General features: G+C 39.6%; 1 protein-coding gene and 1 long non-coding RNA gene across 2 annotated transcripts; both read left to right on the top strand.

Annotated features, from left to right (window-relative positions):
• The first annotated feature begins 54,061 nt into the window (after positions 1 to 54,061).
• On the top strand, positions 54,062 to 102,200 carry Rdx (radixin). Its single transcript, XM_027415105.2, has 14 exons — positions 54,062 to 54,194; positions 68,384 to 68,455; positions 71,274 to 71,357; positions 75,902 to 75,997; positions 76,474 to 76,748; positions 78,041 to 78,124; positions 78,888 to 79,034; positions 81,498 to 81,594; positions 82,337 to 82,500; positions 85,695 to 85,825; positions 93,935 to 94,095; positions 95,365 to 95,457; positions 98,104 to 98,346; positions 99,740 to 102,200. Exons 2-14 carry the CDS (start codon positions 68,444 to 68,446, stop codon positions 99,902 to 99,904), a joined length of 1,752 nt encoding a protein of 583 aa, XP_027270906.1. The 5' UTR covers positions 54,062 to 54,194; positions 68,384 to 68,443; the 3' UTR covers positions 99,905 to 102,200.
• Positions 102,201 to 117,779: 15,579 nt separating this feature from the next.
• LOC118238777 lies at positions 117,780 to 119,891 on the top strand. Its single transcript, XR_004769868.1, has 2 exons — positions 117,780 to 118,854; positions 119,470 to 119,891. It is a non-coding gene; the product is annotated as an uncharacterized LOC118238777 (long non-coding RNA).
• The last annotated feature ends 2,005 nt before the right edge of the window (positions 119,892 to 121,896 follow it).

Consider the following 121,896-nt stretch of genomic DNA (forward strand, 5'->3'; position numbering starts at 1 on the left):
GCATCATGGTGGAGAATGCATGGCCGCAGGAGCAGGCCAATCTATGGCTGCAGAAGCTGGTAACTGGCCACCTCAGCAGACAGGAAGTCAAGAGAGCTGCAGCTGAAACTCAAAGTTAGTATCAGCTTCAAGGGCCTGTCACCAGTGAAACACCTATATCAACCATCTAGGCCTCATGGTCAAAGGGTCCACAGAGTCACCAAACAGTGCTACCAGCAGGGGTCCACATATTCAAAAGCATCAGCCCATGGGAGAGGTTCAGACACTGTGGGTGGGGCAGGGAGTCAAGGTGTGCATTTCACACTCAAACATGCGATTCTAGCATACTACCACTCAAGGAGAAAGGATCCTTACCTGTACACTGAGTTTTGTGTCTGCACAGACTATTTCTGGAAAGACAACTAGGAAACTGCTAATGGAGAGTGGCTGGCCCTGAGAAGGAGGCTGTGGAGGGGAAGGCAGGACAGGCGTGGAATCTGTATTTCACCAAATGCTGTTTTGTCACTTAAAAGTTTATGCTAGTGCGTGTACTAGCTGCTTATTAAAATAAATTAAAATAAAAAATTTATATATATATATATATATATATATATATATATATATATATTTGTTTTTTCGAGACACTCTGTGGCTTTGGAGGCTGTCCTGGAACTAGCTCTTGTAGACCAGGCTGGTCTCGAACTCACTCACAGAGATCTGCCTGCCTCTGCTTCCTAAGTGCTGGGTCTAAAGGCATGCATCACCACCGCCCAGCCGTATTGGAGGGATTTTTTAAAAGAACTTTGGGAAAAGAAAAAAAGAATCAAAACAAGTGTATCATGAACATGACAGGACCTTGGCCCTCATGAACCCACAGCAGATATGGTTGCTTGCACATTAAGTCAGCCAACATTCCAGCACGGATAGGGGAGGGGCACACAAGGCCCCACCCCTGCCTGAGGAGCTGCTGGTAGTAGGTGGCCGCCTTGATGAGAGAGAGAGTCAGTTTTCTTTAGATGTGTGGTCTCTGGTAGTTGGCCACACCCCTGTGGCTAGTCCCACACCCATGCCTAGTTGGGCAACACTAATTGGACTCACTGAGTTATTAAAAAAAAAAAAAAGACAAGAATTTGGGGGAGGATCTGGGGGAGGAGTTAGGGGAAGGAATGAAAGGTGAATATGATCAAAATACATGAGATGATCAAAGAATAAATTTTAGGACGAATTTTAAAAGTTTAACTCTCTTAATAGCTTAATGTGTCAGTCATCTCAATATTTTCAGCCTTTTTCCTTTAGGTGGCAGCAGCTGCATTCTTTGTGTGTACAATCCAACAGATGTGCCCTTAGGACCAGATCAATAGCAGTGTGTTTGCATGTCTTGTTTTTGTTTTGTTCTTCCTTTTGTTGTTCTTCTGTAAAAGTTTAAAAATTAGAAAAGAAAAAGAAACCACGAGATGGAACACGAACCATGGAGTACACTAACCATGGAGTTTTAGTACCACACAGAAGAGCGAGCGAGAGAGAGAAAAATGGAAGAACAGAGCAGAGAGTAAAAGAGAAGAATTAGTGGTCGACCACCAGAAACAGAGAGAGAGGGAGAGAAGAAGAGAGGGAGAGAGAGAGACAAAGGGAGAGAGCAAGCTAAGAGAGACACGAAGGAAGAGCGAACAAAGAGAGAGAGAGAATGTGGAGGTACACGCTTAAAAGGGGAAGCTTACACATGCATACTGAGTCCTTATGCAACCCTGTTACACGTGTCGTAGCCATGGCGTGGCCACTAGACACAGAGCCCCTTTGAGCTGCCTAAGTATCTGCATGAATGCTGAATGCGTGTCCCACCCATTGTCAGGGGGCAGGATCAGCATACCAGGTTCCAATACCTTACACAAGGAAAAAAAATCTTTGAAATATTAAGTATTCATTAAAGAAACACATGGCCCAGAAATGTTCCCAAGTACTAGTGCTATAAAAAGAAAATCACAACAGGGCAAGAGGCTACAAGTCCAAGTGGTTATAAAGCCAATGGGAGGGTATTTACCAGTTCAATAATGCTTATGTCTGGGTAGTAGAACAAGAAACAGGTCAACATGTTTTTCTCATTGCTCTTCCAAATATTCTATGATGTGAAAGGTATTTCTCAAAACCTTGTTTATCTCAGTCCTAATCTTTGCCACTGCAGCCTTCTCGGCCCATTGTATGCAAGTGTTACCTAGTGCCTAGATATTTCCCAAACTTAGATCTTTAATTTCTTAAATGTGGAGTGAAGATAAGGGCAGAAAATTAAGGCACATAATAGGACTATTGGGAGAGAGTTGGGGAGGGCCTTTTTAATATTCCTCTAATCCAAAAGGGGATTTAGCATGGAATAATAAGGCTTATCATTTAGGATTCTTCCTGCCACTTACACAACCTTATATTTAATTCTGAACACATAATTTGACATTATTTTTCTTAAGGGGCCCATTCATTGCCTAGTTTCCGAATCCATCAATTACAGGTATACCATTATTACAATATGCTAAAATTATCCTTGACAATTTTCTAAAATCTCCTTGAGTGGGACAGTATAGTCCATGATTTAAGGGGCCTTGAGAGGGTTCAGCAAGTATATGCCCATACATTGGTTAGTATTTATCTTCAACTCAAGATACAACTTAAGAGTCACTTGGGAAGTGAGGCCTCCGTGGAAGAATTGCCTTGGTCAGATCGTCCCTTGGGCATGTCTATGGGGCATTTCCTTGGCTGACACTGATATAGGAGGGCCCAGCCCATTGTGGGCAGCACTGTCCTGGGTAAGTGAGTCTGAGCTGTATAAGAAAGGTAACTGAGCGAACTAAAAAGTGAGCAAGCCAGTAAGTAAGCTCCTCTGTGGTTTCTGCTTCAGTCCCTGCCCTGGAAGTGTAAGATGAAATAAATCATTTCCTCTCCCACTAACCTTTGGTCAAGGTGCTTATCATAGCGACAGAACAACAAACTACAACAGTTCACAACAAACTAAAGTCCCCAGCCCAGGGGACCAGGACTCTATGCTATTTACTGCATTCCTGTCACCTAACCCTGTCTGGCCTGCCTCAGGCATTCTAAACCATTTTCAGACCTGCTCAATGGAAGTGCATGGTATGGAGAATTCTCTCGTTGACAAAGTAAATGAGGGTAAGTTCTTATAGAGCTATTTCTGGTAGCTAGCAAAAAGGGCATCTCATGTAACAAGGCCACAAAGAGTCTTCTTGTCCCTGGAAGAGTTTCAGGAGAGTTAAGCAGAGCCTGTTGGACCATCACAGTGCTGTAGGCCAGGTTGGCTGTGTGCTAGGCTTAAGAAAAGAGATTTTCTCTACTTTTTGAAGAGATGAATTAGCATGTGTATCTGTGAAACTAAGGACAAACTAAATTTGGGACAAACCATCATGGGACACTAACCAAAAATAGTAAGAATTTAATAATCCAGTTCTTCCTCAGGTTATATACTGAGACATAAAAGGATATCTGAATGGACATTTACACACTAATGTTAGTAGATTATTCACAATACCTTAAAGGTGGAGGCAACTGTGAACAGATAGACAGATGAACAAAATGTGGTAGGTGTACAAAGTGGACTATTATTTAGTCTTCAAAAGGGAAGAGATTCTGACAGTTGCTACAGGAGTCTTTCAGATACTGTGCTACATGAAATAATCCAGCCACTAAGAAAAAATACCACAAAATTCTACACAAATCAAGTATAAAAAACAGACAGAGTCCCCAAAACACAAAGTAGTGTGCCCTATTTGCCCAGCCCTGAAGAGAGATAGAAAATGGGCAACTACAGTTTAAAAGGCATAGTTTCAGTTTTGCAAGGTAGAAATAATTCTAGAGATGGATAGTGGTGGTGGTAAACAACATTAATGCACTTCATGTCACTGAACTGCACCCTGAGAGGTGGCTAATTCGGGAAGTTCTGTCATGTGTATTATACTCCAGTGAAACGGTACCAAAGAGACCAGACAGAAGGAACGAGGAAAGAATGAATGCCCCTCGAGATTTTACTGATAGTGTGTCAAGAGGGGATTCCATATAAACTCCAGAGTTGTTCTGTCATTAGGGCTCTTTTCCTTTAATTTTTGTTTTAATGTGTCTGAATGATTTACCTAAAGGTATGTCTGTGCCATATGCAAGCAATGCATATAGACGCCAGAGGAGGACATCAGATCCCTTGGAACTGGAGTAATAGAAAGTGGTGAGCTGTTTGCTGTGTGGGTGCTGGACCTCCAAACCAGGTCCTCTGGAAAAGTAGCCAGCGCTCTTAACTGCTGAGCCGTCTCTCCAGCCGCCTGTTCTGTAGTCATGTGCAGATGTCAGTGATGGATGTTGACATCTAATAAGGCCCTTACTATTTGATTGGAACAGTGTTAAGGAATATATATATACCACACACACACACACACACACACACACACAAACACGTTGATATATATATATATATATATATATATATATATATATATGTAAATATGTCAGTAAATCTCTGGGTTGCATAGTTGATTATGTTTTACTGTTTATAATTATTAAAAATAATGTTGAATAATGTTGGGATTTACCATTATAAAGTTTGAAAATAAGGAATTTAAAATGACATTAAAATTATTTTACATAATTATCTGTCATTACTAGCACTTTCTTTGCCCCTTTTCCTTGGGATTAGGTGTGACACCCCAAGTCCACAGCTAGATATGAATGAGTACTCACTTACTAAGGCTTTGAAAATTATATATATATATATATATATATATATATATAATGAAATTTTAAATACCAGAAGTTGTCCTGTGTAATAGGTAGCATTATTATGGTCATTTTTAAAGTTCAGAAAACCAAGGTTTAGAAACTGTAAATATTTGCTCAAGGTTCATGAGTGACAGAGCCCAGCTTGTTTTTTTAACTAGGAACTGACCCTAGGTTCTCATACATGCAGTCTTTGCTGAGCTCTCTTCAGCCAGAGTCCAGATTGGATCTCGCTTTAGTAATCCTCACATATGGTTCTTTTCAGAGTTTGAGTCCTGTTTTGTGCAAGCAGACATTTTGTGGTTGCTTTTGTCTTATGATAAGAACTTCTTTAAAACGTTTTTTTAAAGATAGAAATCTCAGAGGACTCTAAATTATATGGGCTTGGGATGTGGCTCAGAAACAAAGCTTAGAAATAGTAAGGTCCTGGGTTCAATCCCCAGAACCAAAGAGAAAAAAGACATTTATGTGTTTGCAGTGTTGAGAGTTGATTGGCACTTCTCAGAGAACCATGCTAAAGACAAAGCCTTAGGAAGGGAGCACTCGTTCCTAGTTGTGGAATTGCAGTGTCATACAAGACCCCAAGGAAAAGCGACAGGGAAAGTGCTAGTAACCACAAATAGATAATTCTGTAATGTCACCTTAAACTCTTTATTTCCAAACTTCATAATGGTAAATCATGACATTATTCAACATTATTTCTTAATAATTATAAACAGAGCAAAATATAATCAACCATGCAACCCAAACATTTACTGGTAACTTCTCCAAATAGAATTGATTGGGTGTGTGATTGTATTACTTTGTAAATGTATGCAGAAGTATATATTCATCTGTATACACACACACTGACTCCACATGCATGTGGAGATCAGAGAACAACTTTCTGAAGTTGGGTCTGTACTTCTACCATGTGGGTTCTGGGAATCAAACTCAGATGGTCAGGCTTAGTGGCAAGCACCTACATGCACTGAGCCATCTCACTGGTCCAGAAGATACTCTTAAAGAAAAAAAAAAAAAGATAATACCAATCAGGAAGAAGAGAGGGTAATATTAGTTAACGAGGAAGCTCTGAGAAATGTCTCAACAGTTCAAAGTGGGGGGATGGACAGATGGAGGATGAGCAAGCACAGGAGAAGCTGCAGGCCCAGGCAAAAGAATGAGCATGTACCTTCCCTCGGGACCCCAGAAAGGCTCCGCTCTGTCAACAATGCTGTGATGGACTGTGGAGCAATTATCAGTGGCCTCATTACTGAGCTGGATTCTGTGCCTTGGGACATCTGGGCCCCTTTCCTGAGACTTGTGTAAACATGGCATGACAGATGAGACTTTGCCCCCAGGATAAAAACCAGGGCACTGTCCTTAGAAAGCAAGCAGTTGGCTTAGCGAAGGCTCTTTCAAGGGTCTTGTGACCTAAAAGAAGACAAAAAGAAACTGCCCAGTCGCCATGATAAACTCAGGGAAACAGTCAAACAAGCTGAAACTGCCTCTCTACTTCCTCCACACAGATGCTTCGGCTGCCTGCTTGTTCGTTCTTATTTATTTATTTATTTATTTATTTATTTATTTATTTATTATGTATACAGTCTTCTGCCCACATGCTGGCAGAGGGTACCAGATCTCATTCAAGGTGGTTGTAAGCCACCATGTGGTTGCCAGGAATTGAACTCAGGACCTCTGGAAGAGCAGTCAGTGCTCTTAACCGCTGGGCCATCTCTCCAGCCCTGGTTCTTTTTATTGACAGGCAACAATTGTATGTATTCCTTGGGGTCAGTGTGGAGACTCTGCACATGTACAAAGTGGGATAATGTCCATATCTTTATCATTTCTTTTTGTTTGGAGTCTTCAGATGCCTAAGACGCATAACAGGGCTTAGGAGATGCCTCAGTGTGTAAAGTTCTTGCTATGTCAGCATGAGGACATGAGTTTCAATCTCTAGCACCCATGTAAATAGCAAAGTGCAGTGTACACACCTGTAATCTCAGCACTCGAAGGTGGAGACAGGAAGGTCCCTGGGTCAGTGAGAGAACATAGAGAGCATAGAGAACACACACACACACACACACACACACACACACACACACACACACACACACACACACACACACACCACCAGGTATATTATTTATGTCAGGCTGTTAGAAACTAGGATGAGAGTCTGTGCCTACTATCTGACTGCTTTGAAGCATGCTGTTCTTACCCAGCCCTTCCTGGTTGTTATGCTACTCTGCTCTTCACAGAGATGACCTTTTGTGTCCACAGGAGGTGTTTTAGAGACATCATCTGATACATAAGTCCCACCATCTTGGATAGGATTCCTGTCAGTAATTCTATTCAAGGAAACAGGCCCAAACAACTGGGGAAGAATCCACGAAGCTATTTCTACCAAATTGTCTGCTCAGTCTCATTTATATGAATAAACAAGGGACACAGACTTGTGAGAGGAAAAAAAATATAGCAATGAAAACTTCAAATACAGCACTCCACCTGAAGGAAAGAGATAATTCAAGAAATGAAGAAAACCATGGGTTTTTTTTTTTTAAAAAAAAACTAATCAACTCACAAATGACAATCACATTCCCAATACGTGTACCAGCTCATTAAAGAAATGAGTTTGAGGCCAGCCTGGGCTGCACAGTGAGTATCAGCTTAGGCTACATAGTGAGACCCTGCCTTGAAAAAGGAAATGAAAAAGATGATGAGAGAAAATTAATATAGAGAAATAAAATTTGGGAAATCTAACTAATATTATGAAATTTTGGTTTTAGATAATTTAAAAGACTAAAGAGAAGTAATCTAGAAGTAATGAAATAAAATCTTCTATGATAAATACTTTGAAAATAATCCCACCAGTTACTAAGCAGAGGAAGGAGAAATACGCGCGCACACACACACACACACACACACACACACACACACACACACACACACACACTGTAATATCTAAAAATAAAATTAATATATACTGAGTATACATTGTATGTTGTATATTCTCTGAAATATTTGGAATGTGTCAGTGAATCAGCAAATATCTTGCCTTATAGATCTTTTATTCTGTTGACCGAATGTCTTCAAAGTTCTGAAGGAAAAATAAATGAATAAATATTGGAATATGTGTTTAGTCAGACTAGCAGATGAATGCAACATTAAATAATTTTCAAAAGCAACTCATGAAGTGAACAAGAAGCAAGGCCATGTAAGCATGGCCCAGAGGGAGAGAACTCCAGAAAAGGAGAGAGGGAAGGCAGAAAGGAGTGAGGGCAGGAAGACAGGAGGGAGGGAAGTGAGGCAGGCAGGCAGCAGTCAGAGAGATGGAGGGAAGGAAGGCAAGGATCAGAGGGAAGGGAAGCGGTCAGGGCTTAGTGGGAGTGAAGGAAGGACACTAGACCTTACAGCTTAGGAGCATCTCATTTGAGCTGCAGCATTCCCATTTATGAGACAACATTTTCTTCCAGATGAGTTTTCCACAACATTCATTGATAACTCCAGACTACGGTTACAAAAGTCCTTTGCCAGGACTCTGCTCAGTGCTTCATGTGGAATATCATCATCAACCTTCACAGACCCAATTATAATTACAGTAGAGTGTAAACATGCAAACATGAATATACATAAAAACACACACAGATATGTAGCAAAGAGGTGGGTCTTCTTACACAAGCGGGGATCAAAGCTTCCATCCAAGGAAGCATGATGGCTCAGGCTCATTATCCTACAACTTGACAGAAGGAGACAGGAGGATTACAGATTTGAGGTCAGCCTGATCTACAGAGTGAGAACTTATTTCCAAATGAAAACCCAGTAGAAATAAAAACTTTGTTCTGGGAAAACACTTAAGGATACAAAAAAATAATTTTCAATATGGGGTGTCATTTTTGGTTGTAGTTTAGTGTTTGGGGCTTTAAATTTTATTTATTTATTTATTTATTTATTTATTTATTTATTTATTTATTTTGACATAAGTGTTTCACTCTGTAGCTCAGGCTGACCTCAAACTTGAAACAACCGTCTTGCCTGTTTCCCTAACACTGGGATTACAGGAGAGCCACTATGTCTAGCTAAGTATAATTTTTATTAAGAAATGTGATAACAACACTAGCACAAGATAGAAAATCAAGGGGAACAGAGAAATTGAGAGAAATACAAATTCAAGAGATTGTCAGTACATACTTCCTAGAGTGGATGTGTGGGAAATCAGCTATAAACACATTGTAAATGACAATAGCAACTGCTCTATGATCAACAAGGGCATCTGGTAACTGCAGGTTTCCAGAGTGTGGTCTGGACCCTTCTATATGGGAACTTTTTTATGCCTATTGGAAACTTCTATAAAATAATAAGTAACTTCAATACTAAATATTTACATATAATTATGCATTATTAAATAAGTAAAGAGTTATGCATGTCCACTGATCTTTTCCATAAACATGTGACTTACACTTCACACATGTACATATATGTATATTTGTTACTATAAACCATCCTCAATACTGGCCAAAGGTACAAGATTTTTCAGGGAATGCATCTTAGGCCAAAGAGAATTTATTGTAGTAGTTATTTCACATTTAAAAGAAAAAGTAAAATATTCTCTGCAGCATTTCTGACTTTGCATTTGAGAGAATTGTAAACTTTGTGTCCCTTAACCTTTTTTGACTTTATAAAATGACCCCAAACTGCTCTCCCAAACACTTTTGACTTTGCCGAAAAGGAATTTATCACCGAGGCTTACTCATCTGCCAGACTGTGATAAAATGCAGCTTTGTGTTAGGTCACCTTCTTCAGCAGTTAATATTTATTGAGCTGGGGAATGCTGTAGCACTGAGGATGGAGAGCAAGGGGCAGGAAGTCCTTTCTGGTCCAGCTTTGACTCCAGCTAGTAGAGTGACCCAAGGCCGTACACTTAATCCTTAGTTCCTCCAATTGTGGAACATGGAAGCAAATTAATAAATTCGTAATTCTCCTCACTGTTTTGTTCCTGTGAGGATGATAAAAAAAACAAATGAGCCCCTTTGAAATGTCACCAAGGACTATGAGATTACAGCGCAGCCCCATCTGAATCCGGTTTTTCCGTTGGGAAGAACTTAGCAACCAACTAGCTGTGTTTCTCGAATTCAGTTCCTCTCTCCCCATACATCAATTGTTCAGCCATTTCCTACATCAGCAGTGCTAGCCTCACAGTAGACACTGATTTAAAATTATATTCTCAGAACTATTTCCTCTTCTAAAATGATAAGGAAACACAGGCCACTGCTGACACAGAGGACTTGCTGGTCATCACATCTAATGCCCTTGCTTTAAACATGAAGCAACAGCAGTCCAAAGGGGATGAGTGGACTAAGATAAATACAGGACAATGAACTCAGAACTTGGATTAGAATCTTGATCCCCAGTCCCTAGGAACACAATCCTCTCTCCTGTGGTTGCTGAAATAAGCAAGGAGAGAACTCTTATGAATAAGCATACTTAATAAAGGGACACACTACCTGATGAGAGGAGACTAATTACTCTAACCATTTCTGTAATCTGAAGTCTTTGTTCCTTTACTCACAAAGCAATTACACAAGATAAAACAAACAGCAAAAAACAAGGAAATTTTAAAGTAAAAATCCTTGCAAAATAAAACACTCAAATCTATTCTGCAAATCTGATTGTATCATAATTGGGCATTTAGTCAAATTAAGTAGCCAACATTTTAGTAAAACTTGTTATCATTGAATCCTTAACAGGGCCCTTGAAGAGAGGCAGGAGACTCTAAGTGGTTCAGAATATCTGGTTTTAGCCTAGTGTGGTGGGACACACTTATAGTTCCAGCACGTAGAAGGCAGAATGGGTGGGCAGGGCTACCTAGTGAGTGAGATCTTGTCTCAAAAATAAATAAATAAATAAATAAATAAATAAATAAATAAAAATAAAGAAAGGAAAACAAAGAATATTGAGTTTTACATAAACTGAATTTGAAGAATCAATATTGTGAACATGGCTGTTTTGCCACAAGCCATCTATAGAGCCAATGCAATCCCCATAAAAACCCTTATGCCAGTCTTCAAAGAAATAAAAAAACAAATCTTAAAATTCATTTGTGACTACAAAAGACCTCAGATAATAAGGCCATTCTAACCAAAAAGAGTAACACTGGAGGTATCACTGCATGCAATTTCAATTTATATTATACAGCTATAATATAAAAAATGGCATGGTACTGGCACAGAAAGAGTCATGTAAATCAATAAAACAAATTAGAATATCCATATATAAATGCACAGAGATATAGCCACCTGACATTTTACAAAGATACTAAAAAGAAACATTGGAAAAATAAATAAAAAAGAAACATTGGAGAAAAGAAAGATGGCCTCTTTAACAAATTATGTTGGGAAAATTGGATGTCTACATGTAAAGGAATGGAACTAGATCCTTGTCTCTCACCCTGCACAAAAATCAACTCCAAATACATCAAAGATCTTAATACCAGACTCGAACTTCTGAAATTGCCTAGGGAAAAAGTAGAAGAAACACTTCAAGATACAGGCATAGGGGAGGGCTTTCTGAGTAGGACTCCAACAGCTCATGGAATGAGGTTAACAATCGCCAGGTAGGACCTTGCGATATTAAAAGCTCTGTACAGCAAAGGAAACAGGCAATCAAGTGGGAAGACAGTCAGTCTATAGGATGGAAGGAAGTCTTCACCAGCTATTCATCTGACAGAGGATTAACATCTAGAATGCACAAAGACTTCAAAAAAACTGAACAAGGAAAGAAAAATTCAATCAAAAAGTTATTGAACTGAACAATTGTCAAATGAAGAAATACAAATGGCCAATAAATATTTTTTAAAGTGTTCAATATCCTTAGCCATCAGCAAACTCCACCTTAAAAACTGCTGGGAGATTCTCTCATCCTAGGAAAAATGCCTATTATCAAAAATACAAATAAAACAAACAAAAACCACTAGCAAGGATGTGAGGAAAGAGGAATCCTTATACACTGCTGGTGGGAGTGAACACTGGTACAGCTATTAGGGAATTAGTGTGGAGGTTTTACAAAAAGGGGCAAAATAGAATCATCATGTGAGGGGCTGGAAAGATGATGACTCAGTGGTTAAGATGATTCGGTTTGGTCCTCAGCACCTGCATGGCAGCTCACAACCATCTATAACTCCAGTGTCAGGGGACTCCATGACTTCTTCTGGGCTCAACTGGCACCAGGCATGCAAGTGGTGCACAGACATACATGCAGGCAAACATAAATATAAAATAAACATAAAATAAAAATAAATAGAAGTAAGAACTGCTACACATAACCTAGTTATACTATCTTTGGGTATATAGCAAACAACTCTAAGTTGACATCCATGCTTATTACTACTCCAGTCACAATAGCCAGGAAATGGAACCAGACTAGAGGTCTATCAACAGATGAATGAAGTAAGACAATGTGGCACATACATACAATGGAATTTCATTCAGTAACAAATAAAAATAAAATGAAGACATTCCCAGGAAAAGGAATGGCATTGAAAAAGACTACAATTTGAGAGAGAGAGAGAGAGAGAGAGAGAGAGAGAGAGAGAGAGAGAGAGAGAGAGCGCACTAGAAAGGAGAGAGCAAGCAGAGACTCCAGCAATAGCTAAAATACTAGGGGGATATACATCCCCCCTCCCTCTGCACAACTTTACCCAAGGCTCCAGATCTTTCCATCACCAAAGAAGACATCTCCTCCTTTCTTTCTAAGTAGGACAGCCTTTTCAGCCAATTCCAGATAATATGCCCTCTAAAAGCAATGTCTTTTTCAGCCTGCCAAAGGTTGTCACTTGACTCTGAAGTTCACAGACCCCAGGCACTAGATCCATGTGGAGGGACAGTGGCCTGTCTTGGTCACACAGCTCTCTATTGTGCCATTATCCTTGCTGCCCTGACCTCATCTCATGAGGAGGCACATGTCCTTACACTCCAACCCCACGCCTCCCCAGACCTCCTTCTGTCTGGACTGGGAAGGACCTAATCCCCTTTCATCCAGGCCCTTCATGACTCAAATACCATTCAGTGCTAGCCTTTCTCTAAAGGGCTCCAACCAGATTAGATTCCCCCTATCCTTACTGCTAGGTAACCTTGAGCTTTTCTAATCCCTGGAGCCAAGAGTGAGTCGATGCATCATTAGTTCTCCATAAAAGTTTACTGGGGGGAAAGATGGGAAGAAGGAAGGGAGAAGGGAGGGAGGAAGGGAAAGAGAGAGGGAGGAAGGGAAATGTGTATTAGTTACCTTTTCTGTGGCTGTGATAAGCACCATGACCACAGACAGAGCTACATAACTAGACTAGCGTGACCCTGTCTCAAAAAAGAAAGAAAGAAAGAAAGAAAGAAAGAAAGAAAGAAAGAAAGAAAGAAAGGGTTCTTTTTTAAAGTTTTCTATTCCAGAGGCAAGGAATCTATAGGGATTGTAAAAAGCACCAGGAAACCTGGCAACAGCAGGAGCAGGAAGCAGAGAGAGAGAGAGAGAGAGAGAGAGAGAGAGAGAGAGAGAGAGAGAGAGAGAGAGAGAGAGAATGTGTGTGCAGGCAGTTGTACAAGACTAAATGGCCAGAGCTCCCCCCCCACCCCGTGACTGCTTCCTCCCGCAAGGCTCCACATCATAAGGTTCTATAACGCAAACAGAACTACCAGCAGAAGACCCAAGTGCTCAAATACATTAGCTTAGTGGGGACACTTCTCATTCAAACTACCATAGAAAGGCAGAGATGGGAAAGGAAAGGGGGAAAAAAGAGGAAGAGAAAAACACAAGAAACAGATTTGCATCTTGTCATCTCATGTGCTAGGATATAAGGAAGTCAGTTCACTAAGCATTTGAACAAAACTCATACATGCATTTACTTCTCTATTTTCCACCTACCTGAATCTGAAAGGATTTACAATTGAAAAATCTTTTGCTTTAGTATCATAAATATTTACATTTGGGGGGGGGGCTGTATGTGTGTATGGGAAGGAGTGCTTAAGCCATGAAGGTAGAAGTGAAAACCTGAGTTCAATATGGGAATAGATAAATGTGATAACTAAATTCATGTATCAACTTGGCTGAGTTGAGGAGTGCCAGACCCTGATGAAAGCCCTGCTTCTGAGGGTATCTTCTGGGCCTTACTGGGAGAGATCAGGTTTTGAATCAGAACTGAGCAGGGAAGGTCATGTTCAGCAATGTGGGCAGGTACCGTGCCATCCCCTGAGGGCCAGGAGAGAATACAAAGAGAGAAAGAGCTTGAATTTGCTCTCTGGGCCTAAGCTGAGACATCCATCTCTGTCACCCCTGGACATAGTCCTATGCCTTCAGACTCAGGCTGAAATTACATGACTGGCTCTCCGGGTTCTCCAACTAAGCAGGTGGTACATCATGAGTCTTCTCAGCCTCTAAAAATCACAAGAGCAAATCCCCAGGATAAAATTCACATTTCTGTATACAGTCATCCTTTGGTGACGGATTAGCTGCAGGATCCTTCTTCAATTCAAAATCCCTTATATAAAATCACATAGTGCTTGCATGTAACTTACATATACCTTCTTTAAATAGACTCTATCATTTTACCTATTCGTATGTGTTGTGTGACATACACAAATGTAGAAGTCACAGGACAACTTGGGGTAGTTAGCTCTCTTTCTACCACGTAGGTCCTGGGGATTGAACTCAAGTCATCAGGTCTGGTGGCAGATGCCCTTACTCACTGAGCCATCTCTCCAGCCTTTTATTGACATCTTCTTGTATACTTTAAATCATCTATAGACATGTGCCTTCCATCTAATAGAATACAGATGGTTATATTATACTGTTTATAAAATAGCAAGATAAAATCTGAATACGGTTAGCATACACACACACACACATATGATTCTTTTTCAAATATTTTCTGTGTGCAGTTGATTGAATCTATGTGGGTAGAGCCTATGGGTACAGAGGAGTGAATACAAACCTTTGGTCTGTTTCTCTAGATATCTTTATGCATCTGGAGCTTAAAAGTCCTAAATTCTTATCAGCTTATCCCTTAGCTGCTGTGTGTTGGAGCATTCATTTCAAAGTGTTGTTTAAAATGAGGGAAATCCTAAAAAAAAAAAAATGGCATTCTTATCAAGTTGCCGTGACCGATAACTATAATGCAGTTTTAAACTGCCAGCTTTTCATAGAATCCACAGACGTGATCATTGTACTGTTTGAATTTTCATGATCTCTCAAGACCAGCTTCTCCATTGTTTGAATCTCTTTTGTTTGTGCCTTGCCTTTACCTTACTCATACCTCTAGAGTTTATGGCTCCCATTAATTCCATTTCTGAAATGGCTTTTGAATCTGTCGCTGGCCTCTCTGTTCCATGTGACTCCCATTCTGTTAATACTTCTCAGTTAGGTGCAATAGCTCCCTAAAGCTGATGTCTGCTCTTTAGCTCATCATTCTCCATTATGTCCCCTGGGACACTGAAATGAGTTCAGGCTGTCCAGGCCATTTATCTACGAGGGTACTTAAAGGCTCAGCCTCTGGCTGCAACTATCTTGCTATATTAAATCTTGTCTGGCCTCCAGTCCCTTAGCTTTCTCTTCCAGCTCTTCATGCCTGCCACAGACTCTCTTTGATTACCTGGAGAAATGAAAGTATTTGCAGGGCTGGGGGATGGCTCAAGTCAGAAAAGTACTTAATGCACAACCATGGGAACCCAAGCTCCCATCCTTAGCATTACTTAAAAGGTCAAGCCTTGGAGGCAAACACCTGATGAGAACCTGCTGCAGCCAGTACCTTTATGCATGAAATTTTCAGATGTGCTGAGAATACATAACCAAGAGAACATTATAGTCACCACCAGCATTCCCTTCTGTGGAGAAATAATAGCACTGTTTTGAAATGACATCCTGGTATGAATATTTCACTCACTGATGGTCCCTGAGTATTTAAAATGATTTCAGCAGCTATTTCCCCCAACTCATTGCTTCTAAATTGGCAGTTCAAAATAATTCTTGACATAGGATCTTAAGTATTAATGATCACAACACAGTACTCAGAAATATACCCAAAGATTTATGCTAGCTGTCAAGAGGCCTCAGCGACCCAACATGAAGTTATTGAACTCTTCTGAACCTGCTTGTCACAGTAGGATTAGGACCAAAAGTGTGTCTAGAGGAGAAAGTAATGCTTATCACTAACAGTCAGTGCCCATCAATTAGGATTGCATAAATAAGGAGAGGCATAAGAGCTAGATGGAAATAAGAGTCAGTAGTTAAGAGCACTGGCGACTCTTCTAGAGGACCAGGGTTGATTCCCTAGCTCCCACATGGCCTCTCACAACTGCCTGTAACTCCAGCTCCAGGGGATCTGACAACCTCTTCTGGTCCCCTTGGATACTTGGCAGACATATTTGTAGGCCAAATATCAATAAACATAAAATAAGAATTAAAATCTAAAGACTAAAAAAAGATAAAGAAAAGCATATTGTGTTCTTTTGTTTGTTTGTTTTGGTTTTGGTTTTTGAGGCAGTGTTTCTCTGTGTAGCTTTGGAGTCTATCCTAGACTAGGCTGGCCTTGAACTCACAGAGATCCTCCTGCCTCTGCCTCGCAAGTACTGGTATTAAAGGCATGTGCCACCAATGCCTGGCGCATGTTTTGTTCTTGACTTAGGAGGTATCCATTGTTAATAAGTCGGTTCTCCCTGAAACTAGCCAAAAATGTTTATCACAGTCCAACAACAACAACATGAGCAGAATTCTTGGAACTTGGCAACAACAACAACAACAACAACAACAATTTTTCTGGATTAATATAACAATCTACAAAACATCCAGGAAGGTTCTAATTAGGAAAGGAACATTAGGGAAGATGCTGCAGTTGGTTAAGGTCAGTGTTTACTGCTCATGGTGTGTTGCAGGAACAGAAGTGCATCCAAATCAGACAATGACTGGATTATGTAATAAGGCAATGGAGATAAACATGTCTTCAGACAACTGGCTAGCCAGTGGAAAAAGAATAAAGCTGGGTGCTGACCTTGAGCTTCCATATGTAATAAATAAAGATTGCATCATCCAAAAATGTCAAAAAGGATTACAATCTTGTAGCTGAATCTTCTTCTGTGAAGGAGGACACAAAGCCTGACTCTTGGGAAGGATTTCCACTGCAGGGGCCCTCGTGTGAACCAGTGAGTAGCTTTTAGATGGGAGCTGTGGGAGTTTAGCTCTCAGCACACACATATGGCCTTATGGGAAATTCTCCGTAAGATGTTCAAATTCAAGAAGGAAATATATGAGTATGATGGTTCATGCCTTTATCCTTGACACTCCAGAGGCTGACGCAGGAGGACTGCAGTGAATTCAAGGCTAGTCTGGATTACACAGTAAACTAGGGATTGAGACCCAATCTAAAAACAGACAATAAAAGTAAGAGGAAGACAAAGAAAATGTTATGACTGGTTTTCAGGAGGGTCTTCCTATGCTGCCATTACGAGCCCTGCTGTTGCAGGATCTACCCCTTAGAGGAGGCCTTGGAGGACAAGTGAGAATGAACAGCTTCCTAGAAGCAGACCTCATTCCCCTCCTGGAAGGAAACACAAGCTTAAGACTTAGGATCCAATGGGAAGGGAACACACTGAATATCCACCAGACTCTGCCATTTCTAGGCAAGCAGAAGTCAAAGTTTGTGTGTGGGCTGGATGATCTGGACCAGAAACAGGAAGAGTGCTACTGCAGCAGGACAGGGGAGGCAGTAATCCCTATGCATACACACAAGCTTTCTACTCCATGGTGTAGTGAGTAGAAACTAGCCCTAGTAACAGCAGAAGGAAAGGGCAGGATTCATATCCCTTAGGGATGAAAGTTTAGGTTACTACAAGTAAAGAATGCTGACCAGTAAAAGCATATCGAGAGCAAGACATCATTTTGTTATTGCATCTAAGTATTTTGGCTTTTGAGTTCCAGGTTGGAAGCAGCAAGTAGAGTGACTGATGTTAACTTGGTGATGTATCCCCTTTTTAAGAACATCTGTTCACATTTTAGAAAAGAAGATAGATCGTCTTGCCTACTAAGAATTCTGCAAAAGTTAATATCATTGGCAATATTTTGTCTCCAGCTCCCCCAACCAGCTCCTCCTAGTGCAGAGAGAACCTTATGCCTGTTTTTTTGTTTTGTTTTGTTTTGTTTTTCCTTCTCTCTAATCCATGGTCCTTCAGGTGTTTCCACCTCCAGCCATTTTCATCTGAGCCCTTCTTCCCACACTTTCAAGCTCACCTGCTGCCATGTGCCATTTGGCCTCGAGGTTGTTTGTCTCTGAGACTACTCTAGAACACTAAACTTCTGTCTACAAGCATTCGGAGGGAGCGAGAGTCAATGCTGTGGTCTAGAACATGTACAGTATCACTGCTTTTCAGTCACAGTATTTATGGGGGGGCTGAAAGGTCAAATCAGCATCCAGTCCCATGAGTCCAAAAGGATTGGAATAACAACGAATTCGTCCTTTTTTACCTTTGGCCCTGGTCCAAGTGACTCTCCCTTTCCTGGCCACAGGGCAGAGGAAGGCCTCTGAGCACAGAGCACGGATCTGTTGCATTGTTCAGGGTCTGCAGCCCCAGTGATAATTAAGACTTGGGGGAACTTGGTTTTTCAACTGTTTTAGGTTTCCGTTTTTGTTACAAATTTTAGTTACTAACAGACCAAACCCTTCCGGCCCTAGCATGACCATTTGCTTAGTGAACACTCATATAGTGAAAATGTAAAGCTCTGGAAATTTCCCATTTCTCTGTTTTTTTGTTTTTGTTTTTTTTTTTCCTCAAAGTTTCCCTCACCCCGCCTCATCAGGAGGCTGGTGTTTAGTCACCATTGTCATCGTGAGTATATTTAACACAACAGGATCACTGAAGGCTCAGGTCCTCTGGAAATGAAAGTTGAGTCACTCCAGTGAGAACCTCACACAGCTACAGGGCAAGCCCCTACTTCAGACTGTCACTATTTCCTCTTGAGTCTATTCTAGTGTCCTCCCTGTACCTGGCTGGCCTCTCCAATGGTAATTATGATTCTACTGGGTATGGGGCTATGCACATCTAGTGTTTTGTTTTATCTAGTTGTTGACTGAGCTAGATTTTTAATACACATACTCAAAGCAATGTAGGTACCACTGGGAAGTTACATCAAAGCTCCTGGGGGTGGCAGGAGCTATTTTATGTACTAAAGCAGCAATTTACCTGAGGCAGGGGTAGGGGCAGGAGTGGGGAAGACTACTTTTTAATAGTATTTAATTTGATTCTAGGAGATTAGCTAAAGGAATGCCTGAGTGAATATGAATAAATAGGTAATCATAGACCTTTTCCTGAAATCAATACAATTGCCCAAATGAGTGAGTTGACACAGGAAATGTCCTCAAAGGTACAAGTCCAGTTTTCTAGACACTGAAGTGTTTCCTTTTCCTGTTGGGGCAGAACCCACATGGTCAGACATGGTAGCTCATGCCTATACTCCTGGTATTCAGGAAAGAGAGGCTGGAGGATTGCCAGTTCTAGGCCAGAATGGGCTACAATGAAAGACCATCTCAAGACACAAATGGAATAATACATACAGGGGATACAGGAATATTCTATTTCCCCTTTATGATTCATCTCAAAGTTCATTCTTCTTATGTGAATTACCAATTACAACATGAATGCTTCTAAATGGCAGGTTATCAGGCACTTCCTGTGCATGTTTACATCATAGTCTTCAAACATGTACTGCCTGAAACTTTCGAGTCAGTATTCAATATTTATCATAATAAAGGCCAGGTGTGGTTGTGCACACCTTCAATCCAAGCACTTGGGAAGCAGAGACAGGAGGATCTCTGTGAGTTAGAGAGACCACTCTGGTCTATATAGTGAGTTCCAGGATATCCAGGACTAAATACTCTACCTCAAAAAAAAAATCACAATAAAATAGTAGCCTTTGATGGATTTACAGATTCCTTTCTTATCACCTTAAAAATCACCACTAAGTCCCAAGCACTCTCCACCATCAAGGGAAACCCCACCACCATCAACAATCTAAATAGACTGTAATATCTACAACTACTTATTTGAACACTTACTTACTATGTGCCATATAAGGAGAGAAAGATGACTAAAATGACATTGGCTTTCTTTCATAAGATTTACAACACAGCTGAAGAGATGGCTACAACAGGTTCTCATGCCTGAGAAGGGCTGGAGCTCTGGACTGTGCTGAATCCATTCCTGCCAAGGTCCCACTGAGCTTCATATGACCGAAAATGGCCGTTTTCAGTTAACTGTGCTTGGCTTCTCCAAACACTGGCAAGTTAACTGCACCCTGCACTTTCAAACATTTCTTCACTTGACTTCCAATTCTGTATTTTAAATGCTTATGATTCCCAGATTTGTATTTTCAGCTTCTGTATTGTGTCCCTCCTCAGTATCTCCTCTGGGGTTGTGAATGGGCACCTAAACTAAACACACCCCATGGTGAATTCTGAATCTCCATTCCACAAGGCCAATTCCTTGCCAGTGTTCCAAACAGGATCCCTGTTAGCATACTTGATCAGACCCTCCAACATCTTGGAATCTTCTTTATCTTTCTTACATTCAATTTGCCAAGAAATCCTTCTGGGTTTATTTTAACCCCTATCACAATGTCTGTGTCTTCTACCACTCATCACCACTCTCCACCTAAGATGCAGTTTTCTACACATTCTTGGCTGACTTCTCTGCTTTCAGTCCTCACTCTTTTCTCTCTAGAGCAGAGAGAGCCGTCTAAGCTAGATACTGTCATTTCCTTGCATACCTTTCCAGTGACGTCTTTCACACGGAAACCTGCCCTAAGTTTTCTGCTTATGATTCCTAGATTCCTATTTACAGCCTCTACCTGCTTATTGGTTCACCATCTCTGCTACCCATTATTTGAGTTTTCTTTATGTAGCTTCACTCTGAGTCTCTGAGATCTGCATTCCTTTACCCAGAATACTATTTCCCCAGATACCACTGTGGCTCTCTTCGGTTCTTATGTGTGTCTGTACAAATGTCAGCTATTCAGAAAGACAACTCCAAAATAGCATAGCATTCCTGTCTTCCTCCTTCCTTCCTGGTTTTATTTTTTATTTTTACTGCCCCCCTCTCTCTCCCTCCCTCCCTCCTTCCTTCCTGTTTTTTTTTTTTTACTGCCTCTTCTCTCTCTCTTTCTCCCTCTCTCTTCCTCTCCCCGCCACCGTGTGTGTGTGTGTGTGTGTGTGTGTGTGTGTGTGTGTGTGTGTGTGTGTAAGACATAAAACAATGAGTGCCCAGTACATCGCAGATACTTCTTAAATATAAGCTACATGAATGTGGTAACAAAAGTGAAATTACAATAAGGCATTATATATTAAATTGGTCTCATTATGAGTAGTGAAGGAAGCAAATATCCCTCAGTTAATGTTCATAGGTTTAAAGAGCAGCCACAAAGGCAGAGGGCAGGCCTCTGTAACACTGTCTGGACAGTAGCACAAACTGCTCCTTGTGACCTGACCCACTGCAAGTCGTGGAAAAGCTCGATTGAAAAAAAAAATCAAGCATCGTTTGGTGTTGCTCTTTCCCAGAGAAATGTGACCAGAAATATCTGATTTATCTGTGTAACAGACCTGTTTAGGAGGTGGACAAGAGAGATGAAAGGAAGGAATATTGGCTCTGTCTTAATTTAAAAAGCAACAAAACAGAGAAGTCCTGTGACAACCCAGATGGATGTGTAACTGATACCTAGCTTATGATCTTGCTTCCAGGACCTGAGATGGGAGAAAAGAGAATCGAGGGGAGAGGAGGGGCCGATGGGGAGGGAGGCAGAGGTAATATGAATGAGGACAAATTGTCCATGTATCAGAGTGAGTATGCTTTCTATGTATCTCCTCAACTCTAATTCTCCCCACCTCTAAATCTGATTATAACTCCCTTAAGATATAAGGGGAATGAAAGGTATAGAAGAAAAATGTGTGTGTAAGAGAGGGAGAGAGTGTGTGTATATGTTCACAGATGCATGCAGATACAACGATAATGATTTGGGTCTATGTTTATTAAAAGGAATTTAATTTAATAGTATGAAAATAATTGAGGTTTACAGAATGGAACATGTAATTTGGTGGGGAATTTCTTTCTTTCTCTCTCTCTCTTTTTTTTTGGCTTCTGCATTTCCCCTTTATTTTTCCTTTATTGTGTTGTGTATGTGGTATGCCTTGTGTGTCCCTTTATTGTGTTGTGTATGTGTATGTGCCTGTGTGTTCCTGCATGCTCACATATGTGTGTGCTGTGTATGTGGTGGCCACAAATTAATGCTGCATGTCTCTCTACACCTTATACACTGAGGCAGGGTCTCCCACTTGAATCCAGAGCTCACTGACTTGGCTAGTCTAGCTATCTAGCTTGTTTCAGGGATCCCCTGTTTTCACCTACCTAGTACTGGGAATTTGGGGGGTCACTGATCTCAGGTAAATACTTTAACCTCTGAGCCATTTCCCTCGCTGCTTCTTTAACTTTTGAAATAATGTTTTAGTTAACATACAAAATTTATGAGTTTCATTATGACATTTCCATACATGCATCATTGCTCATATTTCCCCCTTCTTCATCCCACTCTGACCTGATCTCTCCTTTATTCTCAGCTCTATTTATGTAAAGTATGTTTTTCTTCACAATTATGGAAACCATTATATATCAAGGATAGCATTATGGATGTATTCAATTAATGAACTGTGTAACATGTTTTCCTGTTCCAGCTGAGGCACATGATAATAACAAAATAACTGAAAGAAAGCAGTGAGTTTGAGCCGGTCCTCTAAGTTCCAGTAGATGTCTGGAGAGGATGTTTTTGGCTGTTCTCAGAAAGGCAGTGTCCCTGGCTACCACACAGCCCTTTAAGTATATGCCCTTTTGTTGTGTGTTGACATCTGCGGACCCTAGGCCTTCAGCCCATCGCTGATTTGTCTTCTCTTCAATGTGGCCACATCTCAGTAACTCCTCCCTATCTTGCTCCCAACAATACTTCTGGTCCTCTGCTTCCATTTTCCATGCTTCTCACTCACAGCATGCCCCTCTCTTCTGTTTCTGGAACCTACGTCCTTATCTATGGTGCTATACTCACATGACAAGCTGCTGTGACACAGGTGTCAGGGTATTGTGTCTGAGCAATTAGCTCTTCCTTGTTTTCTACTTGTCAGGGGAAAAGGAAGGATTAGGGAAGATAATGGAACAGTCACTCAAAAGAAAATCATTGGCAAGCCCTTTAGCCACTTATGCCTCCCATTATTCAGCCTCCCAAAGCCTTCTAGGATTGCCTTAGGACCCGGTGCTGGCCCATGAGACACAGTTGAGTTCCCTGTTCAAGGGAGAAGGAGTGTGCAAAAGCTCCTACTTTCCTGGAAAATGAAAAGGGAAGGCTGCTGTTGCCTCTTCCCCTTTGTCCTCTTCCTCCCCTACCAAATACAGAATTGATGGCTGATCTGCAATGCCGTCTTGTACCATGGGAGAAAGGTTTTGTCACAGTCCCCCTCAAAAGCTTGACTGGAGCCAGCATTTCTGTTTCCAGGGTAACTCATTCACTTATCTGGTTGGCCAGTCAGCGCCAGTTGTTGACTGGAAACCCTAGTTCTTCTTACATGTACCTGGCCACAGGCTCCCAAGTAACCAAGGTGACTGATATCCCTCAGAGTGAGTGGCCCAATGGACAGGAGTTAGAAGTGCTAGTTTGTGACTATGCACAGGAAGACATCTACTGCCTCCTTTATTGGGCACTGGCTTCAGGAAAGATGCAAGTTGCTCTATATTCTCTACATTGGAGGGGAGGGACCAGGAGTCTACTGCTTGAAAAGATTAATTGTGAATCATGGAAGGATTTGTGTTGTTTATTTGTGTTGTTATGGATCTCAAACTCAAGAACCTCCTGTGTCAGCCACCTGAGTGCTGAGAGTTCAGCATTCTCCACCAGGTCTGATTTAAGGAACTATTTTAAAGCCATCACAAATGGATTAAAAAACACTGTTTCCTTGTGCTTATTTTGGACCTATGGTTTTTTGTTTTGTTTAAAGTGAGTATTTTCCTCTTTAAAAGCCACCCCTCTTCCCCTCGTCAACCCCTGCTCTCTGGGCAGTGGCGGTGCATTCCTGTAATTCCATCAGAGGCAGGTGGAACACTGAATTAGAGGCCAGCCTGGTCTACACAGGTTCCAGATCAGCATCTAATTCATGAGGTCGTCCACTGGGGCATGGGGAAACCTACCCATGCCCACACTTCTAAAGAAAGCACACTTTTTGAAATTATAATCACACCATTTTCCCTTCCCCTCCCCTCCCTTCCCTTCTCTTCCCTTCCCTTCTGGGTTCTACAACTCTGCATGTTGACTGGTTGTGGTTTTCTATAAGTCTTTATTTGTTGCAAAGAGAGTCTTCCTTGATGAGGGGTAAGGGTTACATTTATCTGTGGGTATAAGGTCAAATATTTAGAACGTAGTTAGGGATTATACTTGTTTAATGGAGTAATGGCTGTAGGTTCTCCTCCAAGATCCATGACTTTGCTAGCCTTAGGAGGTTGGCATGTGACAGGCACGTAGTCCAGTGACAGGCATGATTTCCCTCTTGTTGAGCAGGTCTTAAGTCCAATTAGAGAACTGTTGGTCACTGCCAAGGGATATATGCCACTACTGTACTCTTGGGATTATGGTGCTTTGCTGACTGTTGTTGTGGTTCATAAATATCATAGCTGGTTATGACTGTTGATTGCATCCCTACTTTGGAAACTTGCACAGTGCTTTCTGGTACCATAAAATCTAGTTCTGGAAGGAGACTTTCACATCAGTTCCAGCATAGAGGCCTCTGGGTTCTGTGTCTGAAGTACATGCAGACACATGGAATTTTTAATTAAAGGCTGTTTCAAAAGAAAATCTCAGATACAGTGGGATTCAAAACCGAGTTCTGTCAAATACCTTAATAGAAACAATACTATTTCTGTAGAAATATTTGCAGAAAAGAAGCAACACTTGTTCCAACAGCTTTATGAATAGTATTCATTTATCAATATTCTCTTCATGCAAAATCTTCCTCACAAGAAAAAAACTACAGAGCAATATTCCTTATGAACTTAGACATAAAAAGCTTAATAGAACAGCAGCAAACAGAAGCTAGAAAGACATATAAAATATATTTCAATTAGAATTATTCCAAGAATGTAAAATATCTTTAACATTAAAAAGTTAATGAAGTGATATTTCATATTATAGACAAAGGCAAAAAATCATACAATTACTTGGGAGATAGACACAGAAAACACAATCAACTAAGTTCAGTATAAAAACTCTACCCACTTTCTTCTAAGGTACAAATGATAATCAAGGCTTGATTTCACTAAAGTTGAACCTGGAGAACCAGTGACTTACTAAGGTGACCTAAGGAACATTGGTAGGAGATTATAGGAAGTTCAAGGAGACTCTGAAGCAGCTTCCTAGACCCACCATGGATGAAGCGATTCTCACTGCTGTGTAGATGGAGCTTTCTTCTCCTAGTCTTCCTCAGTCTATTTATGGTAGCCCCTCCCTGACACCCCGAGGCCACATGCAATTTGGGAAGAAGTGCATGTAGCTGGTTGGGAGGAGTGGCTGGATACTCCACTGAGGTTTCAATGACCCTCACTGCCTCATCCCTTCTGTGAGGGACTGTTAACAGGCAACAAGCATAGCTCTGATGGTCTTTTGCAAACAGACACAGCTGAACTCACAAAGGTGGCAGCTGTCTGGCTCAGTGTTCAATCCTCTCCTACACTTCCTAGTCTCATGGTCAGCCAATATTGTTTATTGGCCTTATGCAACTATCACCACAGTGAGCATCAACCAGAGTTGCCTTTATTCTCTCAATCAGTTACCATCCTATTGCTAAATCCATATAGTATCCATTACTTTTCAAAGCATCTTTATGGAAAAGAGCTGTGGGGTAGTAATAACGAGGTGAGGGCTCACAATGACTTGCTCCAGGCTCTTCATATGTGCTGGACTATTGCCATCATCACAGAAGTAATCACTGCATTTTCCTTCCATATTCATGTGGAAAGACCAAGGCACAAAATGTCCAAGTAATCACAAATAGTTGGTTGCTTAGTAGAGTTTCAGTATAAAGCTACTTCCACAGCCCACATATTTGATCTCCTAATCTCTAGTTACTTAGTGCAAATTGTAACTGGAGTCTCAAGCTTCTTTGCTCAAGGGTTTAAACCTTTGCAGAAGGGTTTCCTACTGTGGATGTAGCTCAGGTAAAGCCTTTGCTTAGAGTGTTAATGGTTTTGGGAATGGCCACTACCAAGTAAAGGAATAGTTTTCTAAAGTTGGGAACACTAGGGACTGTGGTAAGAGCACCCCTGTAATATGTGTGCTTAAGTTTTATTTCTAAACTGCCCTACTAAAATAGTCACAACTAGCAAGCCCACTCTCAGCAGTGGGGCAGGAACCTGAGTGATGAGTTACTCAGAGAGCCTGATACACCATGGTGGAAGTGGTAACTGAATTGGGAACTTGTCCATGTTTGCTACTCACCCTGAAATAGGAAAGTAGACTGCCTAATGCAGGGTGTACACTTTTAGACAAAAAATGAGGGGCTTTCTGATGCTCATCTTTCCAGGGAGACAAGGCTCTGGGGGCTAATTGCTCCCCAAGTTCCTGAAGACAAGCCCAGATGCAGTCCTAAGAGTAAAGTGAAGAAACTGTTGTTATACACAAATGGTAAAATCAACCTTAATAAACTACTCTCAGCACTCATCAGATAAACCCAGTAGGAAAACAAATCAGAGTAAAAGTACACATATAGTGTGTGTGTGTGTGTGTGTGTGTGTGTGTCTATGTGTGTGTGGGGTGTGCAAGTGCATGTATACGTGTGCGTATATGCAGAAGCTGGAGGTTAACCTTGGGTGTCATTCTTCAGGTACTGTCTATCTTGTTTTTGGATAGGTTTCTCATTGTCTTGAGCTGGCCAACTACATTAGGCTGGCTGGCTAGTGATGCTTAGGAATCCTCATTTCTACTTCTCTATTTGATTACAAGCATGCAACCTCATGCCTGCCTTTTAAAAAACAACAATAACAAAAATCCACATGAGTTCTGGGGCTTCAAACTTGGGTAACCATGCTTACATAGTAAAAAGTCATCTCCCCAGTCTCCCAAAGCCCTCTTTCCAGGAAGCAGAGCCACAGACCACCTAGAGTACCAGCACTGGATGTGACTGTCTTGTTCATTAGACAGATAAGAAGCGTGAGCCAAAAGAATCAGGGATCCGTGGGGAGGAAAGCTGGTTGAACCCAGCAGGAACTGACAACTGGAGAGCTAATTCCAGAGAAGAGACACAGACCAAACTCTAGAAAGTAATGAAATATTCTTTCCGAGATTTCACTGGAGATGATTTGTTCCACAATCACATGGTGCCAGCAATCTGAGGCGCTGAGTCTAGCTTCCACCTCAGTATCCCAAACAGTGTGGAGGCCAAGAGAAAGAACTGGAGCTGGCTACCCTTAAACTGTGCCAATCCAACCAGGCTGAAGATAGACATTGGTGAGATTAGAAATTAGAAAAAAAAATCTGGGGTTAGTAAACATATCCATTTGTGTGTTCTCCTATTTGCTTTCTTTTCCTCCCATTTTCTTTTTTAATTCCAAACGAATTCCAGCTGAACTAAGAGGAAAACTGATTTGCACACCTAAATCTGGATAAATAATGGAAATTCTCCATTAGTCAGATAAGGTGGGGAGGAACCAGTGGATTTGAGGCCAAGAGAAAGCTGGTAGGCTGAGGCAGGGCTCTGAATAGCAGGCCATGCTAACATCTTCCTTCCTAGGGATTTGGGCCTTATCTTTATGCTTTTCCTTGAAGTCCTGCTTGCACAGTGGCCTTGGGCCAGAGGTGAAAGAGGCTCTGTGACTTCCCATTGTCAGAGCAGGGGGAACAAATAAAGGATTGTCTCCATGGGATTGTGGAATGTTTATTATCCTAAAGAAAAGCATTTGTCTTGTCTCACAGGAAATCCTGTCATCTTATCTTAGAACTGGCCCTGAAATAAGTAATCACCATTGCTTTCAACGGAGCACAGGACCACTAGGGGATAAGTCAGTGGGGACCCAGCTAGGGGCAGGAGTAGGCTCAAAACCAACTATCACAATGTTCATGAGATTAAAATGACCTTGAAAACAAACTCTCTGAGCTGATGTGTCCCCAGTTCCTACCCGGCTCTTTGTTCTCCACCCTATCCAGGGAGCAGGATGTCATCCATACTGCCAAAGCTGAGAAACAGCACTCGTAGGCTGAGTTATCTCTGAATTCCTAATATGTGAGAGCTAGGAAAGGCTACTGCAACCAGGGATGCCTTGGACTTCATCATGTCTCTGGGGTGAAAAATACCTGTAAATCTACTCCCAGAATCAGAGAGACTTTTGAAAAGTCCATTCCTACTGTTTTCAAGTTCACTTGATTCCTTTAAGGTTTCGACATTGTCTTTACTTAATCTCTTCTAGAGAATCTCTGTGAATTCAGTGTGGTGGGCATTCACCCAGTGTGCTTACTGTTGGTTTCTCAGGAGCTATTTCACAGTCTTTTGGATTTCAGATCTGAGAGCCACTTTTTGCCTTTATGCCCTGGTTCCTTCTGAGTCTCATCTGTAACACACCCATGCAAAACGAAAACAAACTCTTGGATTTCTACAAGACAATGTCTGACCTGATGTCATCTTTACTTCATGAACCCATGTTTGTTTGTTTTTCTTTTTTTTTTCAACACAGGGTTTCTCTGTGGAGCCGTGTCTGTCCAGGAACTCTCTTTGTAGACCAGGCTAGCCTTGAATTAACAAGTGATCCATCTGCCTCTACCTCCCCAGTGCTGGGACTAAAGAGTGAGCTACCACACCCGGCCCATGAACCCGCATTTGGAGGTTTGTAAAAAATGTGCTTAAACAGGTTTAAAGCATTGATGATAAAAAATTTTCCAGTTTGCAAAAGATTTTGTAACTAAAATGAAAAACAAATTTCTGCTAAAAGAATTTCCTTGCATTCCAGTATGAAATAATGGAGTGAAAAGTTCAAAAGACTCCATGAGATAGGAATCTATAAGAATTGTATGAGAATTAATTCTTAAAATTGGATCATTAATTTTTTGTTTTAAGGGTTATGTAAGTTCTTTAGGTATATGCCCAAGAGAGGAATTGCTGGATCTTGAGGTAGACTGATTCCCATTTTCCTGAGAAACGGCCATACTGATTTCCAAAATGGTTGTACAAGTTTGCATTCCCACCAGCAATGGAGTAGAGTTCCTTTTTCTCCACATCCTCTCCAGCATAGATTGTCATTGGTGTTATTGATTTTAGCCATTCTGACAGGAGTAAGATGGTATCTCAGAGTGGTTTTGAGTTGCAATTCCCTGATGGCTAAGGATGTTGAGCATTTTGGATTTTGGATTCCTCTGTTGAAAATTCTCTATTTAGTTCTGCACTCCAATTTTTAATTGCATTGTTTGGTGTTTTAGTGACTAGCTTCTTGAGTTCATTGTATATTTTGGTGATCAGCCCTCTGTCAGATGTGGGGTTGGTGAATATCCTTTGCCATTCTGTGGGTTGGCGTTTTGTCTTTGCTGACTGTGTCCTTTGCCTTACAGAAGCTTCTAAGTTTCAGGAGGTCCCATTTATTAACTGTCGATCTCAATGTTTGTGCTACTGGTGTTATGTTCAGAAAGTGGTCTCCTGTACCAATTTGTTTGAGGGTACCACCTACCTTCTCTTCTGGGAGGTTCAGTATGGCTGAATTTATGTTGAGGTCTTTGATCCATTTGGACTTAAGTTTTGTGCATGCTGATAGATATGGGTCTAACTGCAATCTTCTACATGTCAGAATCCTGTTATGCCAACACCATTTGTTGAAGATGCTTTCTTTTTTCTATTGTATAACTTTAGCTTCCTTATCAAAAATCAGGTGTTCATTTGTGTGTGGATTAATATCAGGGTTATCAGTTCAATTCCATTGGTCTATCTGTCTATTTTTGTGCCAATACCAAGCTGTTTTCAGGACTATGGCTCTGTAACAGAACTTGAAGTCAGGGATGGTGATGCCTCCAGAAGTTCCTTTATTGTACACGGTTGTTTTGGCCATCCTGGGTTTTTTTGTTTTTCCATATAAGTTGAGTATTGTTCTTTCAAGGTCTGTGAAGAATTGTGCAGGCAGTAGTGGAGAGGATGCCATTGATGCCCTTCCCCTATAATGAGATAGACGCCTACCTTGGTTACCATTCCTAGAGCCTTCATCCAGTAGCTGTTCGAAGCAGAAACAGGTACCCACAGCTAAGCATTGAACCATACTACTAGAATCCAGTTGTGGAGAGGGAGGAGGGATGAGCAAAGGAGCCAAGACAGGGCTGGAGAAACCCACAGAAACAGTGGACCTGACCTACTGATAGCATGGAGATCCTAGTCATAAAATCTGGGGAAATAGCATTGGACCAAACCAAGCCCTCTGAATGTGGGTGCCAAGACAGTCTATGGGACCTCTAACAGTGGAGCCAGTCTTTATCCCTAGAGCACAAATGGACTTTGGGAGCCCATTCGCTATGGAGGGATACTATTGCAGCCTAGACACAGCAAGGAGGGCCTAGGCCCTCCCCCAAAAGCTATGGTAGACATTGAAGGTCCCCTGTGAAGGGCCTCATTATCCCTGGGGAGGAGTTGGGGAATGGTTTGGAGGGTGGGCTGGTGGGGAACATGGGAGGATGGGAGGGCAAGGAAATGGGGAGGATGGATATGTAAATATGAGTAGTAATTAAAGAATAAAAAAATTAAAAAACATTATATAATTTTGCAGTGCTATGACTACTTGTCTGCTGAAGAACCTTAGCATAGGAAATTCTTATTTCAATGACATCTAAAAAGATTGCTAATCAAAGGTTTAGAAAAACGACTACATCAAAGGCCAGTGCAGTTGTCTCATTTTTCTAAGGCAAGGGAAGGCTTCACAGTTTTCCTTGATCTACAGATAGTGGAAGTTTACCGAGAATCTTGGAGATTTCACCAACTGTGTATTTATCAAACAAATGAGTTCTTGCTTTAGACAAGTAGAAGGAAATTTTTAAGCAGCAGACTTTTGATAAATGGCAGCAGCCCACATGATTGCTGAGGACTAGTCTGACAGGAATTGGCAAGATAACAAACAGTACAATGACGGTCCATTATCTTAGTGTTCACAGAATGACTTGGCACCCCGCCAGATGTATAATCAGCCCATTTTTGTTTTTATCACACAAACCAATGGGTTTTTCCAAATAATAGTAAATTAGGTGTGGCTCTTTTTTCTCTTTTTTAACTGAGAGGATTTCCTGAAATCTGTCTAAAAGTTTTGATAATATCTTTGTATATTTTCAATAAGTGGTATGTTATGTACCTATGTTAAAAAAGCACAATGGGTCTGTTGTATGGGCCTGTTGATTTGGAGAATCATACTTTCGGTGGTTCTCCCCTGATTTTGTTATTCTACACAAAGGCTGGAGCACTGTTATACAACCCAGGAACCATGCTGCTCCTGCAGCAGCCTGGTCTCCACTTCCTCAGAAGGGAAAAAGGATCATAGCCAACAATTGCTGCTCCCTAAACGGGCTCCCTAAACGTGCCCACGACATACAGCTCAGGGTGACACTCTCGTCTTTGTGATGGAATATTTGAATTTACCAGCATACTGCAGCAGCAGTTGCTGCCTAACTTACACACACTTTTTTAAAAATTCAAGATCCTCCTGCCTCAGTCCCTGCAGAGTTGCCATTACAAGTATGTGTTACCATGCTACACATTTCCAATTTTAACTGCCCAAATTGTCAGAATGTCTCACATCCTGATATAACCTGTTGAATATGAGGAATCCTCACATTCAAATCATAAAGGTCAATTTACTGTTGAATATATTAAAAAGAAATAAAGATATTGTACGAAGCTTCACAGCTTCTGTTCTGTCTATTCATTTTAACATTTAAAATTTTATTTATGTATTATTTTTATGTATGAGTGCTCTGTATGTATGTATGCCTGCATGCCAGAGCAGGGAATCAGATTCCATTATAGATGCTTGTGAGCTGTCATGTGATTGCTGACAATTGAACTCAGGACCTCTGGAAGAACAGACATTGCTTTTAGCTGCTGAGCTAACTTTCCAGCCATGTCAATTCTAACTGTAGAAGCTCACTGAACTGTATCGTCTTTGGTTCTGGTTAACTTTTGCGGTGATGTTCTTTTATTCACAACAAATTTTGAAGTAAATAAAAATTACTGCCAGGCATAGTGGTGCATGCCTTTAACCCCAGCACCAGGAAGGCAGAGAAGGGCAGATCTCTGTGAGCTCCAGATCTACAGAGAGATCTACACAAAGAAACCCTGTCTCAAAATAAAATAAAATAAAAAATTTAGTGGCTGGAGAGATGGTTCAGTGGTAAAGGGCACTTACTGTTTTTCTAGAGGACCTGGGTTCAATTTCCAGCACTCACATGGCAGCTCACAACTGTCTCTGACTCCAATCCCAAGAGATCTGATGCCCTCATACAGACATGAATGCAGGCAAAACCACCAATGGACATAAATAAAATGTAATGAAATTTTATTTTTTATATTTATAAGAAACATTTCTATAATTTAATGTATAAAATACTTCAGGATAGATTTGTCCAAACATGTTACATCTTGCATGCTTAAAACTATAATATATGGTTGAAAAAGTTTAAAGAATTATTTGAATTAATGGAGATAAGCAATTTATTCACAGTTAAAAGACAATATTGTTAAACTATCAGTTGTCCCCAAATTGACTTATTTAATTAAACCCTTATCAAGACTTTAGCCATCTTTCCCCTGCACTCCTGTGGTAATCAATAAGTTTGTTCTAAGACTCATTTGAAAATGCAAAGTATCTGCAATAGTCAAAACACTTGCGAAAGTAAAGAACAAAACTAGTAGACATAATTATTTGGTTCTAAGATTAATTCTAAATCAAGAGTATTAAAGTTGCATGGAAGAGGCATAAAATACACATTTAGATTAGTGGAATCAAAGAATAAAACAAGAAATGGATTTGAGTAGCTTCCACAAAGGAACCAATTTAACTGATTGGGAGAAAGAAATGTCTTTTCAACAAATGGTGTGGGACAAATTTAAAACCATATAGACTACTACATAGCCAGACCTGTCTGGAAAAAAAGAAAAAAGAAAAAGAAAAAAAAAATCAGGTCAGGCTAGAAACATAGCTCAGTGACAGTGCACATGCCTGGCATGCCACAGATCCTGGGCCCAGTCCCTAACAGTTCAAGCATGTGAGATACCACACACACACACACACACACACACACACACACACACACACACAAATAGACACCATACTAAAACACAAACAAAACAAGTACTGGAGCTGAGCATGGTAACCTGCACCCGTGGTTCCCGCACTTGGGAAACAGAGGCTAGAGAATCACTTGATCCTAGAGTTCTAGCTCTGCTTGGACAACATTGAAAGCCCTATCAAAACCCCCAACAATACCAGGTCAGTTGCACCGAATCTGGGCTGCAAAGAAGGAAAGACAATGCATTGCAAAGTGCACAGAAATCTTTTTTAGCTAGTGGATGTATTCTTTATGTGTATTTTTATAAGATATATATATATATATATATATATATATATATATATATATATACATATATATATATCTTGATGTCAAAATTAATCAGGTTTTACACATAAAATATGTCTGATAACATCATGATAGAGCAAGTGTAGCTTAACTAAGCAAGGGAAGACAACCCCTATATTCATGAAGTGTGAACTGTTCACTATTAGAGTTTGCACTTACTTCAGCCAACATCTCAAAAATGTATAAAGTGCCTAAGTTGAAGTAATGTTGAAAGCATCTAATGTAATTTAATAACATTTCATATTAAAATGTATTTTAGAAAATGTGTAGAGAGAAAAAAGTTACATGTTTCTTGGCACTCAAAAATATGTGCTACTATTTTTGTTTTCAGATCTTTCCACATATAAACATAACAATTTTGTAAAATATGATTATACTGCAATATTGCTTGGTATCATAATTCAAGATTATAAAATGTTTTATATGAAATTACTTAGTCTTTAAAATATAGTATTTCTTTTTCATAACAAAGTCATATTGTTCATTATGGATGTTATTATACTATGCTGTACAGTTATCTCTCACATCCACAGTAGATTGTGATGCTCAACTCTGCTAATGCTCAAGTGCCATCCATGGGATGCTTTAATAGTATTTGCATATAATCTACATACACAACCCTGAATCCTTTAAATCATCCCTAGATTACTTACAATAACTAATACTATGCAACCAGTTGTTACACTGTAGGTTAACTGTATGTTACACTGTACATGTTTGGTATAGATGCAGATTTTCCCCTCAGGTATTTGTGGTGTTTGGCTGAATCCACAGCTGTGGAAAGCACAGAAACCACGGTATAACTGGACACTGTATATTCTAATTCACTTACCACTTTTTATAAGTTTGAATTTTTATTACATTTATCCATTTGTGTATATGCATACAGGTGAAAGCATGTGTGCCATGGTGCATGGGTGAAGATTAGAGGAAAAGTCTTAGAAACTGTTCTCTCTTTCCACTAGGTACGCTCTGGGGATTGAACTCGGGTTGTCAGTCTTAGAGGCAAGCACTGAGCTATCTCTCTGCCTTCATTAAGCACTTCTGAGGATATTTAAGCTGTTCTGAGGATTCGATTCACCATTATTATATTTGTGTTGAAATATGTCAAACTCTTCCTTATTTTTGGTATTGTTAGAAATGGATACATGATCGGAGTATGAATATATTTTGTACTCCTGTGTATAATACCAAATTGGTTTTTTTAAGGAAAAAACATTTCATATCTAAAATTAGATATGAGAGAGGGTATCTCATTACATTCTCCAAATTATGTAACTATTGGTGCCTTTAAGTAATTAATTAATTTGACATAAGGTAGCACAGGCTAGTCTTGAACTTGAAAGCCTCGTGCCTCAGCTTCCTGAGTATTGGAATTAAACATGTGCACCACTACTCCCCTGTTAAAGAGCTTTGAAATTTTAACAGCATTTTCTACTCTGCTAACATAACAAGGGAATTCTTTCAAAGAGATTACTATTTTGATATGATATTTTATTTAAAAGATACTAGCTTTGAAGAAAAATAAAGCATCACCTTTTTAAAAGATTTGTTTGTTTTTATTGTATGAGTGTCTTGCCTGTGTATATATATGTTTACAAATGTTTGCCTACTTGTATGAACGTACCCCTATATGTATGCCTGCTACCCATTTAGACTACAAGAGGAAGTTAGATCCCTGGAAGGTGCAGAGGGTTGTGTGCCACCCAACATGGGTGCTAGAAACTGAGCTCAAGACCTCTGCAAGAGCAGCAAATGCTCTGAACTGTTGTGCTGTCTATCTTTCCAGCCCCCATGGCATCACCTTTACTTGACATGTAGTGCCACATTTATTAACATTGAATTAAATCATATATCATTTTTATTCTCAAATGTTAACCATGCCTTTTTCTTTTGATATATATATATATAATATATATATATATATATATATATATATATTCTACCATAAATACTCTCTGATGTTGACACACAAGTAAACTTTTTGTAAAAAAAAAAAAAAAAAGACATAGCTTGTGGAATGATCAGTGCTTTTTTGTTTTTCTTTTTAGCTTAATGTTTTATTATAGGGCCTTACTAGAAACTGTTGCCTAGTAAGAAATGATCGTTTCTCAGCTGCAATTGTCAAGTATGACCTCATGTGCTAGGAATGGTTAAAACTGTGAAGAGCCACTCTACCTTCAATGTAGATTTTCCTGTTTTAAATTGTGTCCTGTCAGGGACAAGACTGAGACACAGGCCACGTATATCTTCATGCATGTGAAGAATTCTAAGTCCTCTGGGTATTTGTTTGATAATTCAGACCTCATGCCAAATGACTGATGTGTTCCCATTGGTCTAATCCCAAAGAATGATTCAGTCAGGGAGTCTGAGAGGCTGGAGGGCCTTGGGCTCTCAGGACAATTCAGGGAGGGTCAAGGTCCATAAGCACAGCATGCGACCAGATTTCAGTAGGGCATTCAGAAAGAAAACAGAGAAGAAGCAGATGAAAGTCACATTGCTTGAGGCCAAAGAGTAAGTAAATATATAATGGATGAGGTCAACAGGAATTACTCAGGGAGAAATGATCTCAGTTGTGAGTTAGAACAAAATGATGTACAACACATTGGATATTGCAGTAGGTTAAAAACACATTGAAAAGACAGTGGTATTGAATAAGGGCAAGCATTGTACTTTGTTCTAATGTCTTTGATGTTATTTGGTGCTGTGTTTATTTAGTTTGATGCATGTATGCATGCATGCATGCATGAATGAATGAATGAATGAATGAATGAATGAATGGATTATCTTAGAATGAAAACAAAAATGTAGAGAAGAAAAGAACTCCAGCAAGGGAGAAAGACCCTGGCTTTGGATGCTACTCTCAGAATAGTTTTTGATGGGGTGTCTTCTTGAAGAAATGAATGTGAAGATGGGTAATCTAAGTTTCCCTTGAAATTTAAATAAATCACACTCAAGCAAACAAGCTACTCTGTTCCTCTTCTTTTTCTCTTCTGTGCTTTTTAGACATTAGTGGGATGGAAGAATGATACCTTGCTTCTCAGATGAAGCAAACATCAGAGGCTCTAGTCCGAGAGTAACTGTGAATGAGATCAAGGAACTAGATTGCCTGGATCTCATTTTTACCAAAATGATGGGCCGGAGAAAAATGGAAACCTCAGAAAGACTGATCTAGTCAACATTCCAAGAAAATGAGAATGCATGAGTAGTCGACGGAGCCTTTTACCTACTTATAAGTCTGAAATGTCTGTTATTTAAGTCCTCCATATGCTTTTCTGTTTGGTAAGTTCTAAAATTCCCCTAAATAGGGTCATTTTCTGTCATGGGAACAAGAGAGGGTGGAAGAAATTAATGAGATTGTTTTTTCCCAAGTGTGTGTGTGTGTGTGTGTGTGTGTGTGTGTGTGTGTGTGTGTGTGTGTGTAACCAAGGGTCATACTAGAAGAGAAGCAGGGTCAGACGTGCACCCTTTAGGAGGAAAAGAAGAATAAAGGGGACATCTTAGAAATGAGCTATCTTCAGGAGTTTATTAAGAGAGAATGGTTCTGCTTAAGGGATTGCTAATTTCTAGATGGAAATAGATGGCATACTCTGCAAGACTATCCATCAGACTTTGATGGCTAGTCTTTAAGAAAATGACATTTCCGCAAATATCCTCACACACAAATTCTGCAGCTTTTTCATTATTAATCCTCATCTCAGCAAGCATGCAAGCCCTAAAATAGGTATTTGCCTGACTCCAGATCCTAGCCTCCTGGATTACCAGCCATGGTAGTTATCTCTATTTGTTTCCTCATGGATAAATGAAGAAGTGAAGGAAAGAAAAACAGAGGGAGAAAGGGAGAAGGGAGAGCAAAAAAGTGTTTCCCACTGGGGTTTATCATGAAGATTAAATAAAAACCACCTATGAGTCAGTTAATACATATATTAGACTCATTATTTCTGTGACAAATACCTCCTGGTCCCTTGCTCAGCAGCACCAAGGATGGACATGACTGGGATGCCACGGGAATGAAGGAAAGACAAATAGAGACTCATGGACAGGCTAGGTTCATATGGTCTAAACTCTTAGATGGAGAAACCTTAGCACCCAGGAGGCTTGGTATGTTTATTATATAGAGTTGAGCAGAGCAGAGGCTATTGCATACAGCTCAACAAGGAGTTGGGCTTATTGCTTTCAGATGAACAAGGGGAGCAGAGTGTATGGTATACAGCTGGATAAAGGTGACAGGTTTAGCACTCTCTGAAGGACAGCAGTCTTCAGACAGCAAATATCTGGGCGGGGCAGCTATGGACATTTTCTTTATACACTAACAATATCCACACATGAACCAGAGGAGAAGGCTTTGTCATTTCTCCCAAGCCTGAGGCTATGGGGTCCTTGACATGGCTATGCCTATGTCAACAGCACAGATTCACTCAGGGCTCCCTCCTCCTCTCCCTACAAACACCTGAGAGAATGACTGGAAAGGAGGAAAGACTTATTTTGGTTCATGGCTTCAGTCCATAGGCAGCTGGCTCCATTACTTCCAGCCATAGAAAAGGCAAGAACATCATGGTGGCAGGAGTGAGTAGAGAAGGCTGTTTGTCTCATGGTGGCCAGGAAGCAAAGAGGAAGAAGATGGTGTTAAAGACAAGATACATCTTCTCTCTGGGGCACTCCTTCAGTGACCTTTATCCAACTAGGCCCCACCACCTACTGAACCAATTGATAATTCCATTGCTTAAAGCCCTCAGAATTCAATTGCTTTCCCCCAAAGTCTCAACTGGGATCTAAGTCGCAGTCAACTGGAAATCCATGAGCATGTGAAGGGTATTTCATGCTCTAATTATGATAGCTTACTAACTACCTCAGAGCTGGTGGGTACTAAATTTATCGTGGTTCTTGCTACTAATTCAGTGTACACACATCTTAGGTGTTGGTGCATGGGCTTACACACTGACTTTGTCTGTGAGATGAATCTAGATTTGGAGTGGTGTGGTAGAGATGGTAGGATGTCTGCTGTAACCAGTGCCTCTGAGCTGCCACTTTGTATCTTCCAGCCTCATCTAGTTCAGGATTTCAGCCTCTTGTTTTGTCCTCAACTGCTACCACTCACTGCAGTGAACCAGCTCTGTCTGCATTCAGACTCATGGAGATGCCACATGATGCTGATCCTCCTCTTATGAATGCCATACACTGACTGATTCCTTCTCTGAGGCTGCCCTGTGGATCCTGGGGAGATGCCATGAGAGGTTTTCATTGTCCATGTCTGCCCAAGGACTGAAGAGCTTGTAGGGTAACCCTTAACAGATATCAGATCAGATAAGTGGCAGGCTTTCTCCCTGTTCTTCACATGGACAAACTGTTCTGAGATATGACCATTCACACTCCTGTCTGAGAACTGCCCTTTAAATCAAGCAGCCAGTTGTGCTTGCCTCATGTGATAGCCAGCTCAGTAAAGAACTGATAATTGGCTCTCTTTCCTTCCCTGTTTCAATACCCCTACCTCACTCATTCCTGTTTCCCTGGCTTTTTAACTTCTTGATAAATAAATACAAGTATGTAAATTTTCCCTTCAGACTCTGCAGGTTAATATATTTATCATAGCTATTCTTTGCCATCTATAAAAGATGGTATTTTTCAGCTGGAGGGTGAGGGTGGGAGTGCCTCAGTTGATAAAGTGCTTGTCATTTATGTGATCATGAGTACCTGAGTTCTATTCCTAGAGCCCAGGGGTGGTGGTGGTGCATGCATACTTGTAATTCCAGGGCTTGGACGGTGAAGACAGGAAGATCCCTGGGGCTTGCTGGTCAGCCAGTTTAGTCTAACTGTTGAGTTTCAGAAGGGTGAGATACCCTGTTTCAAAAAGGGGGGGGTGGCGGCTCCTGATGAATGATACCTAATGTTTTTCTCTGGCCTCCACAAGCATAGTCAAATATATGTAATTCCCCCACCCCTATGCACATGCAAATAGTACTTTCAATTTTTAGCTAAGTACGTGATCCTCCAGAGTGAAGACTCTGTTGTTCCAAAGCAAGAGATGGTAATACATGTCTGTAATCCCAGGAATTCAGAGATTGGAGCAAAAAGATTGCAAATTTGAGGCTAACCTAGGCTAGAGATCAAGACCCTACCTCAAAAAAAAAAATAAAAACAAACAAAACCCAAAACCAACTCATCAAACAAACAAATAAACGAAGATACAAGCCAACAAACAAGAAGAAAAATCTATACACTGCTAACATGATTTGCAGTTTCATTTGGTCCTGGTACTAAGTTAAAACCAATAAATATTATATTTACATATAATATGATATATGCATATACATGTATATACACATATGTATATATAGAGAGGGAAACAATGTAGGAAATATCCTGAAAAGAGTTTCAGTATCTATCTATCTATCTATCTATCTATCTATCTATCTATCTATCTATCTATCTAATCTCTCATCTCATGGCTTTAGAGATGGCAGGAGTTGCAGCAGCTATCTTTGGCCATGAGATGGAAGGCATATGTTGAGAGTGGAAGAACACAAAGGTGGTGAAACAGCTTTGATAATGGAGCAGGTAAGTCCAGCTCTAGACTGCTTACCGAGTGTCCATTGCTGTTCTATTGCTATGAAGAGACATTGTGACCAAGCAACTTTTATAAAAGTGTTTAATTGGGTTTACAGTTTCAGAGGTTTGGTCCATTATCATCACACTGGAGAAGTAGTTGACAGCTACAACCTGATCTGAAGGCTTGGGGGGCAGGGGCAGGCCTGGCACTGGGCATTTGAAACCTCAAAGTCCACACTTCCTCGAACAAGGCCACACCTCCTAATCCTTCTCAAATAGTGTCACTCCCTGATGACTAAGCATTCAAACATATGAGCTTCTGGGGGCCATTATTCAAACCACTATACCTTGATATCATTCTGAGAAAGAAAAATAAGGCTGTTACCTATTCAAGCAAGAAATCAGCTTTCTGTATGAATAAAATGAGGTTCATATAAGACAAAAACATTAAATAGGATTTTATATTGTAGCTGTGAATTTAGAAAGCAGGTCTAAGTGTCAAGGTTTTTGTCTTTATATTATATTGACTTCAACTCTTAAAGACTAGCACAATGAAAACAAATACAACCCTTCCTAGTCAGCAGTCTGGTCTAACCTGCATTGTTTTCAACCTAAATGAACACATGCTGCTAGTTGCAGTAGCCTTTACTGTGAGTCATTGCAATTACACACAGTCTAGTAGCCAGTTGGCTTTTTAACATCTAAACATTAATAGTGCAACTGGTGTTTAGTATTATAAAGGAAAAGTACACGGGATTCATACAAGGGCACTTAGCACAGGCTTGAGTTATGATTCCTATCTGGGGGACAAATTCAGTAAGATGAATGGGGTAGAGAGAGGTGGAAGACCCTGACAGTCTGGGTGTGGAAGTAGGTGTAACCTAATAATTATAGAAGGCCAGGGTGACGAGCTTGGAGAGCAAATGCAAATCAAAGATGAGAATCTCTACAAATGGGTCTGGAGGGAGCAGGGATTGAGATCATCATAATTGTATTTTAACAAACGGGAATTAATTGCAGTGGACACAAGTGGACATGAAAAAACAGGGCATTATTAATGGAATCTGAAAGGGTCCAGATGGGAGTCATATAGCTAGAAAGACTCAAATCATTAGGATTGAGTAATAGGTTGTATGAGTCTGTGAGGATCTTTATAATATAAAGATCCAAGGGTGGATCTTACAGCTTGCGCTGAGTTAGAGAGGAAGAGAGGAAGAGTAGGTTTGAGTCAGTCCCACCCCAGGGGTCGTGGTTTCTATTTCTGCAAGACATGGATGACTTTTCATTGAAGTCTCATCTGCTTCTGGATTACTTTACGTAATTCAGTCATTTTTCAAAGTTAAGGAATGGCCTGTCATGAGTGAAAATTCCTTATAGGTAAATGTTTGGATTCTCTATTGCTACATAAAAAATACCTCAAACTGTGACTTAAAAGAAACACTGATTAGCTCACAATTTCCTATGTGTCAGGAATTCAGGAGCAAGACAGCTGGGCAGTTCTGGTTCAGGGTTTTCTTGGGGTGGCATTTAGGCTGTGAGCAGAGACTGTAGTCATCTGACAACTTGACTGAGACCAATGACACACTTCTGAACAGCTTGTTCATATGGCTGCATATGCAAGGCCTTGGGTCTCCACTGGGGTCACTTTATTTGGATTGGAGCCTCAAAAGCTGTGAGTCTACAGAAAGCCTCTCTCTTTGTGAGTTAACTGCCTCAGGTACTTCCTTACAGTGATAGAAAGCTGATTAAAATTACTGGGTAATTTATAACTAATGCATTTCTCAAAGTTTTAGAGGCTGGAGGTTCCTAAATCAAGACGACAGCAATTTAGTGTATGGGAAAAACTGGCTTCCTCCTCTTCAAAGATGATGCCTTTTAACTTAGTGCCCTCACATGGCACAAGGATGGTGGTGGTGGTGGTGGGGCAAACAGTAGATGCCTCTCTTATAAGGATATTAAGCCAATTCATGACAGCAGCTCACTTACAGCCCAATCATTTTCTAAGGCTCCATTTCTTTATACTGTCATGCTGCCAATTAAATTTTAACACATGAATGAGAGCACAGAGCTCTGTCAGATTATGGCACACACTGTTGATCCTATTTTAGTCTACTTGTCACCAAATACATCCCACTGGGTGGGGGGGTGCTCCATCTGTTAAAGAAAGATGTACCAAATATGTGGATAGGCTTTATTTATATTTTTATGTTCATGTGTATCCATGTGTGTATATGCACATGTCTACCGGTGCACAAAGATGCCAGTAAAGAGTGTTAGATCCCTTGGAGCTGGAGTAAGTGGTTATTAGATACCTAACATGGGTGCTGGACACCAAACTGAGTTCTTCTGAAAGAGCTGCAAGTGCTCTTACCACTGAGCCATCTCTCCAGCTCCATATTTTAAAACACCACATTAAAGCTCTGATCTTTGGTGCTCGGTACTTCACAAGTGCTGAGCACCTTTCCTTGGTAGTAAACAATGCTGCTGTATAGAATCAGACAAATAAAAGGAAACCAAAATGTCAAGAATACTCAGTGCCAACAACCAGGGGGAATATTTATTCACTTAAGTCTTTTATTCTCCCATAAAGGAAGAAAAGTAATAATACACAAAGCTTATCCAGTAATAAATCAGTCGATATTTCGGTATACAACTATGAGATTTTTATGGAAGGTGACTCTATACATACACATGTTCTGCATATCTTATAAAAGTATATAATGCATTCTGTAAATTACATTGTTTATATGAAAATCAACCATTTTATATGGGTCAGAGTAAGAGTTGAAGAATTTTTAACCCTGGAAGAAAGCTTTCTGCTATTGTATTCCCCTGTCTCACTTAGTAATGAGAAAGCTAAGTACACACATGGGCACACACATTCCCCCTCAGACTTCCCACTCAGTTTGAGGCAGAGCATTGCTGATGAGATGGTCATTGACCAATACTATTGGAGATGAGATTCAGTGCTCTTTGACACCTTTTTTAGGCCTGAAAATTCAGCAGTATCTTTGAACAATATGTGGGAAAGGCCCCGTGCTTTCTTTCTCTAACATTCCTTGCAAGTAGGTTACAGAATTGTCCATAAACTCTTTCAAGGGCATTTTGTAACTTGTTGGTAGGAACTGGGAATAAAGCCAGGCTTGTACATTCCCTCTTTTAGACTCTTTCCACTCCATTTATTACTTACTTCTGAAGTTTTATTGCCATTTATCACCAACTAAATTGCCTTTACTATATGAATGGAGAGAATTAAGTCATAACTTTTACCTTGTCTTTGTTGATCTAATATGCTCATATCTGCGAACACATGAATTATGTACTTACATAATTTGATCCTAAGATAAGGAGAAAATGAAGGAAGGAATAGACCTATGGTTTCCTGACTGTTACTTAGGCACATTAACCCTCATACTTCTATTGACTGTAGTGAAATTTTATAGCTCATATCAGCAATTAACTTTGTGTGGCATACTCAGCACACTGCATCAGCGATAAGATAGTTTTCTTTACTTTGTCTGAGTTTACTGAGGGCTATTATGCTGAATACATTGACTATGTGTTCTTGGACACGCTCAATAATGTGAGCAGTGAGAGGTGTTGTTTATAATGCAAATTCTCTTAGCTGTTTTCTATATGCAGGCATTAAAACTAGTAATATTTCTGCATTGTCACAGTTTTTAAAAATGGTGAATAATTTTTAATGGAAAACCATTTTAAAGTTTTCCTATATAAAAATATGCTCTAATTTTCTATCTAATATTTTTGCTTAAATTCTTGGTTTGAACAAAAGCCTATTTTTCAAATAAGCGTAAAAAGACCTGTTTTAGTGTATCTATGTGCACTTAGTTAGCAAATGGTTGTTCATTTGGGTTTTTGTTGTTATTTTGTCTTTTAAAATAGGATCTCATGTAGTTTCAGCTGACCTTGAACTCCAGGTCCTTCTTAAGTGTTGAGGTTACAGGTCTGTGACAGCATGCCTGGCTGTCCCACTGCTTTGTTCTCATTTGCCACAGTTCCTTAAAATTCATCTGCATCCAGTTATTGAATATACATTTATTCCAAGATTCTCCATAGATATTAAAACCCAGCATATTCCCAATGTGTCTGATTGTTTTGATCTTTCAATATTTACCTATCAGGGACAGTTTATTTTTTGGTACCTTCCTTTCCACTTTGCTCAAGTGTCAGTGGATGAGCAATGTGAGCCTCTTGGTGCTGGTTCCTATCCATCCAGTGGCTTTGGCAATGGGAGCTATAGACTGTTCTTCAGAGATCCAGTTTTCAGCAGTGATCTGCTGATGGGCACAGAAATTATGTGTGCCTACAGACTACTCAGCACAGCTAAGCACCAGCAGATCCCGAGTCAGCACAGTCCATTGCTGAAGTTCCCACTGTTCTTTTTCAGTCTCCTCAGGATCTCTCCAGAAGGAGAGATCAGGTAGGACTGCACATGATCTTGGAGATGGTGCTGCACATGCATAGAGCTTCACAAGGTCAGCAGTCACATCACACCTACACAGAGAGAGTGAGCTCCTTTGTACTGTACAGATAGTGATGACGACCACATAGTGCAGAAGAAAATCTGTGCTACACAGAGCAATGGTAGGCAGGTTGATATGGTGCTGGGAGAGGCTGGTGGTCATTCCTGGGATCAGTCACCATCAGCTCCCTAGATCTAGTTAGTGAGTCTCAGTTAGACAGTGGCCAATAGGAGCGTCAGAGGCAAACTTCAGCACATCATGGATTCCTATAGGACATGACACTGACCCTAGCAGGAGTTACAATGGAAATAAAGCTTTTCTCAGATCCTCTTCAAAGTTACAATATAGACAGTATTACCTGTCTTGTAGACATAATATTCCATCTGTAAGTAAAGGTGAGTTCCGCCTGCCTGTGTTACTGCTCTCAACCTGCAAGAAGCAACTAAGGGAGGAAAGGCTTATTCTGGCTCGTGATATGAGGGTGTAGTCTGTTATGACAGGGAAGGCACAATGACAAGAGCATGAGAATACACCCTTACATCTGAGTAGATCAGTGGGGTTTTCAGTTTGTTTGGTTTTGGTTTTTTGAGACAGCGTTTCTCTGTGTAGCTCTGTCCTGGAACTTGCTCTGTAGACCAGGCTGGCCTTGAAATAAAGAGGTCTTCCTGTCTCTGTGTCCCACGTGCTGAGATTAAAGGCATGCACCACCACTGCCTGGCTGTCTCCTTTTTTTTTAATTCAGTTTAGGATTCTGGCACATGGGATATTGTCACCCACATTCAGGGAAGGTCTTATCCTCTTGGTTAATCCTTTCTGGAAAGGCCCTCATGGTATACTCAGAGGTATACCATGCTAATAATGTCCTGTATGTGTAATGCAACAAATTCACAATGAGTATTAAGTAAAACAGCATTTTAGTGGGTCCCAGTTGCAAGAAATTTGAAGACATCCTTCTGCACTGTTAACAAGACATCAAGGTCCCTGGTATTAGGAGTGTTTTCCTTTAGATTACGATAGAAATATAAAACAATGCCACGTGGGCACTGCTCCATTCTACCAAGGACCAGAGCGGCACCATATGCAGTGGGTTGTTGGGTCTTCTATATCAATTAATCATTAGCCAAGAAAATGTCCCCAAAATTTGTTCACAGGCCAAAATGATGAAGGTTCCCTCTTCCTATTTTGTGTTAAGTTGACAAAGACTAACTGCTAGGGAATATTCTTTTACATTGTGTGAATATATGTCACTGTGATTGGTTTAATAAACAAGCTGTGCCTGGATTTATGTTGAGGTCTTTGATCCACCTGGACTTGAGTTTTGTGTATGGCAATAAATATGGATCTATCCATCTTCTACATGATGACATACAGTTATGACTGCCCATTTGTTGAATATGCTTTGTTTTTTTCCAAGGCACTGTTTTGGCATCTTTATAAAAAATTAGGTATTCATAGGTTTGTGGGTTAATGTGATGAACTCAATTTGATTCCATTGGTCCTTGTGTCTGTTTTTATGACAATACCATGCTGTTTTTATGACTATGGCTCTATAGTACTGCTTGAAGACAGGGATAGTGATACCTTCAGAAGTTCCTTTTTTGTACAGGATTATTTTAGCTATCCTGGGTTTTTTGTTTTTCCATATGAAGTTGAGTATTGTTCTTTCAAGGTCTGTGAAGACCTGTGTTGCGATTTTGATGGGAATTGCACTGAATCTGTGGGTTGGTTTTGGTAAGACTGCCATTTACTATGTTGATCCTACATATCCAAGTGCATGGGAGATCTTTCCATTTTCTGATGTCTTCTTCAATTTCTTTCTTCAAAGACTTAGTTCTTGTCATACAGGTCTTTCATTTGTTTGGTTAAAGTTACCCCAAGATATTTTATATTATTTGTGGCTATTGTAAAGGGTGATGTTTCTCTGATTTCTTTCTCAGCCCATTTATCATCTGTGTGTAGGAGGGCTACTGATTTTCTTTTAATCTTGTGTCCTGCTACATTACTGAAGGTGTTTATCAGTTGTAGGAGTTCCCTGGTAGAATTTTTGGGGTCACTTATGTATACTATCATATCATCTGCAAATAGAAAAAGTTTGACTTCTTCCTTTACAGTTTGTATCCCCTTGATCTTCTTTTGTTGTCTTATTGTTCTTGCATAGGTATGGCAAGAGTGAATAGCCTTGTCTTGTTCCTGATTTTAGTGGAATCCATTTGAGTTTCTCTCCATCTAATTTGATGTAGCTGTCAGTTTGCTGTAAATTGCCTTTATTATGTTTAGGTATGTTCCTTGTATCCATAATCTCTCCAAGACCTTTATCATGAAGGGGTGCTGTATTTTGTCAAAGGCTTTTTCAGCATCTAATGAAATGATCATGTGGCTTGTTTCTTTCCGTTTGTTTATATGGTGGATTACGTTGACAGATTTTCATATGTTGAACCATCCCAGCATCTCTGGGATGAAACCTACTTGATCATGGTGGATGATTTTTTGATGTATTCTTGGATTTGGTTTGCCAGTATTTTATTGAGTATTTTAGCAGCAATGTTCATGAGGGAGACTGATCTGTAATTCTATTTCTTTGTTTTAAGTTTGTGTGGTTTGGGTATCAGGGTAACTGTCACCTCATAAAAAGAGTTTGTGAATGTTCCATCTGATTCTATTACTTGGAAGAATTTGAAGAGGAACAGTATTACCTCTTCTTTAAAACTCTGGTAGAATTCTGTGCTGAAGCCATCTGTTTCTGGGCTTTTTTTTTTTTTTTTTTTTTTTTTTTTTTTGGCTGGGGGACTTTTAATGACTGCTTCTATTTCCTTAGGGGTTATATGTCTATTTAAGTTGTTTATCTGGTCTTGATTTAATTTTGGTATGTGGAACCTATCCAGAAAATTGTTCATTTCTTTTAAATTTCCCAGTTTTGTGGAGTACAGGTTTTTGAAGTATGACCTGATGATTCTCTGAATTTCCTCAGTGTCTGTTATGTCTCCCTTTTCGTTTCTGATTTTGTTAATTTGGATATTCTCTCTGCTTTTGGGTTAGTTTGGATAGGGGTTTGTCTGTCTGGTTGATTTTCTAGAAGAACCAATTCTTTGTTTCATTGATTTTTTATTGTTCTGTTTGTTCCCATTTTATTGATTTCAGCCCTCAATTTGATTATTTCCTGGTGTCTACTCCTCCTGGGTGTTTGCTTCTTTTTGTTCTAGAGCTTTCAGGTGTGCTGTTAAATCGCTCATGTGAGAGTTCTTCAAGTTCTTTATGTGGGCAATTAGTGCTATGAACTTTCCTCTTAGCATTGCTTTCATAGAGTCCCATAAGTTTGGTATGTTTTACATTCATTTTCATTAAATTCTAGGAAGTCTTTAATTTATTTATTTCTTCCTTGACCTATCGGTGATTCACTTGAGCATTATTCAGTTTTCATGAGTTTGTAGGCTTTCTGTAATTTGTGTTGTTGTTGAATTCTAACTTTAAGCCATGGTGATCCCATAAGAAACAGGGGTTTATTCCACTTTTTTTTTTTTTTTTGTATCAGTTGAGCTTTGCTTTGTGACCAAGTATGTAGTCGATTTTAGAGAGGGTTCCATGATGTAGTGAGAAGAAAGTATATTCTCTTGTGTTTGGGTAGAATGTTCTATAGATGTCTGTTAAGCCCATTTGAGTCATAACATTTGTTAGTTCCCTTATTTCTCTGTTAAGTGTCTGTCTGGCAGTGGGAGGTATCCTTGAACACATTGGCACAGGAGACTGCTTTCTAAATATAACTCCAGCAGGACAGATACTGAAAGCAACAATCAATAAATGGGACCTCCTGAAACTGAAAAGCTTCTATAAGGCAAATGATATGGTAAATAAGGCAAAATTACAGCCTGTAGAATTGGAAAAGATCTTCACCAACCCCACATCTGACAGAGGGCTGATTTCCAAAATATATAAAGACCCCAAGAAACTAGACATCAAAATTCCAAATAAGCCAATTAAAAAATGGGGTAGAAAGCTAAACAAAGAATTCTCAACAGTAGAATCTCAAATGGCCAAAAGACATTTAAGGATTATTCAACATCCTTAGTCATCAGGGAAATGCAAAATGGCTCTGGGATACCATCTTATACCTATCAGAATCGCTAAGATCAAAAACACTGATACAGGCCAGGTGGTGGTGGCATATGCCTTTAATCCCAGCACTTGGGAGGTAGAGGCAGGTGGATCTCTATGAGTTCGAGTCCAGCCTGGTCTACAAAGTTAGTGCCAGGACTGTTACACAGACAAACCCCGTCTCAAAAAAAAAATCAAACAAAACAAATAAACAAGCAAACAAAAACACTGATGACAGCCTATGTTGGAAATATGTAGAGTTAGGGAACACTCCTCCATTTGTAGTGGTAGCGCAAACTTATATAGCCACTTTGGAAATGAGTATGTCAGTTTCTCAGAAAATTGGGAATCAATCTATCTCAAGACCTAGCATTACTATTCTTGGGCATATATCCAAATGATGCTCAATCATACCACAAGGACACTTGCTCAACTATGTTCACAGCAGCATATTCCCAATAGCCAGAACCTGGAAGCAACCTAGATGCCCCTCAACCAAAGAATCGATCAAGAAAATGTGGTACATTTACATAATGAAGTATTACTCAGCTTTAAAAAAACAAAGACATCATGAAATTTGCAGGTAAATGGATGGAACTAGAAAAAAAAAACATTCTGAGTGAGGTAACTCAGACCCAGAGAAAAAAACACAGTATATACTCACTCATAAATGGATAATAGCTGTAAAGCAAAGGGTAACTAGACCACAATCCACAGGTCCAGAGAAGCTAAGTACAAAGGATCACTCTGGGAAGGGGAAATAGATGAGATCTCCTGGGTAAACTGGGGACATGGTGGATGGTAAAGGGGAGGGGGTGGGCATGAGAACATGAGGGAAAGGGATGGTTGACTGGGTGGAGGGATGGGGTGGTAGAGCAAGGAAAGAGGTATCTAGATAGAGAAAGCCATTATGGGGCTAGGGAGAAACTTGATGCTAGGGAAATTGCCAGAAATCCACAAGGATGACCCTTGTTAAGACCCTAAGCAATAGTGGAGAGGGTGCCTAAAACGGCTTTCCTCTGTAATCAAACTGGTTACTACCCTATCATCATAGAACCTTCATCCAGTAACTAATGGAAGCAGATGCAGAGATCCACATCCAAGCACCAGGCTGAGCTATGGGAGTCCAGTCAAAGAGCAGGAGGAGGGATTATATGAGCAAGGGGTGGGGGTCAGATCATGACAGGGAAACCCACAGAAACAGTTGACCCCAACTTGTGGGAGCTTACAGACTCTAGACAACAGCTGAGCCTTCGTGGGACCAAACCAGGCCCTCTGCATGTAGGCCACAGTTTTGCAGCCTGGTCTGTTTGTGGGATCCCTGACAGTGGGACCAGGATCTAACTCTAGTGCATGAGCTGGCTTTTTGAAATCCATTGCATATGGTAGGATGCCCTGCTCAGCCTTGATGTAGTAGACTGGTGAGGGGTTCATCCTGCCAGGCTTTGATGACTCCCCATGAGAGGCCTTACCCTTTCTGAGGAGTTGATGGAGGTGGTTTGGGGGATGTGGGTCGATGGGGAGAAGAGTAGGAGGGAGAACTGTAGCTGTATGTAAGTGAATTTAAAAATAAATTAAAAAAACAAGCTGACTGGTCAGTAGCTGAACAGGACACAGTTAGGTGGGAAACCCAAAATGAGAACGATAGGATGAGGAAGGGAGGAGATGGGGGAGTCACCAGGTAGATGCAGAGGGAGCAGGAGATGAATGTGCCATGGTAACAAATGTATGGCCACATGGCAGAGCATAAATAAGGAATATGGGTTAATTTAAGTGTAAGAGTTAGCTAGTAATAAGCCTGAGCTATCAGCCAAACATTTACAATTCATATTCAGCCTCTGAGCCGGTTATTTGGGACTGGGCAGTAGGGACAGGAATTGTCTATTTACAACTAACCAGTGTGGGCCCCTCCCTAAGTAGTGATAGAAGCATTTCTTTTATATTCCTATTTACCCTCTGGAAACACATCAGAAATGAAATGAACTACTACATCTCATCTTTATCTTCAGTCTGTCCCCAACTCTTTTAACAAATTCTAAGTCCTTTCTGCATCCCCACCACCTCCCAAACTCAGGAGCTCATGCCCTCCCATGGGGGGCTTTGTAGCCAAACTGTCTAAGGTGTCCCTTGTAAATTCATCGTCTACTGTAACAGAACCATGCAATCTACATTGTTGTCAGTTGTCTTGCTAAAATATGAAGTAGATCACATTATTCCTCTTTTCCCCCTCTATTTCAATTTTATTGAAAATGGATTTTTTATACAATATATCCTGGTTACTATTTCCCTTCCCCAACTCCTTTAAGATTCTCTCCAAATCTCCTCCCAATAATCCACACCCTTTCTGTCTTGCATTAAAAAACAAATAGGCACCCAGAGAGGCCTTTCCTGTTTCTCTGAGGAAACTTCTACATACCTCTCACCTCCTTCTGTAGTGGTGTCTTCTCTGGGCAGAGTTAATTGTTCCCTTTTGTGTCTCCTTGACCACTGTGTGTGGACCTTTATTACAGTCATATGACAGGGCACTGTTTGCTTTCATTACCTAAACATAGGGCCAGCCTTATAAATTAGCAAGGGGCCTGTAGCTTAATTTCTAAAAAACAAAAAAACTTACTTCATCTATAAAGTATTTTTGTAAAAATTAATTTTCTTCATTTCAGGGAGTACTTTTTTATGGAATGAATCTTTCTTTTTTTTTTGAGTTTTCTTTTCTTTTTTTTTTATTTTATTAGTTCAAATTAGGAACAAGCTTGTTTCACATGTCAATCCCTTCTCCCTCTCCCTCCCCTCCCCCCAACATCCCACCTACCCCTAGCCATCTCCCCTCCACTCCCCAGGCAGGGTAAGGCCCTCAAAAGGGGCTCCCCAAAATCTACCACATTATTCAGGGAGTACTTTTATGTGTGCTTGTCAAACCAATGCTTTACAACTAGCATTGGAATTCCAGAAATTAGAATAAGCCAAAATACTGTGGTGAAGGACACTAAGAATGTAGTGTAGACACTTTGGTAATAGATTTAGTTGTGTGTGTGTGTGTGTGTGTGTGTGTGTGTGTGTTTTGTTTGTTTGTTTTTGTTTTGTTTGAGACAAGGTATCACTATGTAGCTCTGGTTGTCCTGGAACTCACTCTGCAGACCAGGCTGGCCTTGAATTCACAGAGATCTGCTTGCCTCTATCTCCCAAGTGCTAGGATTAAAGGTGTTAGTCACTATACCCAACTATGATCTTAAAATATCTTATATACTATTTAAAAATATATCTTGGTAACTATTAATATCAGATATCTTTCTAGGACAACAAGAATGTTTTAGGAAATATGTATTTTTTTCTCCTCTCTGACACTTGTTGTGGATTATGCTTACTGTTAATAACAAAGCTGATTGGCCAATAGCAAGGCAGAAAGAGATTGGGCAAGATAGCCTGACACAGGGAGAATGCTGGGAGAGAAGGGTGGAGTCAGGGCAGTCACTGGCAAACACACATACCGACATCACAAAATTGAAGTTTTGGGATATTTAGATTGAGTAGTCCATATTTCACTTAAAAGTGCTAATATTTGATGTGAAGAATAAAACAATGGTGTCTTTCTATGTTTAATATATGTACCCTAAAGATAATATTGTGATGGAGTTTTTGCTCTATTTCAGATTATTTCCTTCAGAAAGAACCCCAAAGATGGGATTACGGGTTAGTAGTTATAGACCCTCTTAAAAGATCGAATCACTCCAACAAATTGTTTGCTGGAATTTGTTTCAGTTTACTTCTGAGAGTGCCCTTTTTAAATCTTACCAGCTTGAATACTATCTTTTACTTAAATATTTGCTAATATGATAGCCAACTGAAACGTTACAACTTGTCGTGGATTTGCTATTGCAGAGCATAGGATAAGATCAGGGCTTTTGAGTCAAACATGAATTGCATTTGGGGTTAAGTCATGGCTCTGCCATTTCCCAGCAAGGTTACACTGACAAATAACTCTTTTGAGGCTCCACTTTATTCATTACCTTATTTGAACGCCAATAGGAGCTTTCACGCTGAGCCTGGGGTGGTTGTAATCATTAAACAAGACGGTCATGTGAAAAGCACTTCACACAGTTCTGAACACGTGACCAAGACCCAACGCTCCATTTTCAGCTGCAAAGTGCACCAGAGACTTTAGTTTGATTTGTGTACTAGTTAGAGATTTGCACAACATTTTTACTGTTTTCTCCTCTTTGTTGAACCTGTGGGAGGAGGGTCAGCAAGTAAGTATTCCTTTGGTGGTCTCCAGGAACCACATAAACCTGTTTGGTTACAAAGCATGCACCTGCTTCCCATCCTTGAGGAATCTGCAATCTAAAGACTTCTGAGATTAACCTGGACTCTCTGGAGGCTTTTTAATCGTTTAGTGAGGTCTCTAAAGGCGATGGTGGTAAGCCAACTGAAGAGGAAGCTTGCTGAATGTGCTGTGCAGAGTTCCTGGGAAAGCTCCTGTCTCAACAAAGGCAAGCCTAAGGCCGGGAAGATAAATTATTTGTTCCATAAAAGTTAAGTACACTAAATTTTACTTGTAATGAAAGTTCGTTTACAAATGCTAAGTAAAGCATCTTAAACTTAATGCGGTAGGCTGCTGAGGTTTGTATCTTTGCTGTCCTTACAATCACACCAAGTGTTATGCTAAATCCCAGCAGAAAATACCCAGAGCTGGCAGCAGGGACATAACCCCACCAGAAGAAGCTAGCCACTCTCTCTAGTCTAGTGAGTGGACTACAAAGAGACTATGGTCAGAGGGCTAACTTTTTCCAAGTCTAGAATAATTTGTTTGGCTGCTCTTTGGGCCCTACTTCCAACTTTTTGTTAACCTACTCCTATCTGCCAAGGAGTATCCTTGCTTAAAAAACAAACAAACAAACAAACAAACAAAAAACCCTATTATATTATAGGGTCGTACCCACTGGCTTTTTGAGGGAACTTAAAACACTGCAAAATTGAAAGCAGCCAGCCTTATTATTTGGTTAAAATCTGCACAACATAAATGTCCTTTTTGTTGCAAATGCTGGGCCTATTCCCCGGGATCCTGATGCCTAGCACCCAACTACACCCTGGAGCGGCTCCCCGGGTTCCCCCTTCTGCTGGGAACAGCTCCACCTCGGGGGCGCTGGAAACGCCCTCCGCGAGTTCCCTGGCACCAGCGGGAGTTTCAAGTTTCCACTCTCGGGGCGGGGGCAGGCGGCGGGCGCGCGGCTCCGCTTCTTTCACTGCGGGTTTCGGACTCGGGCTCCCGCTGGCCCGTAGCGTCCTCGTCCCTCGGGAAGCCTTGGCCAAGGCCCCGCAGCGCGTCCCTGGCTGAGGCCCGTTCGTCTCCGCCCGTGGCGCCGAGCCCCTGGGGGGGGGGGCGGTAGAGACGCCCTCGCTGCAGCCGCGGCGTTGGCGCTCGGGCCCCGGCCTCGCCCGCCACTGGCGGGCCGCGGGAGGAGGGGGCGCGGGGCGGCCCCGCCTTCCCCCCCGAGGAGGCGCCGGGCGGCCATATTGCCGAGCTGTCTGCGGCGGCGGCGCGTCTCCTCTCAGGCGGCTCAAGGCTCGCACCGCCGCCTCTCCGTTCGCTCGCTGCCAGCCGCGACGCCCCCGCTGAGCCGCGCCTCAGCCAGCCGGCGGCGGGCAGGGAAGGAGCCGCTCATTTTCGGGGTAAGCCCTGCTCCGCGCTCCCTGCCTCCCTCGCCCCCCCCCCCCGGCCCGCTTGCCCGCACTCCCCGCCGAGGCGCTGAGGTGGCGGCCAGAAGTTGCCGGGCTGTGGCGCCTCGGCCCGGGCCTGGCGCGCCTCAGAGACGGGCTCGCGCTTGGCCGCCCGAGAGGCGCCGCCACGGTCGTTAACGGCTGAGCCAGGCCGCTTACCCGGAGTATCCTGCCGCTTTGCGCCGTCCGCCGTCGGCCTGGCCGCGCCGGGCGTCGGGCGGTGCGGGTTCCCGCCGCCGTGGACTGGGCCCCAGGCTCGGCCCGGCGCGCCCCGAGGGCCGTGGCCAGCGTAGGTCGAATGCTCGGGGAGGGGAGGCGCGGTTGGAACTTCTCCCCCGGCCTCCTGTTTGAAAGTCGGGGTGTTGGATTACTAGAGAGCGTGTGGACGCCTCGGCAGCGGGAGGGCTGTCGCGTCGCCGGGCTTGGGGCGCCGGCAGCTCCCTCGACACGAGTCGGCGAGGCCAGGCCCGCGGACTCCCGGCCGCCCGCCCTTAACCTGCTGCTGCTGTCCTCCCGGCCCCTGGCCTTGGCCCGGGTCGCGGAGCCACTGCTTGGTGTAGTGTCAGCGGACCCCAGCAGCAGAGTTCGTATCCCTACCTTTCCGGGCTCCCAAACTCCCATCTTCGAGCTAAGTTTGAAAGGGGGCAGTGCGTTATTTCAGTTGAAATAGCATGTCTGTTCCTACACAGATGTTTCTTTAAACGTTGTCAGGATTCTGGGTGGGTTTTTCTCCTCGCCCGAAAAGATTGGTTATTCGTTGGAAATGTGTTCTAAGGGGTCAACTTCATTAAAAAAAAAAAATATATATATATATATATATATATATATATATATATATATATATAAATACAGTTGAGATTTTTTTGTAGGAGAGGTGCGAGTGCTAAGCCCCGTTGGCTCTATGGAGGCACCAAGATTTGCATGATGTAAATGTAAAAGCCCAAGATAATAAGGGTTTATGTGATTAAAGAGTTCTTGGACACTGCAATCTATTGTTGACCAAGCATCTTTTTTTTTTTTTTCATAGAATACTTATAAGACTGTGACGGAGCACAGAATAAACAAGTGCCCTGTTCATTTTGCTGCATAAATAATGGCATAATCACTTGCCAAAACAGCATCACTGGATTTGGAAAGAGGCTAATGTTAGGGTTGCATTTAAAAAAAAATCTTTAGAATTTCGTTGTTTGCACCAGTGTGCGGTTTATCTTTCAAATTAACAATTTCTTCAAATGTGACAAAATGTACACTCCTTTTCAAGTTGTCAGTATGCTGTGAAAAGAATTACACTAACTTCTTTGCTTAAACCCCTCTGGAAACTGTACTTTGGAATTTAATAAGCAGTTAATATTTGGAAGGAATCGTCACTAGGAGTCTTTAGTTTTGTTTATATGAGGAGTTTGATTGTGACACTTAAGAAATGTTAAGGCCTGGCCTCTGTGGGTCATACATATTGTTTTGTTCATTCCTGAAGCTTCACATAGGAGAGATGTAGGAGGAACTCAGAGTCTTTTATAGAATAGATTTAATAGACTTTGCTGTGAGAAAAACATATTGAGTCTTAATTTTGTGGGAACCGATTACTCAGGTGGAAATGACATTGCTGCTTTAATGTGTGATGGTTAGAAACAACAGGTTTTACTCTTTCTCCCTCTCTTAGTTGTCAGTAGTCACAGGCATGAGAGATCGGAGCAAGAGCTGGTTTTTTTATTTATTGCTTTACCATTCCCAAGAGCGGAATTGGATTTTTATTAACCACTTTTCAGCCTCTGGCCAGTGGTTGGAAGACTTACAGATTTATTTTTTTTTTATTTCTCAATCTTATTATAAAAGTCATGTACAGTCTAATATAGTGGATTCTAAAATGTTGAGTAATGATGAGAGTCCTGGATTTTCATTCGTTTTAAATGTAATGCATTTTACCTTGAGCCATTTCAAAATGGAGTGGCAAATCTTTAACTTTTTCCCCAAAGACCAAAGCCTTGAAATCCTATCTCGTTGAGGTAGTGAGGACTGAGCAGTGCTGGTGGAACATATCTGTAGGGCATAGGTAATAGTTTCCTGTTGTTGGTGCAGCCTGGGAGTCACTCCTTCTTGGATGCTTGCACCTCTTACTGCTACAGTCTGGGAAGTAAGGAAGTTACTCTTAGATGACTTGGGCCCCCTGCAGATCAAGGGCTCCTGGGCACTAATTTACCCTGTTGACATCCTGTATATGTAGCTGGATTAAGTTGCTACTCTGCAAGGCTATTTTAAGTTTCTTGACCATAGGTGTCACCAGAGGGTGTTCCGGGAAAATCTGATTTAAGTAGCTCATGGCATTGGAGATAGAGGTAACTAGTCTGACCACAGAGAGAGTGTTAAAACTATCCCATCTGACCTATTCATCATTTCTGTATGCTTCTTAGTGTTTATATTGGATGTATATCTTAAATCATTTAAAAAAAACTATGAAGCTAATACATTATATAGTAGAGTTATAACCATCGGAAAGACATTAATTAAGACACTGAGTTAAAAAACTGTATTATTGCTCCAGAACTAGGCAATCCTATCCCTGGCTCATTTTTCATTGGTAATTTCCTTGTATTTAGAAAGTGGTAGCACTTCTGCAAGGATGAGCATTACCTGTGTGTCTCAAGTCTGTTAGCTGTAACAAACCCTGGCATGGTGTTTATTAGTTATGATAAGCATCAAGTAATTGTTTTCCAAATTTTCGTCATTTGAATGAAATTAGTGGAATTTGCTATACTAATTCTCAGAAGTGTTTGTGTAAACACATGTGCAAAATTTCTTGACTAATTATTACTGGTGAGGTTTACCTTGTTTTCTTCCTAAAGTATAGCATAAATTTCTTCCTAAAGTATAGTAAAAGTTGGTGCACACACAAAAACATGTACATATACATACACCAAACACCCATAAGCACAAAATGTTGTCTTTTGAAACAGGCATGTGATTTGGAATAGCAACATATCTATATAATATGTATCTTTGCCTGGAAACTGTTTAGAGAGGAATAGTTGTCTGTGTGATCAATTTCTTCTGCTGTCTTTAATAGTGGACTCTAGTACCAGCTTTTCAGAAAAGGTGGGGGTTATATAGGGCTCCACACCAAATAACAATTATGCATAGCAGTCCTCACAAATTCATCAGTTTAAAATAACTAGAATTTTAAAATTATTTTTATTCCATGTGTATTGGTGTCCTTGCCTGCATGCATGTCCACATGAGGGTACCAGGTACCCTGGAACTGGAGTTGTGAGCTGCCATGTAGAAGCTGGGAATTAAACCCTTGTCCTCTGGAAGAACAGCCAGTGCTCTCAACCACTGAGCCATCTCCCTGCTCCAATAAGTAGAATTTTGTTTTTTTGTTATGTTTGTATTGAGGCAAGGTCTCTCTAGTCCTGGCTGTCATGTAATTTCCCATGTAGACCGGGCTGACCTGGAATTCAGAGATCTGCTTCTGCCTCCAGAATGTTGAGATTAAAGGTATATGCCACCATGCCTTGATAATAACCTAGTTTTTGTTGCAACAGGTACTTGGTATAAATTTGGGTATGAGTAAGCTTTGTCTTTCTCTATAGTTGACCTTTTAAGTATAATTGTAAATCATATGTATTATGTTTTATGTATATAAACAAGGTCACTAAACTTTCTACATCTAGCCATGATCACCAAAAACTGCTGAGTACGTTTCTTTATGCTTTATGTACATTGGAAATAATAAAGTAGTAAAGTTAATTTACTTGGAAAGATTGTTTAGTAACTTTTGTGTATTACTCTGCCAGTTAAAATCTATAGGCCAAATCCAGCCTACTCAAGTTTTTGTAAATAAAGTTTTGTTGGAACTTGTACATGCCAATTGTTTACATGTTGTCTCCTTTTGAGCCATGATGGCAACTGTATGGGCTAATAAACCTTTGTCTTTTTGCTGAGAGAGTTTGCTCATCTCTTAAAGAAAAACAAGAACAAAAAGCTTTATTCTATTGAAAGAGTGCTTTAAACTGGACCTAGTACTATAAATCTGTGATCTTAGCTGTCCTGGGATTAGGCAGGGGATTGCAAGTTCAAGGCCATCCTGGAAAACTTAGTGAGGACCCCCCCCCCCATCTCAAAGTAAAAAAGAATATAAAAAGGCTGCAGCTATATTTCACTGGTAGTGTACCTAATAGGGTTCAGTCTCCATTGGCTGGGTGGAGATTGGGCATGTTCTTAGATACAGTATCAAAGAAAGGAGTACCACATTATTTTCTCTAAGATAGTACATTTATAAAGTTAGTGACCTCACTATCAGTAATTAATTCACTGAGTTTTTTCCTAAACTTTAATTCTTATTGGCTTTCAGGACCTTAAACGTTCCCTTTCATTTACAAAAAGTTGAAATGAACTAAGACTTGCTACAAGTGAATTTGTAAAGTTTTGAGCCTTTCTATCATTTAAGATGGAATAACTGAGTAATAGAACATTGTCAACTCTGACGGGGCCCTTCCTCCTGTCATAGACTAAGATTGTATTTTTGACTTTGGTTAGCTGCCGGGATGAGTTGAGTGCTTTGTCTAGATACAAAGTATCTAAGGGAGTAGATGAGTTGAGTGCCTTGTCTAGATACAAAGTATCTAAGGGAGTAAGGGAGGTTCTTTTCCAGAAGCAATCTTTCAAGATATCCACTGCTCCTTAGCCAGGATAGTAGCATGTGCCATATCTCCAATATTGGCACTGTTAATCAAATTGCTTTCATTCTGTTCCCGTTATTTTCCTTAGTAATATACCAAATGTATTGGATTCTTCTCCCCAAATGAAGACAGATCCAAAATGACCTGTCATACATTAACATACTTAATTTAATGTGAATATTCAATTTAATGTATTTTGTTCGAAACTTAAATTATAAAATGAAAAAAACATTGATTGCTGTAAAAACGCTTTATTGAATTATTATATACAAATAAATCAAGCCTCCTGCCAGTTTTTGCAAGTAAAGTTTTATTTGAACACACTGAAGTTCATTTACTTAATTACAAGAAACAGTTGCAACATAGACTGTATGGCTTATGAAACCTAACATGTTTATTTACCTGACCCTTTACAGAAAAAGTTAGCTAAACTTTAAGATGTTAGTCATATATCCAAGCAGGTGTTACAATATGGTAAATACTGGCATTAGGTCTGAAAGATGGACAAGATACTGAGGAATTGGCAGTGTAAAGAACAACCAACACGTGCCATTTTGAATGTCTTAAAAGTGTGTTGAGTGGGATTGTAGTGTATATCAGCTGGGATTAATAATAGTGTGTAAAGTTCTAAGACTCTTCTGTGATGTCAATTCTGGATACCTCTTGCTTTCTATTTTTTTTTTTTAATTTCAAATCTTCCTGTTTCTGAAATTTCAAATGAGACATCCAGAGTAGATAGACTTGTCCTTAAAAAGAATCTTCCTTCATAAAAGGGACAGTGAAGACATACAGTATCTTATCTATGGTTAATTGGCAATAGTCTTTCCAAGTGTGTTGTCCCTGTGGTCTGTGGGCTAATATGCGTCCGAGGATAGCTACGTGCACCCCAACACATCTGTAGATGACAATGCCATGTTGAAGTGTTAAAAGTTGGACACTCATTGTATGGGGGATGGATTAAACTTTGTTAGATGTCCTGAGGACTCTGATACTTAATTTTTTTTTAGGTTCTAGATTTAGAACTATACAAACCTAGTTTGGTTTTCAGTAGAAGTGTGTGTACTGGAAAGCTTACTACTTATACTTCAGGAACACACAGCATGGTAATTATAGTCATTATTAAATGTGATGTTTGCTATGCTTGTGTTTGTCTTCTACTGTTTTTTACTAACTTGGCCATTTTATAACACTAAAATGAGAAGAAATTTTTTCCTTGACAATAACCAACAGTTAAAGTGAGTATTACATATAAACCCAGCTCATCATCAAAAGCAACAAATGTCTGAGGACCATTTGTGAGATTGGTACCGTCCTTATTTCTCAAAAGGGAGATTGAGTATCAGAAAATTGGAAGCTGAATGGTTTTTATGCTACTAGAGAGACCTGCCAGGTGTCCTTATTGACCACATGAGATGTCTTATTTAAAGATACTTAAGGCATTGCACTTAGTTTTGAAAAAGCAGCTAGTGTTGTATAATGTCTAGTGTCTCAAAATAAGTAAGATGTATAAGTATTTGTGAGAATTTCCCAGTTCACTATGAGTCTTTGGTTCTTTACCATGACTTTACATGAACCTGCCTGCCTTCCTCATACTACTTCTTGCAATGATAAATCTTTCCACCAGCCACCTGAGTTCTGCCGCCACGTTAGGGCCCCCAAATAACACACAGAGACTTACATTAGTTACAATGCTGGTGGCCAATGACTAGGATTTTTTATTTGCTAGCTCTGTCTTAAGTATCAACCATAACCATTAATCTATATATTTTATAAAGACTTATCGAGGACACGAGCGGCATGCATCCTCTCTTCCCCTGAATCACATGACAACTGCACTTTATTACATTTCCCAGAATTCTGCCTCGACTCCTAGCCCCACCTATCTTGCTTCCCTATTGGCCAACAGTGCTTTATCAACCAATAAGACAAACATATACACAGAAGGACTTCCCCCATCAACTTCTAAATGTTTATTATATGGTTTTTAAAAAGTTTTCTTAAATGTAAATGAATAAGTTGGACTGCGTATTGATGTCTTACATTTTATTCTAGCACATATTTACAAATGATAATGTGTTATCTACCTTTCTGCTCACCTTAGGAACAATACAAATTATTTCCAAAATTTTTAGGGCAGAATTGAAATTCAAGATAAAATGTTATTTTGTAGTTGTGTTTTATATTTAAGCTTTAGAAATTGGAGTTTTCTCAAAATTCATCAATATTTTCTTGAAGATATCTTTAAAACACAGACTACATCTACTTGAGCAAGTGTCAAGCAGATTTAGAATTCCCTGTCACCATGTAGAAAAGTCAGCTTCTGAGGTGGTCATTCTGGTTAATTTTCAGCTTTGATACTCTAATGGTTGGTTTTCAGCTTGATAGTGGTAGAGGAGAAAGCTTTCTCAGCCCCTTAAAAGTCCCATTTGTTGTCTAGGACTAACTTGCCTCGAACTGCAAGAGGAAAGCAGAGTAGGTCAGTCGGGGCCCAGAACTAGGGACCTAACTAACTAGTTACAAGCCTTTGGGCAAGTCGCTTACTTACCTGGATGTCCTTACTTTTGGAGGTAGAGGGGTTGGAATACTCAAGTAGGGTGGGGAAAAGACAAGCAGTTATGAGGATTAGATCCTGTCTGTGAGTGTATTTAAAGTGAGCATTCTGCAAATGCTAAGACGGTCTTGTCTTCTGCACTTCATTTGAAAATCACATGGGGGTGGGATGGGGGAAGAAAAGCATTATTATACCATTAAACACTGCTGATTTATAGTAAACACTTCTTGCTATTTTTAAAGTTTTAAACCTGAGAGTATGTGAACTTGGATGGATAAGTTATATCCCTACTAACATAGTCTGTTATGAATGTGGCAGTATCGGAGAGATTTGATTCCATAAGACTTATCCGGGATCTTCATAATACATTCAAGTTTTCTCAGTATAGTATTTATAATCTTTTACTTACAAGTCTAGTGATTGAATCCAGTACTACTGTTTATTAAAAATGCTAGAAAAGAAGCACATATTACTCTGACATAGATTTGTGTGCTTAAATTTTGATAATTACATTCAAGAATGGTAGGTTTCTTGTAATTTTCTGTATTTTATGCTTTTATTTTATGAGCTTAAACACTTCTGGGAAGTGGTTCATAGGCCAGAGTGCCCTATGCAGGGAAAAAAAAAGGACTGAGTTGTTCTTTTGCCGGTGCCATAACCGTGTTTATTTGCCTGCCAGTTACCTTATTAATGCATTTTAAATTTGTCATTGTAATATTGCTACCTTGTTTCCCAGTAAATTGGACAAGAGTTCTTTTGGAATTTTATGCAAAGACAACTATTGTGCTCGTCCATAGTTTGAATCCCAAAAGACTGAAAACCATTACAGTTAGACCTTGGGAAGAAAAGAATAACTTGAAAGTAAAATGAGTTTGGTGTTAATTATTGAAGCTTCAGTATAAGGCACTAATAGACTACACTTGGCAATACCTGTTGGCAGTTCCCGACCTGTTAGTCTGTTGTGCTGCTACTGCAGCAGAGATCCACTGTGGCACTGACAGGGCAGCCTCTATTGTGTGAGGAGGGTCAGCCTCAGGGTTGAAGGACAGAGGATGCTGTATGTGAATGTTTTGTCTTTATTGTATAGCACTGTGTTTGTTCTTGTGGGTAGTTTGCTGGAGAAGGGAGGCTACTGCTGCCATCATCTCTTCACACTGAAGACAAACTGTTGACTGGGTAGTTGCTGCTCTGTTGTGCTTCTGAGGAAGTTGACGTGGAAAAGAGGTTGGGTAGGGTCTCTTGAAGTAACATAGGAGTGGGAGGAACTGGAATAGGGAAATTAATTGCATTAATAAATCTGCAAGTGAAATTTTAAAAAATTAAGAAAGGGGAGAAGAGTGAGTCATTGTTTTCTGAATAGTAACATAAGAGGAAATTCACCAGTGTCTGGTACACAAATATGCATGTTTGGCAGCTGAATAGATATTTAGAGAAGAAAAGGTGCTGAAAACAAAGTCGACTTCAAGTGAGTAGGGGAATTCTAGGATATGCATGTATGTTACTTGACTTTTCATGTGATCTTTTATTTTCTATTCTGCTACTAGCAGGTTCTAGTTGTATTTAAAATATATGATCCAAGAAGGGACTAGATGTTCACCATCCATAATAGTATCTTGAAATGAACATTGTTTAATGATGACTAAATTGACTGAAACTTAGATTTATTCCATTTACACATAGGTTTGTCCTAGAAATTTTTAGGTAGAATTTCTTTACATACCACATTATGTAAGGTAATAAACTCATATATAAACAGATTAGTGAAATATGCTTTTGAAAGCTTTGCATCTAATTTTTAAAATTAGGAACTTAAGAGTAAAACCTCTGTTAATAGTAAATGATGTAACATAGCAGATTTGTGATTTCACATAGTTGTAATGAATGTCTAGTTAACATGTTCTGCCTCTGCTTAACCTTACATAAATGTTGACACAGTTTGTCTAAATGTATAGAGACAGACTCCCTAACAACAACAAAAACAACTCCTGAAGTGTCTATCCATCATGCTATCTCATAGTTTCAATATGGCTTGTAATTTTAGTTATTGGCTACTAGTAAAAAATGTGGCTGACAATATCTTAGTAGAGATTCTTTCTTTTATATTTATTGCTTTGGGCTTTATTCTAGAAGCAGAATAAACTTTTCTTTCTAAAAAGTTGTATAGCTTCATATACATATACATATATATGTTGACATCACAATTTCTAGAAATATGGAGCCAATTTATGATGCTGCCGTACTTGTCTGCTTCTACTACCACTTAGGCTGCTCAACATTGACATGTAGAAGTCTTAGCTTGCTACTGTGTAATGAAGACATAGCACCTGAGAGCTACTTTGCTTTGTTCATTTAGTACTACAGTTGTTTATCAGAGTACAATGTGTCTGTGAAGGTTTTCACTTACTATTAGTGAAATGTATTTTGCACAGCAACTTTATTATAGCTATTGTATATTTTCCTATTAATCATATTTCCTTACTTTTAGCTATTTAACGATTTAAAATAAAATACATTAGTTTTATAATAATGTATAAGTACTTATTCCTCCAAAACTGAATTATCTTTGTTTTCTTCTTATCTTTCCTTTTGAAAACAAAAATCAGTATTTTCAGTTTAGAAGCTTACATATTTATCCTGATTCCCTAGTAACTTTTCATATTTTGGAGTATAACAATTTTTACCTTTTTTTCCTCATTCATAATTTAAAGAAATGTGGTAACTTTTTCATGGTTTTATAAGTTGCCTTGCTCTTTAGTGGTCCATGACTATTTTCTCTGGCTTGGCTAGTTATATATGATTTAATGGAGTCTAGATGCCCTATGATTCATGTAACTAGCTTCCAAGACATACAAATTTATAAACAGCACTGTTACTAGATTCTTTGTACTTGTCCCATTATATGGATACTGTTTTTTTTTTAATCTTTCACTTTTATTGCGGCAAGTGAAATGAAATAAGTGGAAGATTAATAATTTTTAAGATGAAGTGATTACTTGACAGTACACTTGTCATTTAGAAGTTAAGTGTCTCCATATTTGTGAAGGCTTTGTTAGGCCCTTTACTTCTCCACAGTTGGTACCATGTGGACCTACTTTGTTTATGTAAGACCCCAGCTTTTTGTGTGTTGATGTAGGCCATATCCTTTGGTTTCAGTAGAGCTCTCTTATTAAGGCTAAACTTTAATGCAGATTATTTTGCTTGAAACTTTTTTGGTGGTGAGGGATGGAGTACGACTTGAAATAAGTCTAATTGAAAACTAGGCCAAATTATTTCAGTTTTTATTACTTGCCTAGCTGGTCCTGTGTTTAAGAAATAACTTTTCTGAAATATGAATGCTATAACTAAGTATGTAGAATCTGTTGGATAATTAAGGGTTTTTGTTTGTTGTAATTCTTCCTTAGTGATGAGATTTCACTGAAGGGGGCACACCAGTCATATAGTTAAGAAAATAGTATGATAGGTGATGAAGAAACTCATTTGAGTCTTCTTCTGCCCAGCTCCAGAGAGTAGTGTGATAGGGACTGGTATGTTACAGTAAAAGAACACTAACTCAAGAAAGGACTGAAAATTAGTGGCCACAAAGAAATATCCTGAGTACTCTGGTAGGAAGAAGTAAACCTAAAAAATACCTCCACAGTGATGTGCAGTGCAGGACTGGCAAGATTCCTTCATTGGAGAGTTCATTAGAGATGTGAGCTCTCTAAAATAACTATGAAAAACAAGCCTCTGTAAGCTGAAAATTGAATCTTAAAGAGTTATAAGAATAAAAGGAGGGGCTGGAGCGATGGCTCAGTGGTTAAGAGCACTGGCTGCTCTTCCAGAGGACCCAGGTTCAATTCCCAGCACCCACATTGGCAGCTCACAACTGTCTGTAACTCCAGTTGCAGGAAATCTGACACAATACACAGACATGTTTGTAGTAAAACATCTATACACTAAATATTAAAAAATTGTTTTAAAGAAGAAAAAATGGTATAGCTTCAAGTATATGACAGATGTACCCCCACACCCTCAGGATAATCCCCAGAAAAGTGATTATGTTCTCGGACCTTTCATTGCAAGATGCTACTTTCATTTTGAACCTGAAAGTTGTATTTAACTTGAAACTCCTTTAATTCAGGGGTGTTTGGAATGTTCACGGGGCTTCTCTGGTTAGTGATTTAACTGTAAAAAAAAAATAGGCAAGAAATCCAGAGCAGAAAAGTGGGCATGATGGCACATGTCTTTAGTCCCAGCAGTTTGGAAGCAGAGACATGGAGACATGTAGATTTCTTGAGTTCAAGGCCTGCCTGGTCTACAAAGCAACTTCCAGGACAGCTAGGACTACACAGAGAAACCCTGTCTCGAAAAAACAAAAACAAACAAAAGAAATCTGGAGTAGATCTGATTAAAAGAACTCAACCTTAAAATTTAAAACCTGTAATTTCATTAGATTTATTATTAGTGTAGTACAAATGGGGTGTGTGTATCCTAATGCATGGTTGTGACTTGAGAGCAAAATTTGAGTGATAGCACAATACATTTACTTAAAATTGTTGATGTTGAGCTGAGGGTAAGGCTGTTGGTGAAAGTTACTTGCACAAGTATGAGGACCAGAGTTTGACTCCCCAGAATTCATGGCAGTTCTGGGCTGGTGTGTTGATTCACCTGTAATCCCACAGCATGGGAGTTGGAAACCAAAGATCCTCGGGATAAGCTGGGCCAACTAGACTAGCTGAATGAACGAGTTCTAAGTTCACATGAGAGACCTTGCTTCAGTATGGAAAATAGAGAACACTTGAGCAAGGCACCTGACATTAGTCTCTGGCCTATGCTTGTACTTGCATACATGTGAACATACACATGAAAAAATGGTGTTTCTGTAGTCTTAAAAACTTACAGTCTGAGAGAAGAGTTTTCATAGATGTTCTTGATATGTGTAAGAGCAGTAAATTGTTCTGTGAACTGTGAAACAAACTTCCGGAATCAGTTATTTCATAGATGTTTTTAACATTTATGTATGCCACTAAATGCTATAGATGAAGTTTAATATACAAGTGATAAAATAATTTTTTCGTATTCTCACTGGTCTGTTCGTGAAATTGCTGTAGAGTTACCCTTAAACCTTGGATATGTTAGTTTATGATCTTTAAGTATTAATTAGTGAAGAACAAAGGTTGGAATTTACTTTGATATATTTTAGAGAGTACAAAATGATCCAGAGTAAGAGTAGAAGAAAGCATTGAGACTTAATACAAATTAACAAAAGTGAAAGATGAGCATTTTAACAAAACTGAGAAGTGAATTTTTTTTTTAAAAGCTCAATAACCTAAACGGGCTTCTGCCAAGATTAATGAAGAGGGGGAAAAACAGGCAAAACTTGATAATATTAAGAATTTTAAGAGGGTCATAATTTTATATCTAATATTAAAGACATAAAAGTCATTAGCAAGCACTGTTACTATTCTGGAAATATATAATTGACGCAAGCTTGATTAAAAAGTAGATTTGGTCCTGGTTTAAGGATTTAAGTATTTGGGCCATTTTATAGTTGAGATAACCCTTAAAGGTACCTAAAAAGGTCTAGAGATAGAGATTTTAGGATCCTGAGCAGTGAAAGCAAGCCAGTATTTTTCATTTTTGCATGTTGTATAGCAGAGGCTGGCTTCAAACATACTATGTATGTTACTTTGGCCTAGAATACTATCCTCCTGCTTGGGATCCCAGTGCTGGGATAACAGGTGTACACCACCATACACGGAAGCTGTTAAAACCAAGGCCTATTTATGATAATATCAGAACTAAGGGAAGGGTACCTAGGATGGAAAGTGTTAGAGAAAATTTGGCCTGTCAGACTGTAAATGTGTGGTGTGTGTGTGGTGGGGGGGGATACGGGTGGGGGTAGGGAATAGGCTACAAAAAGTTAAGGAATGGGTATGCTATTCATCCACCTGAATGTCATTGCCCAGTGACTCAGATTAAAACAAAACAAAACAAAAACCAAACCCACAAAGCTCTAGAGGAAGTTTCTGCATATAGACATTTATTGGTATGTGCTTGAATAAAATTTAGGGAAATTACCTTATATGAATGTGTGTTAATTTTAGCTGTGCCTACAAATATCTTGACAGTGATAGTCTACATAAGTTTATCTGTAATAAGACAGCATTAGTCAAAGAAAGGTTTGGAGCTGGGATCTCTTCCTAGACAGCTAATAATGATAAAGGGTTGTAGATTTCTCAGAAAGGCAAACATTGTTAATGTTTCTTAGTAAGAATGTTTACTTCCAAGACCACAAGGTGTCCCTTTCTTATTAAAATATACTGCTTCAATGAATGAAATTACACATCAGCATTCACTTAGGACCACTCTGGGGTTCAGTGGAGGCCACTGGCTAGCTGGGGACTAGTACCAGTGTTGCTATGCAGAACTGTGGCTGCCTTCTTCACCTTAGGTGAACAGGTTATTGTGTATTTTTCTCAGGTTTTAGAATTTCAAAAAGAAAACTAATTTTTAAGGAAGACAATTTTGATCACCGTTTTTTATATCTGGCAATACAGAAGAAAGGTTGGAAAGTATTCTTGAATTTTCCTTAGCATTTGAGTCTACCCATCTTCATTTTTACTATCCCTTTCCACACAAGGCAGGTGCCTGAATGAACTTGTATGAAAGAGCCAATCTTTGGGTCTTGCTTGTTTTCTTGCTGTTTCAGTAGATTAACATACTTTATGCTATGCTTGTTATTTGAGACAAGTGTTGCTTTCAGTACCATATACCACTCTGTAGGGAATGTGAAATGCTAGCTGAAAACATTGAACATGAGTGTAAGAGAACATGGTGTCACTTCTAACCTGCTTTTAAAGTACTCTACTTTTTTCTCTTTTCCTGTAAGGTACAGCCAAACCTAATATAGTATGCTTTTTTTTCTTTAACAGGCTATAATAGTTTATAGAAGTGAACAGTTTCTAAAGAAGGTAACAAACAAGAGAAGGAAAATGCCGAAACCAGTAAGTGTATTTTGCATGTCTTAATACTGCTTAGCATTTTGTGGGTTATGAAGAATAATCATGGATGACATTATAGTTACTGTTAAAATTAATGAAATTTGGGGCCAAGCTGTCTAGTTCTATCCTGGTATACATTTAGTGCTCAATAAATGTAACTTATTGTTAGCACAAGATAGTTAAGTATACAGAACCCATGCCTTTTAACTTTCTCCTCATTAGAACTTGGATGATAGTCTAGATTTGTCTACCTAGATCGTTTTCTTTCTCTTAGAAGTTTGTGGTTCTCGACTAAGATCTACTCCTTTTGTTTTAGAGTTATAAAGTGGCATTTCTTCAGTATTTCTTTTGGCTATCAGTGTGTGTGTATGGCCCAGAGTAGCCTTGAGTTCGTAATCCTCCTCCTTCTGTGTCCTTAGTCTTGGGAATAAGATAATATAGGTGGGGTGGAGAGATTGCTCAGAGTGATTAGAACATTTGTTATTGAAAAGGACCAGTGCTGTATTTCAACACCTATGTCTAGAGGCTCATAGCCTTCTCTAACTCTGGCTCCAAGAGGATTTTGATATCTCTGGCTTATATAGGAACCAAGCAGCATTCATGTGCACAAATAATCCATGTACACACATACACATAATTTGGAAAAAGAAAAATCAGACTTAAAAATATATAGGTATGTGGCACCATGACTGGCATGGTTGTTGGTTATTAGGATTTTCTGGCATAGATATCACTGTGAAATGACTTTGGTATAAAAGAAAGTTAAAAATAAGGTGTAAAAATTAGAAGAGCCAGGCAGTGGCTGCGCATACCTTTGATCCCAGCACTCGGGAGGCAGAGGCAGGTGGATCTCTGTGAGTTGGAGGCCAGTCTGGTCTACAGAGCAAGTGCCAGGATAGGCGCCAAAGCTACACAGAGAAACTCTGTCTTGAAAAACCAAATAAATAAATAAGTCAGAAAGAAGTAAAACTCTGCGCGCGCACACACACACCTTCAGATGCCAGAGGAGACCTTAATATCTTGCTTGATCTTTGACTGTACATGGACCTAGGCTGGTGGCCAGCAAGTCCCAGTGATCTTCTTTCTCTCCTCCATAGCACTGGGGTTGCAAGTGTGGTCACAGCTATACTCAGCTTCTATGCATGGTTTCTGGGAATTTAAGCTGAGATTTTCCTTCCTGCATAGCAAGTGCTCTTAAGTGCTGAGCAATCTCCTCATCCCAGAGCAAAAATTTTTATTTATAAGTGACAAGGTATTTATTCAGCCAATCCTCATAAACCCAAAGCAGCTCCCACAACTAATAACGAAACTAAATGATATTACACATCAAGTTACAGTTTTAAAAATGAAAAATTTCATATATTAGCATCAGAGTTTAAAAATGAATGTTGTAGCATCAAAAACAAAATACTTAGGAAAACATAAAGAAGTGACACTGAGAAGTTACCATAATAAAGATCTAACTGTAGCTGGGTGGTGGTGGCACACTTTTAATCCCAACACTTGGAGGCAGAGGCAGACAGATCTCTGAGTTCAAGACCAGACTGGACTACAAGAGCTAGTTCCAGGGCATGTTCCAAAGCCACAGAAAACACTGTCGAAAAAACAAAAAAACTAACTGTATGGGGAAATATACATGGTTGGAGACTTAATTATAAAACATTCTTAAGATATCACTTTCCTCCAGATACATCATTTGAGACCCAGCATTCTTCTTGGGTAGAGTGGGTAAAGATTGCTAAAGAAATGGAAAATGGGAACAGCTGACCTTAACAAGATGGAGCTCATGGTCCCCAGACTGATAGCTGGGAAACCAGCATGGGACTGATCTAAACCCCATCAACGTAGGTGTCAGTGAGAAGGCCTCGGAAATCTATGGGGCCTCTTGTAGTAGATCACTACTTATCCCTGGCATAGGAATGGACTTTGGGAGCCCATTCCACATAGAGGGATATACTATACTCCCTGAGCCTAGACACAAGGGGGAGGGCCTAGGCCCTATCCCAAAAGATATGACAGACTCTGAAGATTCCCCCATGGAAGGCCTCACCCTCCCTGGGGAGCAGAAAAGGGTATGGGATAGGTAGCCTGTTAGTAGGGGGCAGGGGAGGAGGGGAGGGAAAGGGAACTGGTATTGACATGTAAAACAAACTTGTTTCTAATTTAAATAAAAAAATGGAAAAAAATGAAAAACAAACACAGAAACTTAAGAGTTGGATTGAAATTCTTTCTTTTCAAGCTACAAAAATAAACACCTGTAACTCTGCCGTCTATTTTTAGCAGGAATATGAAACTTTATAACTACTTTAGAAAGTATAGTTTGTCTTATAATTAATATTTATCTGTTATTTATCATTCAGATTTGTATATTTAGTTGAAGATTAGTTGTATGTGTTGTTAGTACATTAAATATCCTTGACAGATGGGTCAGTAGTTAAGAACACACTGCTCTTGCAGAGGACCTGAGTTTAGTTCACAGTACTTGCCTGCCATGCATGAGGACCCATTTCATTTCCCAGTACTCCCTACTCCAGATTTTTTTAACTGTACACATACATGCCTATAATCCCGTCAGCTCCTGCTGATGGGGCAGGAGCATTGCAAGTAAGCCAAGTTTAAGTTACATAGCAAGGCTTTATCTCAAAAAACCAAAGGCTAGGGGTTTGCTTAGTGGTAGAGATTTGTGTGACATGCACAAAGCCCTGGATTCAATCCCAAGCATTCTAAATCCACACAAATACTGTAACTCAATGTTTTCATTCTTACTGCTTTGTAAATGTATTTTCTTTCCTAATCACTGTCTTTTTTGGTTTTATTGCAGATCAATGTACGAGTAACTACAATGGATGCTGAGCTAGAATTTGCCATTCAGCCCAATACAACTGGCAAACAACTTTTTGACCAGGTACCATTTAATCTCACAAAGCATGCAACTCTGTGTGCATGTCCGTGTGTGGTTTGTGTGTATGTGTGTTATCGTTTTGGTGGGGTGCACATGCTGATGCCAGAGAAAAATCACATTATTCTCTGCTTTATTTTATTGAGACAGTATCTGTCACTGAATCTCGCATCAGGCTAGTGGGTCAGCAAGCCACAGCAGTCCTATTTTTTTCTACCCTTCACAGTACCGCTGTTACAGCTGTGAATGGCCAAGTCCAGATAGTAAACATGGAAACTAGAACCTGAACTCATCAGGTCCTCATAGTTGAGCAGCAAGCACTGTTAGCCAGTGAGCCATCTCTCTGATCTCAAAAGATGCAACTTTGGATATTGTGTGCATACAATTGAATACATCTTATTTTCTATATCTTTCTTGATAATTAAGTAATGTAGTACTTGAAATTTTTAACAGTATATATTCAGGTCATTTGAATAACTATAGGGATATTTATATGTTATTTCTTCTTTCATGGAATAAGTCTTTAGTGGATTTTCAAAAACATACATAAAAGCATAAAAGGGCCAACAGGATGCTAAGCAGGCAAAGGTACCTGCTGCCAAGTCTGATAGCTGAGTTCAACTCCCACAACCCACATAATGGAAGGAGAGAACTGGTGCCTTAACACTGTCTTTTGGCATCAACATGCATATTGTATTTGGGCTCAAGAGAAGGTTTTACCATAAAGGCATGATAAGTGAATGGATAGATACCATTAATATAATTTAAACTTTGTTTAGTGTACACCTATAGTGAGACATTGTTGCCTCAGCTCTCCCCAGCTTCTAGTAACCACCATCTACTTCTCTGAGAACAAGATTCCACAAATGACTGAGATCATGTGTATTGATCATTGTATCTATGCATTCATATTCTGAATGTTCTTTTAGCTTATTGAAATTGTTACCTGTCATTCTTTCAGCAATTCTTAAGGTACTGTTGTGTTTCTTAACAACTGTTTCAAAGACCGAACACCATAATACCTTGGCTGTAGTGAGTATATAGGATGGCTGTTGGAAAGGTTCAAGTAAAGCAAGGAGCAGATATGGCCCTCTCATAACTTCTTATGTGTACATGTAATAGAGTCTCATGTTTTTAAAATCAGAATTTGCTGATTCAAATAAGATTCTTAAACACTTCCCATTATAGGCAGTTCAAAGTTGTGTCACATTTGCAGACATTAAGTCTTTACACAGAAGTATATATAACCTGCATAGTCCTGTCATGAGTTTACAGCTTCTACAGTTAGCTAGTATTAATATGTATCCCCACAGTGCAAAAGCATGTTATTACTATTTTCCTTGTCACTTCCTTTCCCTACAGTCTTCACCCTGGGGTTGGTATTTAAAGGTGCAAGGGTCTTACTTTTTATTGTATTGTTAGGTTGAGGCCAACTGCTATGTCAGGTGTAGAAGTCCTTTTATTTGACTCTTAGCTGACTGTTTCACCCAGCTTTTCTCCATGTTGGACCAAATACTAGTATTCTTGTAACTAATGTGTATGCAAGAAGATCTATTAGGATACAAGAAATATTGAAATATTTGTATTTTTATTCTTCCAAAGTCTTTAAAATCAAAGTTATTTAGTTTACTAGCATATTTGTGAATAGACTTTTAGTTTAGTTATGCTTCTGACAGCTTTTTCTTGAAAAGGTAGATGAGAACGTTGTGATAACATGTCTAGATAGAAGAGGAGCCACTGGGGAGCTCGGGCTTACTTTAGAATTTCCCATCTGAGCTCTCTGGATGATTGTGTTTGTTGTGACAGTTACCTACCGGTGTCCTATGTAGTACCTTCTGAACAGTACATTCATGTGCTTTCTGTTTAGCTAGCATTGAGACTATCAGCAGGGAGGCAAAAGCTAAGACCAGTTGCTTGGTTTCACACTTCAAGTTTGAATGTTTTCTTTACTTCTGTTGGGTCAGTTACTTGTCTTGTTGCTGTGAGAAAATAACCTTACTAAAGCAACTTTAGGAAGGAAAAGTTTAGTGTTGCTCACAGTTTTTGGATCCAGTCCATCACAGGAAATCATGGCATCTGGAATTGCAGGCAGCATTGCATCCACAGTTAGGAAGTAGTGAGTATTGAAACATTCAGGGTGGGTCTTTCTACTTCAGTTAAGCTAATCCAGATAATCTATTGTAGGCACAGGCAAAGGTGTGTTTCCTAGCTGATTCTAGACCCTTTGAAATTCACAATATTACAAACACATTCTCTTTGTTAGAGTTCAATTAACATTTTTCCTTGTTTGGTACTGGTTTGTTTTTTACCTCATTAGTATGAGTATTTATATTTTGTATCCCCCCACCAAGAAGTGTTACGATAAATCCACTGAAAGCTCCCGAGCCCCACCGCCACGTGTGCGCTTTACGCCAGCCGCCCGCTCGAGTTAGGGCCCAAATTAATACACAGAAACTTGTATTAGGTTCAAATGCTACTTGGCCAATGATTTGGATTCTCATCTTAATTATCATAAATCTATATATTTTATAAGACTTATCCGACACCTTATTGGCATCCCTCCATGCAGGTGGATCACATTGTGCCGCTGGAGGAAGAGTGGAGGGGAAAAGGGCACACTTCCTGTTTCTCCTTGCTTAAATATGAGTCTTCTTGCTATGTCACTTCCCGCCTGGATCACCACTTCTCTACTACATTTTCCAGAATCCTCTTTGACTACTAGTCCTGTCTAACTTGCTGATTCATTGGCCAAACAGAACTTTATTTAACAATCAATAAGATAAACATACATAGTACATTCCCCATCAAAGAAGTTTCTCCTGTTTTTTAAAAATGACAACCTTTAATACTTCTTAGCTATTTTTTATTTTTTATTTGTATCATTTAAGTTAAAATTTTCAAGTAAAGGAAAGTAAACTGAAGAGTTTGGTTTGCTGTCTTGAACACAAGTCTCTTAAGATTGTCCTTTAAAAAATTAACCAGCCTGGAGAAGTGCCTCAATGCTTATGAGCCCTAGTTGCTCTAACAGAGGACCCAGGTTTGAGTCCCAACACCCACATGGCTGTTTACAACTGTCTGTAACTCCAGTTCCCAGGGTATTGGACAGTCTCTTCTGACCTCTGTGGAATCAGCACACATGTGATGTAAAGACACATGCAGAAAAACACCCACATGTAAAATGAAATTAATAAATGAAAAAAATTGTTTAAGTTAGCCAAAAATGCTTTCTGCTTAAATGAAGTTAAATCTTTTGTATTAAAAAAAAAATAGTATAATGTGGTGGTATCCTGGTAGGTATTCTGATTCTGCCACTTTATTCCAGTCCTTAGAATGCTCATCACAGATTAGTGTTCATTTGCAACACAGTTCTCACCTCAAAGAGAATAAGTTTATTTTGAGCCCTTTAGGAACACATACACAGGTTGATTTGACTACATGGTTCTGTGGATTCCTGCAGTCACAGAACAAGAAAGAAGCATATAACATTCACCACTCTGGTGGAGACAGTAGGCAAATGGATTACAGCAATAGGGAAGAACTCCACTGTATGTTTCAGATGTTATCTGATGACATACTTAGCTTAGGGTTAGTAGAAGCTGGTGATCTGCTAAACTAACAGAGTCTGAAGGTGGTTTCTTGTTGTTTTGTCCTTTAAACTAGATTGTTGAAAGGATGTTAGGTCAGATAAGGACGAGCACAATGAATGGCAGTGACAAAGACCAAAGATAACAACAGGATAATTTGTGCATCTGTAACATTTCAACTCTCCATGCTTAGTCTTGTAAAATTTCCGCGCTTAGTCTTGTGCAATTTCAACATAGTGTGGCTTTTTCCTGGGAACTTTCCACTAGTCATTCTATCAGAAGACATGGATTTCAAGATGAATAAAATAATATCACTCTGTCCTTATGTGTTAAGACACATAAAAAGACACACTGTAACCTAGTTGATACAGGGAACAAATGGATAATTTCAGTTCTATGATAGAAGAGATTTTATTCACATAAAGAATGTTAGTTGATCTGGGACTTAAATAAAAAATTATTCAATTGGTGATGCAGAAGTATTGTAGGCAGAAGGAAAAGCATGAGCAACAATGTAGAATGGTGAAACTTAGGCATGGTCCAAGAATTGTTTCAGTGAAGGTAGAGTATTGAAGGCACTAGACTCTGTCACCAGAGTGAAGTGCTTTGCCCTAGGTACCGGTGGGACACTTGGAGGGAATCAAATAGGAATATAGGCTTGCCCCATCTGTGCTTCTATCTTTCACACTGTTCTTTCATTTATTGAGGCTGTGATGTGAGCCAAGCAAATGAAGATAGAAAACAGAGTCAAGAAAGAAGATAGAAGTGGCATAACAGGATTGAGAATAAAAAGAACCTGAATTGATGTTTTCAGAAATGTTCTTTGAACATGTCAAAAAGAAAAGAGTGTGTTAAAGGAAAACCCTTTTCTGTGGCACTTGTACTTGTGTAGTTTTGTCCTTGTGGTCTGTAGTGTTGAATGTCATCTGATCATTGTGTGAATGTTGAACTGAATTTGTTTTGTAGGTTGTAAAAACAGTTGGTTTACGTGAGGTCTGGTTTTTTGGGCTGCAGTATGTAGACAGCAAAGGATATTCTACTTGGCTCAAACTTAATAAAAAGGTAAGATGTATATAGTAACATTAAATTAATTTGATGTTTGTTAATCAGTGCTGAAAAAGCATTAGCAGGGTCTGACTAAGTCCAGGCCTCCTTTTGCAGTTTTCTTTTGATCATTACTCAGCCTTTTAATTCATTGAAGAATCTCGAACATTTCTACACACACACTGTGTGAACCAATGCTTGTCAGAAATAGAACTTTGAAGCAAGTGTTAACATGCATTAAAAACTAGCCCGCCAGCTGTGAATGTCTGCAGGATGAGCTCCAGTACACGAAGATGTTTTCATTCTGGCTCTTGACTGGGCTCCCAGAGCTGCTGGCAGCCTTAGGACCACACACAGGAACTTCAGCACATGCATTTGTTTACAGACTGGTATATAGCATTACTATCCACTTTCTTCAAAAAAGAATTTGATGTAAATATATTCATTTACAGTGAATTAAGTTTTGTTGATTATACTTGAAATTACTATTCTAGGTGACACAGCAAGATGTTAAAAAAGAAAATCCTTTACAGTTCAAGTTTAGAGCTAAATTCTTTCCTGAAGATGTTTCTGAGGAATTGATTCAAGAAATAACACAGAGACTTTTCTTCTTGCAAGTTAAAGAAGCCATCTTAAATGATGAGATATATTGCCCACCAGAAACTGCAGTTCTTTTGGCTTCATATGCTGTCCAAGCCAAGTATGGAGATTATAATAAAGAGATTCACAAACCAGGATACCTGGCTAATGACAGACTCCTACCACAGCGGTAAGTAAAGTATGCCTTTATTTAATATTCTCTAAAGTTATATTCCAGAAGCATATGCTAAATTTCTTTTTAAAAGTCTTTTAAGTTGCCAGGTGGATCTTAGACTGTTTTTTTTTTTTTTTTTTTTTTAAATCATGACTTAGTCATAGCACAGATTTATACCTGTTCCACTGTAGTCACATCTGTAGGATGTGCAGCAAAAGGAGATTATGGTTTGGGCTTGAGGAAAGGATATGAATTATTGTTTGTAAACATTGGAACACATGCAGGTAGATGCATAGTAAACACTGTTGCCTAGTAGAGGGCAAGAGCTGTTTCTTCCATAGAATGAAGTTTTGGTTTAGTGTGCAGTGCAGTCCCACCTTTACAACACTCAAAGCAACCCTGCATTAGGAACAAATAACTGGAGAATGAGGTTTGGGAACTGAATCTAATCTGCTCTTTGCTAGTTACACAACCTTAGATTTGTAATCTTTAAGGATCCACCATAAACAGAGGTGGTTAATTTTTCTGTGGCTGAAAGAGAATTCTAATCAGTCTATGGTGTTTGTAGTATATTATGAATATATTGCTTTTGCTGCTTTGGTGTTGAATAGAAAAATATGAATAATCAGTTCACAGTTAAGTAAGAACATTGGCAGAATACAGATGAAACACAAAGGTTACTAGAGGACAGGTGTATGGTGTGGACATAGGGTTTAGTGTGGAGTACTTGAGCACGTTGGTCCTTGAACACTGACTTTAAATTCAAAATTGGCCTGCCTCAGTGTCTTAAGTACTGGGATATAGGTATTTACCACCATGCTTGGCTTAATATATGTTTTCTTTCTTAGTAAAAAGTATTATCTGCCTAAAATGACAATGTTATATTTAGCCATATTTATATTTATATTTTCCTGTCTGTTCTTAATTTTCTGTTAATGATGAGATTTTTTTCTTCAATCCAGAGTATGATTTGTTTGAAACATTTGAGTTCTTTTAAACTATATAATGCCCATTTTAAAGCATGAATTAAAGTAATTTAAGCTATCTAAAACTTTGTTTTAGCTTCCCTTAGTAACATCTTCTATGACTTCATTATTCAGCCAGGATACTGACCTTTGATATAGCCCCATGACATTGTTTTGTTCTGTTTTACATTCTCAGTTGTGTTTTTAGTTCTATGTGGTTTTAACATGTGCACTGATTTATGTGATATGTATCTTAGTCATGTTATGAAAGAACTCCATAGACTTTGAAAAGACCTGGATTTTTTTAAATCAAAGTCATTAACTACATTTTTTTCTTTTTAGTGTTTTGGAACAACACAAACTGACAAAAGAACAGTGGGAGGAGAGAATACAAAACTGGCATGAAGAACACAGAGGAATGCTAAGGTATCTGGGAAACTAGTTTTTATTTCTTTCCTTCCAAGTTCAAGCATTTTCATCTCATTTAAAATCTTCTTGGGCTTTTGAGATGACTCAGCAAGGAGCTAAAGTTGCCGCCACACCTGATGGTCTGAGTTGAATCCCTACCCACATGGTGGGAGAGAACCAACTTCTGAGAATTGGTTGGTTGGTTTCTCCTTCCTCCTTTCCTTCCTTCCTTCCTTCCTTCCTTCCTTCCTTCCTTCCTTCCTTCCTTCCTTCCTTCCTTCCTTCTCTAAATCAAAAGTATTATCTACATTAAATGACAGTGTTAAATTTAGTCACAAAAGTAGTAGATATGGAGAATAAAGGAATAATCAGGACTCAAGAATTCTATTTTTCTGTCTGTTACTTAATTTTCTGTTAGTAATGAAATAGCTATTTTTTCAAACCAGAGTATGATTTATTTGAAACATTTGGGTTCTTGTAAACTATATAATGCCCATCAAAAAACATGAATTGGTTAAAGTAATTTAAGCTATCTAAAACTGTTTTTTACCTTCCCTAGTAATATCTTCTATGACTTCAGTATTCAGCCAGGATACCGATTCTGACACAGCCTACACACATGCTGTGGTTCATGGGCCCCACAAAAAGGTTTGCAATGATCCCAGAACAGGTTATACATCCCATCTAAGCACTGAATGTTAGCTCCATGTATTTTTGTAGTTTTAGTTTGATGTTTACAAGTGTCTACTTAAATGAATTACATTCAACTGTATTTTAATAGGGAAGATTCAATGATGGAATACTTGAAGATTGCACAAGATCTAGAAATGTATGGTGTCAACTACTTTGAAATCAAGAATAAGAAGGGCACTGAACTGTGGCTGGGTGTTGATGCTTTGGGTCTGAATATTTATGAGCATGACGACAAGTGAGTATACAGGTATCTGGTGAACTAGTTGTTCTGTGGTTTGAATGGCTTTCAGATTAGCTGTGCTGGGAGAAGTTGACTCAATTGCCCTTATTGCTTTCTTACAGTAAAGGGTTAGTTAATTCCACATTGAGTTTTAGGTATCATTTCTAATTTTCCTAGTACCTTGTAGTTTTGGAGTTCACTTCTGAGTCTGTTTATTAAATGAGAGGGTTCACCTGTATTTACAATGTGGCACTTTTATCTCTTGGGAGTGAAATCTAGTAATAAGTAAAATCTGTTATCTCAGTAAGTTAAGAGAGTACTTAAATGTTGCCATAGTTGACTTGTAGCTTAAAATAAGTTGATATACATAATAAGTCAAGAGAAAATAAATTAATAGATGTGTTTAAGCATTTTCTTATAGGAATTGTTTTACATACTTTTAAAGATCACTTCAGCAGATTATCCTATTACTCACAGTGACTAGTGTAATATTTTGAATTTGATCAATTTTTTTTTTTTTTTTTTGGATTTGCAAGACAGGGTTTCTCTGTTTTGCTTTGGATAGAGGTTGTCCTGGAACTTACTTGGGTAGAACAGGCTGGCCTCGAACTCAGAGATCTGCCTGCCTCTGCCTCCTGAGTACTGGAATTAAAGGTGTGAGCCACCAATGCCTGGCTCAATTTTTTTATATACATACATATATATATGATACATCATGACCTTACAGTATTTATATATTAATACTATAATATAGTATTGTTAGTTATGTGTATATCTACAATATTAACATATATTAATACTACATATATGTATACTGTAAATGGAGGATATAAATATACAATACAGTGTGAATATATCAGACTCATAGTCCTTTTGAAGTGTAAAAACTAAGAGCTGGAGAGATGGCTCAGCAATTGAGAGCATATGCTACTCTTAAAGAGGATGCGAGCTTGATTTCTAACTTCATGTCTTAAGGCTCACAACTTTCTCTAACTCCAGTTCTAGGGAGAATGGATTCATTTGGCCTCTGAGTGTATCTGCAGTCATGTGCATCAATACCCACATTAATAATAATAAAGTCTTTTTCAAAAGAATAATAAGTCTATGCTAGTAATCCCTCCCACCCTAGGTATTATTCTACAGTCTCATTAAAACAGATTGTGCTGATTTATCTCATTGGCCATTAGAGGGCAGAATAACATGCATATTGATTATGAGTGTTTTATGTAAATAAGTAGCTATGCTATAGCACCTATTAGGCATTAAAAGTAGTATAAATAGGTAGAAAATCTTGTTTTATCAGGAACCTGACTAAAATGGCCTGTGTGTGTGTGTGTGTGTGTGTGTGTGTGTGTGTGTGTGTGTGTGTGTGTGTGTGTGATAGTCATTTTAGTTGTCATGAGAACACAAATGATTCCAGTCTGATTCCCAATATGTTTTTAGACAGGGTGGCAGAATGGTGGTGACAATTGCTAGGCATAGTGGCTCACATTCTGAAATCCTAGTACTTGGGTATTAAGGCAGGGGCCTGTAAGGTGTAGGTCTGCCTGGTCTATATAATGAGAACCTTGACAAAAACAACAGACAGAGACAGGAAACCAGGGAGAGGAGTAGAAAGAAAATGGGAGCAGTCTTCATTGTTAGGTTTACGTATCATAAAATTAAGCTTTACTGAAATTCACTACTTTTATAATGTATCTTAAAATTATGAAAAGGAAATCTTTTAATACTCAGTACTTTATCTGTATTCCACATCAGCATTTATAATTATGTTGTAATTACTTTCCCCTACCAAACTGATACATGCAGCTTAAGATACAACATTGTGATGTGTGTTGGTTGGTGGCTCACAACTTTAATCCTAACACTCGGGATGCAGAGGCAGGCGGATCTCTATGAGTTCAAGGTCAGCCTGCTCTACAGAGCTAGTTCCAGGACATTCTCCAAAGCAATTCAGAGAAACCCTGTCTCGAAAAAACAAACCAACAAAAAAACCTCAACATGGTAACAACTAAACAGAAGCAAAACTCAAGCCAGAAAATCTTAAGTGGTTATTTTTTTTTTCCATTTCTGAATTTATTTTAAGAAGTCAATTAGTTTAGAAACCCCATTCAAACAAACTCTGAAGACATGTAAACACACCTCCATGTTCCTGACACAGATGTTGACACCTGATAAAGAAGTTGTTAATCGCTCGTGAGGAAAGCTGTCTGTTAACAAGGCCAGTCTTCAGCAGGACTAAACCATTTCACATCTGGTAGCTTTCCTAGCTGAAAATATTTTATGTGATTGAAATAAATTTTCCTTTCAAAGTTAGTGTCACCTGTATAGTATAAGTAAAATTATATGCTCTGAGAGTCTGACACTCTTAAGACTGGTCATTCACTTAGCCTGTCCGGGAAGGCTGTGTATTTTTCCATTATTTCCTGCCTTAAATTTAAAGCAACTTTTTTTTTTTTTTTTTTTTTTTTTTTGTAGGTTAACACCTAAAATTGGTTTTCCCTGGAGTGAAATCCGAAATATTTCATTTAATGACAAAAAATTTGTTATAAAGCCAATTGACAAAAAGGCACCTGTAAGTATTTTTTCATTTATCAACTTAACATTTTCTCCTGTTTTGTAATGAAGTCACTTAAAGAAGGGCACTGATCATCCCAAGTTGTTTCTGAGGGATATTCTCTTCCCATAGTTAAATTTTTCTCAGTGACAAAATTCAATTAAAATAGAAAAGTTTCCATTTTTCTTAAGATTGTAAGAATTTTAGCTCTGATTTAATTATATGATTGGTAATGATATTAGAAGGGTATTAACAATCATTCCTAGGAAATAATTTAAACAGTATTTATTGTTTGCAAGAATGTAGTAGAGGTTACCATTTTTATTTATTTATTCTATTAACTCTATTCTATACTCTGAATTATCTCTTTTTAAAATTTGAGATTTTTTTATTGAGATAGATTTTTAATTAGTGTCACATATACTTTAATACTTTGTTATCTAAAATATTTGAAGAATATTTCTAGATTAAAACATAGCCATGGAGAAAGACCAGTTTTGACACTATTGTCTCTCCGGGGTATAAGGATAGCTGTTTCATGTTTCTGTGGAGAATTTAAAGAATTAATGACATTTAGTTCATCTTCAGAAAATGGGTGAGGGATGAAGGGATAAGGAACTGTAGAGGTGTATGAGATTTTGGATACACCTAAACTTCATGTGCAATGACATCAGAATTCTACTTCATGTTGAAATTGAGTAGTTGTGAAAGACACTTATCATTCAGAAAGATTTTAAAATTAAGAATATTTTTTATTCAGGATTTTGTTTTCTATGCTCCTCGTCTGAGAATCAATAAGCGGATTTTGGCCTTATGTATGGGAAACCATGAACTGTACATGCGAAGGAGAAAGCCTGATACTATTGAAGTACAACAGATGAAGGCTCAGGCACGGGAGGAAAAGCATCAGAAGCAGTTGGAAAGGTATGCGTGTGTACCTGTTCATTTTTAATTGCTTGGGACAGGCTATCTAAAAGTTACAGACTGCTCACTTTTATTGGTATAGTTAATGTCAGACTTTCTGTACAGTTTTGGTGATGGGCCTGAAAGGCATTTCTAAAATAATTTAATCTTATGTGTTAGTATAGAGACTTTGTAGTTTTAGTATATTTATGTCCTCAAAATAGAACTAGGTTGAAATGAGTATTTTGAAACCCAAACTCTACATGAAAATATGTAAATGTATAATGTGAGTAATCCCAAGAAGCTTCCTGGGGAAAATGTGATTTGGTTAGGGTGTGGGAAAGACATGTTCCAAAGAGGAAGGCAGCATAAACAAATGAGATAAGAGATAAGAATATGCAGAGTTTTCTTAGGGCAATGTGCAGGGAGAATAATGTCTCCCAGTTTTATGGGGGAGGTAAAAAGGCCTAGCAAACCTAGGTGTCAGCATGTGATGTGAAGAGCTGAATGCTGTTGTAGTTTGGTATGGTCTGTGGAGATAAGAGGAGAGAAACACATCTCAGCAGTACTGCAGAATCAACCACAAAGTGTTTGCACATCAGGTTAACCGCCTCCTATGTACACTTATAGTCACCTTCTTTTCAGTCTTTTTTTTTTCTGTCTACATATCTCATTTATGTCCATCCCTGTAGGAGAGCGGATGAGGCATCAGTAGGGAAAAGCTAAATGAAGCCAACTCCCTTTCCTAGAAGGGACATTTGTGCCAGAGTGTGACCCAAAATGTTTTGAGCACTTGGTATAGGTTATAGCCTCTAGGCCTTGAGACTTAGTTTGTACTAAGTCCTCAAGAATTAGGATCTCAGGGCCTGGCAGGAAGAAAGGCAGCTGCTTTGAGGACCTGTGGTAGTGCTGTACATGACTGTATAGAGGCTTTGGAGTGATGAAGTAGTCTAACAACCTGGATTGTAGACAATGTACTGTAGAAAAATAGTTATTTGAAAACTGGTCTGGTACTTTTGCTTCTGTGAACAGCAGGAGGAGACAGCAGGGTTTTAAAGTTGAGGGCTGGTGCTAGGCCCTGTTTTTGTCCCAGGAGCCTAGGATATTTGAACTTGCCCTTAAGCATCTTTATTTAGGTTTTCTAGAGGTGTTAAAATGCCAGGTGGTGGTGGCTCACACTTTGATCCCAGCACTCTGGAGGCAGAAACAGGTGGATTTCGAGTTTGAGACCAGCCTGGTCTACAAGAACTAGTTCCAGGAGAGCCTCCAAAGCCACAGAGAAACCCTGCCTCAAAAAAAATAAAAAATAAAAATCCCAGCTTCTGAGGTCTCTGCCTGAATATACTTTATAGATGGAAATGAGGAGGGAAATGCTGCAGAGACCCAGGGCAGATAGGTGTTGGCTCTTTGTTTGGGTGTTGAGGAAGTACATCATAGAGAACTTAGAACCAGAGTGGAGCAGCCCTCACTTCGTTTCATTCATTTATTTATTTGTTTATTTATCTGTCTCTTGTTCTTTTAAAATTGTTTTTAAGCCGGACATCGGTGGCACACGCATTTAATCCCGGGGCACTGGGGAGGCAGAGGCAGGTGGATCTCTGTGGGTTCGAGGCCAGCCTGGTCAACAGAGTGAGTGCCAGAATAGGCTCCAAAGCTACACAGAGAAACTCTGTCTCGAAAAACTAAAAAAAAAAAGAAAAAAACATTTCTTTTTAAGATTTGATTTTTTTAATGTGTATTGACTGTTTTGTCTGCACGTATGTATGCACACTACATATGTACCTTGTGCCTGCAGAGGTCAAAAGAGCGTGTCATATCCCCTGTAATAAGAATTATAGATGATTGTGGCCTACCATGTGGATGCTGGGAATTGAAGTTGGGTCCTCTGCAAGAACAAGTGCTCTTACTACTGGGCCAATTCTCTAGCCCCAGAACTTTGGTTCTTAAATGGGGTGGTGACATTCATTAATCAGCAGGAGCTTAGTGATCCTTCAACTTCCTGTGTCAGCGGTGATGTATCAGATAGTCATCACCAGAAACTCTTGCTGACTTGTGACAGTTCTCCTGCAGAGTTCCACACTTTTTTCTTGGGAATGGGTGGTTTCCCAGGGTCTACAGGAATTTCCAAATTCAGGCTTTCATAGTAAGAAATTCTTTGGTATTACAGTTTTGTGATAGGCCTGAAATTCAGAATTGGCACTAGGTGGCAGTTGGTATCTTTTTGTGAATATTAAGGAAATGTTAGAGATGGAATCACTTCAGTAAGAAATACTATCGTTGAAGGTAGTAATTTGAATATTAAGCATACGAAGTAACACAGTTAGCGTCTTCATCTTGTTGGTTTTGGTCACCCACATGGAGTTTGTCCAAAGGTAAGCTCTTGCTAGATGTCTGATGACAGGTTTTGACTATATTGGTTTCCCAACTCCTTTCCCCCCAATGATCTTATCAGGACTGTGACAGACACAGCTAAATCTTCATGGCATTGTTTGCCCTTTTACCAGCATTAAATACCTTCTGCCATCCTAATGGAATTGTAAAGGTGGTAGCTTACTTGTCATCTTATATCTAGTCATAATGGCTAGTACCCAGAAATTCCGTTTGTATTAAGTTATTTTTAATCGTTGAAAATCATTGCGCTCCCAAGTTGTTTTGCAGTTCAAGGTACTTGTGTATGTACTCTTTATTAAACCTCTGTTATTTCCCAGTGGAGAGCTCCTGCTAACTAAAAGAATGAACTCCCTTGGGTTGTGGCAATGGGTGCAGCAAACTATATTAAGATGTTACATTTAATCTGTTCTGTATGCAGATGCTAGAGCTCCTGAGGTTTTTCCCACCCAAGTTGTCTCTTTTTGTATACTTGTTTTAAGTTTTAGAATTGTGTGTGTTAATGTGTGTATGTACATGTTAATGTGTGTATGTGTTAGCTGTGTGGAGGTTAGAAGTTGAGAGCAACTGGGGAAGACATTTGAAAGACAAGGTCTGTCAGCAAGTTCCAGGGACCCACCTGCTTCTGCCATTTGGGGTTGTAATTCATGCTGCCATGTATGGCTAGTGAGTATGTGCATAGTGCTAGATACTGAACTGTAAGTGGTGAATATATTGAAATTTTTAAATGGTTGTTTTATGCTTTCTTATTTGATTTGAGATTAGAACAAATAACTTACTCATTTGTTTCTGCCTATTTATTTGTATCATGTAACTTGTAATTTAAGGGCACAATTAGAGAATGAAAAGAAGAAAAGGGAAATAGCAGAAAAGGAAAAGGAAAGAATAGAGCGTGAGAAGGAAGAACTGATGGAGCGTCTGAGGCAAATTGAAGAGCAGACAATGAAAGCCCAAAAAGGTAAAAGTTTTACTGAACAGTGAATTCAAGATTATTACTGTGATGCTAAATAGCAGTGTTTCTCTGTTGATACGGGATGTTATTTGTGTTGTATAGGGTGTTTAATTCACAGATTAGTGTATAGTGGAATCTTATCAAAGTCTGTTTTAAGACACAGTTCTGTTATACTCTTGTTCCCTTCGGGGGTTGGGGGAGGTGGGGTTTGAGGCAGGGTTTCTCTGTGGCTTTGGAGGCTGTCCTAGAACTAGCTCTTGTAGACCAGGCTGGTCTTGAACTCCCAGAGATCCGCCTGCCTCTGCCTCCCAAGTGCTGAGATTAAAGGCATGCGCCACCACCGCCTGACTCCCTTCCATATTTTAATCATGCAAATGTTGTATGTATTCTATATCACCTATATATAAATTTATAGTTTTTAACTTTTTGTAATTCCATAACTAAAAACATGTCTTTACTGAACCACACCCCCCAGCTTTAGTGCTTAGTGATAGTGATACACTACTAACCAAGTGTTCTACAGAACCCATCTCTAACCTTTAGTAATCTGTAGTAATTGAAATGAAGTATTTTTTAGGGGCTGAGTTTATACAGGGAGAACTGAAAAATGCTTCAAGTACTTAAATGTCCCAAAGCACTTTACTAATGGACTGAGTTGCCAGAAGACAGTAAAGGCATGTTTTTAGTTATGTATAAGGCTTGATATTCAGCTGTAAAACATAATACTCGTGCAAGACATGTTATGATGCTTGTTTGCTTTTGACATGTTTAGATTAACTTACTATTCAGCATGTAGTCAAAGTGCTGAAGTATATAGAAAGACATAGTGTTTACATTGAATAATTCTAGGATACACTACTTTGACAAAGTATTAGTGGAAAGAACAGAAGAAAACAAGTTAATTGAGCAAATTAAATTGTTCTTCCCAAGCTGCAGAATTTCAGCAGATAGTATGACTTACTCTGTTTATAATACCTTCCCCTAGTAGAACTATTCATTTTTATTGGGAATGGCAGTGTTATCTAAGACTTAAATTGATTCTGTATATCATTTTCCCATATGGATATGGTCACATAAATAACTAGTCATCTACAGTTAACTCTAATTCCAGAAGGATTGGGAATATTTTTTGTAGAGAGTATTGTGGAGTGGGGGTGTGTGGGGGTGTGTTGCTGGCCGGTGGGGGGCATGTTACTCACATTTACAACTCAGGCTGGCCTCAAACTTTTAATACTGCTGGCTCCCTCCTCACAAATACTAGGATAACTGGCATATGCCACCTTACCAGATGTGTGCTTTGGGCTGGAGATATGGCTCATTGGGTAAAACACTAGCTAGTTGTGGCCGGCATGACGATCTGAGTTTGGTCCACAGACTTACATAAAAGGTAGTAGCTTGTAACCCAGTACTGGGGAAGCTGAGATAGGAAGATTCTGGACTTGACTAGCCAGGTTGCCTTACCAAGTCAGTGAGGCCCATGTCATGAGAGTGTCTCAAAAAGGGAGGGAAAAGATTCTGGTTGACTTCAGGCCTCCATGTGTGTCCGTATCACAGACTAAATAAACACAGATTTTAAAATGTTTTATTCTAACTCAGTAGCTAAATCTCGCCTCTCATACCTAGAATTTTTTTCAACACTGAAAAGTTGTAAAGCATCTGTTTATAGACCACAAAGTGGAGATAGAATGAATTCCAAATTTGATGCTGTGTATTCTGCTTTAGGTACCTTTTCATCTTCTAGGAGTACAGACATACAGCCTACATGGCAGTAAAACTGTGCAGATGAAGGAAATACATTTATAAAACATTGGTAGAGTGACATGGTGTATGTGTGTTAAGGACCACATGACTAGTATAAGATGCACCTTTCAAGAATGCTGAAAAGAAACTTGGACTAAGGAACGTAGGGCACATTTTGGGATGCTTGCTTACATGTGTGAGGCCCTCAGTTTGGTTCTTAGTACCACTGGGCACATGGCCTCCTGCATTATACTGAAGGGTAGTTAAAGAATTAGTATTTGATAGTAATGAAATATTGGTTCATAGCTTCTTAAAATTCATATAACTCTTTGAGAAAATAACCACTAAATCTTTTAATTTTAATCTCATTTATTTAGGATATATAATAAAAGTATTAATGGTTTACATACAAAACTACTCAAAGAAGCACTGAAGAGTATAAGGGACATAGAACATAAGGAATATAGACCACCTTTATCAAGACAGTTGCAAATCAGCCATCTTAAGGCAAAGGACATCCACTGTACTTTTTTTTTTTTTCTTTTTTTAATAAAGCTTTCCCAGGGAGTCCTAAAACCTACATGATTGTCTTGTAATTTGTGCTAAATTCTCATTCAAGTGCAGTAAATGACCATATGTCATGATATTTATATTAATCACATTTCATTGTCATTTTGTTTTAAGTTTTATTGAAGCTGTAATTTCAAATGACTCATTAAGTAGAACAAAAGGAGTAGTAGAGCATTGTCTTAGAACGTCTTGAAGATATATTGGGGATACCTGAAAGATACTGTCACCAGACCTGCCAATCATTTGCTAATCTAACAAATACCCAAGTGAAATTGACTCCGTAAGACAAGCTATAGACAGAGTTGTGGTCTAGTGATTTCATTAATTCTGTAATAAGCACTGGGTGCATGATAGATGCTGTTATGATAAAGTGTGGTGAACCTTGGCGGATTACATGGCAAACGAGGTTGACCGAGGAGGGGGACAAACATGCCAGGCAGACAGAGTTTAAGTGAGAAGTTTTATTAGAAAGGGGAGTGGAGTGGGGGAGGAAAGAGAAAAGAGGGAAAGAGACACAGAGGGAGGACAGAAGAGGGAGGCAGGGAAAGTCCTGTCAAGAGAGAGGATCAGGGAAGAGAGGAGAGCGGAACAAGAGCATAAGTGGGTGGAGGTCTTTCTTTTAAAGGGGTCCTTTGCGCCTGGGCTGACCAGGGTACTGCCAGGTGACAAGGATAGGCCAGCATAATGCCTGAATACTTACAGATGCGGTCCCTGCTTTGATACAGCATACACTTACTGATGGAAGTGGAGCAACAGCTAAACAAAATCATTTTATGTAGTTTGAACTGCCGTGGAAGGGCAGTCAGGATGATAATGTGTTGAAAATTAGATAGTGCTGTCTACAATTAGAAGCAAAGCTTGGATTTTGTCATCAAGTTAGAATATGACCATGAGTGAATCATTTTAATGTCTTCATTTTCTTAGGTTCCTAAATTCTGAAGTGGAAATAATCCTTAGCTTAGCATTCTGAGATTTATAGTTAGTTTTATTATCTGGAAACCTAAATTCGATTTTAGTGAAGTACTGATAGGGTCTGTATACACCTGTTAGAAGTAAGCCTCAGTCATTTGTTACAGGGTGGTATATTCCCTAAAATCATGTAAACTGTGCACAGTCTTATTCTTGCAGCTTGTCAGAACAAGATAATGAACATTATGGCATTCTTTTATTATTTCCCAGTCATTTGTCATCCCCTATGTCATTGCTTTGTTTTGTTTTGTTTTTTTGAGGTCTTAGTTTCATCTTTTTTATACTGATCTTTGTTGAGATACAATTAGTATGCCATAAATTACCCATTTAAACTACAGAGTTTAATGATGTTTAATATGTTCAGAGTGATATGTAGCTACCACCCAATTTTCAAAGTCTGTCTTCTCTAAGAAGAAATCCCATGCCCATTAAGCAGTCAAATAATTTCTCCCAGTAACCCTACTCAGACATAGGCAACTGTTAATCCATTCATCACATCTACAGACTTGCCTTTTCTGTACATATGACCCGTTTCTCTTACTTAGCCTGGTATTTTCAAAGTGCCTCTGTGTTGAAGCATATATTAGCATTTCATTCTTTTTTAAATTGCTGAATGATATTTTATTTTTTTTATTCATCAGTTCTTGGGCACTTGTTTGTACTATTTCACCGTGTTTTGTATAACTTACGAATATACATGTACAGATTTGTTTTAATATTTTCATATCACTGGCCATATTGATTTACATTTTTTGAGGAACTGCCTAATTGATTTGAAAGTGGATTTTTGTTCCTATAGCAATGTGTGAATTCTTTGCATCTTCTCCAAGATGTGTTAATGCTTGTCTTTGGGGTATCATCTTCCTAAGTTATTTACAGTGCTCTTAGGGTTTTGACTTTGATACCTCATTACCTAATGGTGCTCAGCATCTCTCCATGTGCTTACCGGCCATTTCTTTATTTTGGGGGGGAAATGTTCAAATTTTCTGCTCATTGGCCAGTAGGATTTCTTCTTGTTCTAAGGGTTCTTATATGTCTGGGATACAAATCTTTATCAAATATATGATTTGCAAATATTTTCTCCCAAGGAGATGGTAGCCCTGATGATGACAAGGGCTTACCTCTGTTAGCCCCAAAAGCTGTCATTTCACAAGAGTGATTTCTCTCCCTGCTTCTCCTCCATGCTTTCTGTATGCTCCCTTGTGTCTCACTTATGTGCGCTTTTGGGGAATTGGCAAATATATTGGAGGAAAATAGCATGCAGATTTGATGAGGCTTTTCTCCTTGTTTTCCCCTTCTCTTTTTTAGGCACTTGACCTCCTAGTACTTTTCCAATCTCAAGCTCTATATCCTCATCTTGGTCTTCCTGTCCCAGTAGAAAGCTAGTCCCAGGCTGCTGTGTGGCTTTGCTGTTGTCCACTCTTGGGGAGCAGATAGCTTTTTGTTTACAGAGTAAATACGCAGCCCATGTGAAAATGTGTTCTCTTTGTCACACAAAAGGCACGTGTGACATACATCTGGAGTGTTTTGTTTTAAGAGGAGATCCGACTTATTCCCCAGGCTGGCCTTCAACTCCTGGAGTCAACTGATTGTATTCTTTAGCCTTCTAAAGTTACCAGGACAGCAGGTACACACCACTGTTTCTGGCAAAAAATTTTGTGCCTTATTGTTTTCAATTACTGTATCCTAACAATTAATACTAGTTATCGAAATCTTCATTCTTTTTTTTTTTACAATGCCATATAATAACCTCGTTATTGCTTAGATGTACTTTTTTTTCCTTTGTTTTTTAGTTGATAATACTCAGCCACAGTGTTCTATGAATTCTAAAAATTGTGATTATTGAATTGTTACTTTTTTTCTTCTAAGATTATGTGTTTTCCCCAGGAAATCAATAATGTAGTTGAGAAACCATTGCCTTAGAAAAGAGAAAGAAAAACTTAATGTTTTGGGCTATGTTATCTATTAAGGCATGTAGGATTTGGGGGTATTTTTTCCCCCACTACAATGTTAGTAGTAGCTTCTAAACTTGGTTCTTGGGGTGAGAAATCATTTGACTTGCAAAGTCATATGATGCTGGAGTTCAAATATGAGTGAGGAAGAGAAGCTTCCTTAAATTTCATTAGTTTGAATTTACATTAACTTTGCCTATGGCCTCCATATTAAATATTATGACCATACACACCACTCTGACATGAGTAGGGTCATTAGCAGACTGTCTTTGTGACTTTTCAATCTTTGTCTTAAAAGAGTTGATATTTTAAATAAGCCTTTATGCCACATCCCCAAGATGGAAAGTTCTAGTTTTTGTTTTTATGAGCCAGATAGGGGGATAGTTTGTATTATTTCTCATTCTTATCAAGTCCTTCACCAGTCTTGACTCATGTGTGGTCTAATTCAGTAAATATTTTAGGCATTTACATGGTCTCGATTACTTGGTTTGCTTTTGTGGGAAAACAGTCATGTAATTCTCATTGAAGGTGGTGGCGATGTCTCAATAAAATGTTAATAAAATAGCATTGGGTTTGGTCTATGGGCCACCGTTTGTTAACCCTTGTTCTAGTGCTCTAGTGAAAGCTGAACATGTCCACTTAAGGTCATATGACTCCCCAAATGGTTTTTTGTAGGTGAGACTAGAATAATGTTCATTTTAACATTCTAAAAGATGGGTTTTTGTATAATCCTTTATAAATTCTTTTAAAAATCTATCACAAAAGTTAATTGAATCTACATCTGTTTTTTTTTTTTTAATTGATTCTATAGAAAATTGATAGAAAATAACATCAGGGAGTATTTATGTCAAAATTTAATTTGTAATTCCAAACTTCTAAGAATTTTATTATAATTTTTTTCTTTTTCTTTCTTTCTTTTTTTTTTTTTTTACTGTGGCAGACATAAAATTTTAGCATACTACCAAACTACCAATTTTGAAATATATGGTTTAAAGATATAAAGAACCACCTATAACCCCTTTCAGCCTGCAAAGCTAAACATCTGCTTGTTAAGCATTAACTCTCTAGTCCCCTCTACCCATATGGCTCAGCATATACCCTTCTCTGTCTATGCCCGGCTGTTGTGGATAGTAGTAAGTAGAATCATGGAGTGTTTGTCTTTTTGTGACTGTCTTATTGCATGTAGCATAATACCTGCAGACTCATCCATACTGGAATATATTTCAGAATTCCCTACCTTTGAGACTTAGCATACATGTGTTTCTTTGGAACCCTGGTTTCAGTTCTTGTTTTTGTAGATAAATGGTAGTGCCATGAGCTTTGTGAGCTCTGTCAGGCAAGTAGGGCAAGAGAAGCTTATTCTTAGGTTAACTTGACCAAATTTTAAAAGGAAATTTGAAATTAATCATCATGTAATTAAGCTGTGGTGGCATCCTGCTTTGTATACTTTTAATATTTGTAGCTAGATAGCTACATAGAACCTATATGATGGATTGGTATGCTGTTTTTTCAAGAACTTAAAGTTTAATCAGAGTCACTTTTCTTCTCTAATCCTCAAAATAATCTCCCAAATTTCTTAAGTAAGATTACTTATGCTAGTTTTGATCAAGTCCAGTAAAATTAAGAAGTATAAAATCTTGTCATCACAGTTTGCTTTAACATCTCTCTAAAGGACACAAAAAGGGAAACTTGGTCTCTTTGGACATTACACTCTGTTCTGTCAGAATTCTTAGTAAGACTTTGAAAACTAATGCTACATTCAATGTTTTAAAGTCATCTAGGTTTTTTAAAAATAGTTTTGTGTTAGTAATATTTTCTTACTCAGTTTACTGAGATAAGAAAAAAATAAGCTTGGTACATGCACAGATTACAGTGCTTGTCATCCACTTCATTATTTCTTGAGGGGGTATGTGTACACGCTGTCTCTTCTAAAGTAATTTGTAAGTCACCTAAGAGCTTTTATGTCAAATTGCTTTTTAAGCTTAGTGTCTACAATTAGCCTCTCAAGATTGTTGGATTATCAAATAAATAAAGATCTTGATATCCCCAAATCTGAAATGTTTTAAGCTTACATAATGTCACAAATGAAAACTGTGCAATTAACTTCAAGTGGCAGGTCTCAGTCGAAGCATAGGCACACTGAAGGTCCTGCATCAGATTACCTGAGGTTCTGCAGGGATGATGCATCTGAATGAAACCAATGAATTTCGTGTTAGATTGAGCCTTATCTCTAAATTCTTTCACTGTGTACATTAAATATTGAAAATCCTCACAAATCTGAAATCCAAAATGCTTTGGATCTCCATGCATTCCTGATGAGGGTTCCCCACCTGTGCTTAGTTTAGGTAAGACTTCCTGTTTTGTCCCTGTACTAAGAGTTGAACCTTGTCTTGTGTGGTAAACAAGACTTGTAGCATTGAGCTATAGCCCTAGCCCCATAGGTCTTAAAATGCATTAATTTGTAGATCTCTAAATATGGTGCCTACTGAGATAAAAAAAAAAAAAACAAAAACAAAAAACAAAAAAACAACTCAGTCTTTACTTTTGGGCAGTGCTAGGGATTGCACTTTGAGTCTTGTACATCTAGGCAGGTGCTCTCCACCCAGGCCACAGCCTTTCTAATTCCCCTGATCAAAAATTAAGAGATTTTTAGAAAACATTTAGTATGTGCTTTTACACAACTTGAACTGTAAAGGGCTTATCAGTGTCCTTGCAGTTTTGAATTGCATAATTTCTAAAATTATTACTTTTTACAAGGTTAAAATTGAAGTGTTTGTATATTTAGAAACATGTGATTTTTAGAAACTACAGATTTTGCCATCTTGTTGTAATGAAGATGATTGAAATTAACCCATGTCTGTGGGCTGGGTGAAACCTTTGACAGAACTAGAAGAACAGACTCGAAAAGCTCTGGAACTGGAGCAGGAGCGCCAACGAGCGAAAGAGGAGGCAGAGCGGTTAGACAAGGAGCGCCGGGCTGCGGAGGAGGCCAAGTCCGCCATAGCCAAGCAAGCTGCTGACCAAATGAAGAACCAGGAGCAGCTGGTAAGGCCCTGTGTGTTCTTGGCAAGAGCAACACTTCACCAAATACATGGTGTCTTCAAAAAAGCATGCCAAGGGAGGATGGTAGCAAATGACAGAAACTGAACTTCTTTTTGTTTTTTTGTTTTTTTGTTTTTTTTTTTCTGCCTGAAAAAAATTAAAAACCAAACAGGATAAAGGGGTCCATGTGTTTCGAGTCATATATTTTCTTTTTTTAAAACCAAAAGATTTTCTTTCATACAATATATTCTGGTTATGGTTTCCTTTTAAGTGGAACCAGTGGCCAACAAAAGGATTTTTATTCACTTAGACCACCGGTTCTCAACCTTTTTAATGCTGTGACCCTTTAATACAATTCCTCATGTTGTGGTGACCTACAATCAGAAAATTATTTTTGTTGCTACAATTTTGCTTGTTTTATGACTTAGAATGTAAACATCTGTTTTCTGGTGGTCTTAGGTGATCCCCGTGAAAGGGTTGTTTGCAACCCCCCTCCCCACCATGGGAGTCATAACTCACAGGTTGAGACTGCTGATTCTGACTTTGGACTGGCTATGCAGTAGGACATGTGACATCATGCACTTTAGTTTCTGGATGACATCTATAAGCCATGATTGGTTGGCATTTTGTTTATTTAATGTACTTCTGAAAAATGAGAGTATGGCATGACACAGAAAATTCTAAATATACTTATCAGTTCAGGTGTTCATTTACTGCATGTCTTTGAATCTTGTTTGTTTGTAGACAAAGTCTTGCTACTAACCCAGGCTGATTTTGAACCCTTGATCATCTTCCTCCCACTTCCTAAGTACCGAGAGTGTGTGGATCCTAGGGGTGTGATGTCACATCTGTCCTTTCCTTTTTGAGCCTCTTAGTTTTTTTCTCTTTGAAAATATGACTGTTGATGAATCAGACGAGACTGTTAACAAAGTACCTTTACAATAACAGAAAATTATATAATTTTTGTTTGTTTAATGATAAACTTTTAAAACAAGGTCTTACACATTTTAAGCCCTTACTACGGAAACATAACTGCTCATTTGTAGAACAAAAGTCTTTTAACTTTGCTTTGTATTATCTCATTATCTCAAGTATCTATTCCAACAAGCTAATTAAGATATTCAGGAAATACTGCCTTTTTAAAAATGGAAGACCAAGGGAAACTTAAAACAGCCCAAGTATGTACCTGAAAATATTTCAAGTGAACATTAAAGGAATGTTAAAAATATTATTGTCTCTAGTATTCAAAATCTATAAATATCTTAATTTTAGGCAGCAGAACTTGCCGAATTCACTGCCAAGATTGCACTTTTAGAGGAAGCCAAGAAGAAAAAGGAAGAGGAAGCTACTGAGTGGCAACACAAAGTAATCACTGTTTTGTTGTATGCTGGCTTCTGTTGAGTATCATGAGCTGGCAGTATGCTTGCTTACTTCATAGACGTGGTGTGAGAGTGGTGCCTGCTTGGTCCCTGGGGAGTGCAGGAGATGTGATCACCTAGGGGACCAGACAGGTGTCTGGGGAGGTAATAAACATTTAAATTGGGTAGGGCTGAAGTGCATTGTTGACTGTTCTAGATAGAAAAGAATTGAGTGAGTAGACAAAGTAGGAGTAGCCAATGAGGAAGTGTGACTTAAAAAAAAGCTAGAAGATGAAGGTGACAGTTGGATAATAGAAAATTGAGTTATAGGGGCTTCAGACAAATGTCTGCTAATACAGATTGGTGGACTGTGTATGTAGATATCAGAGTCTGAAGATTTCAGAACACAGGTAGCACAATTGAGTAAGATTTTATAAAAACAAAAAAGAAACAAAAAGAACCCCAAGCCCTACCATTCTGAAGTATGGCTTGGGATATCAGATGCTCAGAAGTGCCTAAGGATGTGGAGAAAATGAAAAGAATGGTAAGAATTAAACGATCCGTGGTAGACTAAACAGATGTAACAACCAATTACAGAAGGTGTAGTTTTGCTACTAGTAAGACTTTTTTCCTTTTTGAGTTTGTTTTTTATTGGCACACTTTAATTATACATGGACATTATGGCATTTTCATGCATGCATATAGTGTAGTCTGATCATGTTCACGTGGTTACTCTGTCTAGTCCTGCTGTTAACTCCCACTGGTTCCCTGCTTTTCCCACTGAGCATCTCCTCTTCTCCTTTCCTAGATTGTTTTCTTTTTAATGGACCAGTGAGTCTGTTAGAGTTACAGAGCTTGGGTAAAATCTGATTTACAGGAACAGCTTGCCAGTGGCTACACCACTGAGGAAAGTGTCTCTCAGCAACCATTCACTCCTGGTCCTTAGGGAGTGGTGGGTCTTAGGGAGTGGTGGGTCTCCTGAGCTCCTTTCCCCAGCAGCCTTTAACTGCTTCTAAATCTTAAGGGAGCAGTGAATACTGCTAAAACTTCTAATGAGAATTCACAAGTGCATAGATCAAGCTTGTAATTGGAAGAATGGCACAGAAAAGATAATGAGTCTAATTCAATAACATCAATTTATAAGTGCACTTATAATTATTATACCCAAGGAAAGTACATGAAAAATATGTGATTTTTTTTTCTACGATAAAATATACTTACTGTATTAAAATGTTTCTTTCCTGCTCTTAAAGTTTCTTTGAGGCAGTTCAACTTTTTGTTTTTGTTTTTGTTTTTTTTTCAAGGCAGGGTTTCTCTGTGTAACAGCCCTGGGTGTTCGGGAACTCACTTTGTAGAACTCACTGGCTTCAAACTCACAAAGATCCACCTATCTCAGCCTCCCAAGTGCTGGAACAGCCCATCTGAGGCAGTTCAATTTTTATTGGAACATTTTTGACATATTACATGTATATATTTGTGCAAAAAATATAAAATACATATAAATAATAGAAAGGGTAAAATGGTTAATCTCCCTGTTTATACTGCTTTTGTCACTAGAATCTTATGTACCCTATTTGGAGAGGAATTTATGAACTTTAGAGTCATAAACTTGTAAAATATATTACAGCCACAAGTCCTGTGAGCAACTTGAGAATGCACACAAATCAACAAAAATTAATTTAAAAATGAAATTACAGTCCTACTAACTAGGACATTATTTTAAAACATTAATGCATATCCTCTCCCATTCCCTGTTTTATGTGTACAGTTATATACGTTTGAAATGAAATCTTTGTTTATATAATTCCATTTTATTGAGTTATCATCTCATCTAATGTTAGATTATACTTAGATTTCAAAATTTAAGCAATAAGTTTGGTAGTTTGTAGGTAGTTGCTCTGCAATGTGAAAAGCAGGCATTTAGATTCTGTGTCTGCTTTAAATGTTAACACAGATAGACCTCCTGTGCTCATACTGATTTGCTGAAAGAACCTGTAGAATGCCCTTCCTCATGTGTTTGTCTAATTGCTTCCTCATTGTGTCACCCACTTTATCTTTCTATCCTGAGTATTTCCTGTAAATTGAAATGTGGCTCTGAAAGCATAAGGAATTTTTATGGGAGACCTCCATAGTTTAGAAGCCCTTTGAGAGTAAAATAGAGAGTAAAATAGGACAAGACTGGAAAGTGAGACTTTTCTAGGCAGTCCAGGAAGGACTGTCCCCCAAATCATCAGTGATTGGGATAGTTCATGTTGTATCATGTGACATGACTTGTCTAGTTAACCCATCGTTAGGTTAGTGATTTTAATTGACCATTGAATTAGTACAATGACACTCTGATTCCTCCATTGATTGTTTTATTTTTTTGTTTATGCCTCAGATATATCTATTGTGAAATTTCTCAGCATTGTACAGATTTTAAGTTGTTTTCCACCAAACATTTACACAACAGTTACAGCAAAAAAATAAACCTGTACTGTTTTTAATTAGTAGATATTTAAAAATTTTTATGCGTCCTACTTGCTGGAATGCCATAAAAATGGAGCTTTTATTAAAAGGACATATTATCGTTACTTTGAAATGTAGTTTTTGTTGCAAAGTCAACATAAATTCTTTTTATTCCTAGTTTCACAAACTTATTTTTATTGTTCAGGCTTTTGCAGCTCAGGAAGACTTGGAAAAGACCAAAGAAGAGTTAAAAACTGTGATGTCTGCGCCCCCACCCCCTCCCCCTCCACCAGTCGTTCCTCCCACAGAAAATGAACACGATGAGCATGACGAGAACAGTGCTGAGGCCAGTGCCGAGTTGTCCAGTGAGGGCGTGATGAACCACAGAAGCGAGGAGGAGCGGGTGACGGAAACACAGAAAAACGAACGTGTGAAGAAGCAGCTCCAGGTACTGATGCAGCTGTGTATGCACTTAATACACTTGAAGTCTCCATCGAAATCAGTGTCTTAATGCAAGCTAGCTGATGGGGGATGTCCTTCTGTATATATGTTTCTCTTACTGGTTGAATTAAAACACTGTTTGGCCAATAGAGGCAGGGAGATAGGCACTAGAAGACAAGGAGAATTCTAGGACAGGCAGGCAGAGAGGCACCAAAAGAGACACCATGTAGCTGCCAAAAGGAGTAACAGGTCCAGGAATTCTGTTGTAACCCAAGACCATGTGGAAATACATAGATTTATAGAAATGGGTTATCAATTAAGACAGAACTAGCCAATAAGAACCCCTAGCCATCGGCCAATAGTTTTATAACTAATACAGCGTCCATGTGCTTATTTGGGGCTGAAGTGTGATGAAAATCTCTAGCAACAATTAAGTGTACATTATTAGGTCAGAATAGGAAATTTCAACATTATTTAACAGTTTAAAAATTAATCTAATTTTTTCAGTTGGTGAAATCTTTTGTCTTTTTTGGGGGGGGGTTGGAGACAGGGTTTCTCTGTGTAGCTTTGGAGCCTATCCTTGCACTCATTCTGTAGACCAGGCTGGCCTCAAACTAACAGATCTGCCTGCCTCTGCCTCCCAAGTGCTGGGATTAAAGGTGTGCACCACCAACACCCAGCAGTTGGTGAAATCTTAAGAAAAAGAAGTGATAATTACAATAGCTGTATTAAGGTTTCTAGAGAAGAATGTCCATTTTTTTTTATATTAATCTTTCATTAAAATGACTGCCTTGAACTTGATTAGGTATTTCATGTATTGGATTAAGAAAGTTAAAGCAGTTTAGAATGTATAAAATATGACTGACTAAAGAAAAGAAAGGCCTTAGGTATTCCTCCCCCCCCCACAATTACTTGAAGAAGAAGAAGAAGAAGAAGAAGAAGAAGAAGAAGAAGAAGAAGAAGAAGAAGAAGAAGAAGAAGAAGAAGAAGAAGAAGAAGAAGCAGCAGCAGCAGCAGCAGCAGCAGCAGCAGCAGCAGCAGCAGCAGCTGCTGCTGCTGCTTATGGGGCTGGAGAGATAGCTAAGTGATTGAGAGAACAGCCTGCTGCTCTTCCAGAGGACCTGGGTTCAATTCCCAGCACCCACACGACAGCTCACAGCTGTCTGTAACTCCAGTTCCAGGGGACCCAACACCTCCACACAGACATACATGCAGGCAAAGCACCAGTGCATGTGGAGGGAAAAGAAAATGTTTGCTTACAACCCAGAAAACCACTCCACAGTGGAAAGATTAATAATATATTTAAGAGTCAGACTTGGTGTGCATGTATTTTTGCATCTTTAAACTATTTTCATACTTTTAAAATTTTTATGTAGTAGTAATACTTTTTTTTAATGCAGGCATTAAGTTCGGAATTAGCCCAAGCCAGAGATGAAACTAAGAAAACCCAGAATGATGTCCTGCATGCTGAGAATGTCAAAGCAGGCCGTGATAAGTACAAGACTCTGCGACAGATTCGACAAGGCAATACAAAGCAGCGCATCGATGAGTTTGAAGCAATGTGAGAGCTGTTCTTGTGATACATGTCCTTCATAAGCTGAACCACCACCAGAGAAAAGCAGGCCTTTGCAGATGCGATGGAATGCATCCCACCTTGCCAAAGCACTCATGCCAGTTGACTGTGCTCACTAGTAGAATTCTGAAGGGTGCTCTTCAGCATTAAGGCAGTGTAATGTCATGTATGGTCATTTTTCTTTTGGCCAGGGAATGGATAATGCTATTCTGTCACCTCTTTGTACATTTTCATTGTTTTGTTTCTGTTTCATTTTTTTCAGTTGAATATTAGCACTAATGACCATGTCTGATAAATGTGTGTGTGTGCTTTGAGCACTGTGTACATCTTAGGATAATGGTGGACATCTCAATGCATGCTTAGTTAATGAACTCAATTTTGTTTGCCCTTTCCATGTTTGACCTTCATACATTTTCATGTTCACTCTCATGTTTTTTCAGTGTGGCCTTCTCATGCCCTGTCATGACAGAGCCATAATTCTGGTGTCATACAGATCACTTACTGGAGGTGTTTAAAATGAGGTATTGAGGTAAACAGACATGGGGTAGATGAGACAGTGATCATTGTGTAGGGGACTAGTGCATCATGAGACAATTAGAACACTGAACAGCACAGTATGCAGAAGTGGTTAATTATTACAGAAATCCCTTAAGTACATTATTGGGTGTTTGCTTCTCATTTACTTAAGTAGAGTCATCATTGCCAGCTCAAGTGATTGGTGTATCATGTCTTGTAATCCTTGGGTGGCTTTCCTTGCCTGCCACTTTGGAGATGGAGCCTGCAGGCAGCAGTTGTAGGAGAATTCATTGATGAAGCGCTGCCTTCGAGGAAGTGGTCTCTGAAAAAAATTCAGTGTTTATTCTTAGGTTGCTTCAGAAACACGATGTCTAATGAAAACTGCTGATAACTGATTTTAATTGTTAATAAAACAAACCTGGACATTTTTGCAAAGGCAGCAGATGCAAGTATCAGTTTTAAGAAAGTAATACTACCTCACTACACCTGTGGTGACTGTTCACACATACTGTGTGTGTACAATGCATGTCTGTTATCCATAGACAGTCTCAATCATGTCCTTCATTGAGTGTACTTTGGAGATTCCAGTGCTAATGTTTTAACTGCCTTTCTGTTGAATTGTGGGGCTTTGATGTGTTCAGATTATATGTTCTCACTGGTATGCTGTTTCCTGAGGGGTGTTCTGTGTCTGAGGAAGTGGAGTGGCCCTTTGGGAGACAGACCCTGCCTTTGCAGCATGTGAAGGATTCTCATCCTTTATTCTTGATGAATAGCACACCATCTTAGCGTATTTGGTTTCTAAATCACTGCTTATTTGTTTGCAGTCTCTAAAAACAAATCTCATTTCAATTACGTCTTATTGAAGAATCTTTCCAGCTAGAAAGATACTCTTATGTTCTTTGATCATGAAGTACCTGAGTTTGAAGATGCAGAAAAAGCCTTGTTTTCTCTGTGTGGTTCAGCTATGTTCCATTTGGTATTATGCACTCAAACTTACATTTATCTATTACAATTGCCATTTTATTAAGCAGTTTTCATGCACAGTAGATTTCAACTTGTGTCTGGAAATATCTCTTGCTGTTTTTTTTGATTTTGCTGACTTTAAAAAGAATAATCTGGGCAGACATTATGAAAAGGAAAGGCCTTGCTTAATATATTTTTTTGAACTTTGTAGGACAAAAGACAACTGGTTAACCTTGAAGTGACTGTTGTACAGTGGTTATACACATGCTTCAAAATCATTTGTGAGGGAGTGTTTTCTGCTTTCCATACATGAGAGGGAGAGATGGTAGGCCTTACTACTCTACTTTGAAATATGAGCCTTCACTTTCCCAAAGCACTAGAGCAATAGTCCTTACTGCTAAAAGAATTGATTTCCCATGGATTTTCACTGATTTCCCGTTTGCATTGTGTACATTATCATTACTACACCAGTTGTTACAGTGTTGAGAGGCTACCAGTTATATTTGCTGTTAATAGTCTATTTGTAGATTAGGATTTAAATGGGTTTAATCCATTTTTAAAGTTGTATGGATTTTTCTAAACAGGAACAGCCATTTGCAATATGAGTTTTCATAGAGATTAAACCAATTCTAACGTTTATCATTAGCAGTTGAGAGCACATGTTCATATAGCAATGTAAAAACACACTAATGAGATGAGTATTTGATATTTTCCCATTAGCATAATTTCATGTTGTACAAGTAAATTACAATTACATCTCTAATTTTGGATAATATTCATTGGTTAACAATAAAGTGACAAAAAGCTCATGCCTTTGAGGTCCACTGTTGTTATTTAACATGGTTTTTTCGTATATTTCTTGAAATTATAATTTGAGCCATGAACTATATATGATATCTTAGGAAAAAAGTTTGAATCCTCATGAACTTACTGTTTATCACCCTTTTATCCTATGGAGGTCACAGTGACTAGTAGACTCTTGACATCTGAAAATAATTTGAGATTTCCAGGCATTGTTTTATTTATACTGTCCATTTTCTCTTTCCTGAGGATGATAGGGCTTTACTCTTGATGATTCTTCTCACTATTAAAATTCCAGTATTCTTTACATTCTGTGCTAAGTACCTTTAGTCTTACCAAAGCTGTAGCCCAGCGGCCCATTGTAAACGTAGAATTGCTTTTTAGATAGTCTTTCACTAACACTTACCAAATACTTTTAAATAAAAGAGTAACAGCTCTCCTCTGAACACTTTAAAGCCAAGAATTGTTACTTTTTTTTGTCTTTAAGAGTAGGTAGTGATTTCTCTCATCTTGAAAAGCAAGGACATTTTTATAAATGTTTTACAATTACTACTTTTAAACTTAACACAGTACTGGAGTTTTTATTATGTATTGAAAAGTGACTTCACATTACTGTTGTGGTTTGGAATAATTCCCATTTTGGTTTTTTCCCAATTTTCATCATCATACAGATTTGGAATGTTTTAAGTAACAAAAGGATAACCATTAATTCACAAGTATGTGTACCCAATGAAAATTCATCTTTCTCTAAAAAGTTAAAACTTGAATTAAAATATAAATGGTTATTAAATTTGCATTAATTTACTAACTGACCAGTGAGGCAAATGTGGTCTGTCACACATTTTAGAAGTTGAGCAGATTCTGTGTGTGTTTTGGTTACAATCATAAAAATGTCCAAAAGCAGGTATGGTGGTCCACACCTGTGATCTCAGAATTCAGGAGGTAGAGGCAGGAGAATCAAGAATTCAAAGTCATCCTTGGGTATACAGTGAGTTCAAAACCAGCCTAGGCTAAATGTCACCCTCTCTGCTCCCCATGCCAAATAAATAGACCATCAGTCATGCTCCTGCTTCTACACCATAGATCAGCCAAAACATGGGCATGCTTGTTTTCTCAACCTTGGCTTTCCAGTTAAATACTTTGAACTCCTGTTTTTCCTTAGGAGACCTATTTCTTAGTAATGAGTCCATCTTTTGGGAATTTAAGACCTGCCATTTCCTTATGGAAAAGGCCGTGACTCTTGTCCTGTCTCCTCTTTGACCCCTTGATGCTCTGCAAATCAAGTGTTCTGACTCAAGCTTGTACACACTGCCTTAAGCATGGCATTGTCCTTCTTACACACATCGCCCAAGGGTTGAGTGCTTCCTTTATGCTTATGTACACACCACCCAAAGCCACTGACGTGTTAACTTTATCTCGTTTAGAAGTTAAAGCCCCTTTAGGTCGCTTTCAAGTCTATCTGTGGAGCTCCTGAGCATTTGGTGGCTCTACACTCTTGTTTAGTAACCTTCATCAAATCAAAGCTGTTTGTTGCTAATTGCCTGCTATATTTGAGAGCTTGAAGCAAGATAAGAATGACCATGGCCCTTTGTATATGAGACTTCAAATATTAATTTAGCCTAGTTCTTACATCAATTTGCATTTCTCAGTTACAGTATCAGGTTACTCTGAAATGTCAGTGCCATATTGTTGGCTTCGTGCTATTTTCGTATGCCTAGATTCCTCCATGTTTACAGCTGACCTGAAGTTTATTTCCCTGTCCTAATTGTTCATTTTTATTTAATCACTTTAAAATTTGGGGTTTTATACTTGTCATCATGTGGTACTGGCTTTAGCTTTGTATCTTGCATCTAACCTCATGCTCTTAGGAGTTGGGGACATTCAGGTGACTTGACAGCTTTTCTGATTAGATGTGGATTGGGACATTGCTCTCAGACTGATAATATGTATAACCTTTTCATTTTCTCAGTTTGTGTATTATCTTAGACCTACAAACAAACATGCATTTCTTAGAATCATAAAACAGTGTCTCCTTCCTTCCATTCTGTTTATTTATACTAAAAACCTATGAAGTTTAAAGTTTAAGTTTACAAGTGTAAATCTGCATCTTTTATACCATCACTCCATTTCTATGGTTATTTAAGTTCTAAATGCATTGTCTAAAAGATAGTTGTACAATGATGAGAACAAGATATAGGAAAGTTCAGTAGCAGGAAAATGAGGCCAGGAGAATAGGTATTGGATGTGGTTCCCAGGGAAGCTTGTTCTATACTTTACAGTGTCCCATTTCATGGGTTGAGCTTTAAATGTTGGTTAATAAAGATACCCTAAAAGATGAAGCTCCTGATTTTAGGTCTGTAACTGCATTAAGATTCACTTTATACCTAGTCAAATAGCATAATCAGCAGTATGTGAATTAAGTGGGAGTTTGATGGAGTTAAGAATTTTCTGTTGAATATTCATGGGTTTGTTTTGTGATAAACTTTGTGTAAGACGAGCTTGTTACAATAATCACTTCAAGGGTACAACATGGTAGCACCGCATTGTCATTGTTGTGCAGCCATCATCAGCATCTGTCTTCAGAGCATCTTCAGTTACACTGAAGCTATACCCATTAAAGGATAGCTCTCTTCCTGGTCCATGGTGGCTGCTGTTGGTACTTTCTGTCTCTGAGCTGTGGGGTTTCTAGGCACCTCATCAGAGTAAACCATAGAGTATCTGACCATTTCTCTCTGGCATAATTCACTAATACATCTCGCTGAATGTAAAATCCTATTTTAACACATTTTATTTCTTGAGGTTGAATAAATGCTCCACTGTTTATATCATATTTTATCCATTTATCGTCAGTTGGAATTTGGGTTGTTTCCTCGTTTTTTACTATCATACCATTCCCACATTTTTACTAATGGTGCTGTGAACTTTGGTAAGAAAATATGTCAGACCCCTTAAATGGATTTGCTGGATCAGGTGGTAATCCTTTGGCGAGTTTTTTGAGAAACTGTTATATTATCTTCCATGGCAGCTGCACCATTGTATTCCCACTGGGATGCAAATGGCTTCCTTGTTTTTCCATCTTTGCTAACAAGTGTTGTTTTCTGGATAGCTCCTTTTACTTGTCTGGACAATGTAGTAATAACTCATTGTGGTTCTGATTTACATTTCCTTGAACTTTATAAATGAGAAAACATGTTGACCATCATGTGCCTATGGCCATTTGTGTATCTTCTTTGAGGCATATTCATTTGAATTTGCCCATTTTGATTTATTTTTGGTTGAATTCAGTTTTTAAAAGAGAGTTCTTTATATTCAATGCTGAAGCTATCCTTTATCTCAAGATTCAATTTTTGGTTTTTCTGAGATATGGTCTACATAGCCTTGACTGTCCTGGTACTCACTTATGTAGACCAGGCTGGCCTTAAACTCCCAAAGGTCTGCCTGCTTCTATCTCCCAAGTGCTAGGATGAATCATTACATTCAGTGAGTTAAATTTTTTTTATTTTTTATTTATTTTTGGTTTTTCAAGACAGGGTTTCTCTGTGTAGCTTTGGAGCCTATCCTGGCACTCGCTCTGGAGACCAGGCTAGCCTCGAACTCACAGAGATCCACCTGCCTCTGCCTACCTAGTGCTGCGATTAAAGGTGTGCGCCACCAATGCCCGGCTAAGAGTTAGAATTTTAATCCTGTAGATTTTGATGAAGTTTGGTGTATTTTTTTGTTGCCATTACTTACGGCTTTTTGGTTTCCTTTTAAAAAAACAAAACAACTATGCTTTTACTAATTTTAAGATCTTGATGTGTTTCCCAGGCTGACTTCCAACCTCTCTGCATTAACTAGCCTGCCTTAATCTCCTAGACAGTTTATGCTATATACATATGCTACCACCATGCCTCGTGGTTGGTTTTTGTGTGTGTTTTGGATTTTTTTTTTCTTGTTTTTAAGGAACAAAGTTTTGTAATGTTTGTTTAAGACAGGTTCTCACTCTCTTGAGCTTGTTGCCAGTCCTGCTTCAGTGCTGTAATCATAAGGGCTGGGGTTACAGGCCGCTGTGCCTGACTTAGGGAAAGTAGGCTTTGCTGAAGACATTGTTAAAAAGAAAGGCAAGATGGAAGAGTGCCATTTTCAGTGGTTAGTCTGTAGACAGGAAAAAGTACATGGAAAATGTGAGTCACCGTGCACTGACTATAGGATGCAGTGCTTAAGAATGTTGCCAGAAGAATGTGCAAGCTGGAATACATTGGTTTGATTCAAGGACAACTGGTGGCTTTGATAATTCATGTTGCAATGTTACACGTAACAAAAAAGTACAGAGATTAAAGAAAGCCTAGAGTTGTGTCCTGTAGCTAGCCTGCAGCAAGGCTGTGGCCCTGTGGAGGAGAGGCATACCTGGGTGTAGCCTGTTCTCAGCCTTGCTGAATGTAGCAATACTCTTTTCCTTCTGCTTATTTTCAAAATGACCTGTTTGGGGACTTTTAGGACCCTTTCTGTGATCTTTTGTGGGAAGGTTTCTGGTGAACTAGAATTGAAGATTCTGGTTCTAATTCCAAGTCTCACGCTGTGCTGTATTGTAATTCAGATTACTGAGTTCATAGTTTTGAATCATTGCCTGTGTCAAAGTTTTTGTTTCTAGAATCTGATATGGATAACTGACTTCAGATGTATTTTAAAAACTTACTGGCTAACGTTGGCTAATATCCATGTACTTTTTAATTCTTGCTTATAATTGAAAAGCTGTTACCTCAGTGTGGTGCATACAGCAGTAATTCTGTGCTCTCAGATGACCCTAATGACGTTGACTGGAAGATATCTATCAAACAGGTTTGTAGGGACTAGAAAGCCAGCTTCTTGAGGTCGTTGTGAAGGGTCATAGTCATCAAGATGTGACCCAGTGGTGATTATCTCAGAGCACACGGCTACAGTTTCTTACTGGCTGCAGCATCTTTGGGCAATCCATTCTGGAAATTTCTATAAGCACAAGAGATAAATGTGCAACTCTGTAAGACACAGGAAGATTGAGAAGGCAGCATGTGACACAGGAAAGTCATGACGAGAAGTAGGTTGGATGTGCAGTTTGGGCCCTGATGGAATCCAGGTTTGGAGGCAGTGCAAGAAGAGAAAGTGGGCTTAGGCCAGAGCCTTGGAGAGCACCAGCAGCACTGCCAAGCTGGAGACCGTTGGGAAGGGAAGAGACAAACCCTGCACAGGGGGCTAACTCCCCTGAAGCTCCAGTGCCATCTGTCATGACACTTGTGACATGACATCCCACCAGCATGGGAGACAGTCACTGGGAAAAAAAGCATTAGTTTAGATGACTGCACAGTGTCTTCTGGAAGGTGTTTCTCACAAACCTCCATGCCAGTGGTTCTCAACCTATGGGTTGCAACCCGTTTTGAGGGGTTGAACGATGCTTTCACAGGAGTCTCATATCAGATATCCTGTGTATCACATATTTACATTACAATTTATAACAGTAGTAAAGTTACAGTTATGAAATACTAACAAAATAATTTATAGTTGGGGGACACCACAACATGAGAAACTGTATTAAAGGGTCGCAGCATTAGGAAGGTTGAGAACCACTGCTCCATGTGATTCTTAAGCCTCAAAGAACTGAGGAGTACTCTTCTAGTGGAGTCCTCAGCCATCCCCAAGGGCCTAAAGCTGACACTAAAGCATGATTTTCACCTGGCACTCTTGCCCAAAACCACAAGCTTCTCTCTAGTAAAGTGGTGATTACCCTTTGGAGCAAATATGTTCCATGCAACACTTAAATGATTCAGTTGCTTCACTTAATCTGTTGTGGTAACACTTCAAGGCCCTGAATATTCATAGATGAGTTAAAACAACGTAGTCAGAGGAAGAGCAGAAGAGTTGAGATGAGATTCATCCAGTCTGCACTGCTGTCAGCTAGACTACAGATGCTCCCTCTGCCCTGAGGCCAAGCACCACTTTGGTAGATGTGGAGAGCTGGTCTCCATGATGGTTTGCAGAGGCATCAGAGTATGTGACACTTCTCAGTAGTCTCCATTGCTGGAGCCAACAGCATCAGTTATGTGAGCAGGGGTTGAATTTGGGCACAGAAGTTGCCCCCCACCAAAAGTGAGTAAAGGGCAGTGCTGAGTAGTGGGGGGCTATCTTGGGTCATGGTTAGTAAAGCTAGAACTGTGTATGGCCTGTTTGCAGAAGGCCTCAAGATAGATCTATAGATCTAGAGATCTCTCTGGTGGGGGAGAGAACAACAGTGAATTCATTCAAATATTTTAGTGTTGAGAAGCTCCCAGGCACTATATACTAGCCATTCAGGACACCATGTGACATAAGCCCTTGCCCTGTAGGAAAAGCAAAAGACATCCGTAACCAAAATTAAATCAGGGTGCAGAAGGTCATGAGTATCCCCATGAAGAGGTGGTGCATAAATTGTCACTTGAAGGAAGAGAAACCCTGCTCCATTTCCTTCCCTTGAATCAGGAGGGTGGGTGCACCGGGCCTAGCCAGAACTCTTGTCTGTCCAGGGCTTTCATGTTCTGTCTCTGGGGCACACATGGTTCCTCAGACACAGGAGCCCAGCATGGCTGTACCTTTTGGTCTCCCAAGATGAATCAAAGGTTTCCAGAAACAGCATTTGAGAGGCTAGGTTCAGAGGGAAGGATGCCCTTGAGCAGTGAGGTCATACATAACTCAAGACAGGCTAATCATCTCAGACAATCTAACTGTATGTCTGGAGGAGAAGAATGCTAAATATTCTCAGAACTGGGTGTGATTATTTCAACAAAATAATTAGTAGATGGAAGGTAAAACAATTTTGTGTGAAAGCTGTCCCTTATTTCACAAGTTTTGGAAAAGCTTATCAAGCCAGCAAGATACACCTGCCTGCCTAAAGGAACCCATTGGAGCGCAGTTTCTAGTCTTTGCCAAAAGTGTTCCAGGAAGAGGGAATAGCACACGGAAGACCTTTAGGGAAGAAAGGGCTGGACTGGCTTCAGGAAAAGAAGGGAAGGGTTATGACTGATGGCTGAAGTCAGAGGACAGTGTTATATGAAGTTGGAAAGGGGCCAGACCACATCTTTCCCAGTTCATGGGCTTTAGGCCATATATCCACTGAGCAGTTTTGCCTTGAAGACCGCATTATTCCCAGAGCTAGGCCTGCATTGTTCCAGTAGAAGTTTGAGGGATAGAAGATGAAGGTACACTGGGTCAGACATACAAGTGGTGTTGGTCCAGTACTTAATGAGCCATGTACAGGGATGAAGGGGCACCTCTGCCTGATCCACAGCAGTATGTCAGGAAGGCTACAGGTTACCTTGAAATTGGTGAGCTATTTTACTTAGTGCAGTAGTTTGTCCAAAGACAACCATCATGGAAGTCTGTATTTGGACTTAGATTTGCATTGAAGTTGGAACTATATATGTCCCCATCTGTATCCTGTATACCTGCCATGACCATTCTATATATATTAAAGTGACAAGGCATACTTGAATGCTCTTGTAGGCCTGTCTTGTCTGCATACTCCCAAGAAAACCAAGCTGTAACATTAAATACTCAGTTTGAATGTAACAGGGTGGCGGTGATTACAAATTAAACCCAAATACTATATCTTCAGGATGAGGTTAACTATGGCTTTGATTCAAACTGAGATAGGTGATTGGTCCTTGCAGGGATGAGAATGCAGCTTTTTTGTTGCCTGTTAAAGCTCTCCAAATCAGAAGAAGCATATGCGCCCCCCCCCCCAAAGAGGTGGCTTTACTCTAGGGGAAGACCTATAGGAGATTAATGGCTGTTGAGAACTGAGAGCGGGAGAATCAGTCTGCTTCAAGAAGGAGCCTACCATAGGTTGGTTATCCCCCAAAATGGTCAGGCCTAAACATTCAAGCAACACTAACTGTACTCAGCAGATTATGTGTATATAGCAATAATAGAAGAAGAGGTCATGAAATGGGCAGGACAACAGAGAAGCTGGCGGGAGCAGGGTGCAAGGAAATGGCATAAATACAGTACTTTGTATGAAGTTCTTTTTCAAGTTCAAAAAATCTATAAAAAAAATAAAATCGGAGACATGATGGGCAATAGGCTTATGCTGAGTTGAGTCGGTGTTACTCAAAGGTGTTGAGTCAAGTGTTTGAGGACTCAACAGGAATTGGGGTGTAGGCACTCTGAATTCAGGCTGGAGAAAATCAAGACGTTGGGGCCAGAGGGAAGAGATCAGGAGAGGAAGGAAGCCCAGTGGACAGTGAGAAGTGAGGTCAGCGATGCCTTGAAGCAGGACTGTAGTTCCCTATAGCTATGGGTGAAGGTCTGTGTGTAAGAGGAAAACACTAAATTTGCTCTCAAAATTCGGTGTGATTATTTTGGTAAAAGTCAGTAGTTTGGACCTTATTTGAAAAGAAATAATAGCACAGTAATATTTTATAGATGTCCTGTATGACAGATGAACACAGATCTAATTTGCCTTTATGTTTCTTTTCTTTACACATTTTTACTTGTGAAATTGAAATGGAAATTACATTATTAGGAGAAAAATCACCAGAGATGAGTTTAGATTTACAGATCTTTCGTTTGAGACAAGCTCACTATGTATGTAGCCTAGGGTCGTTGATCTTGAACTCATGTTGTTCTTACCCTGCTTTCCTGAGTTCTGGGATTACAAGTGTGAGCCACTGTACCTGGCTTGGCAAAGTATTCATGTAAAGATCATTGCCTTCATGAACCAATTAGTCACATGTGTAACTCTATAGCTAGCATGGGTAGTAACTCAGGGAGCAAGCCTGAGTTCCAGCATGGCTTCATTTATGTTTACATAAAGATTTTGTTTTCTTTTCATTGCTAGGGAGGCCTTAGATTTGGAAGCAACAGAAAAAAAAAAGGGGGGGGGAGCTTAAGTTAGAACCAAAACTAGTGGGAAGACAGGTTAGGTAAATTGCTTGGTCCACAAGGCCGTTTGCTGGGTTTAAGAATCCATAGCCAGGCAGATTGGGAGGTGGAGGTTGGAAGAGTGTCTTATGTTTGAAGCTAGTCTGTTTACATAATAAATCCCTAGCTAGCCAAGGCTGCCCAGTGAGACCCTACATCTGAAGACAACAGAACCACAGTGGTCAGTGGCATGGGACCTCAGCTGTCAGGGATTTTGATGTGGTCACAGTGGAGGTTCCCTTTGTTGTAGTAAAGGGCATATCCTGCCCTTTGAAAATCTTTTAGCATTAACTTAAACCAACATGCCTTCAGAGTAACCTGAAGGACACTGACCTTTGCTGACTGATCTAATTTGTCTACCTCATCTTCCTGCCAGATCCTGTTTGCAGCATGACTAAGGTTATGACTGAGGCTTCCCATGGATGTTTTTATTTGGCTTATTGAATTTTTTAGTTCCAGCATCAATTCAGTTGGGTTTTCTTCAGCAATTCTCTTCATGTCTCCTACTTTCATATCTTGGATTGACATCCTTATTTATCTCTCTCTTTCCTTCTTGGTGTATATTCATGTCTTAGATAACTGAGTATAGATAGTCATTCTTTTGAATTATTTGTATGGTAGTTCTTCCAGGTCACTCTTGTTAGGTTTCATTATTATGGAATTAGGGACTTGTTGGGGAGGCAGGCTGTCTTGGATGTCCATAGTTTTGTTCTTTTACTGCATGTCTGAAGTAGTTTTTTTTTTTTGGCTGTTTTCCCTCTCATTTCTTTCAGGGGATGTGGTTTACAATGTCCAGGAGAGGTCTAAGACATGATCCCACCCCCACTCCCCACCTCCTGCCCTTGGAGCTGGTGCAGGAAATCCTAGAGTGACTTAGACAGCCTCTAAGGAGGGGAAGAAGGGTCCCCTACCCGCTCTGTGCATGCTGGGCTCCAGAGGCAAATTTCCTGGGAGCTGCAGGTGGGCTTGGTTGAGGAGGCCATGACTGGCACCTGGTACATGGTTCCCAGGCAGTGTGGATGGGCCTATGCAGGGGGTGCCATGTCCCTTCCTTGCTGCAGGAGGCTGTGTGAGCTGGATTCCTTGTGCAGGAAGGCTTTTCATGGTCTCCCTCATGACTGCCTTTGCTGCTCCAGTAATCAACATGTCTTTCACTGGTCAGTACCATTCTGTCTCAATCTAACGGGTCTTCATTCCTGATGTGTTTGTTACTTCTGCAGTTTCTCCACTTTATTCTGATGAGAAGTTCCTATACTCTTTGTATAAGCCTCAGAATTAGTCTAAGCTTTATGATGAAAGAGTTTTTGATGGGAAATGTTTACATTATTAATGTTTACAATATTAGAGACTCCTAATAACAATGGCACCACCTCTATTTATTGGCATCTCCCATCATGTGGACAGGTAAAGTTGTTTAAGTCATTCCAATAAGATCATGTATCTTTTTTTGGTTAGGTTTACTAATAGTCTTATCTCACAATCTTTTAAGGGTTATGACTGAAAATGTTCGGGGCTAGGCTGGAGATGTGAAATTGGTTTTTTGTCTGCTGGCCTTAGGAACACAGCCAAGTCCCTGATCCTAATAATTTGAAAATTCTTTGGGGCATTCTAAATTTTCTAATCCTTCCAGCATTTATAATTTCTATTCTTCCGCTTATTGGATGGAGCTTGCAATCCAGTGCCAAATGTTGGTATCTCATTTCTCTTGAGATCAATGTTTCTAACATGATACCACTCTGTGTCCTAGGTTTGGGGACATGACCATTACCAGATTAATGGAAATTCCTTATAGGCTTACTCATATTTTGCTAAGAGGTTCATTTACAAAATAAAAAAAGAGGGTTTCAAACTGATTCTATGTAATTCGTGTTTATACTGAGGTAACTGTGTTCAAAAATTTTTGGTTAATTTTCCAAACTAGATGAACAGATATATATTGTTAAAGCAATGTATGTGTTTGAAATAATTTGATATAACGTATGTCCTAGCTATGGCCATGGCCGGTGCATCACAAGTCCTGAGCCACCTGCATTCTGACTATCCTGCCCATCTGGTCAGTATGTATCACCCTCTCCCCTTCAGAGGATGCCTTCTTCAAAGTAGTGTAATCTCACAGTGCCACCTGCTGGCAATCTTGGGAATTTCTGCTCTCTCACTCTGGGCTTCCTTTATTGGCTCTTGTCTTCTGGTGCCTTTTTCTCTTCACTCACCATTCTTCTTTGTCTAAACATTCTTCTTTTGTCTAAAAGCCATTCTTTTCCTTCCTTTGCTTTCCTTCCCTTTTGTCTCTTCACCAATCTAAGCCTTCTTCAATTTGGAGGAGGAAACCACAGAACTGTCAACCAAAGAAAACAGAACTACCCATACGTTTGAAAGGGTATTCAGTACCACACAGTGTTAGTTCTGCTAACCATTAACATCCTCCAAATGCTCCAAATCTCCTTAAAATGTCCTCACCTTTCAATTTTTAATCATCAACACAAAATCTTCTAGGTCCAGTAGGCTGGTTGTTACCTGAAGAACACAGGAGAGTCTGTAAAATAATATAGAAAATCCAGTCTGGGGATGTATCTCGGTTAAGAGCCCTTGACTAGCTTGCAGGAAGCCCTGGGTTCTGTTCCCAGCACCACATGAAACAAGATGGTGATGTACACCTATAACCTCAGCACTTAAAGAGGTGGAGACAGGAAGATAAGGAGTTCGAGGTCATTCTTAATTACCCAGTAAGCCAAGGTCACCTACTGATTAAGTTCGATGTGTATGGCTTTAGAGCCATGATTGCTGTGAAACTAATTAGTCTGGGGAGAGTTCCTCAGTTCTTAGAGAACCCTGGCACTTGCTTCAAAGGGATCCCGAGGCATTCTTCTCTCCATGTTCCACTAGTAGAGTTTCAAAGGTTTATTTTAAGAAGAGTTAGAAAGGAGATCAGGTTAGCAGTTGAGTTCCCCAGTTGGCCCTCTGATAGTCCAAGCTAAGAAAGATTTTCCTTGCTTCTAAACTGCCGAGCCTGCTGTCTGAACCCCTGTCCCCTGCTTCCTCCTGTGCCCTCTGCATTCATGTTTTCTAACCTCTTGATGTCTCTTTCTAAAGGTGGGGACCCAAACTGTATGCACTGTTCCAGATGCGCTCTTGCCAAAGCAGCATAAAGCATATGTAACAGGATGGAGCCCTCCGTCCTCATGAGGTGAGTATAGCTGGCAGCATGGGGTGAGCCCACGCTCGAAGGAGACGTGCCCAGATCCTGGGGGACCTCCTAGGGCCTTCTACTGTACAGATGAAGGAGCTGAGCCAGAGTGCACCGCAGCACCCATCCTGCCCCATCCTGACATCTTCCAGACCTTCCACTGTAATCACTGTACTGTCAGCGCAAGTTTATGAAAATGTGATTTTTATCTAAGACCTCGGTCAACTGATTGTAAGTGCTACGTTAGGTAGGACATTCTCTTGCACTTGTGAGAGACTCTGGATGAGGGAGAGAGCTCTAGCTGTTAGAGTGTGCCCTAACATGTGACACTTTCAGTTTGTCGGGGTATTAAAGTCACAGCTGTGATTTAACCGTGAAGTGTTGTACATGCGTGTTAAGTCAGAAGGTCAAAGAACTGGTCTGTCAGCCTTATTAATAAAATATTGTGCACCTCCCTCGGTCTGGCTATATTTAAAGATTATTTTTACCATGGTAACAACAGATTGCTAGAAAATTACTGAATGTCTTTGGCAAAGACTCTTGTGACCCTAATTGTAGATGATGCCATAGCACTGTGGTTTATCTTAGTAACTATGATGATCCAGGGGGAGTTTCCCCCAACTTTCTAGGAGAGTTTCCCAAGATTTTACCTGCCTAGTCACAGAGATGCAGTGATGCTTGAAGATGTGACACAGGACCCACCCCGGTGACATGTCGGTTAGAACCCCTTACATGGGACAGAACAGATGCCATGTGCTCATACAAGGTGAGGAAGTCTAAAAATGACTTCCTTAGCCTAGAATTTTATGCTCTCTGGAGTGAGGTGCGGGTCACACTAGACTCTCGGACACCTCTTGGCACCATTGAAACTGTCATAGTTTGAAAGTAAATTTGAAGGCTGCCATGTACTTATTTATGCTCGCACTCATTTTGAAGGGGGTGTGGCCAATTGTAAATTCATAGAATTCAGCTATTCTTTTTTTTTTTTTTTTTTTTTTTTGGCCAAACAGTACTTTATTTGTCATCCAGTAAGACAAACACATACACAGAAGCACTTCCCCCCATCATCTCCTCTTTTCTGTCTAAATAAAAAGAAGGATAACTTATCTTTGAAATAACTGAAGAAAAGTATAACCATAACTATCTGTCTTCAACTCTATCAAAGACCACAGAAGGATAATATATAAACTCTAGAACTGACAGAGACATCTTGCTACCTGGACAGTCACCCAAAGTTCCTCTGTAACGTTGGGGCATCCATCTTCAGCCTATAGGCCACAGTGTGTCTGGCACACTTCTCCATTTCAGCAGGAACCCTTCAGTACTGTCTTGTTTTGTAAGTTCAGCAATCACTTTCTTGTGGGTCCTGTAAATCCAGTTTATATAGCAACAAACAGTCCAATCAAGAGCAGTTTCTTGCCCAAATGGCTAATCTTGCCATGTTGAAGGCAAACTCCATATTGAGTTTCTTTGATGCCCATCCTCCTTTCTGACATAATTGGTATGCCAGGAGCATTTGTGTCTCACTGCCAAGAAAAACCCTAAACCATTTAAATGCCATATTTCTGTAGGTCTTTGAAAGATTTGAAGAATATCCTTCTCAAATACATCTCTGTATATCTAGAAAACCTAACTAACCTACCTATAAGTTCTGACTATTTTAGGTGACTATAACCTGTATTTAATTGTGTATATCATTTTAAAAGATATGTATAAAGACAATACCTTAACAAGAGGAGACATATACATATCACAAAATTGACCTTAAAGTTGTATCAATAAATGAAAATCCATACCAATGCAAAGTATTCATTCCTATATCCTATTCTCCCCCTTTTAAAAAAAAGAGATTGACTATGCTCATTACCATTTATAACCAAACCCATTTAAATGAAAACAAACATTTATAAACAATATTTGGGAATTTGGGCGTCGTTCATTCTAAACTGCTTCCTGCTGATTGGGGGCAATGTCTGTACCTTGGGGATCATGATAAAACACAGAAATCTGACCAAGTCCTTGTTTTTGTTGTCTGCAATGCTGCATCATCTCAGCTGTTTTGGATGTAGGATCAGTTGGGTCACTGCTTCAGGGGGTCTTGCTTGATCAAACCATATTAATCTGGAAGGAATCCACAGCTTTTCATTTTCTCTGGAAACACAAGCAAAAACTTTCTTCCCAAGTAGCCTGTCCTTAGACTTAAATTTTGAAGTCAAAGCACTTTTAGAATGTATAAGTTGGATTATTTTAGCAGTATTTATAATCAAATGTATTTTAGCAGCAGTATCTCTTTCCTCGGCAATCAAACAATTTAAAGACCACAATATAGCATATAGTATCTAGACTCTCTGTGTATTTTTCATCTTTAGGTGGCTTTTTTTATTATTCTATTTTTACTTCCTTGTGTTTCTTTTTTCCTGAGACAGGGTGGAAATCCGCCTGCCTCTGCTTTTGGAGTGCTGGGATTAAAGATGTTCACTACCACACCCAGCTACTCTATTTCCTCCTGTTACTTTTTCTCTCACAAGCCTACATATATTTTTAAACCTTTAGAGGTTTTTTTTTGTTTCTGTTTTTGTTTTCTAGATCTGTCTTTACTGTAAATCTTTACCTTATTTTGGCCACCAGTCTTTTAATTGTTAAACAAAACCGTCAAAATTAAAGTGGCAGCTTTCTTAGCTGCTGTCTTTCAAGGAGCATGGCACCAGCTTGGAGATGTGGTCACTGCCACTGCCAGCTGCATCGGGCACGAACCCACATGAGAAGTCTCGTGCTCTGCCTATTGAGCTAGCGGGGCCTCTTAAAAAAAGAGTCCTTTAGTTTTTTCCGCTTTTGCTGAGTCAGGAAATCTCTCTTAAAGCAACCACTCGAGTCTCTGCTTGTCTCTTGCAAAACAGAGACCACCCAAGAAAATGCTGCTAACAAGAAGTCATGCTTGTCTCTGATCTTTTGCTGCTAAAGTCCCTTTTTAAGCTTTTGTGAAGTTTATATGGAAGTTCGTAATACTACCTCCAGCTGCCCGTGTTCTGCCGCTGTTTGACTAGTCTCAGGAAGGCAGCTTGCGGCGGTGAGAGCTCAGAATCCTAACCCTAGAACTCACCAGGGCTGCAGGCCATCTTGGGAGTTCACCCCCAAGAGCCCAGGGAAGATGCGAGCATATGGAAACTGCTCCGATGCCTCTCAGTGGTCTGACAGGGCCGGCTGCAGCAGCAGGTTTCCTTATTCCTCTGGGAACCTTAGGGCATGGAGTCATCCCGCTCACTGACACCATTCTGTTACAATAAATCTTTCCACCAAAAGCCACCAGAGCCCTACCACCACGTGGGCGCTTTCCGCCAGCCACCCGAGTTCTGCCTGCCAAGTTAGGGCCCCAAATAATATACAGAGACTTATATTAGGTTCAAATGCTGCTTGGCCAAAGACTAGGATTTCTCATCTGTTTGCTCAGTCTTAATTATCATAAATCTATATATTTTATAAGACTTATAGAGGATGCCTTCTGCTGGCACCCTCACTTGCCAGTGGATCACATGGCGACTCCAGAGCAGAGACCAGGAGGAAGAGAGAAGGGCAAATTAAGCTATTTTTATTCCTGGTCTTTGAACAAAAAATCTCTGATGGCTGGGAAGTGATGGCCACACCTTTAATCCCAGGTAGGCAAAGGCAGGTGGATCTTGAGTTCAAGGCCAGCCTGGTCTACAAAGCAAGTTCCAGGACAGCCAGGGCTATTACACAGAATAAACACTGTGGCAAAAATAAATAAGTAAATTAATGAATTAAACTAAAATCTCTGCTGGAAGCACAGCCTAAACATTCACAGATTACTGCAAACAATACTCTCCATGGCTTTTCATCCGGAAACCCTGTCTTCCAGAGCAGAAATTCATTATCCTATTTTGTTTGATTAGCAAAAACCTCAGCTGAAAATAGGCTGCATGTTCTACTCTTTCTCAGTGACCTCTACCTGTTAATACCTGTGCTCTTTGGGGAGACTGCCTCTGAGCTCTTGTCAGTTTGACTCAGGAGAGCAGCCAAGCTCTAGTGATAGATTCTGAATTATCCAGAAATGAATTCATGAAAGGAACAAGGGAGTTGGCAGCGGCTGCATCGTTCAGCTTGAAATGTCATATAGCTGTCAGCCTTGGAAGGGCTGTGGTCTCCACAGTCTATTGTCACTGGAAACGGACTAGTTGTCCTTCAGGCCTAGTTCTTCCATCTCTGGGGTGTCTCTCCAGAACTACCTGTCACCCTGCCTACCTGTGGGATTCTGCTGGCAAGAAATTGGAGGTGGCATCCAAAGCCACAGACAGGAACTGGCTGGCTGTTTTGCTATGTGGTGGAGCCTCGATAGTCTTAGGGCTAGATTAGAGCCAAATATGACTAATCAGCTGCCACAGTGTGGATGACTGGCTTCCTGTTCTCAAAATTCAAGTTTTGGGTTCTCTGCAAAGCCCTGGGCTAAGTTTTGCTTAAAAGGCCTGGGTCAGATTTGACCATAGGCTTGTCTGTGTGGGTTCCCTGAAGTATGAAGTGACCTGAGGTATGTGCCACGTGGAGCTAATGTCAGTAAGGTGAGCTCACTCCTTGGGCTGTTCTCTTCCTCGTCCCACCCCCACTTCCCCATACCAGAGATGTCTGTGACCGTGACGTGATGGGCAGAATGTTTAGACTGTAATTTTACATCCATTTCATGATTCTGGGGTCAGAATGTTCCCAAACCTGCTGCTCTAATTTCTTTTGAGGCCCCAAACAATTCTGGCTGCTATGGGGTCAGAGAGCAGCCTGCGCCTCCTGGCATTTCCTCCACAGCATTCCAGCCCCTGCACAGCCCCGGAACATTCCCACAGTGCTGAACACCAATTTTAGGGTCATGCCCTTTGAAATCCTTCCTGGTAATGTTTATGTTAAAATTTCTTCTTGTTCTCTCTTCTGACTTTCCCATCATCTGTCTGTACAGGTCCCTGGCAGCTGACCCATGATGAGCTTTAGACTAAGGATGTACTGAGACAGCCCTGGGTCTTGAATGCATTTACCCCCAAACTCTAGTAGCTCCGGGACAACTGGATGGACTAGTCCTCATCAACTGAGGCATTTGCTGATACTACCCCCCCACACACACACCATTTGCTTTTGGTTTTCCTCTTGCTGTTATTCTCTTTCCTATACTTTTTCACTGTCTTTCCTAGGAACAGACCTCAGGAGATGGACCAGGACTTGGGATGTCTGCCGACCCTGCAGTCCTTAGCCAGCTAGCATCTGCTGAGCTTCGCTTTTAGATGCCATTTTCTCAAACAGATGCTGGAAGGCACTGGCTTCTGGAAATCCCCCTGAACATCCCACCCCTGCTTTTTATTATTATTATTAATATTATTCTGCATGACTAGCTCATAAGATGGAATCTAAGGGGACAATTATCAAGACTTTTCCACTTTTTAAAAAATGTATGTGACTTATCTTTGGCTTTCATTTAAGAGCAGTCTTGGTGGCAGGCATCTCCCTCTGTGTATACTCCTGTGGAATCTGCAGAAACCGATATGGCATACCCCCTCCTGTCTAGGCTGTTTGTATAATTGTATATAAATGTAGCAATAAATATATTCTAACATCATCTGGTGCCTGGATTCCCACTTCGTTTTGCACCTCGGTGGCAGACAGTGAGGGTCACCCTTTTACCGACACTGCCCTGCTGGCCACTGGGACTTACCTGACCCATCTGAGTTTCTCATCTTTCACCAAGTGAGCGTTACTAAGAAGCAAGCCAGCATTTGGAGAAAGGATGAGGAGGTTTGGTAGCAGAGCTAGGACACGACACGGCATTAGTAATTCATGCGATGGCACCGGTCCTGGCTGGGGGAGGTTTGAATGTGCAAGGACTGAAGCATTGGGTGACAATTTGCAGTGTGACTCAGCCATCTGACATTAGGGTGACTATTCAGATAGCTGAGTCACATTGCAAACTGTCACCTTAAGAATATGCCATGCTGCAACAATGTGGTGAATGTGACAGGTACTTGCCAGGCACAAAGGTAGACTTTAAGGGTTTTCATAAAACCACGCAAAAAAAATGCCACGTTAGAATTTTTTTTTTTTTAATTGGTCGGTGGTTTTCAGAGGTACCAAGGCAATACAGAGGACACACAAGCAGACAGCCCTTTATCTATCTATCTATCTATCTATCTATCTATCTATCTATCTATCTATCTAACATAATACTGTTTACTACCAAGAAATGTTTATTAACACTGTCCTCACACACACTCAAGGTCTTTTGTTATCAGCATTTTTTTTATAACTTAAAGGATAATCGTGCTTTGCGGTGCTGTCTTATCAAATTGTTGATGTTTCTCAGTAGGCCTTGGTCATAAACAGAAATTGGCACACAACCATTCAGTCAGAAAGCAAGGATATGCTGGGCCCCAGATTGAAACACACTATGGCAAGGGAGGGTTCAGAGTCCTTGAAAGACTACTACTTTTTGTGTTTTAAAAGGGGGGGGAAACTGGGGGCTGGAAGCAGCTGGGAGTCATCAGGCTGTGAGTTCTGAACCTTGGCAGTGCTGCAGGACTGTGTGTCACAGCCGTCCTTAATCTCACCTCTTTGCAGACTCCAGAGACTCCAGTCTTCTGCTCAAAGGAAAGCCTGCTCTCCACAGCCAGTGCTACCTTTCTGAGCAGCTTTTCTGGCAGTGACTAGTGACTTGCACAGGCAGAAGCCATCAGAGAAGAGATGGCTGTGGTGGGGTGAGGGGTAATCCCATGGAGAGGCTTCCTGCAAGCAGAGGCCTAAGGATTTCCTCAGGGGGTGGGAAGACGGGAGCCTGTAGTGTGTACTCTGCTATAAATGAGTGGGAATTAGTGACTAGACCTTGGACCAATTGCTCCAGCCAGGGCTTCCTACTCCTCTGCTGTAAAAGGGGCTCCTGGATGGGAGGAGTGAGTCTGACGCCTCCATTTCTACATTTACTTTGTTTGTAATGTGTCATCTTGGAAAAGGGAAAGAAGTTGCCTGTTTTTAATATTAAACAGAAGATGGCTGGATGGCACAGATGGACAGTAGAGCCAGGAGGATTAAAAGTGTTTATGTTCAAATGCCGAAACAAATCAGAGCTTATCAAGTCCAGCCCCCAGTGCAGAGACAACCCTTCAGGCACTCACTGTCCATCCACCCCATGTACAGAGACAGAACAAACACATCAGGTGCTCACTGACCATGATCTAGTAGCTACTTTTCTGACTCTTCTGCACATCATTGGACAAATGGGCTGGAAGTTGATGGCTCAGAAACCCAAAGCCTATAGTGTCACCAGCAGAGGGGAGGAGATGAAGGCTTAATCACCACCAACCCCACAAGCACATGAAGGAACACATGGGTAGGGAGGCTTCCCTTCTCCCCAGAGAACCCGCAGGGGTGAGCATTCAGCCCCTGCCCTAGGATGTGCTCTGCATTTCTTTCCAGGAAGATGGAGGCATTGACTGGAGAGTTTGGGGAGGACCCTGTTTCTCAAGTTTTCTTTTGGTCGAGCTGGTTATCTGCATAGAATCCACAGGTTACCCCCCCCCCCCCGCCCCCATCTCTTGACCACAGGGAGGGTGAGCCTGCCTTGGGATTCAGTG

This window comes from Cricetulus griseus, chromosome 4, assembly GCF_003668045.3.
Source record: "Cricetulus griseus strain 17A/GY chromosome 4, alternate assembly CriGri-PICRH-1.0, whole genome shotgun sequence".
NCBI lineage: Eukaryota > Metazoa > Chordata > Mammalia > Rodentia > Cricetidae > Cricetulus > Cricetulus griseus.

Bases quoted from the DNA above. Each gene is read 5' to 3' on its own strand.
- Rdx (XM_027415105.2), top strand. The intron at 78,125-78,887 runs GTATCTGGGAAA...GTATTTTAATAG, and splicing joins GAACACAGAGGAATGCTAAG to GGAAGATTCAATGATGGAAT. The intron at 82,501-85,694 runs GTATGCGTGTGT...TTGTAATTTAAG, and splicing joins CATCAGAAGCAGTTGGAAAG to GGCACAATTAGAGAATGAAA.